The sequence below is a fragment of the Abramis brama genome (genome assembly GCF_963993115.1).
Source record: "Abramis brama genome assembly, chromosome: 9".
Classification (NCBI taxonomy): domain Eukaryota; kingdom Metazoa; phylum Chordata; class Actinopteri; order Cypriniformes; family Leuciscidae; genus Abramis; species Abramis brama.
This window is the reverse complement of record NC_139971.1, coordinates 40,757,512-40,879,172: the sequence shown is the minus strand read 5'-3', so window position 1 is coordinate 40,879,172 and position 121,661 is coordinate 40,757,512. Positions and strand designations below refer to the sequence as shown.

General features: G+C 38.4%; 2 protein-coding genes across 4 annotated transcripts; one reads left to right on the top strand and one right to left on the bottom strand.

Annotated features, from left to right (window-relative positions):
* The first annotated feature begins 13,738 nt into the window (after nucleotides 1–13,738).
* kcnab1a (potassium voltage-gated channel subfamily A regulatory beta subunit 1a) lies at nucleotides 13,739–100,592 on the top strand. 3 transcript variants are annotated; one of them, XM_084125256.1, is made up of 15 exons: nucleotides 37,144–37,226; nucleotides 37,367–37,604; nucleotides 66,077–66,120; nucleotides 80,115–80,152; nucleotides 83,571–83,650; nucleotides 83,733–83,777; nucleotides 86,132–86,176; nucleotides 86,639–86,682; nucleotides 89,264–89,350; nucleotides 95,843–95,928; nucleotides 97,465–97,585; nucleotides 97,670–97,764; nucleotides 97,883–98,003; nucleotides 98,127–98,215; nucleotides 99,599–100,585. In XM_084125256.1, the coding sequence occupies exons 2-15, from the start codon at nucleotides 37,393–37,395 to the stop codon at nucleotides 99,686–99,688; spliced, it is 1,197 nt and encodes a 398-aa protein (XP_083981382.1). In that variant the 5' UTR covers nucleotides 37,144–37,226; nucleotides 37,367–37,392; the 3' UTR covers nucleotides 99,689–100,585. The 3 variants fall into 3 exon arrangements, with proteins under 3 accessions (XP_083981381.1, XP_083981382.1, XP_083981383.1); XM_084125255.1 differs by lacking the exons at nucleotides 37,144–37,226; nucleotides 37,367–37,604 and adding an exon at nucleotides 13,739–14,225; XM_084125257.1 differs by lacking the exons at nucleotides 37,144–37,226; nucleotides 37,367–37,604; nucleotides 66,077–66,120; nucleotides 80,115–80,152 and adding an exon at nucleotides 80,613–80,739 and having other exon boundaries at nucleotides 99,599–100,592.
* A 2,117-nt stretch (nucleotides 100,593–102,709) lies between these two features.
* Nucleotides 102,710–105,454, bottom strand: ssr3 (signal sequence receptor, gamma). Its single transcript, XM_084125260.1, has 5 exons — nucleotides 105,199–105,454; nucleotides 104,669–104,795; nucleotides 104,473–104,571; nucleotides 103,063–103,194; nucleotides 102,710–102,980 (listed from the first exon to the last, which is right to left on the bottom strand). The coding sequence occupies exons 1-5, from the start codon at nucleotides 105,329–105,331 to the stop codon at nucleotides 102,914–102,916; spliced, it is 558 nt and encodes a 185-aa protein (XP_083981386.1). The 5' UTR covers nucleotides 105,332–105,454; the 3' UTR covers nucleotides 102,710–102,913.
* Between the last annotated feature and the right edge of the window lie 16,207 nt (nucleotides 105,455–121,661).

The following is a 121,661-nucleotide window of genomic DNA, read 5'->3' as shown; positions in this document are numbered from 1 at the left end:
ATATATGTGACCCAAAGGAGTCTGAATGCGCATGGGATAATTTCGAGCTACAGGCAAAACAAGTGAAAAAATTGTATTTTGAGGTTTTCACAAAAATTAGTTCATTAAGCCCTCATCTAGCGATCCCAGTGCTCCAAATAGCAATTAAACATCTAAAAGTATCTTTATTTGAACGTTTTCTGAGAGGAGTACCTTTCTTTGTCCATGAAAAACGATCTTACTCGCGACCCAGATATACACACATACATAGAATTACAGGATTTAAAAATGTCTGTCTTGGCAAGTATTTATGCAAACATTAACTGTTATGTCTTATGTGAACTTTTGGTTAACTGTTGGGGGGAAAACATCTGATGTTTAACATTATTTTAGATCCGTGCGGTACAGTAGGTCTGAATATATATATATGTAGGCTGTCTGTTTCATTAATGTTAATCAAACAATTGAGGTATCATGGAAAATAGTAGATATACAGGAAATATTTGGTTTTGACTTGGTGTGTGTGCCAAATTTGGTGTTATTACCAGGGATTTTAAGGTATAGTTGCTACTTGCTAGGTGATTTTGTTTTGGAACCTTCAGAAACATTTTTTCTTGAAAATTGAAAACAGGTGCAGCTCAATATTTTTTTGTCTGATTCCAACAAATCATGCATCATTTTGAATAGAGAATGTGAAAATAACAATAAGTAATTTTTGAAAATGTGCTTATTGTGACTGATTTTTTATTCACAAAAGTGAACATCATAATTTAAAATATAAAAAATCCATGTCATGTCCCCTTTAAGATATTGATGATTAAATTCAAATCACAGCTCATGAATTAAAGGGAAGCCGATTCCTCAGTTTGTCCATGATTCTCCAGAGGCCGTAAAGTCCGACCTCTGTTCCTCTGAATGACAGAATCACGTGTCTCATCTCTCTATTTCAAGGGCCACTTTAAAAAGCCTCATGAGAAGTAACAGATATATTTTCCACAATGATGTGGAAGTGATTGTGGAAGCTGAATGGAGCTGAAGTACATTTATTTTTATTTTATTTCGGATTGGTCTCTAGGGCCATATGCATTTTCAGAGCTGTCTGTTTGTTTTTTGTTTGCATGTGCGAGTGTAATTGTGATCTATGTTATGTTTGCTGTCATAGGAACAGGCTTTGTGATAGAATTTGAGCAATGGCACAGCAACTGTAGTCAGAGACACCGGGTGCAGAGGTCGCGACCTCTGTTGATGGATGTGTGGAGATGTAATGGTCACCAGTGTCTGGATACTGGTCACAAATACTTTAACCTCTGCCCCCCATATGAGTGTTCCTGTGCATGAGTGTCTAAGCTTTACATTTTCAGCATATTGTTTCACACTCACCCGTAGCGTGAGAGGAGTGCGATATGTGAGTGACAGCGTTCGGTATAAAACACTGACCCAGTGTGCTCCGGTTTCCTCTCCACGTCACACCCAAGGTCCACTCGCGGGGTTCTGGTTTCTTCAGCTTCTCCTTCTGCTAGCTCTCACTTTTCATCTCGCAAACCACTTTGCCCAAACCAAAAACCCAAACGCATATACTCTTAACCCCACTCATCAGCCAGACCAGATAGACGTTACCTGTATCAATTATTAAGCCTTAAGAATAGCACTCATCTTTGGAAACGTGACCCGTGAGATCAGGGCCTGTGGAGTGCGGAAAATATCTGAAAGAGCGGCATTGAGTTACTCTAAAAATTCATATTTGATTACCCATTAATTCCTGAGGTGATATTGGAGCTTATTGCTTGTAATGTACGTAAATATCATATTGTACATCATACTGATGTGCTAGGAACTTGCTCGCATCTCATCGCTTCATTTTTTGCACTTTTGCTCAGTGTTTTTCTGCTTGAATGAGTTATCAGCATTGCCACACCTCTGACAGGAGCTTTGATGGACTCGGAGAACATCGATCACTCCTGTTTGGTGCCCATTGGCACGCGTATGCTGGCACTTTGCTGACATTGATTAAGAGCGCCTGTCTTGGGACGTCTTTCAGGTGAGAAACTTTCAGGTTGCTTTCAAACTCCTCAACTCAAGCGTGAAATAAGGTTTCTAAAGTACTTGAGGGGAAATTTTAACAACTTTTTTTTCGTGCTGAGAACCAGAGGAAGGATTTATTTTTATGCTGATTTTGGTGGCAGGGAAAGACGCTTTTCTGAGGAAGCAAGCAAGTAATTTGTTGAATGATGTCCTTATTAATCTTGTCTGGAGCATGCATTTATTAGGCAGATTACACATTAACAACCTAAAAGGCATTTAATTGCTTTTTAAAACATGCTAATGATACATTTTATTTGTTCTATAGGAAGCAGATGTTCAGGTATGTGTGTGTGTGTGTGTGTGAAAGTGAATAGGTTGCGAGGCTGATAATGATATCGTCACAGCACCAAACCTGTAACCTACCAGCAAAACCACTGGTCTCATGACGTGATAGAAATGGTGCAAAGACCCGAAGGCTATTACATCTATGTTTAAATATAGATAGTCAGTGTTTAAAAAGGTTAGCATTTGAAATGTTGTTTGTTTGGTGAGTGTGAGCTTCATCAGAGCACCTGCAGTCACTCTGAGAGGAGATTATGAGATATTGCTGGGATCTGTGAAAGTAGAGCCTGTGAAATGGCTTGATGATGGCAATTTTCTTTCCTGTCTTTGTTGACATATTTCCCGTTGAAGCAGGACACTCTTGTGGGACATATCGAAGGGATTGCTTGCCCTAGTCAGCTTATGCTATATAGGTCATGTTATACAGATGGAACGTTCTTATTGTAGACCATTTTATTGGACAAAAATTTGGGGTGCGTGATATACAGTACACCACCATTCATAAGTTTGAAGTTGGTAATTAAAAAAAAATGCTTTTAAAGGAAATCTCTTATGCTCACCAAGGCTGCATCATTACTCCAGTCTTCAGTGTCACATGCTCCTTCAGAAATCATTCTGATATGATGATTTGCTGATCAAGAAACATTTCTGATTATTATCAATGTGGAAAACAGTACTGCTTCAGAATATTTTTAAATAAATATTTAAATATTTATATAGCGCTTTAACAATATGGACTGTTTCAAAGCAGCTTTACAGTGATAATAGGAAATTTAAGTAACTGAGATTGTTTTGGTTTTTGTGGAAACCATCTTTCCCAAGGTTTGCTTTATGAATGGAAATTTCAAAAGAGCATAATTTGAATATTAAGTAACATTATAACATATTAGCTATAAATAAAGGTGACCATTATAAATGTCTTAACTGGCATTTTTGACCAATTTAATGCATTCTTGCTGAATAAAAGTGTTAATTTAAAAAAAAAAAGAAAAAAAAAGAAGAACAGTCAGACTGACCCTAAATATATCAGTATTAGTTGATAAATTATATAATTTTATTAGTAAAATAACCCAATATATTTAAGCTGACAAATTATAGCCAAAGGACCCACATTATTTCTAGTTTGTTAAACACAAATAAATTAAGATTTTCTTTTTCGTCACGGCACACAGGCATTTTTCTGTGCTATTTATTCATTTTTAAGAGAAAGTTGGCTTTATACTGCATATATAATTTCTTATATAAGCCGTACGTGGCATCTTATAATTTGACCATATTTTAATGGTTTATTTCTTTATTTTAATAGTTATTGTCAGAATCTCCATCTCTAAATAAAATTAGTTTGGACAGACTGTACATTTTCTCCGCTAAATGTTCATTAATCATCTTTTAGTTCACTTGAATATACGGTAGATGACACTAAAATCTAAATCTTACCTTTTTAAGTCACCTTTATTAGCGCTTTATACACTACAGATTGCTTCAGAGCAGCTGGACAGGGAGAAACAGGACAATAATGAATCAGTGATGCAAACAGAGTTCAGTCTGCTGTAAATCAGCTCTAAAACGACGATAGGAAACAGTCATTATTCAGGGGAAATCAGTTCAGAGATCAGTTCAATAACTGTGTAAAGATCAAATTCAACTATAAACCAGCTCTGGAGAAAACAGTGATGTCATCGTCCAGCTCATCCAATAGTGTCAGTACAAATGGACTAATAGTTGTAAAAAATGATCGTGATTTTAACGGTCAAAGACTGTAAATGCTACAGTGAAAACTGTTCATTGGTTAAAGTTTCCGTACTATATGCGGTAAATAACTGTGATTGATCTAATCGTACATTTGATGTAATTTTACTGTAAAATACCGTTACATTTACAGTTTTTGGAAGTGAAAAAGAACAGCTCATTGTATAATTTACAGTGAAAAACCATACATTGACATTCCCACAATTCCCTGCGTGACACTTGATGTATTTTTGTTGAAATAACTGTTTCTTCATAGTTTTTCTTCTTTTTTTCTAATCAGTTATGTACATTAGGGTTTTATGTTACATGTAATGTTGTTAAATTAATGTTTATTGCATTTTAAAAATGTCATGTGTGTTAGCATGATGGTGTTTAGTGTTTGTGTGAATGACACTGTGAAGCTTCTATATATTAGTATTAACTCTTCTTAAGGAAAAGCTGCTTGTGATGAGCTTTGATTGATCATGTGACTCTCGTTACTGCTGTGATTATTGGTTGTCAGTGTATTACAATGGCACGAAACAGATATTAATACTTCAATAGGTGGGTAAATTAACATTATATCAGATACTGAAATAACAGATTTTGACTGTAAATTTAAGTTAAGTTTGTAAAACCGAAAATGTTGCTACCGCATTTTTTACGGTAAATTTCTGGCAACCACAGCTGCCGTTTTTTTTTACCGTAAATTTTAGGGCTGAATGATTAATCGCACTTTCCATGTAATCGCACTTAAATCGAGATGGCTTATCGCGATTTTAAAATCGCAAAGGCTGTGATTATTTTTTATGCAAACATCTTTCCAAAACATGAGAATCATTTATGAACCTCTTGTCCAACAAAAGACAACATTTAATAACATGCATTTACTCCAAACTCACTTCATAACGACAGCTGAGCTCCTCCTGTGAGATGATGTGCCTTCTTACACAGAATAAGGCAGTCGTCTGTTTATTAGTCATGTTTAATCAAAGCGTTTCAGTCTTCTGTTTATTCAACTACAGCGATAGGGATTTCCTGGAATGATGCGCATTATTGTACTTCTGCGGCGGGGCATATTTATCGTGTTTGCATGAGAGCGCCCTCTGGCGTTCAAATGGGGCAGTATTTACTACCAATCAGCCGAGCTTCACTGACAAGCTGCGCATAAAATAATCGCAAATCACGTGCGGTTTTGTTGCGATTAATCGTTCAGCCCTAGTAAATTTAACAGATTTTTTTTTTTACAGTTCCAATTTTGATTTCATATGATCTTCAGTAACATTAGCTAGCATTCACTTACACCCAAGTCTAGCTGGGTGACTTTATCATCTGCCCTGCCCAGCCCTACAGCCGGACCAAGAGCTCAGCCAGATCCGGTTTCATCCTTGGCACACAGGGAGGTTATAAGAGAGGCTGGAGAAAAGATCAAACACACACACACACACACACAGAGAAAGAGAAGGAAAAGAAGAGCGAGAGTGAGTGAGTCAGGAATCTACTCCTCCTTTAATTGAGCCGTTTTACTGAGCCTGAAGCCAGACTCCCCCGGGCTCCACAGACGGGACGGGGCCCTGCCGGCCATGATCGCGGCTCGCAGTGGTTCGGTGGGTCACAGGGGCCCCGAGGATCCCTCCAGGCACCGCAGACAGTCGGCTGCTTCTCTGGCAGGGCACCGTGGGCACCGCAGCTCTCAGGAGAGCCGAGATAATGCCCAGCTCCGGCAGGCGGCGCTGCTGCGGGTCAGGAGAGCGCTGCTCATCAGGGAGATGGAGACCAGCTGGTACCTGAAGCTGTGTGGACGGGCCAGAGAAGATAGTGTTGCGCATGAGACCGGCATGCCGTACCGGTGAGTCCTGAACGCAGAGCGAAGGGCAAATGACGTGTTTAGGGCTTAGAGATCTTTATCTGTCTCTCTCCACATGATTCTTCATACTGTAAGAAAACAAACACAGACGGGTTTTATTATTCAGATTATTCACCCTCATATTATTGCGATACTCCAAGACATATGATAAAAGGTTAACAAAAAATGTACTGTTGATTAAAATGTTAAATTTTGTGGGTGTAAATGAATAGTCTTGGACTTGGTGCTGGAAACCCAAAGCACAGGACAATAGAGACGCCAGAATAACAATATTCATGATTCTGAAGCTGAAAATACTGAATTATTTTAGATGAATATGCTTGCTCTCTGTCACTGACTAGATATATTTAAAATAATGTTGGCCACTTTTTACTAAGACATTTGGCATTATCAGGACCCACAAATATTCCCCTGTTGCATTATTATACATTATATTTAACATTGTATATATACAGTTGCAGTTTAATGTAGTACTGACACTAAAATGTTCATTTTGGGTGAATTATACACAATACATATTGTCATTGTCCACAATACATGTTGTTGCATTTTTGTTTTTGTATTGCGATATATTGTGAAATTACATATTCCTAGTTTTTATTGCTGATGTGTGTGAGTGATGCACAAAGGAATGAAAATCTGAATGCGTGTTTTAATAAGCTGTTGCTGACTGTTATTTGTTAATTAAAAACAAATCGGTCGGGCACTGCAATTATTGTTTGATCTAATTTTTGTGAATAAAATGAAAATATGCATTAGACAAAGATACAATATAAATGCATTTTTCAGGCAAAGATAAAGTTATGAAAATGCTTCACTGACCCTCCCAAATAAGTGTAACAAAGCATAAACACCACCATTAAAATGTTTGGGGTCAGTACGTTTGTTTTAAAGAAATTAATACTTTTATTCAGCATGGATGCATTAAATTGATCAAAGATGACAGTAAAAGCATTTATAATTTCAAATAAATGCTGTATTATAAACTTTCTAATCATCAAAAGATCCTGAAAAAAAAAAAAAAGTGGATCATGGTTTCCACACAAATATAAAGCAGCGCAACTGTTTTCAACATTGATAATAATCATAAATGTTTATTGAGCAGCAAATCATCATATTAGAATGATTTCTGAAGGATCATGTGACACTGAAGACTGGAGTAATCACAGGAAATAAATTACATTTTACTATATATTCACATAGAAGACTAAATTGAAATAATAATTTACAATATTACTGTTTTTACTGTATTTTGATCAAATAAATGTGTCTTTGGTGAACATTTTTAATTTGATGAAAATACTGTAGCCAAAATCTTGAAGAGCAGTGTACAGTAATATGGAAATATAAAGATGAAATGATTGACCAGGCTTTAAACTCAACACTTATTATTATAATAGCAGGTCATCCCTGTTCAGTCTCTCTACTTCACAAGAGGTCATTGACCTGAAAAAGGTTTGAAGACCCCTGATCTTTTCTGCAGTTATTCTCGGCCGTCCCGTGTTTGTGTGAATTATAATTTGATAATCTATGGGAAAGTATGTATAAACATGATCTCTATTCTTAGTGCACATTTTCTTTCTGTCTTACTTTCTGAGTGATAATGAGTTATGTTGAAATCTGAGCGTGCCAACACAGCAATCCTTACAGTTTCAGGCCTTTGACCCTCAAGATCCACGAATATCCCACATTCTCACCTGTGCACATGCTGACATCACACTTTTCCCACAGGAGAAGAGTTCTCTTTAAAGGGATAGTTCACCCAAAAATGAAATTCTACTCTACCCTCATGCCGTTCACCCATTGAGACTTTCGTTCATCTTCAAAACACAAATGAAGATCTTTTAGATGATATCTGAGAGCTTTCTGTTCCTCCATTGACAGCTACGCAACTACCACTTTGACGCTTCAAAAAGCCTAAATTCAGTCTGTTCATCATATAAAGTGATCTAATCTCTTCAGAAAACTTGGACTAAACCGCTCAATTCATATGGATTCGTTTTATGATCCTTTTATGAACTTTTTGAAGCGTCAAAGTGGTAGTTGCGTAGACTGTCAATGGAGAGTACAAATCTGGCCCAGATTTTATTAAAATATCTTCATTTGTGTTCTGAAGATGAACGAAAGTCTTACGGGTTTGGAACGACATGAGGGTGAGTAAATCATTTTTGGGTGAACTATCCCTTTAATATTCTAGTTATTTCTCATAGACCGCAACGAGAGCCAGTTGAGAATTCAATTCTCCATATTATAGTCTGCAGTCATAAGAGATTTCAATATAAATACAAACATTTATTTTAAAACCAAATTATCTGAGCTATATTCATTTATAGCTGTACTCTACATCAACATTAGTCTTATTTGTTTCAATTTTTATTTTTCCTAAGGGATTCAACAAATAGTTCATGATACAGCAGTGGCTGGTTTATTAGATATTCCCCGCCATAAAGGCCAAAACTGGGATTTTTTTGAGTGTTTGAGGGAATTTTGTTTCTAATTCTCTTTTGGGAAGTTTGTTCCACCCCAAATCCTTTCATACATAGTGTTCATCTGTCTTTTACCTCTTCTGGCAGCCTGACCTTGAGCTGATTCGGCTTTTTATGTCTTAAAGAAAATGAAGCATGCAGAAAAGGCTAATGGGTTTGAAGCCGGAGGCCCACAGCTGTATTATGGGAAAACAATGGTCGCTTTTTATTCTATTTCTCTTAAAGCTGAAAACGTATCTGCTGAAATGGGTCTCGAGACAGAGAGAGAGATGCATGGTGTAAAGCCTTATCATGTTTCATGCTAATTCACCACAGCTGCATAATTACAATGACAATAAGCATTTATAAAGAACTAGAAATATTCACTTTGCATTTATTGATAAAAAATTGTAGTGTATATATTATTTTGAAACATGAAGCCAAATACCTAGCTCACTTTTTTGTTGCCATTATTCATTATTGAATTTATTAAATATTTTTTATTTTCCTGGTGTGTTTATGAAATTGCACCAAAATAAGACTTTGACATGGTAAAGTGCATTAGTTAATTACTTTTTTTTTTTTTTGGTCATGTTCATGATTTTATTTGTAATATAAATTGTTTATTTATTCACAGATTATTCGGTGTTCCAGTATTGGGTGAAATGTTGAATTATGTTTTGTGTTATTAAGCCTGTATTCTTCAGGAGACAATTTGTTACTGATCTTAATTTCTTGAGTTTTAATACCTGCAGGTGAAAATCAATTAAAGGCAATTAAGGATATTAAAGTGGTTGCAGTGAGAAAATTAAACTTCGATAGGGGAGATGGATCTGCCAAGTCTAATGACACAGTTATTAGAGCCTTGCTTTAAAATTACTTTTTTTTTTATTAAGTGGATGATGCACTTATCTCAAATAAACATTCTTTTTAAAGTAAATTTTAAGAAACAGTGGGTTTCATTAACTGTACATATGCAAAATGTGTGCGTGCAATCTGCATACAAATGTTTTCATGAACAAATCATGATTCACCAATAACGTTTGTACTAAAACATATTCTAAATTTATGGGACAAAAGGGTTACACTTTATTTGAATGTACACAGTATATTAAAATGTAATGCAATCTTAATTTTGGGAATCTGATTACGTAATCCAGATTACTTGTGATCATATAATCAGCATTTCTGATCAATTATTTTAATCTTTTGTTTGGATTTCAGTGACCCAGAAACACTGTATACGGAGTAGACGGGATGTCTGGATATAGATTACCAATTAACGTTTATAATGACTCACTTTCTTTTAAACTACAGAGGAATTCTGCCAAAGTGATCTGATCATTTTTAGTCTTTTATTAATAGTTTTTATGTTTATGGCATGCATCCATCAGCAGAACAACATACATTTCTTTCTTCTCAAGCTGTTAACATTAAAGCGCTAATATCCTGCAAGTGTTTAGTAATAATTAGTCTCACACAGATCAGATTTAATAACAACAAGAACCGTGAGTTTGCAGGATATATATGACACCACTAGATTATTACCCTCCCAGTGGCGTTCTCATCATTTAATCCTAATAGCAATACAATTGCTGACAATTATCTTTAGTGGCAAATAACTATGTGAGGCCTGTAAGATTCAACTCTCCCGCATTTATGCATCTCAAGCACAGGCGCTCATTATTTGTGCTTTAGAAATGGAGCAGAAATGAATGCTTAAACAGGGACAATGAATGGCCAACTCATAAAAAGAGGGTCCTGAATTGCCTTAGGTGTCTTCTTGGATATATATAGTTTATTGCACAGCTTGATTCTTTGAATTCTGTGGTCAGATATTTGTTTAATGGCGGTTCAACTAACTGTATTTGTAAGTAGCTGTAATTGTAAGTTGATTTTCTACATTGTAGTGCAAGTTTCATGTGTTTCCAGTCTTTTTCTTCTCACGTATAAAGTTCTTATTGTTTATCAATTTTTAAATGTAATGGCTGATGCCTATTCAACGCATATTTTATCACTGGACTGTTTCCACGACAATAGCAAATGATTTTGTCTCATTATGACAGCGGAAACAACTTAGGGTGCTTTCACATCTGTAGTTCCAACCCGATCTCACGGGAAAACGTACAAATTCTACGAGGTGGCTAATTCGTACAAATTCATACGACCTCACTCGTACGAATTCGTACGATTTTTGCAAAATCGTACATATTTTACGAATTGCCCAATTCGTATGAATTCATACGAACGACCTACCCCTGACCCCGCCCCTAAACCTACCCATCACGTGGGTTTAGACAAATCGTACAAATTCGTACAATGAGGTCGTACGAATTCGTACGAATTAGCCATCTTTTTTTTGGCGTTTTGGTTCCTATTCACACCACACTGATCGCTCTGGTCCGAATCAGTTTATGAGTTGATAAAACGAACCAAAATGCAGTCACGTGACAACATCCACATCACTCATTGGCCAGATGTGTCTTGAACGCATTCCCATAACTGCACTTCCATTGGTCAGAATTAACGTGCGGGAAAATTCCAACAGAACTCCCGGAAGTAAACAAAGAGGTGGAAAATCCGGCAGACAACACGCCGCTGTTTACTATGGAGAGACGACTGCGTGGGCTGATTGTATCCCTGGTCATATTTTATTATATGGTTTGTCTACACCACTTTAGACAAACAATAATATTTGAGAATGAAGCGAGGATGCGGCTCGAAAATAACGTTAATAATTTCTATCAGGCGCCGCACCTCCTCACAACTCCAAGTTTGTCCGTGAGCTGCCATGCTTAAAGTGCAAACTGTCAACAAACATTTCTCCTCATCCCATAATGCACAGCGCAGCTGACTACGGCAACTGGTTTAGTCCAAAAATGCGCAGTTCTTTGGCAGTTGGTTCTGTTCGAGGTCGGATCACGTTCTCACCACAAACAAACCGCTCCAGAGTTCGTTTGAAAGCGTTTGAAAGCAAGTGTTTGGTCCGCTTTTGGCGCACCCGAGTGCGATTGCCGCATTCTCACCTTCCCAAACGAACCGCAACAATGGGGAAAACGAACTCTAGTGCGATTCAACCGAAGTAAACGAGGTAGGTGTGAGGGCACCCTTAAAATACTCCCATCTTTTATGGTCATATAAGAGTAATACATCATTCGAAACTGTAAAGGGTTTATTTTTATTTCTGAACACTCACAATAAAACAAAACATTGTTCTTTTATAAAATAAAATAAAACAAACAGGATGCCGATTTCTGCCGTCCCGGTTTCCTTTCCATGAAGTTTGCGGAGCGCGTCACAAAAATGAATGGAAACTCAGCGTATAGGCTACTAGCAAGCTCTTGCGTGCCATCTGAACTCTTGCTTTGGTTTGGTGCGTAGATCAACTCTTCTTCTGCTCTTTTTCCTGTTGTGGCTGTTAGCAAACACTGTTGCATTACCACGTGCGCCCCCTTCTGGATTGGAGTGTGGATCGCCTGTGATTGACTGTATTCGTCGTCTGACTGTATGCACCGAACCGTGACGTCCATATCATGACGGTTCAGAGGCTCATTTATAACCGTTGCGTACGCACAAAACAGGCCCTGAAAGAGGCGTACGCCACTTCCGACACATAAGTTGTGATTTATAAAAACAAACTTGATGGTAAAATTTGCGCACCTGCACACAAACTCTGACCCATGCATACGAACGTTTTGGAGATGGAGCAGTTTGGCGACTCCGATGGTGAGCTGGAGTTAAATGTCTTTTTGGTCACTTTTAGACAGAAAATCTAAAGAAAATTAAACATACAGAAAGATAATACAAATATAATTTCACTCACCAAGCTGTTACATGAAACAAATATCCATCCCTTCTTAAATGTCCGCGCCAGCGAGCGCGTTGGGCCGTTTAGTGAAACTGACGCAAATAACAGTTTAAATAAATAAAATAATGATTTAAACTATGTTTTGCTTCTGATATAAACATTTAGATTAAATATGCCATTCAAATTAATGGAGTTAAACACTTAAACATGAAATTATTACTGAGAAGTTACAACATTTTTATATTCAATCAATAGAAATATTTGTTGTGGATGCGATGCTTTTGAACACTTTTCCTGTGGCGTGCTGTGTTTTAATGTTTTAACCACAGAGATGATTGCTTATCATGATAATACCAGATTGTCTGAGAAAATAGTTTCGTGCAAATAATGCCCAAGGCCTATCTGTTTCCATTAAAAATATAAATCAATTAAAAATACAATTCGGCCAGTGGAAAAGATTGAGAAAAACTTTCACTGAAATGTATTTTACACTATTTGATTTATGTATTCAAAAACAAGGCAAGGATAGGCAACTACTTGATTTTTATTAATGTAGCCTAATGCGTCTTGTACCGTTAAACGTTATCACGTGGATGAATAATCATATGCAAATGATATGCAAATGAGGATCTGCATAGTAAAACTAGGCGTTGTAAGCTCCATATATGGTTATTTCGGGGTGTAGACGCATGTGCGCACAATCTTCCGCTGACTGGGATTTATAAAGTGAATTCTGCGCAGGTTCTGGCGTACGAACGGTTTTATAAGTCTGAATATTTTTTGTGTACGACATTTTTGGCTTTCAGGCGCACGTACATTTTTAGTAAGGTTCCTACGCACAGTTTTATAAATGAGACCCCAGGACAGTACCGTTACACCCCTATTGCACAATAAACATCGGGTTAATCAGGGATTAATCCTGCTCTGGGTTTATGGGGTGATGACAGAGAGTAAGTTATTTGTTCTCATTCATGAACTCTGTGCTCTTGGGAAAGTCCTGCAAGTGTGAAAATTCATCCGGGTTATTTATACGACTCCGTCTGTCTCCTAAAAATAAACAAACAAAAGCATACCTGACACCTACACCTCTGTAGATGACCCATTTTCCACCACCTCTAACCCTGAATGCACACTGCTATCCATCAATGCTTCGCTGTGGACTTTTCTGTCTCTCCTAAATTTGCGATATGTGTATGACTTTATCAGAGTCTGTCAGAGAGGGTGTATGGATTACTGTGTGTGTTTATTGGCTCGTCTCCATGGAATTCTGCCTGGGATGATCAAGCATGCTGATATATCTAGATATGGGAAAGAAAGTCTGTTCCAGAGGATTGTGGGAATGAGATGATGTCAAAGTTGTAGTTCCAGCACTAGCCGAGGGTCAGAGGTCGACTGTAGACTAGGTCTACCGTATCTGTGGAGGCATGAAAAACGTAGGGGATGAACGAGTGAGGGAGGGAGATAGAGAGAGGTGGAGCGACAGAGATGGAAAGGGTGGGAGAGCAGGGGGAGGGAGGGATGGAGGGAGAGTTACAGGCAGGGAAAATGTCCCAGATTCCCATGGTGTTTATTAGAGAGTGAAACCAAGAGTCGATCGACTGCAGTCAGATGTGTAACTGACAAGACGGTGAACAGAGAGAGAAATTCAATCAGAGGATATTCACGGGATTGTGGGGAAGAAGACATCCAGGTTGTTTTGTGGGATAAGTACTGAAGAAACAGGAGAAGTTTGTTTCCTGAAGGCCTGCTTGGACAGTGTATGGACGTGTCTGAGAGAGATGTACTTGTATAAAGCCACTTGTCCTGATATCCCCACTCCAAAGCAGAAGAGTTTGCAGAAGGAGAGGGGTCAGAGTCGCTGTGGGAAGCAGAACGCTGGAGGAAAACTTTATCCTCCGCTCGTGTGCCTCCGTTCCAAGTCTCAGGTGGAGCTAAAACATCTGGAGGAGTTCCTCAACGTACACACACTCTCATTACAGGATTCGGTCCGAGCCAGGACTGGCATGGCCTACAGGTACACACACACACAGTAAAGCGCAAAGAGTCCTTTACATACACACCAAATCCATTCAGTATGTCTTTGGGATTTCATTTGATTTCCTCATTTTGTGTTTCAGTTTACTTGTTTTACTTGAATTTATTTAAAGACCTTTTTGAAAGTTGTTATTAAATGAACTTATCAAGTGCTGAGAGTGGGTGGAAAGCGTCTTTTAAAACTCCTGTGACGTGCTGTTCCTCTTTTCGCCCACTTGTGGTTATATATCGTGTTCATCTTCTGAGTGACGTTGACAGATACCAGAAGATTTTTTTCATTGTTCTCATTTTTGCTCATTACCATTCTGCACATTTTTTGCACAAGCTCCCACAGGGAAATCAGGAACACTGATTGCCCCGAGTCAGAAGCTCTGATTTCTACTGGTATTTTGCTCATTTAGCGGACGCTTTTATCCAAAGATGCTGCAACAGAAGCGATTCATCCTAGGAGACAGTAACTGTAAAGTTCCAGAATTGCTCAGAAAACTACAAACACTGCTATAGATCATTCTAGCGCCTGCTCAAGGAATGTAAACCAAGAATATGTATTACTTTAGTCTTTAAGTATAAGACTATACTTAGCTGTTATTAGTACTGTAACTGTTTTTTAGTGTTTAGTGTTAAATCTATCAAATTAAATTTTTCATAAACTTAAACTTCTATGTCTTTTTTTAAGTTCACTTTTTAAACTTTTTGCCAAGTGTCATTATGACAGTTAGTTTATGTTGGAAATTTCATTTATTTACAGGTAATAAATGGATTATAACTATTGCATAAATATAATTTGGCACCATAAAATTCCCTAAAAATACAAAATATTGAATTAAAAACATTATCAAACTAAAATATAGTACATTCATTTCATTGGGGGGAAAAAATAGGTTATTTTTGCACTCACATGAGCAGCACCAACATATTTTACCCACAAATTCTCATTACTTTAAATGTTAAATTATTGTAGTTGGGTTAGGTGTCTTAGGTTTATTGTGAATTTGTTATGTAAATTGATTGTGTTTTCTATTTAGACTACTTATTTAAATATATTTAAGTATACTTAAATTAGAAAATATTGTTTGATTTTAAGAATTTTATATTATATTTTTTTCAATAAAAAAAGCCGTTCTTTAATGTCATTCACCATCATTTTGAGGCTCTTAATTATTATTATTATTTTTTTGTGTAATGTATCGGTTCAGGCTCCGTTTAGGCACCGGTACCGTTTTAAAAGTATCGATTTGGCACTGGTATCGAAAAAAACCCAAACGATACCCAACCCTATTCCTGGCTGACGTGGATGGTGTTAGAGCTTGCTGGATGGCTTTTATTAGTCTATTCATTTATTAGTGGGTTGATTGGTGGTTTTGGCTGTCCTCTCTGGGGTGAAGAGTTCCCCATGGGTCACAATGCTGGAAAACCAGTGACATCATGAGACAGTTTTGTCACACACATGTTTCGGACAAACCGATAATAGATAAAACATGGTGGTATGTATTGGACTTCAAGTTGGTGCTCTGGGTTGGAAGTGGACAGATGGTCCGAGTCGCTGTCAAGGAAGACTCTGACATAACAGGGTTGCTCTACTTTCTAATAACATATGGTATCTTAACAGGGCTGGAGGGCGTATTGGTTCAGCAACAGTGAATTGGAGTGGACTTTAAACGGTCTATTGCACTCTTTTCAGCCGCTTGAATGTCATTTATCGTAACTCTCTCTCTCTTTCAGCTCTCTATACACACAAATAAGCATGGATATATAAGAGTGTCCACATTCTTTGAATGTACTCTTTGTATTCATGTCGGTTTCATAAAAGAAAGTTTACATTTAAAGTGTTGTGGTGTAAGTAAAAGTTAATTAAAAAAATTCCTTACACCTTAGTGTGCACGTTACTTATTATTTTAATTGTTAAAAAATGAATACCATTTATTATGAATACATACATATCATTACTTTTTTTAGGAGTTGTCACCATGTGACATAAGAGTGTCCATGATAGCGCCATTTCTCTGAATGCACCTTTTGTATTCATGCTGGTTTCATAGAAATGTTACATTTAAAGTGTCATGTGGTGTAACCAGCAAGAAAAAAATTATTAATGTTTTCCTTACACCTTGAATACATGTGAGTGTGCAATTTTTTAAAATGGTTTTACATTTTTATTTTTTCCAAAACATCTATAATTATTAATTCATAAATATAATCTTTTTTTTTTTTAGGAGTGACACCATATGACATTTTACATGATATATAAGTGTCCACGATAAAGGAGTGGAATTTTCCAAAATCTGCGAAAAAAAATTCTCTTTGCCGATTTGCAAATTGGTTTCATAGAAACATTTAGATTTATTTTGGTGTTACCAATATTAAATTTTCCCTTCAATACATGCGAGTATGCACATCTTAATAAAAAAGGTTTTAAATAAAAAGTTAAAAAAATATTAACAAGCTGTCAAACATTTTTTATGTAATGCTTATCTTCAGGATAGTTAAATCACCCTTACATTATTTTACATAAAATTATTTTAGATATTTTTGGTGTGGCATTAATTCAGAAATAAAAAATGTGTTCATCATAGAAGAGGTGTATTCAAGTAATTATACGTATGAATTGAATTCCTTATATTTGCATACATGAATAGACAGGGCCATGTCCCATTTTGTGGCTTGCTTAAACAAGGGTTTCATCCAGGCCACAAGAACATCATGACCTGTCAGTCAGTGACGTGATGTTAACGGCTGACCTCAAACCCAATAAGTCCAATGACCTCATCCCGTTGCACTGTCAAAGTTGCACGTCGATGGCTGGAAACAGTTCCACAGGGAGGTCACAGTGCACTTCCAGGCATCTCAGATCCACAACACTAACCGAAAATGAAGCATTTACAATCTCTCGTGGCTGCCAAGTGGAGTGATTTACGTCCAAAGCCCTGCGGAAAAACTTTTATAGGACATAACCATAACATCTACATGTTGTACATTTATGGGCCGGCGTGGTGTTGCTATACACTTTTATGGACAAGTAATGCTGGTGATTAATATCTGTTTGTCAGTTGAGGGAATGCATTACATAATATTGACTGGAAAGAACTTTGGGGCATAATCTATTTGATCTATTTTCTGTCATCAGTTCATTTAATTACGACTCTGAGTTCTGTTCGGGGCATTGGGTTGTAGTTGTGGTTTCGGCCTGACTTATGGTTCTGACAGGTCAGTCTAGAAGATATTGTTTTACTACACTGTGTCACTAAATAAAGTTAACTTGTCCGGTTCAAGAAAACGGCCCTACCAAATACACCCACTCTCAATTGTTTTGTTTTCCAATGTTCTCAATGCTTTGGCTTATTCTGTCACTTTAAGAATTTGGAGATGAATATTTGATTCTCTTTGTCTTGCTGTGTCTGTCCTCATAATGCCTTTGCCGTGTGCATACACAAGTACAGAAACAAGAGAAACGGCCTCATATCACCTCTCTCCGCCTCCTCCACAGGTTAAATTTCTTCCTGGTCTTGCACGGTCTTAACACAAACTATGTTAAATGGGCCAGTTTCGAAATCACCAAGAAAGTGCCAGTCACTGATAATTTATTCATCCTGGAAAGCTGATAAATGATTGAGGAACGATCACCATGTGTCCTCATTAAATACTTAATTGCCCTTGCAATTAGATAAGGGATAAACCTGTGACACTGCGTCTCAAACGGGCCTGAAGGGAGAGGCAGGGTCATGGTGTGCGTCTCAATCAGATCCCTAGTTCAGTAGTCAGGGCACTGATCAGGGAGTCGGCCTATTTTAACGATCTAAACTCATGGTCTAAAGCGCACGGCGCAAGTTCACTTTTGCTAGTTTAACGACGGGAAAAATGGTTGCATGGTCTAAAAGGGTTGTCCCTATTCTCATAATGAGTAATGGGTGTGTTTTGGGATTTACGTGCGTTAAACCAATCAGAGTCTCATCTCCCATTCCCTTTAAATGCCAGTTGCGCTCGCACCATGGCGGATTCGCTATTTACATGACGGAATTTGATAGTGGAAAGACCGAACGCGTCTCCAGAGCGCAAACGGATCTGCTCGTGCGCGAGGTAAAAGTGCGCAAGCAGAACATCTACGGGACAAGCCGGATTCCACCATATCTTTATGTACACAATAATAATATTTTACATTGTTACAATCTTTTACATTACATCTTTTACATTGTCCCTGTGTGTTTAATAAGCAAAGTGTACGCGTGTTGTGGACCCGCCTATAGGCGCACATTACCAACGCGCTCTTTAAATAACAAAAAAAATACAGCGCCATTGACTTTAGAGTCAGTTGGTCAATGGTGTAGTCTATTTCTGTTGCCTCAAAATAGCAACGCGCCAACAATGCGCCAGAACACACCTCGTTTTCAGACAAGTTTTCAGACCGATTTCAGCTGCAGCTTCAGCATCTATTTATAATGTAGGGGCGGAGCTTCAGATTCTAGAGAGCATTTGATTGGACAGAAAATCTCATGAGAAGCTGCAGTGCAGAGTGATGTCATCAAAATCATTGATTCATATTGGCAGAAGTGAGAGACTGTAAGCTTTGAATGCTTATATCTTTTAAATGTGAATTTTGTCTTTGTTTTGGAGGACACTAGCTAATAGATAACAGTAAGACTAACATATTCATACTAAATGCCCAAAAACTTACATGGGGACTTTAAGGGCTGTTTTAGTGCACTGAAACATTCGCTCCCTAAAAAGTCCCACAATGCACAGTGAAAACAAGGGAGCATCAATGCTAATGTTCCATTATCTTCATGTTGCCAGAAATAGTTGTCAGTGTCCCAATGTATAGTGATCCATGGTCCTTACCAGTGCCCGAATTTGTGTACACGATACACTGATTCACGAGCTAGGGAACCAATTGAGACGCACCCATTGATAGACCGTATGAGTCCAACCACGTTCAAACAAGATAAATCAAAACACACTACTAGTTTTGACTGGTGCTTAATTGCAAATGAAATATTATGTGTTTTATTTAGGGAGTATTTTATGAACTGGCCTTAAAAGGTGAGGTCTCCAATCCATGCGTCTCTAACAGCACCAAACAGAATTGTAAAATTAATCCAAACCGTTTCCCCAAACCCTCCCCCGCACATCTTCCATTGTCACGGCCAAACTCATGCCATTGGTTAGGCCAGAAGTTTACATGTTGGGCCGCTCGAGCAAACAGAGCCACAGGTTGTTTTAGAAACAGCTGTCTCTGCCTCGCTGCCCAGACAATTACTTAACTGGCAGCGTTTAAAGGCTCCATTTAAGGGAATTGATTTCAAAACTGCCTTGTAAGCCAACATAATGTCATCCCTAATGAGTTTTAGAGATATCCGAGTGAATATTTAATGACTGCAGTGCTTATTCCACTCTAAAAATGTAATAAAAAGTCAGAGTCATTGGATTTGAATGTAGCTTAATGACTTTCTCTGTATAATGGATGAGAATGCTTTATAGTATGTCTAAACATTAAAGTGAGATAAGAGAATATATCATATATACATTTAGTTGCTTTTACAAAATGAGTAACATTATACTTTAAATTTTCATGCTAAGAATATACATCTATAAAGTTGTCCTCATAGGTTAAATTAATAATTTTGTCATGTACCAAGTTGGTAGGTTCTGGATACAGTCATTTATAGCAGTTATTATGCACTTTTATAACGCAATTGTGATTTGATTTTGATTCACTATAAAAGAATCAGAATCAAGACTAAATCAAATCGAGAGCTTGTGAATAAAATCTAATGAAGAAATGTGAATTGATACCCAGCCCTGTGAATGCATCACCCATACCAACTATGGAAAACGACTCTACCGTTCAAAAGCTTGAGGTCATTAAGATGCTTTTTTAAAAGAAATTAATACTTTAATTAAGCAACCTATTATGCCCCTTTTTACAAGATATAATATAAGTCTCAGGTGTCCCCAGAACGTGTCTGTGAAGTTTCAGCTCAAAATACCCCACAGAACATTTATTTTACCATATTGCATTATATTTTACCAGTTTATTATCTGTATGTGTTTTAAAGCCATATCAGACTCAGTTTAAACTTCTGATATATGGTTTTCTGAGTGCGCACATCCGAAGGACGCTGAATGTCAGACGGCGCGTCCCGTGATTATTAAACTAAGATCTCTGTCCTGTCTTATTGCGCTTAACTTGTCAAAAACACACAAAGTTCACTTAAGGCGAGACACGGCAGGCAAAAACATCGGGTTTTTTTTACTGGTCAATTTTGAGATTTTTGGATATTTGTCTTCAATAACATGTCTTCTTTCAGACTTGTGGTGAAAAAAAGTCTGAAATACACATTTAGGTCTTTATTTTACTACACTTTGTCTGTTTGCGTCTGTAGATTTCTCATAAATTCAACAAAAGTTGGCGTTATTAATCAACACGCTGCTCCGCGATCTCTGTCTGCTCTCTGTCATCACATGCACCGTTAGAAAGCTCTCTCTCTCTCCTGTACAATCCTGTCGGATCCAAATATGGTCATTTCCTTTTTATCAGCAACCAGTCGTGAAAGTAAAAGGGCTGAATGCGCAATCTCATTGGCTGATGATAAATCTTTAAAGCCTGTTTTCTCAAAATGACTTTTCTCTCATTCTCCAAGTCCGAAATCTCCACTTCAGTAGCACCGATATACACCAAACTTTCCAGTCTTGTACCTAGTTATATTATGAAGACATTTACAGAGGGATTTGTAAATATATTATTCCTAGCCTGATTTATATAACATTTTATTCCAAAAAACATGGCGAAAATCATTTTTTTAAGGCTATTGACAGTATATTCTGATTTACAGGATAACAAAAGTAGATATCCATAAATCCCTCTGTAATTTTTTTCCATATAATATGTGAACGCAATGAAAAAATTATTTTTAACCTGGCTTTATCTAATACTCAGATTTCGTTTTTTAAAATATATGCAAATTAGCGCATATTTTATTAGATATTGTCTAATTTGCATATTTAAACAATAAATTACAGAAAACATTTTTTTCTCATCTTAATGTAAGTAATCAACTGGGAAAGTTTCATGGTGATATCTGCTAGTTAAAGATTTTACACTATTCACCTGTAGTGTCTCGCCTTAAAAACGTGTCTGTGAACGTAAAAACCATGGAATGAAATCACACGTGTATATTAGATCTGTGTATTAAAGTGACAACAGTGTAATATACATTACCTACTGCTATATATGCTGCATACAACATGGTATGGTGACACCAGAGGCTTATATTACAAATTATAAAAAGGGGCATAATAGGTCCCCTTTAAAGTGAAAGCAGTGTAATATACAGTACTTACTGCTGTATATGCTGTTAATATGAATCAAACAACAGAAAATCACTCCCTGCTCTTGACTGAATAACTTTAGCAGCTTTAATAAAAATACATTTCTTTCTTGAATGCTGCTGTTAAATGCTCTGTCGAGGAGATAAACATGACGGTGCACAGCTCACGGAGGGGCGGAGCTAAGATAATAGGACGGAGTCTGTCACCAGTTGTGGGCGGAGCCTGTGTTATGTGACATCACATTGCATAGAAACTGCAAATGGCTTGTTCTGAGAGACTGCTTATGATTTATGGGGATTCAAAAAAAGGTGTGGGTGAATTTTTACCATTATAGGGTGGTTGTGTACACACATTTATGTTCAAACACCATGTAAAAGTGAATTTTGCATAATAGGTCCCCTTTAAAAGTGATAGTTAAGACATTTGTAATGTTTACAAAAGATTTATATTTCAGATAAATGCTTTTCTATCAAAGAATCCTAGAAAAAATTGTGTATCACGATTTCCAAAAAATAGTAAGCAGCACAACTGTTTTAAACATTGATAATAATAATGATAATAATACGTTTCTTGAACACCAAATCATCATATTAGAAGGATTTCTGAAGAATCAAGCGACACTGAAGACTGGAGTAATGGCTTCTTTGAGAATGGTACTGTACGTGTATGAGTGTGTATGAGAAGCGAAGTGAAGGATCTTGTATTAAGAACTATTAATAATGCGATTAGATAGCACTGTCTTTGTCCAGTAACAATGCTGACTAGATGTTGCTTAGTAAGTATTGATGTTGGAGGAATGTCCGTCAGTGATGTGATCATGGCATCGGGTTTTAAACACGATCAATAATGCAGCCGTCAGTTTCAGATCACGTAAACCTGGCGGATCGCTCCCTGTCTCTCTCTTTGACATTCCTCTCTCACACTCTCTCTCCTTCTCAATCACTTTATGGGAATAGTCCTTTATTTATATAACCTCTGACACATAAACACGAGAGCAGATGCACAGACGTTATGTAATCCAACAAGGGACGGACGCTGCTGGAGTTTCCCTGTTAAAGATCTCTGTGTTCGTGGTATTTTCCAATCATCTGCTTTGTTAGCTCATTACTATTTCAGCTTTATTAAAGCTTTCTGTCACTGTTTTGACATTCAAACCTCCTGCATGTTCATTATTAACCAAACCGTCTGACCGTCTCGTGGTAATTGAGATGTTCACACACCCATGACAGGTTCACCTCAGGCGAAGATAGATCCTTCAGAAACCCGGTGTAAGCATTCAACGCTCTTCCACTGTAAAAGAGAAACAGACTTTGCTTTGAACAAACTGAGAGAGACAAAATGCTAGAACCCCAAGACCCTTTTCAACATCCATAAAAGGCAATTAATCTTCATAGAGACTCATCAGAAGGTGAGCAGATGGAGATTGATGGAGGGATTGGCGGTAACAGTATCTTTTCTACTACCTGCGCAGTGATGGATGTGTGTGTGTGTGTGTGTGTGGGTGTGTGTTATGGCAAACACTGCAGTTGAGCTCAGAAATGAGAGCAGTTGTAACTGTTCACCAACAGGGGGCGATATAACTCTCAATGGTCACGCTTTACTTGGTTGCATGTACACTGATGATGTGAGTTTTCACAGTTAAATTGGGAATGCATCTCATCAGACTGTTAGATATCACTTTTTGTTGCACTAAATATATTTATATTTGCCAGTTGGGAGGATCACTGTATAATTTACAATAGCAAAATGGACATTCTAACACATTTGGGATTTGATCCTCATTCATTCATAAAGAATTGTAGAGTTTTCACCATTCACATTTTTGATGTCAGTGAGATATTTCTGACTCTTCTGCTCACCAAGGCTACATTTATTTGATCAAAAAGTACAGTAAAAACAGTAATATTGTCAATATATTACAATTTTAAACAACTAATTTCAAATGTAATGACGAAGCGGAACTTTCCGTAGCTTCAGTGTCACTCGATCCTTCAGAAATCATTCTAACGCTCTGATTTGCTGCTCAGGAAACATTTCTGAAATATGAGATCGGAGAGCCACTTTTTGACCACAACACATGAGAGCATGAGTGTGTGTGTGTATGTGTGTGTGTGTGAGTCGCTCCACCTTTTAATCAAATACATAATCCAATAATGTTCAAATGTAGGCAGACACACTTCCAGTCTTGCTCTCTGTCTCATCAGCCTTGTACTGCACTTATCCTACTGTCAGTGTGTGTGAGAGAGACAGTGACTGAAGCTGTCAATCCTGAGGGACAAGAGGGAGCCAGAGGACCGATGAGAGCATTGCCTTTGAGAACGCCTGCAGTATTTACTGTATTCTGTGAGTCAGGCAGAGAGTGAGGGGAAATATGTATCGCCCACACACACACACACACACACACACACACACACACACACACACACACACACACACACACACACACACACACACACACACACAGGGCTACTTTATCCTGTCCCACTCTGCATTGCTGTGGCAACGTCACATTGAGCCCTTTCATTCACCCTTTGACAACACAATCTGTTTCACCCACTCTCCTCTCGTTTACTTTTCCTCGCTTTCCTCTTGCTCTCTTTTTCGGTCTGTCAAACATGGACATGTCTTTGTTATTCTGTGTCTATACACATGCATACATCTGTAGATGTGTGTGATTGATGTAATAGTGCAGGTTAATTCAAACGCTGATCGAAATCTCTCTCTGTCTCCTTCACTAAACGTGTAAATATACGAACTGGAAATGCTTACAGTGCTGGTCAGAATTATTTCCCTTGGTAAATATGATCAAAGATGGCTGTAAAAAATAGATCTGCATTGTTTATCCTTTTGATATTTTATAAAAAAAAAAAAAAGCAAAAATCTAACCAGTCAGCAAACACTTTTGGTTTAGCAAACACGCGGTTTGGTTCATACAGGGATAAAAAAGCCCAGTGTAAAATGAAATACTCTGCTGTGTCTTTAATACTGTGGGCTTAATTTTCTGCCAGAGGTCCTGGACATCTTGATCAGATACATGGCATCAGGATTCGATTAAATACCAACAGATAAAAAATCAAAACCTGACAGCCTGTGCTAGAAATCTTATAACGTGTTTGGATCTTCTAACAGGACAGTGATCCAGAAACAAACTCAAAATCAACACAAAAACTGAATTAAAGGGATACTTCACCACTGGCAAAATGGGCTTTTAATAAAACTTGGCTGCTTATGCAGTAGATAAGTGGAAATAAATGAAAAAAAGGATTTTGTCTTCCCTGTTGCCCTGTTAGGAAGGAAAACTTCAGCACCCATAATGCACTGGGCATGTTGCCGTCCAAGGCCACTCCCACCAGTCTGCTATAGATCCGCTTACCAGTCAAATACTGCCTTGCTTTAGTAGGAAATACTTCTTAGCAAACTTTTAGTTATAATGGTGTTGACTTGTGTTGTTCCCGGGTGCAAGAGTTCATGTTGAGTTACTTTCGGTTTCCAGTGACGGATCCAGGCGTTTAGGCAGTGGAGAAGAAGAAGCGCCAACATGGATCTGGGAATATGGAGGAATGGCCTCTGATCTCGTCAGGTGTTCTCCAAACTCATCAGGCATTATAGGAGGAGACTCAGAGCTGTTATCTTGGAAAAAGTATTTAATAAAAGGGGGCAAATAATTGTTTCCAATGTGCTTTGGAGAAATGTGATTTTTTTTTCTTCCCCACTTTCAATTCTTTTACTTCAATAAAAGGTTAGATTTTTGCTTTTTAAAAAAAAAATCAAATATCAAAAGGATAAAAGGATAAACAATGTAGATCTATTTTTTACTGCCATCTTTGATCATATTTACCAAGGGAGCAAATAATTCTGACCAGCACTGTAAGTCCACTGGTTACGTGCTTCAGATAGCATTATCTGTGTGTGTGTACACACTTTGCCCTGCTCTCTGTCCTCAGATTACACTTTTATAATGTCAATTCTGATTGGACGAGCCACGTTTGAAGCCGTTACAAACCCGTTGGATGCACACCTGTGATCACTCTCTGTTACTATGTGCCAAGCTGCGGTGTTGCTTGGCAACAGTAAACAGCCTAGAGACTAATTAACTATCATTAACTATCATTATGTTGTGGAATAATTACATTAATATATGAACATGTTGAACAAATGGCTGTTGACTCCATTATACATTTCTAGCATAAGAATTACATTATACATTGTTAGCATATTTATTTTTTGATTTTATATGCATATATTAATAAAATATTTACAATCTTTACAATTAACAGTACATTTGCCATCATCTAATGCTCACTTAAGATTAATATTTAAAATTTGTATGTACAGTATAGTATTTGAATAACGCTGTTAAATGTAATCTTTTTTAAATCTAAATATTGTGATGCCTAAATTCAGTTGTAGCATATTTAAAATGATTGATTTTAGTTTTTAGTGTTTTATACACACGCGCACACACACACACACACGCACACACACACACACACACACACACACACACACACACACACACACACACACACACACACACACACACACACACACACACTATAAATGCCAACACAATCAGTTGAGGCTTTCATTTATATTTCTTAATAAGTACCTGAGTTATGAGCAGGTAGTCTGCATTAAAATGATCCTGTTCTCTCTTTTCAAACACACTCTCTCTATCATTATTACTGCCATGTTTCTGTTCTCTGTTCTTCCTCTCATTAAACTCTATACAGATGAAGGTCACTATAACGCCACTATAGTTGTGTGTGTCCATCATCACATGTTAGCGACTGAGTTCACTAGATCTGCTCTGGCTCTGAGTTCATCTGAAGGTGAACTTCTCATTTGTTAGTAGATTCACAATATAAATCATAAGATTTCATTTTATTTTAAGAGAGGATAGGTCGTTTTTTAAATGTGTTTGAAAGAAGTCTTTTATGCGCAGCTGTAACCGGTTAAGCAGTAATATTGTGAAATATTATTACAATTACTGTTTTCTGTATGAATATATAGTAAAGTATATTTATTCCTGTGATCAAAGCTGAATTTTCGGCATCATTACTCCAGTCACATGATCCTTCAGAAATCACTCTAATATGATGATTTGATGCTCAAGAAACATTTCTGATTGTTGTAAACTGTTGTGCTGCTGCTTAATGTTTTATGGAAATAGGACTTTCATGATTCTTTGATGAATAGACTGTGCAAAATCTTTATTATATTCATAATTTTTAAGCCAGTCAGTACAAAAATCTCACTGGATTATAACAATTAATGGCAAAATTAATGTTTGGAAATGTAAACTGATGTTTCCCACTGACACACTACAGCAAAAGAAATAAATAACTGACTTAAAACCATTTTTTTTGGTGAAAATACTAATGTACCTAAGACTTTTGCACAGTACAGTATATCCTAAAGCGAAAGATACCTGTTGTGAAAACTCCACCTCTTTTGATTTATTTAAAGGGGTGGTATAATGCCCTTTTAACAAGATGTAAAATAAGTCTCTGATGTCCCCTCTGAGTGTGTATGTGAAGTTTTAGCTCAAAATACCCCAGAGATATTTTTATACAGCATGTTAAAGTTGTCAATTTTTGAGGGTGAGCAAAAACGCGCTGTTTTTATGTGTCCCTTTAAATGCAAATGAGCTGCTGCCCCCGGCACAGGGGGCGGAGCTTCAAGAGCTCGTGTGTGTTAGCAGCTCTGACTACCTCACAGAGACATGCACTGAAAATATTATATTATATTTGAAATAAATAACTTTTAGCCTTTTTATGTTCAAACCGGAGTCGGACAAAGATGAAGAAGTGACAACATGTAGAAGCAACAGGACATTTCTGAATGGTTAGTTGATGAATTTATGAAGCTGATGTGTAGTTATCTAATCTCATTGATTAGCATATTCTGTCATGATAATCTATAAATCGTGTTCAGGGGGCGGGGTTTATGTAAATTTAGGGTTAGTGATGTCACTAACCCATGAAGAAGCTCATTGTAGTCTCTACCAGTCGTTTGTTGTAGTCCTTAAAAACGATTTCTGTAAAAGCAAATATCTCCCTTTGCTTTGAACTTTGAGCGTTGTAACTTTGCAGATGTTGTTTATGCTCAAACAGCAACATTACACACTAACTAAAGTTAGAAAAGTCAAATCATAATCAACCTTTAAAGTAATTTTCCCCCTTTGGGCTGTTATATGGTTCTGATGATATTGGTCCAGGTGTTGTTTTAAACCCCTCGCGTCCCTCTATCTCTCCCTCTCTCTCTCTCTCTCTCTCTCTCTCTCTCTCTCTCTCTCTCTCTCTCTCTCTCTCTCTCTCTCTCTCTCTCTCTGTATGTTATAGTACAGTGTATTCCATAATTACACCCGTGAGATCACACACCTCTCGTTACACTGTCCCTCCTCATTACGCTGAAGTGTGTGTGTGAGAACGGCTGTGTTTGTGTGGGATGCTGATGACGGGATCTCTGAAAGCTGATCCAGTATTCAGTGTGAGGAGGTCAGGCTCTCTGAGCATCTGTCCTCTTACACCCGTTTAGTCTGGAGAAATGCAGTGTAATCTCTTCCTCATAATCGCTCACACTTCAAGGCCACTGGACACGATTATGCATTATTCTGCCTTTTCAGCTTGCAAACAAAACATTTCGCAGCTTTCAGGGAGAAATAAAAGGTTCAGCTGCCGTTGCCTCTAATGCCTCACAGCCAGGGAATGCAAACAGAAAATTAAATTAAATGAAGTCTCCAATTAAATGATGCTGTAGTTTGCTTATACAGGACACAGTTTTCAACGTGCATTGACTATTTATGTTTGAATTGCAGAGATTCAGGCATTGGTTTATAGTAATAATATAATATTGTCACATGTTGGCTATCTCTCTTTCATCATTATGCATAAATTATTTAATCACAAAGAAAAATATTTGTGATTAACCCCCCCCCCCCATGATAATTATGTTAATTACCAGTATAGTTTAAGGTGAAGCACATATTTGTTCAAGTAGGCCAATTAACATTATATCACTTAATGAATTACAGTATTATAGAGTAAGTTGTAAAATATACAGGCACCAAATTGTAAAATCCTGAGTTTTTGCTGATTGAATGAAGCTCTAATATTCTGCCGTTATTAAACGTTTGTAAAAATGAACTTTGTCAATTCTGTGTTTTAAGTTTAAATCAAACATTTAATAAAACATAATTTTAGAGAAAGTATCATTTTTATTTTGCTGACTGTGCTTCTGCTACTGTTGTTAAAATAACCTCTTAATCTGCAGCTCTTAATGTGGCCATTATCGAATGCACTCATTCAATCCCAGAATGCACCACAATACACTCAACGGCTAGAGAATACGCATAACGCATTGTGAGAATCGCGTGCCGAATGAATTCCCGGGTCAGACCAGTAGATGGCGCCGCATCCCTCCATCCGTTTTCCACAGCGCTGGTCCAATGTGGGTACAACATAATATCATACGGGTATAAATCCCTTTTAAAATGATTATTAAATTGTTTAATTAAGGTTTATACATACTGGTTTCCACTGGAGCTGCCAGTTTGCCAAGTTTCAAATAATTATTAAAAAGCAAGTATAAACTGTGCAAAAGGGGCACCGAATTCACTCATTCGTTTTCTCAACTGGACTATATTAGTGAACTAATGTAGGGAATAGTGAATGAGGGGCGATTTCAGACACAGTTTGTGCTTCTTCTTCACTTGTTTTTGGATTCAGAGATTCTTTTCTCTTTATGAAGATGTGTAATAGCGCCCCTTATCGTATAACAGTCAAAACATGGATTGCCGGAAAGTTCCGTCAATGGCGGGGAAAGAGTTAATGAATTTAACTTGAGTTAATGAATTTTTATTTATTTATTTTTTACAGGGAATAATTTTTTTATACCATGTATAAATATAAGCTTTCAAAATAAGTCTCTAATTGTGCACAGTATAATTAAAATTTCATTGTGAAATGCATCATTATTTTATTTAAAATGGATAGTCGCATTAGAAATACCATTAAAATGCCAAATGAACAAATATTTGCATGGTGTTGAATACAGATGCAATTTCATTTATGGAATGTAAACTTCATCACGTACATTAATAACCTGGATAAAAGTGTTGTTTTATATCTCCTATTTAATATTTTTTACCAATCTGCATCTCCTTGAATTAAAGATATGCTAGAGTTAGACTTTGATCTGTCACTTTGATTTATGTCATCATAAAAAACACAATGGCGTATAGAGGCAGTCGTATAGAATTATAGGACAAGGTCACCATAGCCATGGTGGTTTTAATGTAACATCACGTCATGTGTAGCTGGAGATGTGTAGTGGACACCAGAATCTGATGTCCTCTGTCAGAGAGCAGAGAGAAGGGTTGTGTTTGCAGAATCAATGACAGTATAGAGAGGGGTGAGAAACAGATAAAGAGAGAGACAAATGGTCTCAGGGGAGAGATGATGAAGTTACGCGAGGTCAGAAAGCAGGTAATTTAAGAAGCTCCCCAGGCGATGTGTGTGTGTGTGTGTGTGTCTGAAGATTTCTTTCTGCTTCTGTCTGTCAAAGTTTGATACATGTCTCAATGCTTGTCTTCTTTTCAGTGGAGTAATGAAAAGTTTACAAACCAGTAATCCAGTTTTGTGTGTGTGTGTGTGTGTGTGTGTGTGTTGCCAAGGAACTGATTCTGTTGCTCAGTGTTGATTGAGTTTGAGAAATAAGTAGGCTTATATAGAATTGGTTAAGATAAATACACTCTCAGTGAAAAAATGGTACAAAAGTTGTCACATCAGTTCCTTTTCAAAAGATACTTCAGTGCTAATATGCACCTTTAAGATATTAATATGCAGCCTTCAGGGGTAAAAAAAAGTTTTTGTTTTTTTTGTATATACAATGAGAAATAAGGATGATAAGATTTTTTTTCCCTGCCCTGACAATATTTTTAAAAATACTATTTTTAGTATTAAAGCTGCCGTCGGCAACATTTTTTTGTATATTTTTTTTATGTTTATGTTTATGTATAAAATTTCCCTTAAAAAAAAAAAAAAAAAATTTTTTTCGTCTCGACCAGACGCTTCCAAAGAGCCCGGTGCCCGCCGGATCCGTCGAGGTTTCGCCGAGAATTTTAACATTTTTAAAATTTGGAAAATTTCCCTTCCAACTACGAGCTTTTTAACTGCAGCAATTTTCTTTTCTTTTCTTTTCTTTTCTTTTCTTTTCTTTTCTTTTCTTTTCTTTTCTTTTCTTTTCTTTTCTTTTCTTTTCTTTATTCTGGGAATATTTTAATGGCCCCACCACAAAACTTATACATTTTAAATTTTGTATAAAAATACTTTATCTTTGTCTTTTATTTTAATTTATTTTAATTTAATTTAATTCATTTTTTTCTGAGAATATTTTACTGGCCCCACCACAAAACTTATAAATGTAAAATTTTGTAATTTTTAATTTAATTTAATTTAATTTAATTTAATTTAATTTAATTTAATTTAATTTAATTTAATTTAATTTAATTTAATTTAATTTAATTTAATTATTTAATTTAATTTAATTTAATTTCTGAGAATATTTTACTGGCCCCACCACAAAACTTATAAATGTTAAATTTTGTATAAATATATTTTATATTTCTTTTTAAATAATTGAATTGAATTGTTTTCAGAAATTCTTATTTCTTCTTTATTGTCAGTAGGTAGTCTTGTGTGTCATATGAGGACGTCGAGGCGTTTTACATTCATGTAAGGCTATAGCTCTGTGTCAGTGCGTAATGAGGTGCCAGAGTTGAGCTCTGTGATGTGCGAAGCTCTGTGAAATGCTCATTTGTAGTGAGCTATTTGCCTTTGCTGTAAGATTGCATAGAAATGGACTCCATTTCACATCATTTCTCATGGCGTGTAATGTTCATGCGTGTCCTAAGGCGCAGTGTTTGTGTGTGTATAAACGGGTGAGGTGTTCATAGAGTGCTGTTGAGTGAGTGTGTATCTGTCCTCCCACGCTGTAAAGAGAGCCGAGAGAGATTCTGCCTGGCCTTCGGGCTTTTTCACCTCATTTTGCATCGCAACAGTTCCCACAAAAGGCAAACAAGACCAAGGCAATCGTGCCGTGATGTTTATGTTTGTTTGCATTTTTATAAAGTTTTTATGGTTAAATGATCTAATGTGGCAAAACTGTAGCAAATACAATCCATTCCTCTAGTGGGCAGTATAGAGCGCATTTATGCACAGCACATTCACACCATTCCCATACATGTTTTATTTAATCATAAACACCGTGACAGTATGTTAACAGGACACTTGCTCTGCACATTATAAGATCATCATGATCAATATTACCTCAATCATTTGCTCTTTATGCAGTCAGGACACACAGTGATCCATGTTGATTTGGGAATGCAGAAAAGTCAATAATGGCTCAGCCTCTGGGGTTTAAACCAGGAGTTTTTAATTATTCAAGCTTCAAAATAATCTAATCAAGCAGTGAGGTTTGGGTGTCTGGAAATAAATAGGCTTTTCAGACGCCAGGGATACTGACTTGTAGTGTTAACTGCAGTCGTTTACTATAGTATAACCTTCCATCTAATGCATCAAAACGGATATATTAACACTTTAAATGCATAAGAAAGAGCGCAGGTTATCCCTGGCCTTGCTGTCATTTCAGACTTATGTGTCGCTCACATTCTGTGAATGTGTGTGTTCAAGGTCTTGGCCCGACTGCATGGCTCATAAAACCTTGAGAGAGAAATTGTTTGGGTTTCCTCATCCATTTTCAAAGATGAGATCCCGGTGACCAGAACCGAAGATGTGAACCAAGTGACACGGCGGGAAAAGTAAATTGTTATTTGTGTGTTTAAAGCATTCACAGCCAGTGTTTGCTCATGCAAATACACTTTTGAGCACTTTTTAGGCCACATTTTGACCACACTTGAACATGTATCGTTGTTGTTGCATTAGATTATTTATTTATTTATTTATTTGAACACACAGGAAAACCACATTAATTATGTGATTAACATACTCACAATTGTTACAGCCAGAAAGGGTATAGATATAATACTGTTCAAAAGTTCGAGGTCTGTACGATTTTTTTAAATGTTTTTGAAAAAAGTCTCTTCTGCTCACAAAAGCGGCATTTATTTGATTAAAAACACAGTAAACATAGTAATTGTAACGTGTCTAGGCTGTAGAAAGCGCATGACGAAGGAAATTAAGAAATGCAAAGTCTTTAATAGTAAACTCGAGAGTAACACACACGTTCACACAAACAATAACCAACGAGGGATTGAACAGAACAGGGAGTATAAATACACAAGCACTAAACAAGACTTAACTAATTGGAAACCAAAGAGACTAACGAGAACAGGAGCAGATTATTGTGACAGTAATATTGTGAATTATTTTTACAAGTTTTCTATTCTAATAAATTGTAATATGTAATTTATTCCTGTGATCAAAGCTGAATTTTCAGCATCATTACTGATCATGTCTTCAGTGTCACATGATCCTTCGGAAATCACAAGAATAATATTTTTGTTGAATCTGATAAAAAAATTAAATAATCAAAAGAATAGCATTTTTTTATAGATTTTTTAAAACAATTTATTGCATCCTTGCTGAATAAAAGTATAAATTTCTTTTGAAATGTAAAATATCTTGAAAAAAATCTGTTGAACGCGAGTCTGTATTTTGAACAGACAATTGTTTAGCATGTAAAAACTGAGGCAACATCCAAACATTTGTGTGATTTTTCTCTTTCTTTAAAATAAATTCCACTTGTCTGATATTTTATCTAATGCAACAACATTTTTTTTTTTGTGTGGTTTCAAAATATACTTCTCGGAGCCACTGTATATTTGCTAAACTATAAACATTACGAGCCCAAAAAAGCCCCATTGCAAATAAATGCCATTTTCCTGTGGGAACATTTCAGTAAACTTGCCTGCTTTAAATTTCGTCTACATATTTCCCATGATTAAATTTTGTGAACATGTGAAAAAAAGTGTATTTTTCCTTGTGTTGCCTCACCGTGGAGGTCAAACTAGTTTATGTTGTGGGGTCAGGGCGAGGATAGAGGGATCTGGTCATGCTGTGCTGTCTCTGATGCATGAACTCGATTGCCTTGCATGATAATTATCATCCTTGTCATACAGGCACTGATGCAAATCAAACGCTATTGTAGAAGGTCTTTCAGTGGCTGGTGGAGAATCACTCCTCCACACCACTCGAAAGGACTGGACCTGGACGACGCTCTGATACTGAGCAGTATTTATGATGTGAAATGGTGTTGCACCCTATCAGGAGGGAACAGCAGGGATGTGTTTAACTAGCCTGGACATCCAGACTTAAATCTGAAAGATTAATGGTCTGGCATCGACTAATGAAACTCGGCCAGCTCGAGGGGCGGCACCAAGCATGCATTTGAAAATCTCACTGCACGCAATTGGATAACACTACGACCAATCACAACAAGCCCCATACGCTTAGCTACCAGCAGAGTTAACTGGGAGATTAGACTCTTGCCGTATCCGGTCGGCAAAACAGTAAAAACACCCTTCTTGCAAAGGAACGATTCGAGCGCCGTCTTCTGTTCCTCTTTTAGATAAAAAGCCAAGTCTAACTCGTTCATTGTAGCGAAAGCCGTTTCAAACAACTGGTGTTCATCCATAGCCATCTTGCAATGTTTATAATGACTTCGACGTCACAGCGCTGTCGTCATCTCGCCTCTGGCCCGCCTATATCAGATAACCCGATGTGATTGGTGCAGCTCGGATACAAGGGCATATTTAATGAGCATCATTACTCGACGCCAGAGTAACTCACTGAGCAAATTCAACTTGTGCTCTCGCGAGAACTCTGGATTTCCAGGGATGTGTTTAACTGTATTGTGAATGCAGTGGTCTCCAGCATGAGTGTTTAATGTGCCTTATCTGCAGTTCAGTCCTGTTGTGCAGAAACACTGGAGCCGGCGCCCACTGTTAAGGCTCCCTAAAAATTATATTATCTGAAAAAATAAAATAATAATTGTGGCACTGTTGAGGTCGTTGGCCCGTGCAGTAATTGTTCTGTGATTCATGGGGGCGGCAAAAATTGGATCTGAGAAATTAGATGCGCTGCGATGGCGTTCATTTGCATGTTATACACATTGATTTTGGGCTGTCCGGCGAAAGATGACCAATCGTGGAGATTTCTGTGCTTTTCCGAAACGGTGATCCTACATCGTACAGTGAGAGAGAGTCTTGTGACCAAAGAAAGCCTGTGATAATATTCTGCCAGTGTCAGAGATTCAGCATGATCACGATCTACATCTACTGATGAGCCAATACAAATGCAACATGAAATGGTGTATTGATCAACGCGACATGGCGCTAAAACTTAAAACTACTTTCTCAAGCTCCATTTGCAAGATTGAAAAGCCAAGTTGGCCTCTTTTCTCTATCCATATTCCCCTCTTTTACTTCCTCCTCTTTTATTATCGCACATAAAAAAAGTGCGATTCATCTGTTTGTTCACCACTAGCCATGCAGATTTTATTCTTCTATACTAACTTGCGTCGTAGCCTACGTTTCAATAGCTGTCATCATCGTTCAGTCTGCATACATGTCGTACCCATGTTTATTACATCCATGTCGCACAGTGTGATTTGTAATGATCTTATAGGATTGCCAAAATCGCAGGCATTAATAATAAAATGAGTTTTTATCAGTTAACAGGCTTGGTCCTGAGGAAGAACAAGAGGGTGAAAAACCGAGAGACAATTTGAAGCCAATCTGACAATTACAGAGCAATAAAACTGCTGCCACTGAGATAAAAAGAGCCTTTTGTGGAAACATTTTAATGGAAAGATATTCCTGTGGTTTCCATAGACACTGTTTCAAGGCATAATCTCCTGGTTTAATGAGTAACTTTGGGCAAATGGTAAGAGTCATAAAATGTTCACTCCTTCATCGATCAACATCAATTCGAGACACACAGTTAAAGTGCAGAGAATTAATGATGAGCATGTGCAACCGACTCTGCGCTCAGTGTGTGTGTGTGTGTGTGTGATCTCGTATTGATCAGTAAATTCACTGTTTCTGGTGATAAGAGGATTGGAGATTGTGTTGGCAGGAGGTACTTTGACTAGTAAGGAATCCAGAGGTGACAAAGGGATTTTTTATCTTAATTTCCTTTCATGCTTTCAGGATGCTCACAAACTCATTTCCCCCAAAGGACTTTAGGTAATGCTAAGAATAATGTACAGGCGCTGGGAGTCATATATCAGAGCGATTCCAGATCAGGAGCTTCATTAGCGCTCAACCAGGGGTTCAATTGATTTGTAATGGATTTAAATGAGGTCAGAATAGAGTCATTGACTCAGAGTAGCTAATATACGTGAATTAATCTCATATGTCTCAAGCCATAAATCTACTGTTTTAAGATTAGGTCAGGGTCATTGAAAGTTTTTGTAATTCCATTGCACTATTGGATTGTTTATTATTATTTCAATAGAAAAATTATAATTTAATATATTTTAATTAATTGTATGTATGAGATTATAACATTTTTGTTCATCTTCGAAACACAACTGAAGATATTTTAAATGAAATCTGAGACTATATTGCTGGTGTTAATAATCAATTAACTCTTTCCCTGCCATTAATGACATATTTAAATGTTTTTTTCCTTGAAAAAAGAAAAATTCATGCCTTAAAATAGCTTTAATGTAACTCGACACCCTTGCCTCATTTAGTATGCGTGGTTCTATGAATATGCAAATGAGCCCCGCCTCCAATCACTCACTCAGCTCAGAGATCCACTGGTTGACGATCACACGTTGATCTGATTGGCTACAAGGTAGTTTGTGACGTCAGAAACACCAGCGATTTCAAAGCGTGTTTTTGAGACTGTCTTTGGTTCACTGCAGTTTTAAGGAGAAAATACTCAGCAATGGTGTCGACTTATGAATATACACACGGTTTGTCTTAAAGCATATTAAAAACACCACATAGACGTATAAACTACATTAAAAGCTTGAGTTTCACCACAGGGGGACTTTAACCTCTCTGATATCCTTCAAATGATCTTTTAACAGCTTTCTATTTAGCATTTGTTGGTTTGGGGTTTAGCACTGAAAGAGTGATGAGCGTGTGTGTGTGTGTGTGTGTGCACAGGTGCGCGAAACATTGTGCTTGGTCCGTGCCACAGAGCAAGAGCGCGATACACTGGAAAAGAAAGAGAGCGAGGGAGATAAAGGGAGAGAGAGAGAGCGCTTTAAACAGACGTGGACGATCGCCTGCTGCTCATTCCCCTCAGAGCGAGCGCAGATGAAGCATCACTGCTGAGCTCACCACAAACACACAGAGAAAGAGAGGAAAGCAGGACAAAAGCTCATTAGCCACAAATCATTATCAGCTGGAGGAAGTGAGTGAGTGTGTGTGTGTATGTGTGTGTGAGGAACAGAGGAAGACCTCAGAAGAGAGATAAGAAGTGTGGATTTATGCTGTCCAGTCTTGACATCCCTCCTTTCCTCCTCCTCCTCCATCAGACGGGCTCCATCTGACCATGCGAGGTTGCTTCGGGAATCTCCTCCGGATAGTCCTGCAGATCTGTGGCTCGTAACTTTGACTGTCGTCTTTTTCACGAGGGAACATCTTGGAGAAGGAGCGACGCAACTTTTGAACTGTGTTAGACGTCTCCTTTTTCCTTGTGCTCAATAATTGATGCTGTTTCTCTGCTGCTGCTGCTCAGACGGGATCCTCCGGACGGGATCAGGAAGGAAAGTGACCCCTGCATGATCCCTCATTGTGTCCTCTCTGTGTTGTAGACTCTTCTCCGTCCTCCTCATCCAGCATGCAGGTCTCAATCGCTTGCACAGACCACAATCTGAAGGGTCGGAATGGGGACCATGGGAAATCGAACGCCACCAGTCCGAACGTGGTCAACGCGGCGCGGGCCAAGTTTCGCACGGTCGCCATCATCGCCCGGAGCTTCGGCTCTTTTACCCCGCGCCACCACATCTCCCTCAAAGAGTCCACCGGAAAACTCACCGGCATGAAGTACCGGTACGTCTTTCTCCCTACTTAACCACTTTCCCTCATTTCCTTTCCTTCCATCCACGGATCCCTTCTGTTTCTCTTGCTGGAGTGCTTTAAAGAAGAGTCTGAAACTTGGCTTTAAGAAGATCAGTAGTAGTTGTGTGAGGGTTTGATGTGATGTTTGGGTTGAACTGGTGATATATTTGTCACCATCCAGAACTTACAGGATGTTACTTCTCCTCATAGATCAGTGTGAGTGTGTTTCAACAGTAGCTATGTTTCCATCCACCTATTTTTATGCTCATTTTGGGATATCACATCAAAAACTGCTGGATGGAAACGGCAAGATCAATTCAAAAAATGTGATGCGCTCATTTGAATCGGACACATTTTCACATCTGAAAGGAAAACATGCGCATAGACTACGATGGAAAGACATTTACAGAACAACTTTTTGTAAATTGGTTGTTCTGAAATGCAAAGTCTGTCGTCAAAGTGGTTCTGTATAATTACCTCCCAGAACGGTCTCGCGTGACTGCGTTCATCAGCAGGGAACCGCCTCCGAAAGCAAGATAACACATTTATTGCGCAACAAATTCATTATATACGAAAAATATTACATACAGTGACGTCTCCTACTTTTCTTAGTGATATTTAGCGCCAGTTTACCAGGAAGTGACGATTTTGTTCTTTTCGACTCACTGGATGGAAACGGTAATTTTTTCACAAATGTTTTATGCGATATTCCAGTTTTGCTTGGTTAAATTCGCAACTTTGGATGGAAACACGGCTGGTGTGAGATCTTGATCTCCTTGCTCTGCTCTGTCTCTGTTAGCTCCTCAGGACAAACAAACCATAATTGTTTACTATTCCATATTTACATAAAGTTCTCAGACTGACGCTTCATTGCGTGTCGTGAATATCCAGAGCTGTTCTGGTTTTTTTCTTTGATGAAAATCTTGATAATTTTTTCGGTAGGTGTTGTTGCTTGATTTGATGCAATATTTTCAGGGATTTCAGGGTATTTTCCATCTGCTCTGCTGCATGTTCTGGATGCTGGTGGGATGTGCTGTGTGTGTGTGTTTGTGTGTTGGTGCCTGTGTTTCTGAGACTAATTGCAGCATAAATGTTTCTAAATGCAAATGCCGTGTGGACCATGTTAGTGTCTTTCACCTGATGTCCTGAATCAGCACACACGGGGTGGTCACTCGAGGCTTTAGGTATAGACTAAACGCTGTAGCTTTGATGTTTGGATTTATGTACTGAATCAAGAGGTCAGTTTGTGCTGTTTAGATATGTTGGCTTTATGTTACTCTCTTCTGCCTTTGGGGTTACAGCAGCTTGTCACTGGGACAGTATCCTTAAAGTGACACATTTTACCTTATTTACCCCTAAAATACTGATAGTAGGACCTGAAGGGAATAAATTACTAATCTCCAAGGTACTAATAAGGGATGCACCGAAAACCCCCCCCCAGCTTTTTACCGTTTTGGAATGAAATGGTTTTTGAGGGCTGAAATCAGTAACCAAAACAGACATTTAATATGGTTTCTAATATCTAAAAATCTTTCAGTCTGTGCTGTACAAAACTTCACTAAAGTCTCAATTTTAAAATTCTGTCGATTTTATTCTGAAATTCAAACATTAAGGGCCCTATCTTGCACCCAGCGCAATTAACTTTGTACACCGACGCATGTATCATTCCTATTTTGCACCTGACGCACAGCGGACTTTTCCCTCCACAGACGCACGTCGGTAAATTAGGGAATGAACTTGCGCTCTCGGGGCGGTTCAGCGAAAAGAGGAGGCGTGTTCCGGCGCAAACGTTCCCTGGTGCTATTTTGCAGTTCCAGAAAATAATTCCGCCACAGACCAGGAGAAACCCTAGTCTAAAGTCAGTGGTGCATTATTCAGATGCTATTTTAAGGGCGCATGCTTGGCCATAATGTAGCGTGTGCACATAAACTTTGCTTCTCTCATCTGCACAGACGCAGCAGTTCCCATTTTTGCAAACCATACATAATTACAAGGAAAAATATTCCACATCAGGGAAATCATTGTGGTGCCCATGAAGATGTGAAAAAATAGGCATAAATCTAGCTTACACATTTACCAAAATTATTATACGGCTGTTTAAACGAAGCTAATTTGGGTGTGTTTCTCCATCCCCATCTGCTTGTAATCGCTCAATCAGTGATTGAACCGCAAGATGTCAATAAAGCAGCTTGTAGGCTATACAATGTCACTTAGCGTTACATTCACCTCAATAATAAACTCATTAGTTAGCTAGAAAAAAATAACTAAATATATGCACTGTATTACATATTCATTATATTTTTACATAACCTGTTATGATGTCTTCATTACTTAATGTATGTTTGAGTGAATCTGTCATGAAAACAAGTTATTCCAGTTTATTGTCTTTTAAATGTTTGTTTCACCGACAAACTGGAGTAGAAGTTTCTATAAAAACTGCCTTATGTGCAATTCAAATGTTTGTACAACTCGGTTTTAGCTATTTGAGTGTTTATTATCAAATAAGTTTGAATAATTCATTGATTATTTATTTTTGGCTTTCGGCGCCAATCACATCCTGAATTTTCGGTTTCTGTTTCGGCCCAGAATTTTCATTTCAGTGCATCCCTAATACTAATATGCACATTTTAAGTGTAGATAAGCTACAAATTTGTGCTTTTATGAGGACTTACCGCTAAAAGCACAATTTTGCAAATTTTTTCTTCCACATTTTCACCAAACTTGAACTTATGCATGTGGAAATGGAAATGTTTCCAAGTGAAATAGGATTTACAATGAGAGAAAAATGTCGGGGATGACTTGGTTTTATCCATTAGGAATTGACTGGAATGGGAGACTTCAGGCAAGCAAGTTATTACATTTTGATGAAAGAATTATGAAGAAAAGCTACAAAAACCATGCAATAATTCATGCACAGTATGATCAAGAACAGAGAACAAAGATTATAGGATCAGTTTTGATTTTAAGCAATCACAGGATATTCTTTTACATTATATTAGAGTATAGATGACGTGATCATTTTACTGGTTCAAACAGCCACAGCTAATCAAACATATAATCATACTGTACTTGTACTCTGATTGTTGTTGTTTATTTTTTTGATGACTAAGTGTCTGAATAGGACAGATGTAATCACACGAGTGTGTGTGTGTGTGCGCGTGTGTGAATCTGACCGTACAGACTGTACTGTCGTCTCGTTTGATCCTTCGCTCTCCTGGGATTTCTGACCTCACACCAGCCCTGTCATTTCTAGTGATGGATATTTAGTCTTCTTGTCTATTTGAGTAAGTACTCAACCGATAAATTAACTAAGTACTCTGGGGGCAGTGGGTCCATTCACACCATTATTTAAGATGGGTATCTTGTGCTTGTTGCACATGGTTTGAAGGGTCTCAATCAAACACACACACCATGTAGCTGTTTAAAAGGAGGAACACGTCCTCACACAAAGTACCAGTTTTTTTCATGTTTGTTGTCACTTCCAAGTACTTGAGTACTCATCTATCCGTAGTATCCGTAGCTATCCGGTGTTATTTTAAATTCATTAATATTTTGAATTTGTTTTTATTTTAAGTTTTGTTATTATTACTATTATTATTTTATATTTCTATTTAGATTTATTTATTTTATAGTTATTTTTTATTTTTATTGTATTTCAGCTTTATTTCAATTAACGAAAATTGTTTTAGTTTCAGTTAACAGTAACAACACTGATGCAAAGATATTAAACTTCTGGTCGATATATCATAAGGTGATAATTATTTTTGTGTTGTGGCTGATAACTGATAAATGGCCGGTATTAAAATTCAATAGTATTTTGTCTGAATAAATTGAAAATAAAACACTGAAAACTAAGATTAGTTATTTTAAATGCTACACGTGTCTGTAAGCTCTACAGCATTATAATGTACAGTATGAAAAATAGATTTGCTAATGGTTACATTCAACAGTGTTAATCAATTATTAGTTAACCTTAACTTTAAGATTCATATAAAATATCCAATTAAATACTACATCAACAAAAATCTCTCCAATATCGTCCGATAACCGATATGTTATACTCATATATTGTGCATTCATAATAATAGTTATTACCAATCGCATGGACAAGAGTCCGACTTATTCACCTCAAAAACCTAAACCGTTTATTGATCATGCGTTGGCCCGTTAACACCAGTTCTTATATTGACTTTGTTTCTCAGATCCAATGTTAGTCTTGATCTCGTGCATCAGAGCATTAGCATATGAACGCTTATCTCTCTCTCTCTTTCGTTCCTCTTCCTCTCTTCTCGGTCTACACTGATAGTGATCTCTGTGTTGTTGACAGCCTGTCAGGACGACATTAAAAGTGCAGGAGAACGTACCGATGCAACATACAGTGTATGAGTGAGGAGCAGATAAAGGAGGATTGGGTTTCTAGAAGTTACAGTATGCTTATAGCTCTGCATGTCTATCATGACTTCATTGTACGGGTCTGACAGGGAGCGACTCTGGGAGAAGCTTTCTATTACACACACACACTCATACGAGCTCACCCATGGAAACACATCGGAGGCCAATAGGCTTCATTATGTCTTTATGTTTAGTGCTGCATGTAGAAACCCTGGAGACCCATTAGATAAGGGCTTTTTTTCTCTCCACAGTATCTCCTTTCAACCGTTCCTCACCAATCTCCTATATGAACAGCTGTTGATGACTAAAAACCGCAATTCCCACTGAACTGGTGCTGAACCAGCTCTAAGCCTGGGTTGTACAGGATCAGATTGATGTCTGAATGGTGGCCAATTTGAAATTGTAAATAAAGAATGAGAAGAAGCAGCCAATCGTAACCAATAATCCTCTGGAAACCACTTACAAGTCACCAAACACAAAGCTTTCATAGGTTTTGAGGCAATAATAGCACCTTTGAAAAGGATCCTGTAATGTAGGATGAATAGAAAACTGGCAAACAGAGATAGTGAGAGACATCCATTCTGTATATGAATTGCCCCTGAGGAAACGTAGTAGTAAATAAAAATAATATATATATATATATATATATATATATATATATATATATATATATATATATATATATATATATATATATATATATATTATTCTGGTGTGAATATTCCAGTTGTCATGGATGACCTTTACAGGGATTTGTATAGAGGAAATGAAGAGCAGGAGATCAGCCTGAAAGGTCACACTGTAAAATATATACCTGTAAAATAACGGTAAAATACTGGCAGCAGAGACGCCAGCAATTTACTGTAATTGTACGGTATGAATACTGTGAAAATATTTTATAGCCATTTACTGAAAAAAAAACAAAAAAACATGCACATATCTGTGATTAATGAATTCAATTTACAGTAGGCTACACTAAAAAATGGTGAGGTAAAAACAACCCATTTTGGCAACACCAGTTGCTTACCGTGCAAATTATTGCTCAGGGTGCATTGTTTCCTACAGTACATAACTGTTTTAATGGAAAACAGTATGTTACTGTCAGAATTTGGTCATTTTTTACAGCATTTTTTAAATGTGCACTAGTGAAGAGATTCACCCAAATGTTTCATCATTAAATGCCTTTAAAGGAACACGCCGACTTTTTGGGACTTTAGCTTATTCACCGTATCCCCCAGAGTTAGATAAGTCCATACTTACCCTTCTCATCTCCGTGCGTGCCGTAACTCTGTCTGACGCACCCACCACTAGCCTAGCTTAGCACAAAGACTGGAGGTAAATGGCTCCAGCTAGCATACTGCTCCCAATAAGTGACAAAATAACTCCAACATTTTCCTACACAGCCATCTTCTAACCGTATACATACTGGGAACTATATTCTCAGAAGGCGAAGCACTGCTACTTCTGCGGAGTGATTTACTCCAACTCTGAGGAACTCTCTGCTCCTCATCACGGGGCTTCTCAGTTGCTGCGAGCAAATCACTCCGCCCAAGTAGCAGTGCTTCGCTTCGTATGTATACGGTTAGAAGATGGCTGTGTCTCATGTGACCTTGTTATTTGTACACGCTGTGACTATACAAATCACAACATGTAAATAGGAAAATGTTGGCGTTATTTTGTCACTTATTGGGAGCAGTATGCTAGCTGGAGCCATTTACCTCCAGTCTTTGTGCTAAGCTAGGCTAGCGGTGGATGCGTCAGACAGAGTTACGGCACGCACGGAGATGAGAAGGGTGTGTAAGGACTGATCTAACTCTACGGTGAATAAGATAAAGTCCCAAAAAGTCGGCGTGTTCCTTTAACAGCGTTAAATAAGAATGACATGTAAAGTGTTTAACACAGAAGCAACTATACTGACTTGCTATTAAACATTTCCAATAATTTGTTTGTTTTATTCAGAGCTCTTCATCTTTAGACAACCTACCAACCTGACTTATTGATGGTTCAGTTTAGAAGTTGTTTGAATCTTGTTATAAATTGTCACATCTATGCATTTGGGGTCAGCAACATTTTTTCCTACTTTTATTCAGCAAGGATGCACTAAATCAATCAAAACTGACAGTAAAGACTTTTATAGTGTTACTAAAGATTTCCGTTTCAAATAAAATGTTGTTTATCAAAGTGTCCTGCGGGTACATCGTCAGTTTTCATTTAGTCAACATCGTTTCATACTTCATCAAATCTCTCACTCTCTCGTCTTTGTGTGTCGGTATTTTGGTGCAAACTGCTCGTCGCCGGGGTCTTATTTTCTGCATGAGAACTCAGAGTCACCTGACCTCCCACTGCAGCACTGAGGCGAAGAGAACAAGAGGAGCCGAGACAAGCACCCAGACTCGCATCAGGAGCAGCTGATGAATAAATAACTGAATGCACGCTCACATAGACACTCAAAAGTACACACACATACTTTAAGGATGCCAGATAATTGGTTGGTGCTTAAAGATAGAGGCTAATCCTGTTGAAACTTGCCTATCGCTGCAAGAACCCAATGAAATTTTGCACCATGACAAAGCAGCTCTCAGACTTTGATTCAGTACATAGACCTGAATGATGCCCGTAAGCTTTGAGTGAACCCTAACCAATGTTTAAAGACAAAACTGAGCACATATATGGCAAGCCGTTTTAGCTTAAATTGTACCCAGCGTTACTCGTCGTAATTGCATTTTTACTAGAAAGAATTGAATTAGAGAGCTCTACAATTCAATTCTTACAAGTGGCAATTACAATTAGAGAGCTCTCTAATTCAATTATTACTAGTAAGAATTACATTTACAGAGCTTTCTAATTCAATTCTTACTAGTAACAATTCCAATTAGAGAGCTCTACAAATGAATTTTTACTAGTTATATGTCTCCATTGACTTCCATTCATTTTTAATTACGGAGCTCTACAATTGAATTGTTACTAGTAAGAATTGAATTAGAGAGCTCTACAATTCAATTCTTACAAGTAGCAATTACAATTACAGAGCTCTCTAATTAAATTCTTACTAGTAAAAAAACCGAATTAAAGATATGTATAATTGTAGAGCTCTCTAATTGAATTCTTACTAGTAAAAATGCAATTACGACGAGTAACGCTGGGTACAATTTAAGCTAAAACGGCTTGCCATACACATACACTTGAGTTACTCTTATGTGTGGTTATAATTTGATTAATAAAAGTCCCAAAACGGACACTAGCAGCTCAGCTGTTTTGTCCTCAAGCACTTGCAGTACAGAGATACACACTTCAGCTGGGGGATCATTTGTTGACTGTCATTTACAAAGTGTTAATGAAGAACATCTTGTTGCTTGTAGCCTCCAGTGGCCCTGCAACTAAAACCTTAAATTAGCCTGGATAGTTTCCATGACAACATTTAGACTTTGAGTTGTCTCGCTTTGTAATTTTTCTGGTTAGATGCACATTGCATCCTTTAGAAATGTGTGTTAAAGTGCAAATTCTTTCATCATTTACTCGCCCTCATGATGTTCATAACCTGTATGACTTTCTTTCTTCTGTGGAAACTGAGGAATATTCAGTTTTGATTACCATTTGACGTCCATTGTATGGACAAAAACATTTATGTAAAAGACATTTCTCAATATTTCTTCCTTCACTTAAATGTTAGCTTTCTGCTAGTGTGTTGTGAATTAATATTACAGTTCCAGCAAGATATTTCTTCTTTACAGTATTGATTTGTTTCTGAAAATGACGGTGTTTTAACTACTACAGGCTTTCAGCCTGCATACTTTTGAACTTTCTCATCCATTAAATAAAGATGTTTCATTTCAAATTGTATCCGCAATTGTCTGACTAAATTAATATTTATCTTTTATGGTTATTGCTGTTATTAATAATTTTCAGCTTTTCTGTATAAGAAATTTCTGTCAATTTCTAATAAGAAAAATGTGCTTCTTTAACAAATATCTAGTTCAGTCATGAAGCTCAAGGGCACAGGCTGATTGGTCCTTTACATGCAATCTGCCAGCAATCACATCATCACCGCATGGCACAAGCTGATTGGCCTCTGCTGATCCTGCAGCCAATGAGATTGCTGGCTCAACATTTAAATAGTCTGGTTGATTGTTTGCTGTAAGCTAGTCCTGCAGTTCCTCTGAACCCCTCCTCCTCCTCCCCAGCTCCTCCTGCCTAGATCTGATACGGGATTCATGTCTATTTATGCAGCAGCAGCAAATCTTACATGCTCACAGCAGTGTGTGTGTGTGTGTGTGTGTGTGTGTGTGTGTGTGTGTGTGTGTGTGTGTGTGTGTGTATCTGTTAGCGGTAGCAAGTCCCACAATCTTTTTGATATCCTTTGGCCTTTTCGAGCCTTATTTAAGGACTTTAGATTGGTTTTTGTAATAAGAGCAGTCAGGGTTAGTGCTTACGTCCTCTGCTTTCTCTGATTCCCCAGCATTTACAGGATGTAGGATGGCCAGCTGCCATTTCCTGGCCAGAAATGAGAAAATGAAATTGATTTAAAGCTATGTATGGTGACAGAATGCAGCCCGGGGTCTGATGGACATGTCTCTCACACCTCCTGGAGATGATGGTGGGCTGTCATGTTCATCTCCTCATAGCACTGCCTGCCTCTCTTCATTATCTGCCCGCTCGCTGTCGTCCTTAAACAAGCGTTTCTGTGCTTCATTCCCTCACCTCAATGTGAAATCCTTCTAGTGTTTGATTAAAATCGATGCATGATGTTTCTTTCTGATGAATGTAAACATGTTTTTGTCAAAGGCATATGTTAGAAGAGAGATGTGTGAAATATTGAAAAATAAGACACTTGATTCTTATTGGTCAGTTACAGCATTCTGCCGACTAATGACTGCTAAAATGTGTGTTTGACCTTTGCTCCCTGTTTTGGTTTATTTTGCGATAATGGCTGTCTGACTGTACGTCATACCTTACATAGTGAACATTAGGTTGTAAAACCTCCAAACTAGGTTGGCAACTGAGAGATTTTAAAGTGACAAACTTCATCTTGAGCAAAGACGGTTCTGCCATAACAACTTTGTTCTCTGTAACTTGCAGTGTGCCGTCTGTTAGCGCCATTATACTTTTGTTAAATCCCATGCTGGCAAGATTTCATTTCACTCCTTAAAATCTTAATAGCTCTCCTGGGAGAATGATGAGCTAGACTTCAATGATTCTTTTTCCTCTATTTTTCTGAGACATGAAAAGAGGTTTTACTTTAAATGAGAAGCTGGTATTAAAATGAAAATGCATTATGGAGTGTTTTTGAGGCACAGGATGGGTTCGGTTTGCTGATGGTGTGTAGCTGCATTTCGTGAAATAATTTTAGAGAAACCTCATGAAGAGCATCTTGACACTCAAAGAAAAATGAATTAAGTCTACCATTTAGGGGGAACAGATAGAAAATTGCTATCTAAGTCAGAATGTGTTTTGCTCATTGCTTTAGCTTCAATTGATGTTTTTCCATAGTAAACCTCCCCCACTTTCATTAGTTCAATATAAGTTTTAAATCCGTTTATATTGTTATTTAACATGTCAGTTAAGCATTTAGCTTGATATGCTAGGTACAATAAGATATTGATTATAAAGACTTGTAAAAACCACTGCATAAATAGAGAGAGAACATTGAGGTAGAGTGACATCTCTTAAAAAGGGACCTATTATGCAAAATTCACTTTTACATGGTGTTTGAACACTGATGTGTGTCCACAGTGTGTGTACATCTAAAATTTAACCTTTTAACCCTTATTAAAGTTACAAACGTTATTCAGTCAAGAGCAGTAAGAGATTTTTTCTTTGTTTTTAAGACATAATGCACGGATCCAATATACCGATACTGTTACACATGCATTGTCTTTCTCGACTATTTCCGTTCACTTAAGGCATAACTGACTATGTCTACTAGGATACTGGGCGAGACAAGTTTTTTTTTTTTTTACATAAATTTGTGTGAATTTGTCCATTCAAGCGCGTTAAGACAGCTTCTGGGTGCACACTTTGCATGTTTGCGCACAGAAAACGTCCCACACAGCGTGCAAATAACGAAATGAGCTCCCTTTCACGTCTTCTTGCACTTGAATATTTGAAATTGACCAGGCTCAAACTTTCATGGCCCATCAACTGTCCCGAGCGTTGTTCACGTTCATGTTCTCACAACACTGTATTGTTAGGATTCATAAAAATGTTACCGGCCAACTGGCAATTGGCGAGTGTTAACTTTAGGCTGATTTCTTTCTAAAGCAAACCTCTATGAATGCATATGGTACTGGGTAAATAAATGAGATGACAAATGAGAGTATTTAATTTTATCAAAGGTTTTTTTAGCCATTGACGCAATAGGCTACATGACAGTTTTAACACTGAAATTGAAAAATTGCATTAACATGAGTAATTACGCATTAAACGGAGCTGAGCCGGTGTGAAAGGTGGACAAAAGCTCTCTGTTTTTAGACTCCTGTCTGTCTGACGGATACCACACATTTCTCTCTCCAGCAATCAGCAGGTCTGAGGTTAAAGGTTAATTACCTCTGAGAACACACACACAAAACCAAAACTCTAGAGCCAGCATGCAGAAAAGGATTATCCTTTGCACATTAGCTCTACGTCACACTTTATTTGTCTCCATTTTCTTTTTTCATTAAAAGCATATGTACATACATACTGTCATTAAATGCATCTGACTCATGCACTGATCATCCATACCTTCCCTCTTTCGCCCACCTATTTTATGAGACGGCTGAGAGGGTTGCGTATGTGTATGGCATGGCAACAGAAATAATTCACCTGCCGTGTACAGTCTGCCATCTATAACTGAATATTACTCATCTGAACAACTAGAGAGGGAGAGTTTGAACATGGTGTATGGTGGAACTTATTGGGCCCTATTTTAACGATCTGAAACGCAAGTATCAAACGCGAAACGCAAGTAACTTTGTGGGCGGATCTCGGCTCAAATCTAAAATGTGTTGGTCTGAAGTAGCTTCATTACTCATAGGTGTGGTTTGGGCGTAACGTGAAATAAACCAATCAGAGCATCATCTCACATTCCCTTTAAGAGCAGGTGCGCTTGTTCCATGGCGGATTGCTATTATAACGGCGGATTTGCCAGGAGTGGTTCACAGCCGAGGAGACCGACGTTCTCGTCAGGGCCATAAAAGACAGAAAAGTGACACTGTATGGGGATGGAGAAACACACCCAAATTAGCTTCGGTTAAACAGGCGTATAATAATTTGGGTAAATGTGTAAGCTAGATTTATGCCTATTTTTTCACATCTTCATGGACACCACAGTGATTTCCATCATGTGGAATATTTTTCCTTGTAATTATGTATGGTTTGCAAAAATGCCAACTGCTGCATCTGTGTAGATGAGAGAAGCAAAGTGTATGCGCGTTGTGCACACGCTACATTATGGCCAAGCATGCGCCATTAAAATAGCATCTGAATAATGCGCTACTGACTTTAGACTAGGTTTCTCCTGGTCTGTGGCGGAATTGTTTTCTGGAACTGCAAAATAGCACCAGGGAACGTTTGCGCCGGAACACGCCTCCTCTTTTCGCTGAACCGCCCCGGGAGCGCAAGTTCATTCCCTAATTTACCGACGTGCGTCTGTGGAGGGAAAAGTCCGCTGTGCGTCGGGTGCAAAATAGGAATGATACATGCGTCGGTGTACAAAGTTAATTGCGCTGGGTGCAAGATAGGGCCCATTAACTTAAATGTAAATTTTTACTGTAAGCGTCTTACTATTGCTGTTGCTAACAGATACACACACACACTGCTGTGAGCATGTAAGATTTGCTGCTGCTGCTTAAATAGACATGAATCCTGTGTCAGATCTAGGCAGGAGGAGCTGGGGAGGAGGAGGGGTTCAGAGGAACTGCAGGACTAGCTTACAGCAAACAATCAACCAGACTATTTAAATGTTGAACAATCAATCTCATTGGCTGCAGGATCAGCAGAGGCCAATCAGCTTGTGCCATGCGGTGATGATGTGATTGCTGGCAGATTGCATGTAAAGGACCAATCAGCCTGTGCCCTTGAGCTTCATGACTGAACTATATACAGTATAGCCCCTCGTCCTTCCTCTTACCCTCTGTAAAAATCTGTGAATGTGATTGTGACTTTAGTGAGCTATCTGAGGTTATTTCACCCTGAATCCTCCCCTTACAAACTTTTAAGTTCGTTACATAATTATCTTTCCCTCTAGTATGTGGCGGCGCTGTCGTGGGTGATATAATTCAGCTGTCACAGACAGCAATTCATTTCGCTATCTCTCATCTGAAATCTCTCCGTTCCAGTGCTATCACAAAATAACATGAAGCCAAACACACCACAGTTACTGATACACAACATCATTTGATTTAGAGACGTGCTGTACAATTAAAAAATTACTATTTGAATACTGTTGATTACAGTGATGATGTTATCCCTGATGTACCTGCTTTACAGTAATGAATATCGCTGAATATGGCTAACCCGTATTTCCCAAAGTCCCAGATCTCCTTAATCAGAGGAAAGTAAGCGGTAACCTCATTTATTATAGACTATTTCAGGCACCCTGTCGGGGACTATTTGGCTTTAATACAATCAAGAAAACATACATATTTATGCTGGACTAAAACATGCTGAATCTGTTAAAAAGGGGAAAGTTTCTTTTGTCTCTCGTCATGTTTCTGTTAATAAACCCCTGGAACGGTGTTGTCGTGCTATGGGGCTGGTGAATAATGAATGCTATTAGTCTCTGAAGTGAGTGTGTGCTGATATCGGGTCTAAGTATCTGCATCACTTCGTTAATTTCAGCACTCAGAAACAGCACACTGGTAAACAATACAGGTCCTGGAGGGGGAATTTCATTTCTTTATTTATTTGTTTATTTATTTTTCTGACAAACGCTACCAAGATAAATGGGTTTTGTCAAGCTGTTGGGCTTCAGGCTCTGGTGTGCTCAACAAAAGCATGTTTGACACAGTCAACACGCACACAAGCTGATCCATTTTACATGCAGACATTTCTTTTGTCCGATTTTCTGTGTACCCTAATCATAGCTTTGCTATATTCCTCATTACAGCTTATTCTAGCAAAAAACATCCATTTGAAATAAAAATAAAACTTCTGTCATAATTTACAAACCTGTATGACTGTAACTCAAAAAAAACAAAAAACAGAACTTTTGTTGAAAACATTCTTCCAAGTATCTTCTTTCCTTTAGAAAAAGTGGACATTCATGACTAAATGCCATCATCATTTAGAGCTTAGAAGTACTTAGAAGAGATTTTATGGTCTATAAATCTATTTGACTTAAAGGTCCTGTTCTTCATGATCCCATGTTTCAAACTTTAGTTAGTGTGTAATGTTGCTGTTAGAGCATAAATAATACCTGTAAAATTATAAAGCTCAAAGTTCAATGCCAAGCAAGATATTTTATTTAACAGAAGTCCCTTTCAAAGCCTACATCGAACGGCCGGTTTGGACTACATCCCTCTACTTCCTTCTTTAATGATGTCACTAGAACAGTTTTTTGACTCCGCCCACAGGAATGCACAAAAAAAGGGGGCGTGGTCTTGTTGCGCTCCCACTGAGAAGAGGAAGAGTTGCGTTTGTAGAGTGTGTTTGTCGCCATGTCGTCGAGACGCTGTTATTTTCATCCATAATTTAATGTGCAGTCACGTAACATTCAACTTTTAATAAATAAATTATTGTAATGCATGGCAACGATTTCTTTTACACAACATGGCAGCTTTTAAGGCTATATTCATGGTGAAAATAAAGTGTATTTATATAAAGTTGTTTGGATGAAAACAATTTCAAAAGAACTATACTTATACTTATTTTAAAAATTCAACAACACCATTGTTAATTCGACAGACGGACAAAACCATATACCACAAGCTTTCAATAACAGTTTGTAACATTTAACATTAAAATTTAACCAATTCAAGGTATCAGCCAAACGTAAAAGTATGACAACTACTAAATAAACAGCTTACCATTGTGAAACATCCTGCAAAAGTCGTGCTTGAACAGGTTCTAATCGATGCTCTTCATCTATGTTCTCCGGGTCTGATTCCGGCTCAAATTGATAAGGTAATATTAAAGACATGTTTACAATAACACTGAGCGCATGCATCTCCACGTTATGGTAAGAGGCATGACCTTTCCGGGCAACGTGCGCTAAGCTGCTTGTCGAATCACAACTAAGGAGCTGCTGGCACAATCAGAACTCGTTACGTATTTCTGAAGGAGGGACTTAATAGAACAAGGAAGTCATCAGCCCGTTTTTAGGACAGTGAAAGCAGCGGTATACAGATAAGTAAATTGTGTGAAAAATACTGTGTTTTTTTACACGCGAAACATGAACACATGTTATATTGCACACTGTAAACACAATCAAAGCTTCAAAAACACAGGAAAAACGGGACCTTTAATGTGAGTAGTAGTAATTACTGTGATTATTATAAGTGATCTTAACATAAGAAATCAATCTCTGCATATAAGAAATGCTGAACGTCTTTTAGGGATCAAGGAGGGATCTTTTCTCTTAACATTAAGCATTATGGAGTGTTTATCTTCTGTTCCCTGTGGACTGTGACGGGCGATCTAGGGTCTGAGGATGAGAGAATCTATTAAAGTGAGATTCAGAGGGTTCATCAGCTTCCCCTCTCACTCCTGCCGCTGATTTACTGAGCGTTTCCCTTCACCCCTTCCAAGCACCGAAATAAAAGGGCAGAAATTCTGCTAGTTCTCATTATTTCTCTCTTCCTCCCCTAGATGAATCACTGCATGTGTGTGTACGTGTTTGTGGATATTGTACTTTGGCAGCTGCACAGGCCTGTCACACTACAATTGGCTTTTCCACAGATCTAACAGGCTATCAAATGGTATTTTTATGGATTTCTTTGCCTGAAGTGAAAAGCTACTCAAATGGGAAAACTGAAGAACATATAAACTATGCTGCAAGATCAATAACTTGAATTCTCATAGAATTTTCTCTGCTACTGTGGACACATGCACATTCTCACACTTGCATCCTAAACGCTATGGCAAATAACTGGAATTTTTCTGGAACCAATAGGACAAATCCCCTTGTAATCAATCATTTTATCTCTTAAAACTCATGTTTGATCACCAAAATGACATATTTCAAAGTTTTTTCCTTGAATTTTTTTTGTCATGCCTTAAAATAGCTTGAATGTAACTCATTTAGTATATGCGGTTCTATGAATATGCAAATTAGCCCCGCCTCCACTCACTCACTCAGCTCAGAGATCCACTGGTTGACGATCACACGTTCTTCTTCCGAAAACATAAATAAATCTCACATACCACAAACTTTTGAACGCTAGTATAGTACATAAGAGTAAAGGCCCTTGCACACTGAGTCCGAAATTCACATCCGAAATTTTCGCACGTTAAAAAATAAATACGACCTCACATTATGTCAATCACACTTGCACACTGCCTCCGAAACTTTCGTCTGCGATAAAAAAATTCGGATCAGGTTCGATTTTCTGCATTTTTCGCATCCGTAGCAATCATTTTGAATGGTGTTTTGACATTTCAGAGCCATCGAATCACGAATATTCACGAATATGAAAAAACGCATGCGAACATTTCGGACTCAGTGTGCAAGGACCTTAATAGTACAGTTTAGTTGTAGCGTGAGGTGTTTGGGGGACGTCACCGTTTTTTCACAAATGCGCATTTTTGTAGTTTACATGGAGACGATAACGGTTCTGTTTTCAAAAGTTATAATTTTCAGGCCCCCAAAACGCTGTTAAAATGAACGACCAAACCACATAAAAAGTATTACGTTTTTCGGCATGTAAACGGCCCTCAGAGAGACGGGGAGCAGGATCCAATTGCATAAACATTTATTTAAACAAACAAAACAAGAGTAAATCCATGCACTAGTGATGGGTGAAACACGCTTAATGAAGCTTCAAAACCTTTGCGAATCATTTGTTTCGGTGCACATATCAAACTGCCAAACTTGTGTGATTCTTGTGTGGTTTTAGGCTACGTTCAGACTGTCAGTCCATATCCGATTTTTACAAATCCGTTTCAAGCTAAATCCATATGTGGTTTGAAATCCTATTCAAATCGTATTTCTGGAACATGATACAGGTGATTGGTTCTCTCATCAAGAGACTTCTTGTGCTATAAAGGGTTTATTGCTCCCTCACACAAAACTTCAACAGTTGCATGACAAACCACTTACACAAGCAATGACATGATAACAATTAGAATCAGCATTGCATTGCTTTACAGCAATCTCAGCGTTTTTCTCTCAGCTTTAAGTAAAGCAGACTCGACAAAAGACAGAGCTGTGTCAGACCGGCCGACAGCATGCAAACGACAGTTTTATTCAGAAATGATCAGATGAGACAGTTCAACAGAGTGCCAGCTAACAAAAATATTATATAATGTTGCTAACGTTGCCATTAGGTTGAGAAAACGTTATTTCTGAATGTGCTCTGAACGTCCATTTTTTTAAATGTTTTTAAAACGATTTTCTTGGTTGTGCAAACGTTAAGAACATTCCATTTGATCATTCTTCAAACAGAACGTTACTTTTGAATCTTCTCGGAACGTTCTGAAACAATTAGTAACATTTAAAAAAATGTTAGATGAATGCCCATTTCAGAAATAAAACATTCCATGAACGATGTATAAATAATGTTTTTCTGCTTGTTTTTTGAGAACATTATTAAAGACCAGATCACTCTGAACAAACGTTCTGTTAAATGTTACTGGAAGAACGTTTGTTTAACTTTGAGAGAACCTTGCCGGAACGTTCTGAGAACATTTCCTGTTAGCTGGGGTGTTTCTCTCATTCTTTTGCATGTTTTTTGATTACAGTTACAGTTTACACCCATCAGAAATAATGGAAAAATCATCCGAATCAGGGGAAAAAAGGATGCGCTACCCGTCTTTGTTTTTGCCTCAAAAGAGCTGACCAATGTTTCTGAATCTGACCTTACACCTTTCTATACTCTCCATAGCCCTGTTTTTGCCTCTTCCTCTCCTTCTCTATGCTTTTATTTTAAAATATCCTAATTTTTCATTTTGCTCTTTTTTGATTTCTTGGGTTTCTTTCAGTCATCTTAAAGCATTTACCAGCAGAATGTGTCATCATATTAGCCTTTTCATAACATAATATTGACATGCCCTTTAACTAAAGAACGGCTTGCTCAGCGGAACAAAAGACTGTCTTCACTCAAAGGAACGGCTATCCAATACTCCCACATCTTTAGATTATACTTATATCCATTTAATCTTCTCACGTCGCCTTTCTTTTCATATTAACTTCCGGTGTTGTTGTGGTCTGAAAGGATTTCAGGCAGAAATGGAGAGAGCGGCTGCTGCTGCAATGTGCAGCTTTTATTTGTTGGGGAAAGATTGACATAATCTGTTTTTCAAAAGCCAGGCTTTGTTTATTTTCCGAGATTCTTGAACAGAACCTTCCCAGATATTTACATATCAGAGTATTCCTTCATAAAAAATAAAAAAAAATGGAAAAAAAACAAAAACAAATTGTGAGTGGCATGTTGTGAGGGCTTTATGATCTATTTGTGTGTTTTACAGAGGGAATGAGTGATTCTCACTACCAGACTAGTGATAAATGGCTTCATGCCACATGCAGATCTCCTTACGATGAAACACTCCTGCTATAGCTTGGACTTCACTTTGAGACATCGCTTTTGAACTGTTCACTTTGCTGGGATGCACTGGACCATAGCAGAAGCCAGACGGAGCTTTGCCTCTACAGGAGGGCATCATCAATCACAGTTTTAAGAGAAACCGAACTCATTATCCTGCAGAGAGCTGTGGTTAGACGTGTAGCCCTCGTTTCCTCAGGCGGGGAATCAGTGCAAACTTTATCTAAAGCAACGGCGCTTCTTGCACCTATTGTTTATTTTATACCTCACTTGGTGCCCTATAGGCAAGATACAACAGGGAGTGTGTCAGTGTTTGTAGATGATTTACCCTTTTGCAATTTATCGTCATAAGGTGCAATTTCATTCAACTTCTAGTAGTAGTACTAACTGACTATATTATAAACTGTATTTATCTAGTTCAGTCATGAAACTCTAGAGGGTGCAAGCTGATTGGCCTCTGCATGCTGATCCTGCAGCCAATGAGATTGCTTGCTCAACATTTAAATAGTCTGGTTGATTGTTTTCTGTGAGCTAGTCCTGCAGTTCCTCTGAACCCCTCCTCCTCCCCAGCTCCTCCTGCCTAGATCTGATACGGGATTCATGTCTATTTATGCAGCAGCAACAAATCTTACATTCTCACAGCAGCATAGCAGATCTAATATTGCTATATTCAATAACATGATGAAACTATTCAGAGAGCTGTCATGATTAACATATAAAAAAATTGAAATGTAAGCATAGGAAACAGCTCTTAGGCAGAATTGAACATGTAGAACTGGATGGGGAATGAGAGTGCAGTCTTTCTTTCTACGTCTCCTGATATCCCGGTCTGTCAGGACACAGATTCTCATCCACATCACGATGGATATCTTCCCTCGCAATGCAGCGCAGAAATCAGCCACATTCCCCTTCAGTAGTGGAAGTCACCTGAGAGCAATTCATCAATTTACAAAAATGTCCAATAGAAATGCGCAGAAAATATGGTTGACAGATTATGCCAACTGGTTTAACCATTTATGCTGTTTGCTAATGCATCATATATTTTGATCAACATGACAAGCAATTGATAATGTAGGAAACCGCAGACAATTGTACATAATCAATTACATGTTTGTACCAAAGCATTGGCAATTTGTTCAAAGGAAATTGCTTTTATGAAGTGCACAAGAGACTAGATGATATAGAGGTTAAACAAGCAGTTTTTGTACCAAATGTCCCAAAGCAAATGAGAAAAACTGTAAATTAATTGAAAGATTCCTGTTCTCTTATCATCATTGATGCCATGAAAATAGACAAGCTGATCATGAAGACACACGTGAGTTGAGTTTAGTTAGTTGCAAGGAGGACGAGAAGGGAAATGAGAAATGCATTTAATCAGAAACATTCCCAGACATGCGGATGAGTCAGACTCATTTCTTAGCAAACTGATCTCTTTCCTGGAGTTCTTGTACTTTCATGAAATGACCAGTGTGAGATGTTTTAAGCAATCACTCACTCAGACACCCACATAAGGTGCCGAAGTCTCGCCGGAAGACAACGCTTAGCGAGTGAAGGTTTTTTCCTCCTCTGCCCACTCGTACCAACGTTGCTTAGTGACCTTCTATCTCTCTCGTTCTCTGTCCTGTTCAGGGTGTAATTGTGAGCAGATATTAGTGTGCCTCTACTGAAATGATGTGGGAATTTGATGTGTGTATCTTTGTATGTGAGTGTGAGTTTGAACTCGGGAACTGTCCTCTGACTCAGTCTCTCACAGAAGGGGAAGGAGTAATCACAGGGTGGATGCATCCTGGCATCATGGGGAGTGAAACCACACAGCTCAACATGTGAAGGTGTAAATGAGACCCAAGAGAAATAACACCCCTCTCACAGATTAATGCATGCCAACTCTTTCTCCTGTGAGGACATTGTACATAGCAAAGGACCAGAGTGCAGCTGTTCTTCTGCTAAATTATACAGTTGCAATCGAAAGTATTCAACCCCCATTGCAAATCAGGTTTATTGGCAAAATCTACAGACTTTCAGCTGTTTGCATTGAACAAATCAAACAAAAGTAATTGAAATAGCTCAACACAAAAATATTTCAAGTGGTTTCCCCAAATTCAACTGGAAATGCAACTTTTAATGACTCCTGGATACAGGTGTTGTCTCAAGCACACCTGATGCAACTAATCAAGGGCTTCATTAGTTGCACCAGGTGTGCTTGAGCTAGAACACATTAAATATCTGAACTGGCTAGGTTTGTGTCACGTTTGAATGCTAGAAATATGGCTAAGTCAAAAGAACGATCCAAAAAGTGTAGAGAAGATATCATCGCCCCTCATTGAATTTCATTGGCTCGTTGAACTTTACTACGACTGGTTTATTTATCACATGAGAACACGACACCCTGAACTGCAAACCAACTTCAAATACTCAATTACCTAAATTGAATTACTGAAACTTCATTTCTGGTTTCAGTTTTTGGCTAAATGAAAACATAAATTTCAGTTTCAGTTTTTAAAATAATCATTTCGGTGCATCACTGAATAAAAGGATTTGCGTTTTAGAGTCTGTCAATACATTACAGTGTCTATTACAAAAATATTACCAAAACCTGACCTACCAATACCTACAGTATGAATACAAATGAGATCACCCTCATGGATTTGTTATTAACCTTTTAGCTCGCATTTTACAAAGCAATTTTCCTCAAGAAAACTTCAAGCTTGTTTATTCTTCAGCTGACCTTTAATATATCAGATTACATCAGTCAGATCCTTGGACTCCAGGAGTCACAGCGACAGTTTCCAGAGCATTCAGCTCAAGCTGTGGAAGTAGATGATTTGCTCCTGATTTATGCAGATTGCTCCCTCTTCTTCTTTTAAGCAGAGCACAAGCATTCCTCAGTGTGGCAGGGAAGCAGAACTGTTCATTTCCCAAACTTTAGTTACTTCATTTCTCTCTGCATCGCATGATCCATTCTGTCCACGTTTTAATGATTGCTGGTGAGTCAAACATGACATAACATAACTCCAGATATCAACATCACATATAATATTCTTTCCTCACGAGATTACTCTCTTTTCTTACTACCAGGTGGATCATCTGCAATGTCTCATGCATCTTATTATACCTTTCTGCATTTTGTTTTCCATTAAACATCTCAGACTCTTATCTGCCAAAGAGTAAGAAGGAAAAGGCCTGCTGTCAGTCAGATTGATTTATGTGAGCTAAACTGGCACAGAGGCGCCGCTTCCTCAGCTTCTGCCCTATTGAGCATCTGGCAGATGATATTTCTTTCATCTGCCGCAGAGTAAATAAATATATATTCAAATATTATAAGGTTAATTTCACAGTGTACAGTGTGTTTTGTTGGCAGTTCATCGAATCCTTGTATAATGACGTTTTGATTTGCCCCCATGACATTCAAATCATTTTTTGTTTACTGAAGCTTCTGAAGAATCGATTTAAAGCTCTGTTTTAAATAACCCCAGTGCCAGACTTCATTAAGTAGACTAACATCCCACGGCTTATTTATAACTTAAAATTTCATTTGTTTTATTTTGACAGGAAGCAAAGTCAATGAAAGAATATTGAAATATGTGAGCTGTGCGTATAAAGGCATAGACGTGTATTGTACATAATTTTTTTTCTGAAATTGATCATGACAGCTGTAATTGTTCAAATAATTATTATCAAATAGCAAAACATGTTGATCGGCATGTTTTATAGATTATTGTTAGAATAATAATTTTTTAAAGTCTCCCGTAGTCAATAATTATGTTCCTTAAACTCATCTTTGATCACCAAAATGACATATTTAACCGTTTTTTCCTTGAAAAAAATGTCGTCATGCATTAAAATAGCTTGAATGTAACTCTACACCATTGCCTCATTTAGTAAACGCGGTCTATGAATATGCAAATTAGCCCCGCCTCCACTCACTCACAGCAGATCAGAGATCCACGTGATTGGTTCATTCATTCATTCATTCATTTGCTGTCTGATCATTTAGCTATTTTCTTGTTTCTATCCTTAACAAAAGTATCATGCTTTATGAAATATGTTTTGAGAAATAATGACAGAACCCATGTATCTGTTATAGCTTATCAGTATAAAGCATTTCCATGGTAAGAACTAAGAGTGCTCTGATTGATCGGGCACTGATCGTTATCGGCCGATAAACGCTATATAGTTTGATCAGTGGTCTCTTAAAAGGTCGCTTAGAGATGCAAAGAGCCGATCAGATGATGCAAAACTCGCAAGATAATTTTTCTATGTTACAGCATCATTGCGGAGACATTGCAATGACTGCAACTCTATTGTTCAACTGCATCATTCAATTCGTCACTTATACAGTAATAATATATCTTGCTGCATTTCACCAGCCGGTCTCACATGTCACCATACCTCTCTACAATGAAATGTGAGATAATGTTTCATGTGCACTGGGACTTCTTCCCCAATTAGACCTGTTCTGGTCAGAGATGCACGTCTGAAGAGACAGTGATTCTCGAAGTATAGCGTGTGGCAACTGTAACCTTCATGAAGTACTGGTTACAATTCCTCTGGCACGTTCAGTTCATGTACAGTATAACTCAACGCCGCATGGATCCAACACACCAGAATTATGGTGTGAAAAAGATGCGAGAGAAAGAATAAAATGGATGGATCGACAATAAAAGATTACGCCGATGATTTGAGCACACTGTATTACAGTCATAATGTTTCCTTGCGTACCATTAGTCTGTTGCATCAGACCTTTGCTTCAACTGCCCACCTTCTGCTGTCTGTATAGTGTTGTTTTTGTTTCTGTTTGCAATGCGATATGCAACTGCAATCGCTCATTTCTTGGACTGGGCAAATGTCTATTGTCCATTTATGTATGAACTGATTGTTTGTTCTTTACTGTTTATTGTGAAGCGTCCTTGAGCTTGGGAAAGGCGCTATATAAATTAAACTTATTATTATTATTTTCAGCAAAACTGCAGACAAATGTGCAGCAGGAACTGAGTTTGATCTTGAAAACGCAATGATAAACATAAACCAACGAGGGCTCAGGTGTGCCACACCACACACACACACACACACACACACAGATGCTGAGGCACATATTAGCAAACAGCACACTTACATGCACTAACCGCTTCCAGATGACACACCTGGGCTCTCAGAATCACCAGAGGTCAGGATCACATTGACCCAAATCACATCCCACTTTACACCATCATATTACACCGCATGACTTCATTATGACAAAGGGTAGAGACAATGGGTGTGAGAAATGTTCTCTGATTGCTCCATGAATACTGCATGAGTCTGATTCATTCTGTTGTTCTCAGATTATGGGTTATGTTCTCAAAAGTAATCATGACAGTTCAGCTTCCAACTAAATTTTACGGTGCTTACATGCGCACACACACACACACATGCGCACACACACACACACACACACACACTCACGCACACACACACACACACACACACACACACACACACATACGCACACACACACACACACACACACATGTGCACACACACACTCCCTCATCAGTAAAGCAGCAGGGAAGACAGGGTTACAGTGACTGAGGTCGTGGTAATGAGTGTATCAGAGTCTTGCATTAATATTCTTTGATTCTTTGGGTTTGGGGCGTTTCTCCCCTTGGGTTTGGGGCGTTTCTCCCCCCCCCCCCCCCCCCCCCCCATTGTCTTTGTGTTTTTACTGTTATACGGTAGTAATACAGAGTAGAGAATCTTCTGATCAAAACACAGGAGAAGAAGAAGCAGAAACAAGCGATAGCATATGTAAGCGGACGCACATGTAAAATAACACGATTATCAAACATTAAACCGCATATAAATCAAAACTGCTGAATGTTACTGAATGAAATGTTGAGCCAGGACGAGCTGCAGGACTGTGAAACTTACATTCAAGTGTTGATAAAAAATACAATTAAAAAAACTTTTTTTTTTTTGTTCAGATATTCCTACAACTAAAAATTTTGTGATATAAAGGCTGGCGTTGGCAACGTTTTTCTAAAACGCTGGCAGAGAAAGAGTTAAAAAGTGTATTAAAGTGATGTCATCAATGACATCAGCGGTTAAAGTTGCAGCGGGAGTTTTGTGCGTGTTCCGCATCCGCAAAACGGTCTAAATGCATAAATATTGGTGTTAACGGGAAGACTAAATAAAAAGTAAATAAACAACTCTCTCAATGTGAAAATTTTATTTTGACATGGCATAAAACTGAGATATTTAAGTGAGATCATTTTTTTTTTTTTACTGCATTCTTATAGTTATTGGTTTTAATAAATAGAACATAATTGTTTTGACCATGTCACTTTCATATGCATGCAGAAAGTAGAATGTGTGTGTGTGTGTGTGTGTGCATGCATACACATGTGGTTGTGCAGTCTGTGAGCCTTTGGATGAATTTGGATTTTGTAAGTGGCAGCACTGCAGAAAAAGCTATCTATCATTTAAACAGCTAGAGGACAAAAGTCTGAGAGTTCCAGTCAGATTGAGAAATCCGTTTAAGATTAGATTAAAGACAAATGAAGCATTGCGTACTGTAGAACCACAGAGGAGCATGACCACAACAACGACATAGCTCAAGTTCAAGTGATGTTGGGGAACAGCCTGTAGTGTGTAATTATGTGTGTCTACATCTACAGTGTGACTGTCAATATACACACAGGCAATATCAAAGCCTCCAGAAGCAGCTCTTAAAGCAACACATACACGACACATTTGAGTGGATAGAGTGAGGATACTTCATGTTTAAACCTACAAAGTGAAATGTAAATGATGAAATAATCTTCATAATCGTGCTCTTTAAAGGGCTCTGGCCCGCGGCTCGCAGACTTGCACTGATCGCTCCACATGTTTCACAATGAATAATGAATGGAGTAAAGCGCTGTATTGTTCTGATGCCAAACAGCATTAGACAATATTGTATAGTGCAGCGATTCAAACTAAAGAACAGCGACTGATCAATTAGGAGAGTTTTTCACAAGACTGATCAAGGAAACACAACTCCTCAGATTACAACAACTTAGATTGTAGTACAACACACACACACACACACACCCCTAAACCTTCCCAGCGCGCACACACACACACACACACACACCTAAACCTGCCCAGCACACACACACACACACACACACACACACACACACACACACACACACACACACACACACACACACACACACACACACACCCCTAAACCTGCCCAACACACACACACACACACACACCCCTAAACCTGCCCAGCACACACACACTGACACACACACACACACACACACACACACACACACACACACACACCCCTAAACCTGCCCAACACACACATACACACACACCCCTAAACCTGCCCAGCACACACACACACACACACACACCTAAACCTGCCCAGCAGACACATACACACACACACCCCTAAACCTGCCCAGCACACACACACACACACACACACCTAAACCTGCCCAGCACACACACACACACACACACACAGTTTTTCACAAGACTGATCAAGGAAACACAACTCCTCAGATTACAACAACTTAGATTGTAGTACAACACACACACACACACACACACACCCCTAAACCTGCCCAGCGCGCACACACACACACACACACACACACACCACTAAACCTGCCCAACACACACACACACACCCCTAAACCTGCCCAGCACACACACACTGACACACACACACACACACACACACACACACACACACCCCTAAACCTGCCCAACACACACATACACACACACCCCTAAACCTGCCCAGCACACACACACACACACACACACACACCTAAACCTGCCCAGCAGACACACATACACACACACACACACACCCCTAAACCAGCCCAACACACACACACACCCCTAAACCTGCCCAGCACACACACACACACACCCCTAAACCTGCCCAACACACACATACACACACACACACACCCTTAAACCTGCCCAACACACACACACACACACACACACCCCTAAACCTGCCCAACACACACATACACACACACACACACACACACCCCTAAACCTGCCCAGCACACACACACACACACCTAAACCTGCCCAGTACACACACAAAAAAAATCCCTACAAGAACAATCATTTTGGATATTGCCATCTTTGTGGGGATATTTTGTCCCCATGATGTAGAGTTTACCTGAACAACACACGCACACACACACACACACACACACACACACACACACACACTACAGGTCAAAAGTTTGGGATAATTACACTTTTTTAATGTTTTTGAAAGACGTCCCTTACACTCCTCAAGGCTGCATTGATTGTCACATGATCCTTCAGAAATCATTCTAATATGATGATTTGCTGCTCAGTTATTATCAATTATTATTGGTGCTCAGTTATTAATAATGTTAATAATTGTTATCGGTGCTAAAATGTTACTTAATATTTTTGTGGACTAAAAACATCTTTTTTGTAATTGTTTTTAACCAATTTTCAATTTCTTTTTTTTTAAATAAAGCTCTAAATGACAATATATTAATTTGAAATTGGGAAGAAATGTTATGAGTAGTTTGTAGAATAAAACTAAAATATTATATATATATATATACAATACTGTAGGTCCATATGGGTTTAAAAAATCTTGTTTGCAATTAAATGAGCCTTTAGTCATGTCATAGTTACATATATCCTATTTCCTCGGTCACACTCTTCAACTTAATGTTGTAATGAAGTGTCAAAGGTTGACGGATGGATCCATGGAATCGAATGTAATGTCAGGCTGTATATTACAGAAGGTGCTGTGCTTTAGCAGTGTGCAGTCTCTCACAGATGAAGCTTTAGTATCTGCAGTGGATCTGTTATTATCCTGCTCCTTCATTCTCTGGCCTTCATGCAGAGAAATAAATTAATACTGATGGCAGCGCCGAGGAAACACACTCTCGCTGCAGAATGCACCCGCATGCATTTTCTCTCTCTTGCTCATCCTCCTTTTCTCTCTCTGTCAGCACTTTTCTGTGTTCCCTGCAAAGTTTGTCACTAATCTCATCCCACTATCAATAAATCTTATTTAAGAACAATTCCCTTTAATGCTGTTCTTGGTGTGTCGTTACAGTCTTTACACTTGCTGTACACTTGAGTCACAAACTCTGCATGTTTTACACTGTTTGTAGGATTTACTGAAGAGCAGTGTTGCTGTGCAATCTAGACTACAACCAGAAACACACTCTATGCTTTATCAACACATTGCAAGTGTGCTTTTGTGTTTCTATGGTATTAATAACCTTGGTTAACTGAGTTTATTTGTTATTGTCTCTGAAATACAAAAACACGGATTTGTGAAAACGGTGATGTCATGCACATGTAAAATCTAGTAGTTGACTTGAAAGAGAAACCTGGGCATAGAAGACATTTGTGTGCCCTTTACAGTAATCTTGAGAATGTGTGTTTGCATTGTGTAATTATGAACCTCATTCTACTTTTGCGTTCATGTGCGTTGTATATTTCAGCCAAAGTTTACATTAGCCGCTTTCCGGCCAAGTAGTTACAGGAACTTAGTTCTAGGAACTGTCCACTTCTAAACAGTTCTATAAACTACTCTCCCCCAAACTCGGTAAACTGGCCAAGTGGCCATAGGAACTGGTAGGAGGGGTAAGGGAGTGACGCAAGCACGGCGACTTTTATTTTGACGGCGCGACGGACCTTTATTTTGACGGCGCTGAGAACGCCAGAGCAAACAATGCTCGCATTCTCTGTGTTTATTAGTTAACGATCTGTCTAACAGTACTGTTTAATATGTTATTAGATAGAACTGTTATAGAAAGTAGACAGTATATGAAAAAAAAGGTTATTAGCCTATGCCATGTGGTTGATGTCCAGTGTTGCTAGCTGGGCAGATAAACATAATCATGTTTGGCTTGGTCCCATCAAAGTTGCGTTGGATTTTCTCTTCAGCATAAAGGTTTAGAGGCCCATCTATCACTGCTTTCCATGTTTGTATAGTTCGTTTCTGGAGTAAATATATAGGCTATAATCTGTGTGTTTACATTCTAGCTGTTTTAAAAATGGCGGGTGCTGGTGCTCCGCGTGCGTTCGGTCAATCAGCATACACTAACGTCACGGGTAGTTCCTATAGTGCTGGTTTAGACCCTACTCTGAAGTAGGACCTAAATTAGTTCCTCCAAATGGAGTTGCTAGAACTAAAATCGTTCCTAGTTCCTGCGGTGCGAACACGCCGACATCCGGGTACTTTAGCCAATAGTTCTAGGAACTGTAAAAAGGTTCCTCCGGTCGGAAAGCGGCTAATGAGAATTCAGTTTAGCTCCATGAAGTCAGAATGACACCAGTGCTCAGTTATAATATATAAATATTTAATTCTCTCTCTCTTTGTTTCTGTCTGTTTAGGAATCTTGGTAAATCTGGATTGAGAGTCTCATGCCTCGGTCTGGGTGAGTTTTCACATTATATCAAAGAAGATATTTCCACATGATGTGTGTGTTTGCTGCAGTATCAGCAGACACAGTTTTTGCATTGTTCGGTTTAACAGTTCATTAATCATGACACCACGCTGACTTCTCTAGCAATTTCTCGCTTTCACAAACACACACACACACACACAATCTGGGTCTTGATGTCTGGGATAGGACTGGGACTTGAACAGTGGGATATGAAAGCAATTACAAAAGCTGAACTTCAGTAACCGGAGTGGTTCAGTCAGCATCGGTTCCTCAGAGACGCCGAAAAGCAGAGTCAGCTTTCAGAGAGAAGCAGGCCAACGTTACAGCGGCTCCATATGCCTCCAATCTCAAATCAAACACTAGAGAGGGAAAGAATATCTGACTCCCTTGCAGAGAAGGAACAGAATGAGTTAAATATAGAAAGAGGCAGGTTAAGTGTGCAGCTGAGAGACTGTGTGGGTTTGTTCGGAGAATACAGGAGGAAAAAGAACAGACTCACCTTCAACCGTAGACTTATATAAACATTACATATTCACAGTGCTTCTTTCAAGGTAAGTTCAAGAGTTGACAAAAATTATGATTTGTTAGTTTGTCACACTTCTGCTTTACCAATTTCATTAATTGTCATAAGCCAAAAGAAATTACAAGAAATCATCTTTGGGTGAATAACTGAAGACGATAGTGGTGGAGGTAGTTGTCCGGGAGAATTTTTGTAAGAGCAAAACTGAGAGCATCCGCCCAGCAAGCCGTCTCATGTAAAGGTCAGCTTGCTGCCAACTGGCGATCTCCCATAATGCCACCAGTGCAGAACACCGGTGGCGCTACACCAATGTTTAGGCAGCGAGCGCGCCCAGAGACAGATCCTGCCAAACCGCATTAGGGAAAGCAGGAGTACGCCGACATCTTCACACAATTCTCCATGACATTGCAGAGCAGGTCAGACGAGATAGTGTGTTATTAAAAACGAACACCGCTAAATATAAGCTCTTTAGTCGTTTCTCTAGAGAAAATGTGATTTATTGCCATTAGATTGAATAGTTCAGTAGTCTTATAACCCCTGGAAAGGCTTTGGGCAGGACTGCGGGTGTATTTCAGCAGTGTAACGCTGTCACTCCTACTAGCCACTTTGGCGGGTTGAATTTTATATATAATATATGCATTCAGTCTTTTAAAAAGGCATCTGAAACAAACTAAGTGCAATGTAGTGTTGTCAAAAATACAGATTTTTTTTTTATGCATATCAATACTGAAATATCGGAAACTCTTCCAATACTCATTTTCCGTATAGATGCACAATACCAGCTGCGCTTTCTCTCTCTCATCTCTCCGACAGCGAGTAGGCGCGTTTCCATTACAGATTTGTGCAAAACTTTTGCGATTTTAACTTTTTTATTATTGCTGCCTAAACATTGGTGTAGCACCACCGCTGCCCCGCGACTTTCATTAATAAAATAGCTTCGATACTTAACACATGCAACCTTCATCCCTCAAAATGGCCATATTCAATAGAAAAAAAGTCGAGTGGAAATAAATGTCAGTCTAACGGTTTAACATTTCTATCATAAAACAGTTGACTAATATGATTTGCAACTTCCATCCCACCTCGCATTCTTTCAACGTTAAACTGAACTGATGGAATACGGGCCCTGCTTCTGTGAACAGTAAACCCCGCCTACTTTGATTTGATTGGGTATCTATTTGGATTGTCGCTGTTAGACCACTGGGTAGACCAGCCTAAAATGTCACTTTAAAGCCTTTTTTATCATCCTAAAAAGCAAGAATTTCCAATATTGGGGGGACAATTTGGCCATTTCTAATTGTTGATTTATTATTGTTATTAACGTATAAGACTTGTCCCCCTCAATGTAGCCTATTGATACTTTGCAGTCACGTGATATCTGGCGGGCAACAAACACGGTTAGTGCATCCAATCGCACAACAACTACTGTATCTGGCATGTCGTGTACACCTCAAAACACCAACTTTTGTATATTAAAACTGGCAACGTCCTGGCAAGATCCTTGATTAGTTTACTGGTTTCCGTTGCTAGTGTTGTAAAGTTTTTCTTTCTTCAAAGCAAGAACCAGGAGACGTTGGGATGACGTTCAAACAGAAGTATTCTTTATTGAGCGCGGCTGCGGATTCGTCCAACAAAATCTAATCTAACATAACTTTACATGGTATCTTATAGGCATTTTAGGAGGAGGGACTTTTGGGGGTGGAGACAAATTCAAACAAAGCATGTAAATGTGTATACAGGTTAAGGAAACCCACCCCAGACCGGCAGTCTCAATCCAATCAGCATAACCTCTCAAATGCATATGTGCTAATCCAATCAGCCAAACGATTCAACGTCTGGACTGTGGTTCTTGCTCCAAGAGCCATTAAAGACAATAGGTTAGCGTCTCCGTGATCTGACTCATTTAACTTACAAAGGAAAAAACAGGTCGGGCAGGAATATCTTGCTGTAAACTCAATAATCACTTTCTCAGTTTATATACTATCTAAATTAAAACCTCAAATGCTAAAATCAGTATTCTTCACCGTGATGTTATGTAAGGAAGCATATCTGAAATAGATTCTTAAATTGTAACCCTTCACTAGAGAATGACGTTCTTGCCCGCCAGCCAGTACAACTGACTTCACGTGCAAAGTATCAATATGGTGGACCATCTGCACTGGTGGCATTATGGGAGATCGCCACAAAACGGATATTGGAAATTCCCTAATGTACTACAATCAAGGCTAATGAGAAGGGTGGAAATGAGAGCTTAGAAGTTATCAAACTCCCATATTTCTTTCAGCCCTTCTCTTTTACTTTTTCCTCTTTTCCCAGGTTATTTGTTACTAGTTGCAATCTGCTCATTGATTGAATCAGAGAGCTGGATGTAGTTGTAAAGTAAACTCAAGGTCTAACTCTAATGTACACACACAAAGAAGAAGCTTTTGATTGTTTCCTACAGTAGTCTTTGGTTGATTTCCCACACCCTGAGGAATAATCCAAGCCGCCTCAAAACGCCACTTTTCAGAGGCTCAGAAACTTTCGTTTCTGTGAAGGCCTCAGAATTTCATCAGTGTAAAAGTTGTGTTATTCTGCAGCTTTTTGTAACCACGTCCCTCAGGCTGAGGTTAAACTGACAGGCTTGAAGTGCGGTTCAACAATCTGTTTTTGTAGTTTAGAGAGGGAAGAGTTTGATCCCTGTGCAGGTTTCTTGAGGTCTGTACTAACAGTGATTTCATGAGGCAGTGCCGGTCCTGCATGATTTGGCAGCATCGGCTTGAAATGTTTTTAGAATTGGGAGAAACTCCAGCAGAGAGTGCCATCTTCACAAGTTCAAGGGGTTTATCTGGTGATTTTGATTTGATTTTCAGTAAAGTCATCACAGTTGTGAGGTCTAGTTTGAATGGAGTGTGGAGTTGATATAAATATGAATACGAATGCATCTAATGCTACTAAAATGTAGTTAGTTAGTTTTAAATAGTAAGTTAGTTTAAAAATATATAAACACTTTATAATAACTTTCATTAATAAATCATTAACTAACATTATATAATGCTTGACATATAATTAGTTAATATACTGTATATTCACATAGCTCGAAATAATGAGATTATGTACTAATTAACTTATTAAACATTACATAATGATTATATAATGTTTAATGATTTACTAATGATTCTTTTAATTAGTGTGAACCATCTGTCGAAATCATTTGTAGATTTTTCAATAAGTGCTTGATCATATGAATTGAAAGTTTAATGACATTTGTAAGCATTTTAATTTGCATTATATTATCTGTTAATCAGCGTGTAAAAAGGTTTGGGGTCAGTACGATAAAAAGTATCTTTCTTTCGAACCTTCTATTCGTTTTATCTTGAGAAGCAAATCAGCATATTAGGCATAATATAATTAGATTAGATTATGCCTAATATTATCAGCATAATATAAAGATTATGTGACTGAAGGCTGGTGTAATAGCATAAGAGACTATACGATAGTTGATATTTAATCCATGAATTATTGTCCTTTTACTTTTAAATGTGTCAGAAATGAAGTTAGAAGTTTCAGAAATGAAGACTGTTTTCACAGTGTTTGCTATAAATGGAGTTTACTTTGCCAGGGTGTAGAAACTGCTCATAGTCCAGCAGTAATGAATAGCATTATCCTTATATACGCAGTTACAGGAATTCCCAGTTAAGTTGATTTTTCAATATAAACATCATATTTGTGGCCAGGGAAAAGCTAGACTTTCCCCATCATTACACACTCTTTCTGTAAATCGAGGCTCCACCAAGAGACCTAATAGGTTGACCGCCACTGTCCTGAGGTTTCTAGAAAAGTAATCCATATAGAGTTTAGCTGTGTATGGATCTGCCTAACTGCAGGGGATTCGAGCGTGATGTAGTGTAACATACACAGGCAAGAAGAATCAAATCAAAATACACAATATGTTTCATTTAGCCAAATGCATGACACTCCAATGACATTATTTTATTCAGACAACAATCCATAAAAGACAATATATTTAACCAGCAATTTAAAGACAAAATATTTTGTTAGCATGCACTAACAATAAAGTACCAAAAGCAACCATGTTTTACCTTGTTATCTTTTTTTTCTTTTACACAGTATAATACTACTACCATGGAGTAAAAAAGGTACTTGAATGTAATTATTCATTAAAGTGTTACATTTAAAATGTATTAATGAGCACTGAGTCTAAAGGTGCGGTCACATTTTCCATTGCTCTGGGAAATTTAGTGGGAGAAATCCTGTCATTTCAACAGGAATCCATGCGATTGAGAGTTTTGTGTGAGGGTGAAAACGTTCCCCACTCATTATTTTGCTTGTGTTCAAGTTGGTCACTCCTTTTTTACGTGGTGATCCACAGAAAGCTTCTTGGTTTGAAAGATACATCTGTGTTACTTCTACACTTTTGACAATGGACATATTTTGACTGCAAAATTACATAGAAATTTCCGCACAGTGAATATAAGGAATGGCATTACACAATGGCATTACACAGTATTTAAAGGGGTGGTATAATGCCCTTTTCACAAGATGTAAAATAAGTCTTTGATGTCTCTTTCTTTCTTTCTTTCTTTCTTTATTATTTGTCTCAAACAATCAACATAGTTATACAACAGACAAAACAATAATTAAAACCACAAAATAAAACAACCATCAAAATAAAAAAAAAGAAAATAAAAAAAGAAAAAGAAAATAATAATAATAATAATAATAATAATAATATCAAAATAAAAGATTTGTTCGAGAAGGAGCAGGCAGAAGCAATTAGCTTATTTAAACCTGCCCCTATTTAACAAAATAATAATATTACAAAGCAAATAAATACGCAGTTAAAGTATACATTTTTCTCAGATCTTACATAACTCACAACAATACCTTAACCACAACACTTTCACATTACAGATTTAGTCCTGTGTTTCAGTCTATGCTTATCTATATTGGTCCAATAATGATTTCTTTCATCTATTTTTGAACCGAATGATATTATGACTCTGTTTGATGTCATTATCCAGTCCATTCCATAAGGTTACCCCACAAACTGATATACACATGTTTTTAATAGCAGTTCGCACAAGAGGTTGTTTGAACATACAATATCCTCTTAGATGATATCCCTCATCTCTTTCATTAAACATTGCACTTATGTTACCTGGTAAGTTATTTTCTTTGACTTTAAACATAAATTGAGCAGTTTTAAATGTAACAATGTCCATAAATTTTAACAAATGTGAATTAAAAAACAGAAGATTAGTGTGCTCGTAATACCCAGTATGATTTATTTTCCTGATTGCTCTTTTTTGTAGTGTGCAAATATTTTGTAAATTACTTTTATAGGTATTTCCCCAAACTTCCACACAGTATAACATATATGGCAAAATAAGTGTGCAGTACATGATATGTAATGCACTTTTGTTCAATATGTATCTGGTTTTACTCAATATACCAATACTCCTGGCCATCTTCATGCACAAATTTTTGATGTGGGGCTTCCAGCACAATTTATGGTCAAGTACAACACCCAAAAATTTACATTCATAAACTCTTTCAATTATTTGGTTATCAGTTATCAGTCTGACATCTGTATTTATATTACGATTCCCAAATACCATAAATTTAGTTTTGTTCAAGTTGAGAGATAACTTATTTGAATCAAACCAAAGTTTTAATTTATTCATTTTGATTGTTACCATTTCCATCATCTGTTGCAGATTGTCCCCGCAACAAAAAACATTTGTATCATCAGCAAAAACAGTAAATTTAAGTACATTTGATACTTTGAAAATATCATTTAGATAAAGAATAAACAGTTTGGGGCCTAAAACTGACCCCTGTGGGACACCACAGGAAATACTGAGGCTTACTGACCGATGATTACCCATTTGTACAAACTGACTCCTATTTTCCATATAATTTTTTATCCAATTATAGCCCACACCTCTGATGCCATACCTTTCCATTTTTTTTAACATAATTTCATGATCAACAGTATCAAAGGCTTTTTTTAAATCAACGAAAATCCCTACTGCATATTTTTTATTTTCAATACAATTTGTTAATCGGTCTACTAACTCAATTAGTGCCATAGACGTTGATCTACCAGATCTGAATCCATACTGGCTGTCCATTAGTAAGTTGTTTTTATCAATGAAATGATCTAGCCTTTTAACAAATAATTTTTCAAGTATTTTTGAGAAAGTAAGGATATCGGTCTATAATTATTAAAAACATGTGAATCACCAGCTTTATACAATGGGATGACTTTTGCCAACTTCATCTTTTCAGGAAATACTCCTGTTTTAAATGATAGATTATATATGTATGTTAATTGATCTACAATTCCATCAATTACTTTTTTTACTAGTGACATATCAATGTCATCACAATCTTTTGACGTTTTATTCATATATTTACTTACGATCTCTATAATTTCTTTGCCTTCTACAGTTCCCAAAACAAATGAGTGTGGATTTCTATCCACTTGATCCATCACAGAGTATTTCATCCCTGTGTGCTTTATATCTTTGGCCAGTTTAGGGCCCACATTTACAAAAAATGTATATAATCTGTCAACCACCACATTCATATTTGTCAGCTGTATGTCATTGTCCTTGAAATATTCTGGATAATTAAATTTATTAAGTCCTTTTGTAATAATAGTGTCTCCAGAGTGTGTATGTGAAGTTTTAGCTCAAAATACCCCACAGATATTTTTATAGCATGTTAAAATTGACAATTTTTGAGGGTGAGCAAAAACACACCGTTTTGTGCCTGTCCCTTTAAATGCAAATGAGCTGCTGCTCCCGGCACAGGGGGCGGAGCTTCAAAAGCTTGCACTCACACAGACATGCACTGAAAATGTTAAAAACATTTAGCCTTTTATATTCAAACCGGAGTCAGAAAGATAGAGAGACTCAAGAAGAAGTGACAACATGTAGAAGCAACAGGACATTTCTGAATGGTTAGTTGATGAATTTATGTAGCTGATGTGTAGTTATCTTCTAGTCATTGATTAGCATATTCTGTCTTGATAATCTATAAATCGTGTTCAGGAGGCGGGGTTTATGTAAATTTTAGGGTTGGTGATGTCACTAACCCGGGAAGAATATTGTGTAGTCCCTACCAGTCGTTTGTTGTAGTCCTTAAAAAGTGATTTCTGTAAAAGCAAATATCTCCCTTTGCTTTGAACTTTGAGCGTTGTAACTTTGCAGATGTTGTTTATGCTCAAACAGCAACATTACACACTAACTAAAGTTAGAAAAGTGAAATCATAATCAACCACCCCTTTAACTCTGAAATGTTTTCACTTTAATTCACGCTCACCTAATTTCTCAAGGGTCAGTTTAAAGCAGAGTCAGAAATTAATTTGGGCTTGGGGTAAAAATGCCAGCATTAAGGGACCGTTTACACGTTCAACTAAAAACAGAAAACTTTAAATGTGTTTTGGCCTTTCATTTAAACGAGAACAGCATTTTTGGGGCCTGAAAACCCAAACTTTGCAAACAAAGTGCAAGTTATTGAAAAACGACTCATGTACGTTTATTACGTGTTCAATGTAGTGTTTCTTTACAAAGTGACAGCGCAAACTACAAGCCTGGCAGCAGAATACAGCGGTATTAGTGTTTTTTGCGGATCACTGTGAACGGAGGTTGTTTTGACATTTTGACCCTTTCAGACTAACGCTGTCGTCTGCAAAAAACTCAAATATAATAATATAATTCAAGCATGAACACAACAATTTAACATAAAAGTCAATACAGATACATTTAATTAGGTAATTATAAAAACTGCCTTTACAAAGGTAAAACATGCATATTGCCTCTGAATGGAAAAGTTCATTTCTGACCCTGTTTTGAAGGACCTTTCAAGAAAGTATTCTTAAAATTGATCAAAGTGATTCTGCACAGAGAGAAAATTCATACAGAGACTATTAACTTTTCAAAGCGGACACATCCGGGGTGATGGAGCAAAATACTAATGCACCTGGAGAGGAAGAGTAAAAGAGAGAGGAAGACCGTACACATGCTGATCTACCGAGCCTGTTACATTATAAATGCTGTGAGTTTAAGCTCAAGGATGTGAAAATGAACTGCAAAGGCAAGGTTTTCTATTCAAATGTTTGTGCACTCTGATAAATACGTGCAAAATATGTTTACATGCATGCATCTGCCTGCCAGTCTCTGCTTGTGAAATGAGTTTGTTTGTGTGTGGAGGACTCTTATTGCTTAAAGCGCTGTCAGTCCTACTCATAAGTGACATGCTGGCTTCACACATCATATGTGGGAGTTCATTTACTCCCTTGTTTTCACAGTTTGGCTCTTGCCATCAGCACAGTGCCTGTATGTCCCTGACCCGCTGGCCTTCTGTCCTTCTTAAAATGACCTTGCCTCTTATCTGCATATGGAGACTCAGCTGAAGTTAAACACAGTGTAGAAACAAAGGCCACGGGCCCTATTTTAACGATCTGAAACGCAAGTAACTTTGTGGGCGGATCTCGGATCTCTAAATGACTCTTGCGCCCGACGCAAATCTAAAATGGGTTGGTCTGAAGTCGCTTCATTACTCATAGGTGTGGTTTGGGCGTAACGTGCCATAAACCAATCAGAGCGTCATCTCACATTCCCTTTAAGAGCAGGCGCGCTTGTTCCATGGCGGATGGCTATTATAACGCCGGATTTGCCAGACGCACACCAGGAGCAGTTCACAGCCGAGGAGACCGATGTTCTCGTCAGGGCCGTAAAAGACAGAGAAGTGACATTGTATGGGGATGGAGAAACCCACCCAAATTAGCTTCGGTTAAACAGGCGTATGATAATTTGGGTAAATGTGTAAGCTAGATTTATGCCTATTTTTTCACATCTTCATGGACACCACAATGATTTCCCTTGTGTGGTAATATTATTCCTTGTAATTATGTATGGTTTGCAAAAATTGGAACTGCTGCGTCTGTGTGTAGATGAGATGCATTTTGTGCACACGCTACATTGATTATGGCCAAGCATGCGCCCTTAAAATAGCATATGAATAATGCGCTACTGACTTTAGACTAGTTTTTTCCTGGTCTGTGGCGGAATTGTTTTCTGAAACTGCAAAATAGCACCAGGGAACGTTTGCGTCGGAAAACACGCCTCCTCTTTTCACTGAACCGCCCCGGGAGCGCAAGTTCATTCCCTAATTTACCGACGTGCGTCTGTGGAGGGAAACGCCGCTGTGCGTTGGGTGCAAAATAGGAATGATACATGCGTCGGTGTACAAAGTCAATTGCGCTGGGTGCAAGATAGGGCCCCACATAAGAAACATATGTAAATGAAATTACTGATAATGAAAGTTATGATTAAGAAAACTGAGATGGAAGTAACTGTAGGGTGGTTTTGTTCTCGATAAGTGGAAGTAATAATTCTTATCCGATGAGAAATCACTTTTACTTTGAGTTTAGACTTCTGTAGAGACCAAACAATTTGTTTTAAATTAAGATTAAAGGTATTAAAGTAGGGATGAACGATATATCAGCCACCATATCGATATCTGCAGATATATATGTTCATTTTTAATGCTATTGTTATCGGCCCAATGAGAAAATTTGGCCGATATATTAAAGCCGATAAATAATGGATTATTTCCTCCAGCTGAGACACTTCAGATTCACACTGATGGTTTTGAACTGCTTGAAATATGATTGGAATCAGTTCAAAAAGTAAAATACAGTAAATGTGCAACATGTGCTGTCATATAGGCTGCATAAAATTATAATGTGAACATTATAATTATGTGCTTGGGACATGGCTTTTAATGGTAAGACGTTTTTGTAATCAGGCTCTCAAAAATCATATAAAAATTTGGATTTAGATTTATCAGCCAATATAGCGATTATTGGCTTTCGATTAAAATTTGCGCAAATTTTCTGTTAGCCTCCAGAATTTAAAATGTAAAAAAATCATAATAAAACAAACAAACAAACACCATAAAGTACCATAAAAGTGATCTATACGATAAGTCCATAAGTCATCTAATAGCTTTGTGTATAAGGAGTCAAGTCAGATAATGAGAGAAGTAGCAATGTCAGTTCATGAAAGATTCATTCTCCATCTTTTCAATGAATCGGTTGATCCAGTTCACAAAAGTGGTCTGAAAGATTTATTCATGAATCAGACTAATCCAGTTCTCAAGTTCAGTGGTTCGCTGGACGGCAATATTATCAGTGAATAACGTCTTAAATTTCAATCTGTTCATCACCCAAAGCTAATGCCGTCAGAATATAGCAAACAAGTCATTTGGACTACAGTCATGATAGTTTCAGGCTGCTTCTTCATACTTTCTGTAATTGTGTTAAAAAGAGGAACAGTTCAAGTTATTTCCTTTTGTGTTCGATGGGTAAAGTAAGTCACATGGGTTTCACTGGAGTCCAAATGCCATACATTACTACTTTGCTTTTTTTACATCCTCCTATTGGGACGTCTAGAAATAGGAAGGTGGTTGCTGATGTCAGCAGCATTTTGTAGAAGAGGACAGCTTTACTTGACCCCACTGCAACATCCCTCATTAAAACTTATGTAACCGCCGCCTCAGAGGCGGAGATCGTTTCCCAATATCCTGGTGCTCCGTGAGCAATATGCCGTAAATTCAGGGTCTTCTCCACTGTACGACCACAGCAGCATTACATCTGAGTCAGCCAGCAGCTGCTATTTATACGCTTTGTTGACTGAGCTTGTAAATTCTGTTCTCCTGGCCTGGATTTTCTCTGAATCTGCAGCTGTTGGAAGTAGGTAAATCTTCCCCGCTGTATTGGTTCCCACTTCTGGAGCCAAAAACAGCAGATCCATAATTCTGTTGGAGTGACACCATAATAGGCTCTATGCGCGTTCGCTTCCGCGTTTTGTCTCAGCCCGCCCAGGTACGAACGTTTTTGCATTCGGTGGAGATAATGTTAAATTACACTCACTGTTCACAAGAACTTCCAGCGGTTAACGTGAATGATGTTAACAATATTGTGAGGCAGTTAGCTGTCACACCTAAGAGTAAAGGCCCTTGCACACTGAGTCAAAAATTCGCATCTGAAATTTTCGCACGTTAAAAAATAAATTCGACCTCACGTTATGTCAATCACGCTTGCACACTGCCTCCGAAACTTTCGTCCGTCATAAAAAAATTTGGATCAGGTTCGATTTTCTGCGTTTTTCGCATCCGTAGCAAGCATTTTGAATGGTCTGCTTTCTGATTTTGAATCACAAATACGAGGCTTTAAATTAAAGGGCTTTAAATTATATATTTCGAGCTTCATCGACAACTTTGAGGGTGAGTATTCTCTCATATCATGCAAAATTTGACTAGCGAATTGGTTTCTAAAATTGTTGTCGAATTGTTAATTTTATGAAAGGTTTGCCGCTAGTCCACTTCGCTATAGAACGCGCTGTGCGGAAGTAAAGACGCTGGCTGAGATTCTACCGGAAATATGTCAGCAGCGTTCGTGCACAGAGCGTATTAGCCTGATCACACTTTAGGAGATATTGTGCCTTTTTCAAATGTCACACTTTTTAATACATTTGGGGTTGAGTAAATATTTGGTGAGGTGATCTAATCTAGCCTGGCTCCGCCCTCCGACGTACTTCCGCTCAATTTTCATTTTCCTTCAGTACGTCGTCTAGGTTTGCGGTATATTAACAGGTTTTCTCCACCAAATTTTTGACCTGTCCAATCAGCGAACAGAGGGAGTGGCTGAGAACGATGATTTTGAGGTCGTACGTCACGACGAAACGTTAAACAATTAAATGCCAAACGTTAGCGATTGGTTATGACAGATCCAATAGTTTTATACTTCAACAGAGTACCCGCCTTCAAGGACCTTAACGCTTGTCAATGGGGAGTGGACAAATGAAATGTATGAGAGTCTCTGTAGGACCAGGCTAGATCTAATCTAGTGTTAAATGTAAAAGTAGATACAGAGTTTTGTAGTCTGTATGTAACGGAGGCCAGCTTGTAAAGAGCTGTGCGTGTAAACCTCACTCCCCTGATCTCGAGGCACACTAGCAACTAACGCTAGAAGCTGTTGTCTTTAGCGTCCTTTTTAGATATCCCACCTCATGTGGTAGATCATTACAGGAACTGAGAAAGTTACTATGCATTAGGGGTGTAACAATACCCACATGTCACAATTCGATACATATCACGATACTAAACTCACAATACGATATTATTGCAATACTCCAAGACATTTGGTAAAAGGTTAACAAAAACATTACTGTTTATTAAAATGATAAATTTGGTATTGTGGGTGTAAATGAATAGGCTTGGACTTGGTGCTGGAAACCCAAAGCACAGGACAGTAGAGACACCAGAATAAAATATTCATGATTCTGAAGCTGAAAATACTGAATTATTTTAGATGAATATGCTTGATCTCTGTCACTGACTAGATATATTTAAAATAATGTAGGCCTTTTTACTGGTAACAAGACATTTGGCATTATCAGGACACACAAATATTCCCCCATTGCATTATTCAACATTATATTCAACATTATACTGTATATAGCAGTTTAATGTAGTACTGACACTAAAACACACAGTCATTTTTATTTTGGGTGAACTATACACAATACATCTTGTCACTATTCACAATACATATTGTTGCATTTTTGTATTGCGATATATCGTGACATGATATATTGTTACACCCCTACTATGCATGTGACCTTTATCCATCCATCCATTGTCCAAACCTCTTTATCTTTATTAGGGTCCTTTACTTTTAGCACCTGAGAAACAGAGAGGAGAAAATCTAAGTATATATACGAGCAAACACTAGCGTATTCACTTGTGCACTCTGAAACCACGTATTTTATTTGTTTTTCACAAGCTCCGTTGTATTGCTACAGTCTTTCATTAATAGGCAAAGCATCACCAATGTGCTTATTACATAAATATTTAGCTTTCCAGTTGTAGTTTACATTTATTTTCAAGATTTTGATTTTAATTTAAGATGGAGATGTAGACATTTTTAGGGCTGTGATTTTAAGCAATTATTTAATTAATCTCAATTTTTGGTGACAAGTCCTAGTAGGTCATTTGTAATAATACATATTTTTAAATTAAACACAACTGTTTTAAAGATTAAAATATTGTTTATTAAATATAATATTGTATTACGTGTGAAATTTCTATTAATGTCAAAATCGCCTTTTGTTTGAGCTCAATACTGTGTGGTTACTTGCAGCATTATTTCGTTCACATTTGGCAACCCATAATTTGTACGGGTTCAGATGAAAATCTTAATGGTTGAAAAAGAATAGGCTGCTTATAATTACATATTCAGTAGAGCCTCGATTCTGACAATACAGAAAACACAGTTTTCTCTGGTCTCCTTTTTGCTCTCAAAAGGATAATAAAACAGTCATTAAATGAGAATTAAGTGCTTTTCATAATTCATCCTCAACATTTTTTTTTTCCTTTTCCTTCACAGGCACTTGGGTGACATTTGGAGGGCAGATTTCAGATGAAGTAAGTGAGAATTGCTCTGTTTTCTTTACTGACTCTCACCTGAAGCTATGAAAGTATTCCAATCAGAGCGCAGTGAAAAGAACAGCGAGAGTGACGAGAACAGCCAGCCGATGGCAAACACACACACATGATGCGAAAGACCCTGACAGTCTGTTCTAGAAGTTGTGTAAAACATACAAGCACACAGACTAAGATGTCATGGAAGGGACAGTCGTGTCAACCTAGAGGACAAGTGAGGATGAGATTTGTTTCTGAGGGCATTAAAGTTTATATAAAACATCTTTCTGCCTCAATGGAAGGGTTAAAATGTCCTCAGTCTCTGCGGTCGAACAGACCCTTCCTTTCTGTGCTGGTTGTCAAGAGATAGAGCATGAAATGTTGGAATCCGTCCAAATCACACACACACACACACAGTTTTGGCCAGCGGAATGACTCAGCGTCCCGTTAGCTGAGTGGATCTGACTGGACTTCCAGCGTGGAGTGGCAGGGCCGTTTGTTTCTCTGCCGTCGTAAGGGATTTGCTTTCTCTGAGGCATTGGGGTGTCAGAGGGCAACGTCTGAATCAGGACTTTATGTTAGCACTTTGTGTGAGTAACAGTCTCAGAGTGTGTGGAAGTAGAAGGAGGAGGATTAAAGGAAGTGTTAAGAGGCTTCTGTTAAGTAAACTAGAGTTGACGTATGAAATGCGAGGCTACAGAGTGTGAAGTGGCTCTTCTCTCAGTTCCTCGTGTACTGGCTTCATTTGATTACTGAAAACTGAAAACATGACGTGCCACTGATAATCCAAAACATTACGTTGTTGTGGCAGGAGATTGAATAGGGGAAATGCGGCTCGAAAGTCTAGAAAGCAATTCTTAGCATTTAGGTAGTACTTCAACTTTTTTAAATTTGCATACATTAATACTAGGGCTGGGAATCGATTAAAAAAATTTAACTAATTAATCGCACAATTTGCTGTGATTAATCGCAATTAATCGCATTTCCCCCTAAAATCATCAATATTTAAACGTAGAATCACTAATTAAATTAAACAACACAGAAAAAAAGGGGAAAAAAGAAAAATGTCCACACAAATTGGACAGAAAATAGCCCTATATTAAAATATTAAACATCAATATATTATTCTTCATTCAGTTCTATGCAACATACTCAGACTTAACAGATTTATTTTTTGACTTATTATCAAAATAAAGTATAGTCATGCAAAGCTATTATTACCAGAGCATGTGATCAGAGCAGGTCATTTTACCATTGTTGCCAGCATGGCTATACCAGCTCAGCAAACAGAAGTCTACTACTGAGAAATTTCACGTTATTTGAGCGGACTTTGCTTTTCCAGTGCGTGATCGGTAAATGTTTGGGCCGTTAACGACAGAGCAGAACGCGCAGAGCTGAACATTGAGCAGAGAGCGCAGCGCGCCGACACACACACACACACACACACACACGTAAAGTTACTAAACAAGCTGCGCGAGAATGAAACCTGATCGCCGAACACGGAGGGGCGGGACAGCATATTTTCGGCCTTTTCAATAGCAGCCGCAACAGGAAGTCATTAAAACGAGGCAAAAAAAAGGTGCTGCGTCAATTGCGTTATTTTTTTTTAATGCGTTAAACATTTCAAATTAATCGCAAAGATTAACGCGTTAACTCCCCCAGCCCTAATTAATACATTTTATTGGTTCTCAGAGACACACACACGCTGCTGTGAGCATGTAAGATTTGCTGCTGCTGCTTAAATAGACATGAATCCTGTGTCAGATCTAGGCAGGAGGAGCTGGGGAGGAGGAGGGGTTCAGAGGACCTGCAGGACTAGCTTACAGCAAACAATCAACCAGACTATTTAAATGTTGAGCAAGCAATCTCATTGGCTGCAGGATCAGCAGAGTCAGCCAATCAGGTTGTGCCATGTAGCAATGATGTCATTGTTTGTAGATTTCATTAAGAGCCCATCAGCCTGCGCCCTCTAGAGTTTCACAACTGACTTAGAAATTACTATATTTCAGATGCATTTTAATTTTTTTCCCTATTATTCATATACCAAAAGCATTATTTTGACAGAACTAGTTCACATAGTTTACGAAGTCATACAGACTTAGACCTAAGAGCTAAGAATATCACAACCCTTAAAAAACAGCAATCCGTTTACATTAGCGCTCTCAAATGTTATATTAATACGTGCACTGATGATTGAGGTGAACATCTCTCCTCTCTTCTGTGCTTAATTTAAAAATGCTTTAATTCCCCTAACCAATGCTCTGCTTTTGTCTCATTTTTATGCGAATTCATTTATGTGATTTAGGCCTGAGGGAGAGCGTGAGAGACTCAAATAAGCTCATAATTATGCACATATATTCACACAAACTCAATCACCTGCAAACACACTCTCACCCTGCCGGTTTTGCTGCAGATACACTGCACAACCAAACACACTGATCGAAACGTTATTGATGAGTGAGTGAATGAGGCCGACATGCTCTGCACTGTGAGACTTCCCGAAAACACCCAGAACTTTCTAAATCATCATCAGGATTTCTTTAATTGCTTCAATCTAAACACAGTCACACCTGAACGACTCAGACTGGCTCACGGCTTAAATGTCAGAGTGACACGAAAGTTTTGAAAAGGCCAATCTCTGTTTAATACTCTTATATGTGGAATGAGCCTGGTCCTGATTTAATGTGCAATAGCGCATTTTCTGTTCATAGGTGAATATGGATCGGAAAACAGTAATTGTACTTTTTTTATAAAGTATGATTATCCTTTTGCAAGGGAAAATAAAAATATTTCCAAAAAACTTATTTTTTTCATGTATAAATACCCATTTAAACTGAGAAAAATAGTATATATTACAGTAAATTTTATATATAATTCTGTCTATATTTAATGAAAGACATTTCTATTCAGTTTTATAAATATATATACAAAGTTTTTTATGTGTTTTATTGCATTAAACTTTCTTTTACATTTTATTTATACTACACTTTTTAAAAATAATAATTAAATTAACAAAATAATTTGAAGTACAATACAAAAATATGTTAAATATAGTATTTTAATAATTATGTAATGTTTTGTTATATATATATCTATATATATATCTATATATATATATATATATATATATTTAGTTTTTTATTTGTCTTAAACTTTCCATGGACCCTCTAGCATCACCATTGCTTCACTGATGTAGGAGATTTGAGATTTCGAGAAATTTGGAGTGAAAATAAATGGCAATAAAAGTATTATACACTTATTGTGACGGCTCAGAAGGGCATGACCCCTCTATCTCTAATTATCTGTGTGTGTGTGTGTGTGTGTGTGTGTGTGTGTGTGTGTCTCTGTCTCTGTGTACGTGTGTGTGTGTGTCTCTGCCTCTTTGTGTATGTGTGTGTGTGTGTGTGTGTGTGTCTTCTAGGTGGCGGAGCAGCTGATGACTATAGCGTACGAGAGTGGGGTGAACCTCTTTGACACCGCAGAAGTGTACGCTGCTGGAAAGTTAGTATGACTCAGCATCAACAAGATTACCCATAATTCACTTTACTCCATGAGTCATTATTAACATCTCTGTCTTTTACAGAGCTGAAGTCATCCTGGGAAACATCATCAAAAAGAAGGGCTGGAGGTACGGCTGATATATGTCAAGCACATCTGTGTCGCTGTAATACACGAGAGAGGAGGGACAAACGAGAGAACAAGTGGAACTGGAGCTTTGTAGTCGTTGGTTACGTCTCATTACTCACACACACTTTGGGGACTTTGATCTCCAGGATTCTGCTCAGTTTCACTTAATCGATGCCAGTAGTTTGAAATTGACTGATTTGTCACTTTAAGTGAGATTCATTATTCGCTGCAAGATTCAAAGCACTTTCCACATTAGCTGTGTAGTGGGGGAAAGTTTTAACAGGTGAAAAGATGAAAACAGTGTGTGTGCACACTAATTACTGCATGGTAGTGTACTGCGAATACACACTAAACACTGCCTGAGAACTGTTTGTTCTGAGTTTGTTCCCTACGATTTGAGGGGGTGTGCAAGTTTTTTGAAAGATTTTTATACTTTCAGAAAGGACATTGATTTGATCAAAAGTGACAATTAAAAACATTTTTACATTATTACAAAACATTTCTATTTCAAATAAATGCTGTTCATTTTACTTTTCAAAAAAAAACAACGTATCCCATTAAAATATATTTAAATAGAAAACAGTTTTTTAAATTGTAATAATATATCACTATATTACTGCTGTGTTTTTTTTTTTCATGAACTGTAGTGTTCATGAAAAGCACTAAGTTAACGGGTGGCATCCAGTTACCATCTCAGAAATAAAAAAAGTTATTTTGGGTTTTTAATACAGTTTTGCATTACAGTGTCTTACTATTTGACAGATTATAATGTAATTCCCAAGATTACCATGGACGCTCTCTCTCTCTCTCTCTCTCTCTCTCTCTCTCTCTCTCTCTCTCTCTCTGATACATATCTCATCAGACTGATCTGTAGTGTTCAGATTCACTCTGTCCCACAACTAATTTAATCTGGCCACTTTTATATAAATTCATCAACACATCTGAACTGATCTTGTCTGTAAATGTTTAATGGATGTAAATTAAAGATGAAGTGACCCCTGGGATCCACAGTTTTAATGAACCGAGCAGAGACCGTATGCTGTTGAGTTGCCCTCTCTTCTGTCTTTCAATACTTTACTTTCCTACTCAATCTTTCATATCTTTCAGTTCATTCAATCTCTTTCTCCTTCTCCTTCTCTCTGCCATATTCTAATCCCTGCCCCATTCCCCACTTTCCTCATAACCCAATTTCCTCCCTTTTCTTTCATTCTCTTTGCTTTTTTCTCACTCCTCCTTTAGAGATGATGGTGTGAAGTTCACATGTCTGTTTGCTACACAGTGACAATTGGGTGTGAAATGCGAAGTCATTGAAGTCACTTATAATACGACACTGGCCTGATATATGTGTTAAATTTCACAGCCTCAACTTTCTTCTTTAAACTGTATCTTAATTATTTTGTAAGGCCACGATTAAGAGGGCAGCTCTCAGTTGTGAATGTAGGAGACAGCGCAAGTTCACACCAGTGAAATCTCATTTACACCATTAACAACGCGGAGTAGAGCGAGTCTCTGAGAGACCGACAGATTACTGCCAAAACAGCAACAGGGACACAGAGACACACACACACACACACACACACACTCTCTCTCTCTCTCTCTCTCTCTCTCTCTCTCTCTCTCTCTCTCTCTCTCTCTCTCTCTCTCTCTCTCTCTCTCTCTCTACAGTTTTAACAGTCTGCTCCTGTTTGATGAAGTCATGTGACCAATGAAAAAGCGAATAGCTGGCCAACATATATAGAAGCCATTCAATTTCAGTCAGACTAAAAACATAATTTGTCTAAACTAAACAGTTTAGTCAGACTGAAATCACACCAGTCTGGTTTTTGCAAACAGATCTAGATGATAATGCAGTTATGGCATGGCTTCATCCAGCATGCTAATCAGACTCCATTGTGCATTTCCTCGTGAATCTTTGCAACGTTTGGATAATAAATGTCTTATATACACTGCCGTTCAAACGTTTGGGCTCTGTAAGATTGTTTAATATTTTTGTTTATTTAACCAATAATACAGTAAAATAACAGATAACAGATAACTACATATTGCAAATTATCTGTTCAATAAAACACCTTATTCACCTGTTGAGTAATAAAAACTCCATCTCTGCGTCACTTTTACAACATTTCAAATCCCTCAGTTCTCGCCATCTCTGAAAAGCCAAGCTAATGTTGGTTCTTGTTTTATTACGAGCTCTGTCGTTCTCTTTTCTCCAGCAGACTCTCCTCTGTTCAGATTTTTTGTTTGTTTACCAATGGTTTTATTGATTTATCATTTTCCCTTGAGTGAAAGTTATTTTGGAACATTTATGTGCATATTTAACTCACTTTTCCCTCTCTCCTTCCTCCTTTTCTCAAGGCGATCCAGTCTGGTTATTACCACAAAGCTCTACTGGGGTGGAAAGTGAGTAAACTGTCATTTCGCTCATTGTGCTCGTACAGTATGTCACTTCCAATCATGAGAACTTTTATTTCATAACTCCCGCTGTTGCACATTCTAAAGGGCAGCACACTTAACGCCGACATCCGTAGATTCCCACATTTCATAAATGCAATTATAGTCGTCAGTTCAGGGCGAGTGCTGACCCAGTGTTTCCTCAATGAGAAAGTGTTCTGGGAGTCAGTGAGCAGAAGTGCAGCTGCGGACCTCGATAAGACTGAAGAAAAGGCCTGTCCCATTTCCCCACAAATCCTCTCTCATGAATAATAATAAGCATTTACAAATGCCAGCGTTTTATTTGAAGTTGAAAAGTGAGCATTTGCAAAAGTCCCAGTTTGGAAGAGGAAAAAGAAGACATGTCTCATATGTTAGACTGAACTAAACTTGGCTTTTGTGATGTACGTCCGTCTCCTTTTTTCGCCACAGAGCCGAGACCGAACGAGGCCTTTCTAGGAAACACATTATTGAAGGTGAAGTACACTTTCTCTTTCTTAAATCCTCTCACTGTGTGATCACAGCTTGTGTGTGTGTGTGTGTGATGTGTTTGGCTCCTCGCGGGGCATTGATTGAGTGGTTTTAGTGTTCGCTCTGGAAGGCAGAACTAACAGAGAGCAGGACTAAAGAGGACAGAGCCAGACACACACGAGAGTGACTTGCCAAACGGCATCAGTCACTGAACACACTTTGGACAGAATCAAGCCGAGAATGATTGCCTAATCGCCCATGCATCTGACTTATTCATGACTGAATTTCATCTGACACAAACAGGCACCTTGAATTTTAGTTGCATTTCAGCATGTTTAATCAGTTTAGTTTGTGGGTGAGCTATTCTTTTAATATTACAGTATTAACCACTGCCCTGAAAAACGAGTTATGTTGTAATTCACACAGTAGATGCTCTCAGCAGGTTCAGAGTTACCATTGGTGTGAAGGTGCAGGAAATAATACACACCCTGGCCTAGATATTCAGGGTTACATGGTGGATGAATGATTGGTTGTGTGTGCTGTTCTGCACGGGTTCTTATTTTTCTTCCATGCCAGCAAGTTTGAGGCCAGACACCTATTTTATAAACACAGAGCTCAGGATACACACTCCTGTAACACACCTGCAGCTCCCTGCATCTGGAGCTTGTCTGTGAAGTCCGTAAATTATATTTACATCATTGCATTTGGTTCAGTCATTGGTCTGGTAAGGCTGCAAATCACACACACACGCACGCACGAGCACACACACACACACACACACACACACACACACACACACGGGTTTTAATGTTTTATGGAGACATTCCATTGACATAATGATTTTTATACTATGCAAACTGTATATTATATCCCCTTACACTAAACTTACCCATTACAGAAAACCTTCTGCATTTTTTGAAAAATAAATAAATAATAATTAATATGATTTATAAGCTGTTTTCCTCATAGGGACCAAAACATGTATTTCGGATATTTCCATCTTTGTGGGGACATTTTGACCATGTAACGAAGGGTTTACCTGAAACACACACACACACACACACACACACACCGGTGGGCTGAGATACATTTTTGGCACATACACATTTTGACACACAATCTGTCTCTCAGGATACACAGATATTGTGAAATATTGTGTAAATACACAGATTTTGTGAATGTGGTCCTGTGAAATGAAGTGACATCCCTTCCCCACGATTGTCAAGTTATGTCATAGTATGACAGTCTGGATTTAGTTATTTAAAAACTGCACTCAAAATGCAATTCATGCAATGCATACAACTTGAATACTCTTCTCTTGTGATGAGCGAGTTTCATTTTTGATATAAAACATGCAGAAAAATTACATTGAGTTTAAAAAAATAAAATAATGTTAATGATAATGATTAAGGTGGAATGGAAATGGAAATGGCAAACTCAGTTGTGCCCTCAGTTGAGGCGGATACATTTTTGATCCAATAAACTACGATGGAAAAACATTTACCGAATAAATCCCTTTGATGCACAACAAACTCAACTATGGATTTGATTGGATAACTGGACTAACCAAGTGACCAATCGCATCACAGCATCTCAATTGTTGGTTTGATCATTCTAAAAAAAAAAAAAAAGCAACTCCCGCACACTATCAGTACTTGCAAATGAGTATCAAAATTTTATTAGCAACGAGTTCCTTGGGTTTTTTTTTAGATTTTTGACCTACCCATTTGGTCTTTTTCCTTACGCACCTATCACCTGTCCTGCAGGTGTGCGATGGTGAATGCTAATTGATTTGATCATTCTGAAATGCCTGAGACAAAGTCTGTCATCAGAATGATTTGGTTTAATTCCGGAGCGTCTTACATAATGCGTTCACAAACACCAGCATCCGAACGCAAGATAACATGACGGCGTTTATTGCGTTTCATAAGTCATTTACGATGTAGGAAAAAAGAGACACAGCGGCTTCCCCAGTTGCAGCAACTTCCATTTTTATTACAGATATTCACACTAATTTCCCAGGAAGTGACGATTTATTTTTGTTCTCATGAACATATGGGATGGAAACGCTGCTTTATTTGCAAATGTTTTATGCAATATTGCAACTTTGCACGCAAGTTAAACTCACAAATTTGGATTGAAACATAGCTCTCGTTGGGCTACTTTCCACTATATCATTGATCAATCGCATCTCTCGCTGTGTCTCAAACTGCTGACAGACACCATCATTTCCTGACTGTTAAGCTTCATCTGACCTCAGGATGCTGACCCTGTCAGAGTGAGCCTCTAGAGATGGGCACAGGAGGGAACCCAGTCCCAATCAATCCAGCCGAATTAAAGACAGAGACACAACGAGTGAACGAGCCCTGGCGCCCTGCACAGAAAGAGCTTGATTACTGCAGACTCACACAGCTGAGGGTTTCTCCTGATGTCGTCAGCAAATTGTGATCTGTCATAGCATGCACCTTTTCAATTAGCACAAACCCGTCTCCCATGCACAGCTAATCACGCTATATTGTTAGGTAAACACTACCAGACTTTTTGAAAAGACTCAAACACACTCACAATAACCGTCTCCTCTTTCAGGTCTCAAGGGCTCTTTGCAGAGAATGCAGCTGGAATATGTAGATGTGGTCTTCGCCAACCGGCCCGATAGCAACACGCCGATGGAGGGTGAGTTTGGCCAAATAGACACTAATGTTCACAAGTTTGGGGTCAGTAAGTAAAGCAAGCAGGGTGGGGCCGAGAGCCTTGGGAACGGAGCGAGGAAGATTTTAAAAATGTCTCATTTGCTTATCTCAATTTTGTCTCATTTTTTTGATAAAAAAATACAGCAAAAACAGTAATATTCTGAAATCTTTTTTTCAATTTGAATATATTTATAAATGTAATGTAATCCTGGAATGGCAAATATGAATTTTCAGCATTCTTCGGTTTCACGACATGCCTTAAGAAACATTTCTGATTGTTATCAATGATGAAAACAGTTGTACATCTTCATATGTTTGTGGAATCTGTGACATATTTTCCCCAAAATTCTTTGATGAATAGAATGTTTAAAAGCATTTAATTGAAATCCAAATCTACTGTATATGTCACTTTTGATCCATTTAATGTATCCTTTCTCATTAAAAGTATTAATTTAAAAAAATCTTGCTTACCCCAAACTTTTGAACGGCAGTGCATGAAAATCATTACATTAATTGACTTGTTCAGGGTACATCTTGAAGACTTTAGTAGACTTTTTGTACCTTATACCCTCACAAAAGCACTTTGGGATACTTTCTAGAAAAGTGCTGTGAAGTTTGCAATGACAATACGGCATCAAAAGCCAGACATGGACAAAAGAATGAGTGTTGGTGTCCTGCAGGCACATCCATCTGAGGCCTAAGTGCTCTGAAATATGTATTCATGATCAGAGGGTTATGATTAAGTGCAGTCCCCGGGGCGCCTTTCTGAATAACCTGACCTCTTCGAGGAACGCAATGCAGCCAGCAAGCTACCAAACTGCTGTTAAAGCTCAGTGCTGCCCAAAGCTTCAAGTGCAGTCAGCCTGAAAATCGAATCTACAGTTTAATAATGTGCTTTTGGTACAAACCACAGAATAGCGAAGTCTCTTGAACAATATAAACCGGTTACAAAATATGAGGCGTATAGAGAGAAACAACTGCACCAAGAGTGACATGGAGAAAATGTGCATTAAAACGAGTACCTGCTGTCGATGCCGTTTTCAAAACTGAGTGTTTTATTCTCAAGAGCAAAATGAAGAGAAGAAAGATAGTTGTTCCAGCCTCTTTGACCTTCAGAAAGAAATGACTAGCTGATTTTCTCTTTCGTTTATCCATCGTATTATCTACAGACAAATGCCAAAAGCCTAAATACATAAGAAGAAGAGAGAAGAACAGATAGTAGTAGAGGAAGATGGAGAACATGAATGATTCAAAGTTGTTTTTCTTCTGAAGGCCAGAAACAGAAGCAAATGTACTGCAAATGCATACTTGATACTTGTGCATTCTTGCTTTACTGTGGCAGTAACAACAGTTTAATAATTGTACTAAAGCGAAAATTGACTGAAGAATTGGAAAAAACGAACCTGCCTACAGCACCCCTAGTGATAAAGCGCAACGCATAGCCTATAACTGGGATGAGAATGCATTGTCCTATGAATTTAATTGAGCCTGTATAGCTAGAAGCATTTGTTTCACATACTTTCAGAAAGTTTCATGCCTTAGAGACAACCATGGAGGGATTCAAGACAATTTATGATCTCTCAGGATGGTGCTAATTAGTATAAAGCATGTTAAAATGCTAGGCAGGCTGTTTTTAGCCCTTTGCTTAAAATGTCTCTACTATCTGGCAGATATCACTGAAATGGTTGCCCTGAGAAATCGCAACGTATGTCAGGGGTCCAAACTCAGTCCTGGAGGGCCACTGTCCTGTAGGGTTTTGACCCAGCTTGCCTCAACACACCTGCCTGGACGTTTCTAGTTTGTAAGACCTTGATTAGCTGGTTCAGGAGTGTTTAATTTGGGGATGGAACTAGGGATGCACGATATATCGGCCACCATAACGGTATCAGCCGATTGTGTTCATTTTTAATGTTATTGTCATCAGCCTAATAAGAAAATTTGGCCAATATATTAAAGCCAGTAGATGGATTATTTCCTTCAGCTGAGACACTTCAGATGCTCACTGTTCGCCATGATGGTTTTGAACTGCTTTAAATATGATTGGAATCACTTCAAAAAAGTCCGTCATATAGGCTACATAAAATTATAATGAGAACATTATAATTGTGTGCTTGACATTTGTTTTTGTGATCAGGCTCTCAAAAATTATATAAAAATTTGTATTTACATTTTTCAGCCAATATATCGATTATCGGCTTTCAAATATTGGTATCGACCAACATTTTCATATCGGTGCATCCCTAGTTGTAACTAAATTGTGCAGGACAGTGTCCCTCCAGGAGCAGGTTTGGACACTATAGGCGCATTTCCATTACAGATTTGCGCAAATTTAATTTTTTTTTCAAATTTCATTTATTCTAAATGTAGAGAAAAAACTATTGCGAAATGACGGCGTTTCCATTAACCGATGTTATGCGACTAAAACTTATTTTTATTCCTCTCGCAATAAGTAAGTAATTCCAAAAATCATGGCAACAGATGTTGGTAGGTTTATGTATCTCAGCCACTGCACTGGCCATTATTATTAATGGAAGGAGACGTATGTGTGTTATCCAATCATTAATGGCAAGGAAAGACCCTTATACTTGAGAGCAGCACATATGAGGAGTTTCTGGGAGTATCTCCCTCATTTCTGCTTCGAGCTCTTGATGTGGCATTTATTTGAGGTTTAGAATCCATTATTCCTGTAATTTTTTTGTCTTTTATGAATTTAATAAAGAACTCTGTCTCGTATTCTGTCCAAACATACCACATCATCTACGTCAGGTGACCTGGAAATGCGCAAAAACTGTTTCCATTGCAGTTTTTTGCGAAATATTTATTTTTCGAATTGCCTGAAAAACCACCTCATGCAAGCGTAACATTTTTTTTGCGATAAATGGAAGTTTTTGTGAAAATGACGTGTTTCTATTGGGCGTATTTTCAATTCGCAATTTCAATTTGTGCAATTTGAAGGGTAATGGAAACGCGGCTTATGTGACCGCCTTAAACTCTGTAAATAGCAGGGAAGCATTAGCTTATGCATAAAGCAGCAAAGTTAACAAAATGGCTTAAATCGTTTAGAGCACAGTTTAGAGCTAGAAATTAAGAGATTTTTTATATCCACCCTCTTTTTGTAAGCTCAATCAATATTCTCTTGGGCGAGGGGGATCAGTATGCCCTTCTGGTAATGTATGTACTGCTCAGAGCTGTTCTGTTGTGTAGCATTTAGGGCTTAGTAATATTTCAAAGCCCTGCGCCAGATGCCAAGGTCACCCTGACTCAGCCAATACTTTCAGACTTCTCTACTTTAACAAGCTTTTCAGCTCTCTCTAACACAGCCTGACAACCTGCTTCTCTTGATTGATGTTAATTTAACTTCCATTTACTGTTTTTACATCATCCTCTAGCACAATAAAGTTTATTTGTTACAAACTCTGTTCATTTATGATAAATGTCATTACCTTTCCAATGCAGTTCGCTCTGTGAGTTGAGTCTGTCTAGGACCCCAAATTGATTCCATTGGCTGAAATTAACACTAGAGCCAACAAAACACAAAAATAATGATTAGAGGCAGATTATCCATTAATAAAGACATTTTCATGCAGTTCCTTGCACAATACTGTGTTATGACCTCAAAACATTTATACCATAGTGCATGATTTGTAAACTAATAAGTTTTGATGTTTGCATCACATAAACAGCTCCATATGTATGACGTTTCTGACATAGTAAACTTGTTTGGTAGCTCACCTGGTACAGCAATGCATTTAGCAAGCTAAAATGACATGGATGCTTCAGCAAATGTGTTTTTATCTCACATTTGCTTTTATTAGATTTAGTGTAGGTAGTATGTTATTTTCAAATATGATTGAAAATTCTCACAATATGTACAACAATCACCGCAATAAAACATTGCCAGATTCACGTTCATCAGAAAACTGAAAGTGCTTTTTCCGCCACTGTAAGCTAGAGGCTGCAGTCTTTAGTGTCCTTGTTAGTGTGTCCACCTCCCATGCCGGAAACGCCAGTTCGAATCCCTTTCGAAGTAGAACCGGAGGAGTTATGTTGGTGCGTGACCCGGATGGGAGTGAGGTTAAGGGGGATGAGCGTAACTGAGGCCAGCTAGTAAAACCTCACTCTGGTAAAACCTCACTCTCCCGGCCTCAAGAGAAGTGACTGACACTAAAGTCTGTGTCCTTGTTTGTAGAAGTGGAACCGGAGGGGTTACATTGGTGCCGTGACCCGGATGGGGTGGTTTAGGGGGGTGAGTGTAACACAGGCCAGCTTGTAAAACCTCACTCCCCCGGCCTCAAGAGTCACACTAGTGACTGACGCTAAAGGCTGTGTCCTTGTTTGTAGAAGTAGAACCGGAGGGGTTACATTGGTGCCGTGACCCTGATGGGACGGTTTAGGGGGGTGAGTGTAACAGAGGCCAGCTAGTAAAACCTCACTCCCCTGGCCTCAAGAGTCACACTAGTGACTGACGCTAAAGGCTGTGTCCTTGTTAGTGAGCCTTTGCGCCTCTCAAGCCGGAAACGCCAGTTCAAATCCCGCTCAAAGTAGAACCGGAGGAGTTATGTTGGTGCCGTGACCCGGATGGGAGTGAGGTTAAGGGGCATGAGCGTAACTGAGGCCAGCTAGTATAACCTCACTCCCCCGGCCTCAAGAGAAGTGACTGACACTAAAGTCTGTGTCCTTGTTTGTAGAAGTAGAACCGGAGGGGTAACATTGGTGCCGTGACCCGGATGGGACGGTTTAGGGGGATGAGCCTAACTGAGGCCAGTTAGTAAAACCTCACTCCCCTGGCCTCAAGAGTCACTAGTGACTGACGCTAAAGGCTGTGTCCTTGTTAGTGAACCTGTGTGCCTCTCATGCTGGAAACGCCAGTTCAAATCCCGTTCAAAGTAGAACCGGAGGAGTTACGTTGGTGCCGTGACCCGGATGAGACGATTTAGTGGGGTGAGTGTAACAGAGGCCAGATAGTAAAACCTCACTCCCATGCCAGAAAAGCCGGTTTGAATCCTGCTCGGACTGGGGGTTACAGAAGAAGATATTACACATGAGTGTAACATCATTTTGCAGCAATGTTGCCATGGGCATGTTTTTCCATTGAGCCTGTTTTGCTTAATCATCTATGCTTTTTATCTTTAAACATGGGCTAGACGTTGACACCTCTCTCTCACTGTCTATCTCATAGACATGGGCAGGCAGATCGCTATGCAGTGCTTTTCTGCTGCATCGATGCGTAAAGTGTCCAGAGTTTGGTGCTCATCACTGTGTGCAGTGCATATTAAAGTTCCTCAGTCGCTCTGCAGTCCCCTGCTTAAAAGCTGAGGGGAATATAAAGTTACACTGCACTTTAGCATTCTTTTATTCCTCACGAGTGCACTTATTGAAGTGAGTGAAACCACACAAAAGTACGTCAATCTGAACTTAATGAACCCAAGCTGATACACAGTGAATGAAAATATATTGCACCATACCAGATTATGTTACTGAATATAGCAGAAAAGAACACTAATCACACACAGCTTTAGAGAATTTCACAATTTAGCTAATTTGCACCAAATCTGACATTTATGACTAATGACCAGTGGAACTATTGTAGTTTATTGTTTTATCTTAATAACAGCCTAATTTGTTTTTACTTGTTCTGGCTTTTCAACATAAACTAAATAAAATTAAAGATTAAATTATCAAAACGCCCTTGTGAAAAAGAGGGATACTTTAGCTTTTTTTTTTTTTTTTAAGAATATACTTAAGTGGGAACTGAATGCTGGTCCAATGTTTTAGTTCCATGTTAATTGCAATTAATTGAAAATGTATTGTAGTTTACAATATATGTTAATTGCATTCAGCTGAACTTTTAAGTGCTTTTTTCATAAATAGAATTTAGTTACATATTTATATGCAAGTTCATTACTTTTATTGTATTTGAATTACTGACAAGCATTTATGATAAACTAAAATATATTTCAACGTCATTTTTACTGAACCTTGTATGTAATATATTTGTAATTTGTAATAATTTTGGTTTAATTTCAGTTCCTTTTGCTAGTTGGTTTCATCAGTGACTGATTAGGTTCACCTGTGGTTCATTTAGTTCCTTCATTAACTGTATTTAAGCCTTTAAGTTTCCTCAGTCCTTTGTCCAGTATCATTTGTGTTTGTGTGATACTTAAACGAGATTCCTATATAGTCCAGCGTGTTTCCAAGTAAAGGCTTTGTTATTAAATTTCCTGTGTCATGTGATCATTGCTTTGAACACGACAAATTCTTTGAAATTGCACTTTTTTTTAAAGTGCAACTAAACATATAAGTGCACTTTCTTTAAGTACACTTATGTGGCCTTTTATTTCATTGATATATTATTTGCAAGTAGTTTAAAAAATATATATATATATACATGTAAGATTTAAAGTACACTAGAAGTGCACTTTCAATACAATAACATTCATAACAGAACATAATTTGTGAATGTTTGTTTCCACAGAGATTGTCAGAGCCATGACCTACGTGATAAACCAGGGCATGTCCATGTACTGGGGAACCTCACGATGGACAGCTATGGAAATAATGGTAAGTAACATTTTTCTTAACCTCAGTTGTCATGAGATACTTCATTCAACATGGCACCCTGCAGGACACACCAGTTCAGCAGAATTAAGTGCATCACTTGCATGTCATGACAGAACTGCTGATCATTTACTTCCTTTAAGCTTGAATTCAGGAGCAAACAGTGTGTTTGCTGGAACAACAACCTCAGCTCCTCTAGTGTATATTGGCCACATCACATATTTTTAGCCCTGTGACTGAAGTCAGTGGTTTGTCAGTACTGTATGTTGCTGTAATTGCAGTGTTGCACAAAGCAAGTTGGCACAAACTGATATGTTGTAATTAAGCACTGACATTATCAATTCATGGGCGATAAATGTAGGCTTGATCAGAGTTTTACAAAGAGGACACACACTGATGACCTGTAATTTGTGTGACTGTGATAATACCATGTTCTAGTGTCACGCCAGATCTATCCCACGTAAACACACCCCCGACTGGAACGTGTGTTCATAGCCTGAAATGATACCAAGGAGCCAATCAGTTATGGGATATGACTATACACGATATTGGAGAAAATAACTAGTTGTCACACTTTTTACTACAATAAATATTTCCCAATGTTAGTTTACTTTTGAAAGTTAGCTTCTACCTTGAAGGCTACAGAAAAATTACTATTATATTATATTATATTATATTATATCTTATGTTATCTTATGTTATGTTATGTTATCTTATGTTATCTTATGTTATACCATGGTCTGGGTGAATACTCGATTCTGATTGGCTGCAGGGTGTCCGTTAAAAAGTGATAATGGACACCTAGGAAAGGCGTCCCGTCAATTTGCCTGATGACAGTTCTAAATGATTGCGCTGGCTCAAACTCACTGATCAACTGCTGCGGTCGGGTCGCTGTGGCCACGTTGCTTGGCAACGCCTGTATACGGGAGATATTAAATAGTGCGCTCGACTTAATAAATAAAAACCCTCACGATTTTTACTCTAAAACACATTAAAGTATTATTAATTGATTAAATATTTCTTTCTTTCGTAAGTAACCATGGTATAAGCGGGTTAATGCCCGACGAGGTGTCCATTATCAGGTTTTAATGGACTTCGGCGGAGGCAAAAGTCCGATGCGCGTCGGACGGTTCACGCCTCGCCGTCGTCCATTAAAACCTGATAATGGACACCTCGTCGGGCATTAACCCTTACTTATATTATATTATATTATATTATATGATATTATATTATCCAACAGCAGTGAAGTTTTATATTACATTTTAGACTGAATGATAGAAACAGGTGTTTGAAACCAACATGATTTGTGAAAACAGGCATTTTTGTAACTAGGTTTGTTACTGACTAGCCTCAGGCATCACTATATAATGAGAATAATTTCCAGCATGAAATATCTGCAATATCTGCTTCTTCTGACGCCCAGTAAAGACATTATGAAAGCACTTGGAGGTGGAAATGGAAATGTATGAATTGTAGCTATTACAGAGATGTATGCATGTATTTGATTTCAAAAGTGTAAATCTGATTGTGTCTTTCTAGGAGGCGTACTCTGTAGCGAGGCAGTTTAACCTGATTCCTCCAGTGTGTGAGCAGGCGGAGTATCATCTCTTCCAGAGGGAGAAGGTCGAGGTGCAGTTGCCTGAGCTCTACCATAAGATAGGCAGGTGTCAATCAATCATCATTTACTCTCTGAATCCTGACCGTCATGCAGCACAACTCATCTTCATTCTGTGTGTGACTGTAGGTGTGGGCGCCATGACATGGTCCCCTTTGGCCTGTGGGATCATCTCTGGAAAGTATGAAAATGGTATCCCAGAATCCTCTAGGGCATCAATGAAGGTACCTAATTTGCTATAAACGTGCTCGCTTGCAATATACACAGTGACAAATCAAGTATTTATTTTGTGCCATGCTTCTTCCTACCCGACTTTACTCGTCTACTCGTTTTGTCTTGAAGTCGTACCAGTGGCTGAAAGACAAGATAGTGAGTGAGGATGGACGAAAGCAGCAGGCGAAGCTGAAAGAACTCGGTCATATTGCAGAGAAGCTTGGCTGTACTTTGCCTCAGCTGGCCGTAGGTAAGATTGCTCCCATCAACACTTCAGACACAACCAGTCGTCTTACTTCACATTACTGTCCACTCTGTCAACAAATCGTAATCTGCTGAGAAGATTGATTTGAAGCCTTTTGTTGTCCTCCAGCCTGGTGTCTGCGGAACGAGGGAGTGAGTTCAGTCCTGTTAGGAACCTCTAATGCAGAGCAGTTAACTGAAAACCTGGGAGCCATACAGGTGAGATATGTGCTCTGTTTACAGCTGGTGTTAAGATGTGTTTTGGTCGATCGGATCACAAGTAGACGAGGGAGACACATTCCCATTTACATCTAGTGTTTTAATCCGTCTCTTCTGTCCACTTTCAGCCACTTCTGTCCTGATTTCTTTGAGGGGAGGGTCTATGTTTGGGCTTTTTCAGATCTTTCGATCTAATGGACAAAATAAGCTCACGCAATTTACATATGAATGTGAATGGATGACGGAAAAACACAAAGAGAGCATCAGCTTTAGTTTCTGCTCTTACAGTTTCAAGACCAGCCGAACACTGTGAGTGTGTGTTAGAAATCAGGAATGGTGAGAGAACATTGTGTTTGGTATGTTTTTCATCTATAATAAACCAAACTTGGGTCTCCAGCCAACAAAGTTTAAAGGGGTGATATAATGCCATTTTCACAAGATGTAAAATAAATCTCTGATGTCCCCAGAGTGTGTGTGTGAAGTTTTAGCTCAAAATACCCCACAGATATTTTTATATAGCATGTTAAAATTGACAATTTTTAGGGTGAGCAAAAACACACCGTTTTGTGTCTGTCCCTTTAAATGCAAATGAGCTGCTGCTCCCGGCACAGGGGGCGGAGCTTCAAGAGCTTGCACTCACACGGACATGCACTGAAAATGTTAAAAACATTTAGCCTTTTATATTCAAACTGGAGTCAGAAAGATGGAGAGACTCAAGAAGAAGTGACAACATGTAGAAGCAACAGGACATTTCTGAATGGTTAGTTGATGAATTTATGAAGCTGATGTGTAGTTATCTTCTAGTCATTGATTAGCATATTCTGTCTTGATAATCTATAAATCGTGTTCCGGAGGCGGGGTTTATGTAAATAGGGCTGGTGATGTCACTAACCCGGGAAGAATATTGTGTAGTCTCTACCAGTCGTTTGTTGTAGTCCTTAAAAAGTGATTTCTGTAAAAGCAAATCTCTCCCTTTGCTTTGAACTTTGAGCGTTGTGACTTTGCAGATGTTGTTTATGCTCAAACAGCAACATTACACACTAACTAAAGTTAGATGAGTGGAATCATAATCAACCACCCCTTTAAATCCCATCTGGCTAGTCTCTTCCCATAATGATTATGCATCAGGTCAGTAGTATGCAGCTGTTCGAACACATGAGCGTTTACACTACGAAAGCAATGTGTTTTCGACTACCTCTGGAAGTGGTTGAAAGTGGACAAGCTCATAATGTTTTAGACCCCGTTTACACCTGTATTTAGCGTCGTCCACCTGTGATCCGAGCGACCAAAACTCATCTTAATACCTGGTGTAAACAGCCCTATGACTTTCTACGCATCTATTAACTTCCAGAAGATTCCTAACTAATTCATTTGCACATTCAGGTACTTCCAAAGATGACATCCCATATAGTTTCAGACATTGATCATATACTTGGGAACAGGCCGTACAGTAAGAAGGACTTCCGGTCCTAGTGGCTCCGGACACACACTCATGGTGAAGGGAGGTGTGTGTGTGTGTGTAGCAGTGTTCGTGCCCTAGTGGTTCCTGCTCCAAATCTGTTTCCATCATCGGTCTGACCTCTCTCTGAAGCCTTAGAGTGCCGTCCTCCATAACCTGTACCTACATCCCGTTTCTGCTGGTGTGCCTTCACACCCGAACACCACAGCGAGAATCCCACGACTGGTGTCCAGGTGTCACCTTGCAGGAGCTTCACACACTTCTGAACTTCATAAACACCCATGACCCATGCTTGGCCTCTGCTCTCAAAACCATCCGCCACTGGGACACCTGGAGGTATTAGCACACAGAGCGGAGGAACAGCGCATGTCGCCCTCTTGTGTTCGAACACAGCAACTGCACACCTGTTTCACAGACTGCAGAGCTCTGACTCGGTGGAACAATGTGCACTCGCAAAGATTCGAGCTGTTTTGCCTGTATTGATATATTATGAGGGATATTTTAATAGAGAATATGTGTGTTTGCTTCATAATGTGAGCCATGGATAAATAACTCAATGCACACCTCGGACCTTGGAAATTACTTGAATGAGGGTAGCATATGTGATTATTGAACATGCAACTGTATTATAAACCGACCTCAATCCGCACTGCATAATATACAGTATTAAAGTTGATCTGACATGCATAGAGTATATTATACCAGCAGACTAATGCATTCATGGTAATGTTTGATTATAAATGAGTGACTTGATTTTTCCTTTAGTATCAGTAATAAGGAAGAGTTTAGGAATTCAAGGGATGCCCTTGTGAGAAAGAAGTGTGCTTAAATGTGCACTTGTAGTGTACTTCAAATCTTAAAAGTAAAAAACTGTACTTCTAATTTCAATTAAAGGCCACTTTCAGTTTCTTAACACTTAATTGGACTTTTTACTTTATGTTTTACTTTAAAGTATATTTTAAATCATTTGGTTTTGATAATCTTTTGTCATGCTTTAAAGAAGTACACTTATTTTGATGTGTTGACTAACATACCAAAGCATATCTAACGTACTTGCTTTTAATTATTATTACATTTAAAGTTACTATATTTTAAATGTACTAAATTACAGCTTTATCATTTACAAATGTGTGACAAGTTTCAACAGATTTTTTTTTTAAAGTATCTCTACATTTACCATAAATGCTTAATAAATTCAGCAGTACACTTTAACTATATTTCAAAGACAATAATATAATAAAATATAATACAAAAGATGTTGTAATTACGTCCTACTTAAGTGGGTCAAAATATACACTAAAGTTCAGCTATATGCATTTATTTATAATATAAAAATATATCCTTTTAAAGTATATTATTTCCATGATAAGTACTCTTTTTAAAAGTATGCCTTTTCTTTTTCACAAGGGTTATTAGTTCACCCAAAAAATGAAAATCCTGTCATCATTTACTCACTCTCATTTTGGTCCAAACCTGAATTACTTTATTCCTGTTGTTGGACCCCATTGACTTTCATTGTATGGAAAGAAAAAAAAAGTGAGATGTTTAAAAATAAATAAATAAATAATATATATATATATATACAGTGCTATGCATAAGTTTAGACACCCATGCTAAAGTTGACTAAAAAGAGGAATAAAAAAATCATCTTTTGGAAATTGAACTTAATGCCTTAATTAAAAAAATTAGGAAGAATCCAACCTTTAAGAACACCAATTTTCTTTGTGAATGAATAATGTATCATAAATAGAGATTGGCATGGTTTTATTTCAGTTAGCCTAATAACTGGTTTGATTTGCATTGAGAGATGATCTTATGGAAAGTACCCCATGCCAATCTCTAGGTATGGTGAAGGCTATGTGATGATGTGGGGCTATTTTAATTCCAAAGGCCAAGGGAACTTTATCAGGATGCATATTATCCTGGATCCATGAAGTAACTGGCCTTTACAAATAAAACTCTGCCTGCCTCTATGGGAATTTAACATAGGGGTGTCCAGACTTATGCACCCTGTATTTTAAGGAAGAACATTTATTTATTTACGATACATTATTCATTCACAAAGAAAATTGGTGTTCTTAAAGGTTGGATTTTTCCTAATTTTTTTAATTAAGGCATTAAGTTCAATTTCCAAAAGATGATTTTTTATTCCTCTTTTTAGTCAACTTTAGCATGGGTGTGTAAATGTATGCATAGCACTGTATATATATGTATATATATATATATGTTTGAATCATCATAAGGGTCCGTGAATAATGACTGGAGCTCTTGATCTGCATGTCAGCATTAAGATATATTGGAGGTGAATTTGATTGACAGTTTGCGGGTGCCTCATGTGTGACTTTATAACTCTTGCTTGCCCTACTTGAAAGCCATACTTTATCATGCCCTAGATGTTTTAAAGACTGACGAGCTGCTTAACCCTGTAGTATTTAACTTCTCAGAGCTTTTAGATTCATTTGAAACCTGATGAAAACAAGATGGCTCTGTACAGAAAACCATCAAAAACAGTGTTGAAAGCAACACAGTGTGTACATAGTGTTACCTTTAGTCTCCCTGCGGAGTGCCTTGATTCTCACCTGCATGAACATTAGGGCTTGCCCATTCTCCCATGGGTCCACGAGTGGAATACTGTGAGCTTTTCTCAATTGTAAATGAAGTCTTTTACAAAAACAAAGAAATCACACCATGTGGTGTCTGTTGTTTTCTAGAGTTTGTAACGCTGAGATGAGTTGTTGGATACACAGGCTGTTCTGAATCTCTGCATCAGGGTCTTTTCTCATATCATGCATCTCTCCCTGTATAGCAGAAGTGACTTCTGTAAATATAAATATGTAAACAGTTGATAGAGGTAGAATATATGCTTGAAAATAAAAACACATAAGGCCAGTAAACCCGTGTGTGTGCTTGCTTATTATAGGTGGAATTTCCATCAGAAATCACAATATAGTGATATACAGTATAGGATATATAGTGGAATATTTTGGTCATATTGCACTCCCGTATTCCTTATAAGAAAATATGATGAGAAAAAATGAGTAAACAGTCTTTTATTGGTACAAAACAAAAACAAAAGTCCATACAGGCCTTAACTGATCATGAATTTCATGAAGCTTTAACATATGAAATGATAAACGCCCTCCTGAATGATAACAAACCTCCTTTAACATGTCACCACACCTCCCTCCCCCCAATCCCATAATCCTCTCATTTTGTGTGTTCCTCAATCTTGTCCTGTTTTATTTGGAGCCAGTGGACAGCAGGGCGATCAGTCCTGAAGAAGCACTGATGGACAGAATGTAGTTCCTGTGACAAACACATCAGGTAAACGTTAGACTTCTGAACCAATCAATCGGCTTTAAAAGAGTAAACACTGAAGTAAACTTACACTGTTGGATTGAAGTTCTTCAGTAGGAAGAAAGAGGCGATGATGACGAGCATGAGGAAGAGTGTGTTGTTGTAAAAGATGGAGAAAGTTGTGGCCTCGTAATCGGCGACCTCATTCTTTTTCCAAAGGATCCTGCGGCAAAGACTCGGTGTTAGGAACAAAGTACGTTCAAACAGAAGACATTTAAGAGCAGATCAACAGGATACATCTAAAGTGGTTCATTTCTGTCTTCAATAATAGCCAGTGTTGTTAAAGCACTTTTCCTCTTCAGTCCCCCTACAGGTTGGAAGTGGAATTGTCCATTACCGCTGTCGTAAATAATTTAGCATACCGCGGCACGCATGCTATTTGTTTATCCAGCACCGGCTTTAGAAATAACGACGTCCACACACAAGGTAGAGTGTGTTGCATGATTGATATGATATGAAAGTATAATGTATTGTGACATCAGAAACGGATATTATTTTATATAGGCTCCACCTATCGGCTATAGTCAAATTTGTAGTTTCTTATGTCTCATTCGAACTACAGATCCGCGACCCGATCTGGCAAACTTGCATAGTGCGGTTAAAGCCGATAGAGGGTCGCAAAGCGAATGCAGAAGTGCCGTTCACCCTGTTACGAGTTGATGAACCACTGAAACCATTTTGGAAACATTATTTTAAGGTACAAAACAATCTTTGGTGTTGCTTTAATGGTTGCTAAATTGAACACTAGAGCTGCACGATTAAGCGTTAAAAAGATCACGATCTTGATTCAAACATCAACGATTCGCCTGTGTCTATTAAACCTTTGACAAACTCACACCGGATCATTTAAATGTGTGTTTGTGATGCCGCTAAGCCAAAGAGAGCGGCTCTCATTCATGAATAGGACTGTTAAAAATGTGTCATTGAATCATTCACTCAAGAGTTTCGTTCAAAAACGCTGATTCATCCAGTACTGAAACAAGTTAGTCATTGAATTATTCATTCAATCCGATTTTTACAAATAATTCCTTCACATTAATTAACAATTCTGTCAGAACCTCTAATAAATTACATATTATTTTGTTTAGTTGTCTGTTCAGAATCATTTTAAACAAAACAAAAAAGTATTTTTGTTTTTTGGTAACTTAAAGCTGAAATAAAATATTGTATCAAAAACTACATAAATACAAATATTACATAAAATATGAAATGTTGCCTTGGAAGCTAACTGAAATAATTTAAGCACTAAAATTACAATAAAACTAAAATAAAGCTATATAGAAATATATATAAAAACATAACAAAAGCACAATAAAATTACTAAATCAGATACAAATTCAAATATATTTTTTATAAAGTATATAGTGCAATACATAATACAAAAATAACACTGATAAAAGCAGACAAGCCGATTCGAATGTGTCATAATTAAGATGAATACCTCTCGTCCTTCTCTTTGCGGGACATTTTGCGGTTGTCGGCCTCAGAGAGCTTGCGAGTCACTTCTTTAGACACGGCGTCTTCACGCTTCTGAGCAACCCTGAAAGTATAGCAGTTGATCCATTCAGTCTAATGAACTAATTAAGCTTACAAAACCCAAAAGAGAGAGAAAAAGGAAAAGAGATGGGCATTCTTACTTGTGCTTGAGGACGAATTTGACATTCTTGTAAGCAAAGGCAACCAGGTAAGTGCTGACCAGAGTCATGACTGCATACAGCACTGCAGACTGGACCAGATCCATGTGCCAGATCCTCCAGAACAGCCCTGGACAACATCACACATGTGCAGGAATCAGGCATAAATCACAATAACACTGGTCATCAATCATCAGTGAACGTTTAACCTCGGAAAAGAACGCAGATAAAGTATAACATGTGAGAATCTAAAGCACACTCATTAGATTAGAATAGTGTCTAGGTGAGCAGTTCAATGTTTAGACTCAACCATTACATTTACATTTAACCATTTAGCAGATGCTTTTATCCAAACAAATGAGGAGAACAATAGAAGCAGTTAAAGTAACAATATGTAAGTGCGATGACCGTTCCCAGTTTAGTCTTTTTTTATAGATAGATAGATAGATAGATAGATAGATAGATAGATAGATAACTAAGCAAGTAAAGTAAGTCTGGGTCTCGTCTTCAGCAGGGACAGATGAGGAACTTACAGATGGGGATTGCGGACACGATTAGCGCATTGCCGTAGAATAGCGCTGTGGATTTGGCCGACAGGTTCCTGCTGAAGTCCTGCAGGAGAAGATCCTCCTCTGACTGCTGTTTGTTGGCGCTTTTAGGAGCCATGTCTCCGGTCTGTCCACTGCTCGGATCCTAGGTTTGGTTGAAAAGAGACAGACACGTATGTGATCCGAATGGATGAAGCGCTTACGCCGCGTCAGCACAAACAGTGACGTAGAACTAGTGCGCGCAGAACTCAAGGAGACTCGCGCTGAGACGCTGCCTGCTAGTGTCCGGGAGGGTCTCGCGCATTTAAAGGGACAGTTCGCTAAAAGAAAATGATATCTTTTTTATATTAATATAATATTAAATGCTTGAAAAAAAGAAAGAAAAAAAAAACCCAGAAAAAGAATAAAACATTAACAACAATTATTGTCATTGTCATAACAAAATACAACAATAGTAGTAGTAGTATCTTTTTATTCAGACTCATGGTCCATCCATACAAAAAAAATAATACAAATACAAAAAAAAAACAACAACACGAAATACACAACACAAAGTTACAAATGACTCGTTTTTAAAAGACACTTATACCAGTGTTCCCAAAACTGAGACATACAGCGTGTGGCACTGTACCTAACATTCACCAGCACCACAACAACTTGATTTACAGAATCATTCAGCCGACAAATGAACCTGAACATCGCTTTTCGCAGGACAGACTGCAGTGTGTCCACTCTGGTGCTCACAAACAACTCACTCGCACAAGTTGATCTGGGCTTTTTTAGTAACATCCTCAGAGCGTCACTGAATGCTACTTGCAATTTCTGAAGACTAGCTTTTTTATAGTTCAGCCACAGATGTGCAGTGTACAAAGTACTCCAGAGTCCTTCAGTCTTTCAGTCCAGATTAAGTTCCTTCAGTCTAAGAAAATGTCGCAAAATCTGTCATTATTTACCAAGTGTGCCGCACAAGTCCTGAAAAGTGAAGCCAAAACGTTTCGATGGCCGATTCGCCCCCAGGTAACTGGATGATAAACCCGCTCTCTCTGTGTAATCGATTGGGACTTGAGACAAACTAAACAATCAAATTATTTACACTTCAAATATTTTTTTTCCAAAGATGGTTTCTGTAATTTTAGGTAGATATCACGCTGATGTAAAGTTAAGTGTTCGTTTTTTAAATAAGTTTGGTTTTGGGAATGTGACGTGACGTCATGATTGACAGCTGTGATTGACAGTTTCTTTGAGCGAAGTAGTCACTGAGGCACCGACGGACTTTTTATCGGAAGGAGATTGGAGCTTTAACTTTAATTTCTACAATTCCATAACTGTTTATTTCGCACCTACATAATGAGTTGTCCTGAAGTAAACTGTAGCCTAGGCTACTAACCGACTCGGGCTAGAGAATGTCTACGAGCCCGAGTCTGCATGTCAGCGGCATATTGGGACAATGGTGGCTTTTCTACAATTGAAGAAAGCAAAGGTGCGTCGTCCATCTTTTTTACAGTCTATTTATTTACTCACCGACTGTCATGTTGTTTCAAAAATGTATATTATTTTTTTTATATATGCACCCCCCCCCACACACACACACACACACACACAAAAAAAACACCATGAGTAGCCCATATTGTAATTACATGATATTATGATTTTTGTTAAATGTTGAAGATGTCTGCACAAAAGGGGAATCATAACTGATTTATTAAATCATAGACGTTTGTTTTATAAAAATATTTGCACCACTAGATGGAGACAAATAGCCTATTAAAATGTATGGAAAAGTCAAAGAAAGTTTGGCTATAACTTGGTTAATGCTATGTACTTCCTTTGCTATCTATCTATCTATCTATCTATCTATCTATCTATCTATCTATCTATCTATCTATCTATCTATCTATATTTTTGTTATTAAAAACAAACAAGTCTATCTATCTATCTATCTATCTATCTATCTATCTTTTTTGTTATTAAAAAACAAACAAGTCTATCTATCTATCTATCTATCTATATTTTTGTTATTAAAAACAAACAAGTCTATCTATCTATCTATCTATCTATCTATCTATCTATCTATCTGTCTATCTGTCTGTCTGTCTATCTTTTTTGTTATTAAAAAACAAACAAGCAAGCCCAGCTCAGGTGAGGAAAAGTAACACAAAAGTAACGTAAAATATTACTTTCCATAAAGGTAATGCAATTAGTTTTTGGGGGAGTAACGTAATATTGTAAAAGTAACTTTCCCCAACACTGCGCCCAACCATCATTAAATGTTTGAGAAGAGCAGATTGCTGACATTATAACTCTCTGAAGTGCAGTTTGGGACAGAACAAAGGACAAAAGAGCTTGTGAAATTACACTTTTCTACCACCACTCCACTTTTGATAACTACTTATTACCTTATTTACCCTTGTTTCTGACAACTTTGAGCTCGGGGTAGAAGGGCGATGATATAAGACATTTACTGTGGTCATACCGGAGAGAAAGAAATGAGAATGAAAGAGAATTGAGAACTATCTGGAAGCCATTGCACAATGGTTGCATATGATAAAGGAAAGCACTAGAGCAAAGTTCAGGTGAACGCGTCCTGGGTTTCCCCGGTCAATAAAGGGCAGTTATGGCATGGGTGTAGTGTAGACCTCAGCGTTTGTTTCTTTATTTAACATCAGAATGTCTGACAGCCCAGTCATGGCAGCTGGTTTGATCACATTTGCACCTCTTTCTGGAAAATGGGTGGATCCGTTCAACGGCAGCCAGAAATGCATGTGACGGTGAATTTGATCTGAAAGCACACAACTTTAGGTTGCATAATTTGATGACAGTGATGATAGCGTTGTGTATTTTGTCTTGCTTGTTGTTCCTCTTGCCCTTTTTAGATCTGGGGCGTGTGTTTAAACCTTGTTGCAGGATTTTTAAAAGCTAGAGCCAAATGTAAAAAAAAAAAAACATGACCGTCAAGTCAAGTCACCTTTATTTATATAGAGCTTTATACAATACAGATTGCTTCAGAGCAGCTGTACAGGAATAAACAGTACAATAATAATGATTCAATGGTGCAAACAGAGTTCAATCTGCTCTAAAAAGACGATAAACAGTCATTATTCAGGGGAAATCAGTTGATTCAGTTCAGTTCAATAACTGTGTAAAGATCATCAATTATGAAATGAGTTCAATTCATCAATAACAAAAGCTCATCTTCAGCTCAGGTCAGTTCTCATCCATTGGTGTCAGTACAGTCAAATCAACAATATTGCTGAATATACGTGTAGTAACACTAAAGGAAGATATTTTGAAGAATGTTTCAGTTTTGAGGGGACTATTGACTTAGTATGGAAAAATAAATACTATCCCACTAAACATTGGACGTTGGATAGACATGCAGATCATGTCTATATTGGGTCCGTCGGTCCATGACCAATTCTGGACATCTATTCGACGTCCAAACTAGGTCCACTATTTTGACGTCCAACCATGGCCCAACTTGGACGTCATATTGACGTTCAACATTGGACCTTTGAACTGGGTAATTTTTTTTGGACGTCATTTGGACGTCTATGACAGGTGCAGGAAATTTACATGATTACTATGTAATAGTTTTATTTATTTACACATTTCAACATTGTTATTATCAACATGATTAATACATATGAATACAGATTATTTATAATTATTTAAGATCATTTTTCAAAAATTCCATTTGATCGTCTCAGCATCAGGTGATAACTGGTGTGTGTGTGTGTGTGTGTGTGTGAACCTAAAGTAGCCGCTGTTTTGTTTGAGCGCACTGAGCGCGATTATTGTTTGGAAAAGACTTATCTAATAAAACACACGATCCACAGCAAGCCAATCCCGTCTCCTTCCTTCTTCCCACAAACGAACTTTTGTGGACGGACGTCCACATTAGACGTGCGGAAGACGTCGAAAAAAGACGTCGCCTGGCGTCACAAAACAACCCCTTCAGTGGACCGAATTTGGACGTCCAAAAATGACATGAAAATTACGTCACTCCGACGACACATTGCGCAGTGGGATGGAAGTCAATAGTTGAAACATTCTTCATTATATCTTCCTTTGTGTTTAGCAGAACAAAGACATTTTTACAGGTCTGGAAGAACTTGAGGGTGAGTACATTTTCATTTTTGGGTGAACAATCCCTTTAACACCTTTAAATTTATTTTCTAGGGCTGGGAGAAAAAATCGATTCACCTAGCTATCGCGATTTTTTTTTTTTTTTTTTTTTTTTTTTTACAATTTAAAATCGTTTTTTTTAAATTCCAGAATCGATATTAACTCAAATTCAATTGCTTTATTTTTGACCTTGCTTGTAGATGAGGTTGACAGAAGTTAGCCAGGATGAAATGTGTCGTATGAGTGACGCGAAAGAGACGTGAGACTGAAAGCCCTCGCGCGCGCAACTCATATAGCCTACAGAGAGAGAGAGATAAGACAATTATAGAGCTGAACGATTCATCTCTAAAAGACTGTGATCTCGATTCAAACACCCACGCGATATTTCAATTCGTCTGTCTATTAAACTTTGACAAAATCATATCGCAACATTCAGATCTGTGTTGGCGCTGACCCAGAGAGAGTCGTCAAGAAACCGTTTCACAAAACAGTCTTTTCAACCTAGTATCATTATTTCTGTGATGCGATAGTTAAAATGATCATAGAAGTACTTGGATAAAGGTTTAAAGTTCAAATATGAACACTGATGTCTACGATAGCGATCAGCCTTTGATCGAAACTTGACTTAAAATACCGCATTTATCGATTACATTGTTTCGCCAGTAAGTGGGGACAAGTGACTGTTAAAATTTTTTTATTTGTTATTGAATCATTTATTCAAGAGAATGTAGTTATGTATGATGCTTCTGAAATTAAAGTCAGAATGATGTGATTTTTTTTTGTAAATATGACTCATCTTATACATCATGTAGCCTACAGTCTGTATAAGTGTATGATTTAACTTTTCCCGATGGTCTAGTAATTGCAATAAATATCGAATCGCAATATTGTACAATTCTTCAAAAAATCGCAATACATATCGTATTGGTACCTGTAATGTTTCCTGTCCTGTGTTTCCCTTGTCTTGTGTGCACTTTTGTTATTTCCTGTTCTGTGTCATGTTTTGTAGTCCTTTGTAGTTTTTCTTGCTTATTAGTTCTCCCAGGTGTTTCTAATTAGCCACACCCCCTTGTTATCTTGTTTAGCTTGTTTGTGTATTTAAACCCCTGTGCTTCAGTTGTTGGTTGTCGGTCGTTGTTTAATGTAGCTGTTACCTGTTCATGTCCTGAGTTCCGTGTTCTGCCTGGATTACCTGTTTGGTTTATTAAATGTATGCTTGCACTTGGATTCTCTCTCTGCTTCATCCTTGCCTCAGCGTGACAGAACGACCGACCAAAGATGAATCCAGCAGCATTAAGCGGGAATCTCCAGCCAAGTAGGCGGCCACGCCTGATTCTGATTCCCAGGATGGCCGCCGCCATGATGCCTGAGTGTCTCCAGCCAAGAAGGCAGCCACGCCTGATTCTTATCCCCAGGATGCCTGCCGTCACTTCTGCCGATCCAGAGACTGTTCACGGCGCTTCTGCTGATCCAGAGACTGTTCACGTCGCTTCTGCTGATCCAGAGACTGTTCACGTCGCTTCTGCTGATCCAGAGACTGTTCACGTCGCTTCTGCTGATCCAGAGACTGTTCACGTCGCTTCTGCTGATCCAGAGCTTCACGCCAGTCCAGCCAAGCCTGCACTTCACGCCAGCCCAGAGTCTCCTTCGCCGCTGGTCCCGCCCAGCTCAGAGTCCTCTTCATCGCTGGTTCCGCCCAGCTCAGAGCTCCCTTCGCCGCTGGTTCCGCCCAGCTCAGAGCCCTCTTCGCCGCTGGATCTGCCCAGTTCAGAGCCCTCGCCGCTGGATCTGCCCAGCACAGAGCCCTCGCCGCTGGATCTGCCCAGCACAGAGCCCTCGCCGCTGGATCTGCCCAGCACAGAGCCCTCGCCGCTGGATCTGCCCAGCACAGAGCCCTCGCCGCTGGATCTGCCCAGCACAGAGCCCTCGCCGCTGGATCTGCCCAGCACAGAGCCCTCGCCGCTGGATCTGCCCAGCACAGAGCCCTCACCGCTGGATCTGCCCAGCACAGAGCCCTCACCGCTGGATCTGCCCAGCACAGAGCCCTCACCGCTGGATCTGCCCAGCACAGAGCCCTCACCGCTGGATCTGCCCAGCACAGAGCCCTCACCGCTGGATCTGCCCAGCACAGAGCTCTCATCGCTGCCCAGCACAGAGCCCTCATCGCTGGTCCAGGACTCTTTACCGGGGAGCCTCCCCAAGAAAATTTTGGGGGGGGGCAATACACCTCCGGACCAGCCCGATCCGCCCTGGCCGCCTGAAGGTTCGTGGCCGCCCGAAGGGTCTTCTCCGCCGTGGCCGCCCGAAGGGTCTTCACCGCCATGGCCACCCAAGGGGTCTTCACCGCCGTGGCCACCCGAAGGGTCTTCTCCGCCGTGGTCGCCCAAAGGGTCTTCACCGCCGTGGCCGCCCGAAGGGTCTTCACCGCCGTGGCTGCCCGAGGGGTCTTCGGACAAGATGGCCGACTCCACGCCTGTGTCTTCGGACAAGATGGCCGACTCCACGCCTGTGTCTTCGGACAAGATGGCCGACTCCACGCCTGTGTCTTCGGACAAGATGGCCGACTCCACGCCTGTGTCTTCGGACAAGATGGCCGACTCCACGCCTGTGTCTTCGGACAAGATGGCCGACTCCACGCCTGTGTCTTCGGACAAGATGGCCGACTCCACGCCTGTGTCTTCGGACAAGATGGCCGACTCCACGCCTGTGTCTTCGGACAAGATGGCCGACTCCACGCCTGTGTCTTCGGACAAGATGGCCGACTCCACGCCTGTGTCTTCGGACAAGATGGCCGACTCCACGCCTGTGTCTTCGGACAAGATGGCCGACTCCACGCCTGTGTCTGTTCCTGTGCCATGGTCGCCTGAAGGGTCGTCTCCTCCCTGGCCGCCTGAAGGGCCGCCTCCACAGCCTGCTCCGCCCTGGCCGCCTGCACAGCCTGCTCCGCCCTGGCCTTCTGCCCTGCCGGAGTCTTCAGGCCCTCTTCCGCTCCACGGGCCTGGCCCCCCGTCCCGCCCCCGGATCCGCCTCAGACCCACCACCCTCCTGGACTTTTGTTTTCTGAGGAGTGTCTGGAATCCACTCCTTCGGTGGGGGGCTATGTAATGTTTCCTGTCCTGTGTTTCCCTTGTCTTGTGTGCACTTTTGTTATTTCCTGTTCTGTGTCATGTTTTGTAGTCCTTTGTAGTTTTTCTTGCTTATTAGTTCTCCCAGGTGTTTCTAATTAGCCACACCCCCTTGTTATCTTGTTTAGCTTGTTTGTGTATTTAAACCCCTGTGCTTCAGTTGTTGGTTGTCGGTCGTTGTTTAATGTAGCTGTTACCTGTTCATGTCCTGAGTTCCGTGTTCTGCCTGGATTACCTGTTTGGTTTATTAAATGTATGCTTGCACTTGGATTCTCTCTCTGCTTCATCCTTGCCTCAGCGTGACAGTACCCAAGTATCGTGATAGTATCGATAGTATAGTGCGCAGGACCCCCTTGAAAATGAGATTAAACATCTCAAGGGGTTATCCTGAAATAAATTCAATTCAATGTATCGAATCGGGAGATAGGTGTATTGTCCCAGTCCTATTCTTGTCTATAGATGAAATATGACAAGTAAGGACTTCAGGATCCCTCCTTGCCAAACATGTGTTTATTATACTCTGAGATACGATATCTGAGAATAGTTCTGTTCTGTTTGCCTATATATGATAAAGCTATTGGTTTCGAAGTGAGGTAATCGGTTTCCTCAATTTAAATCAGTTTGTGTGTGTTTTACGATACATGCAATACATTATTAGACAAGATTGTTTAAAGGGGTCATATAATGTCATTTTTGTACAAGCTAATATGATTCTTTAGGGTCTAAATTAAAAGTTTATAATATACTTTAATTAAAAATTCTCATTAGTATTGTAAGAAAACACTCATTTTACCTGGTCAAAAACAGCTCTGTTTTCAGCACGCCGTTTCAGTGCATGTGTCTTTAAATGATAATGAGCTTTGCTCACCCCGCCCCTCTGTTCTGTGCGTACACCGTTTAAAATAATAATACAAAAACCATAACGCGTTGTTCATTATAAATGTGGGATTATGAATTATATTGAGAACGTCGTACATAGAAAACATGCCATAATGTACCCTGAGTGTAAAAATAGCCACATTCATCGTGAAGCGTGCAAGCTATTTGCAAAGATTAATATAAAGGTCAATAAAACGTTACACTGACTTGTTCTTCTGGAGGTTCAGCAGGAACACGAATAGTTGGTACTGATCCTTTTTTCTGGAGCAGCTTCTTAGCAAAAACAGCTTTATACTGACCCTCGTTTGTAAAGCAGTCTTGAGTCTGGTGAAATGATTCGCGCAAACATGAAAGCATTGACGTTGATCGTGGGGAATATTCCCTTCGAAAACAAACTCAGCCACTGCGTCTTCAGCTGTACGGATTTAGAAACATCATCAATATGACTGCTGTGTTCGTTATTACACCCAAGAACAGAACACCACAATCGTTAGACGCCATTCTGCTCAGCACTCCAGCTATCAACAATGAACGCGCCGGTCGGCGCGTGCTATGATTGACAGCTCGCTCACGAGGGCAGGTCTGTGTTTGAAACGCTGCTGTCAATCAGCCATCGTGGGAGGGGCGTCGATATTGTGACGTCACAATATCAAACAGCTTGATTTGAGACAGGAGGAAACATATAAGAAGATTTAAAAAACACTGATTTTAAAAAACACTGGATGGATTTTTATCATTTTATGATGGTTGTGTACAGGCACTGCCAACACACATTTCAGTACAATCAACTTGTAAAAGTGCATGTACCATTATATGACCCCTTTAATAAGTTGCTAAGGTGTTGTGAGTGATTGCAGTTGAGCTATCAAGGTGGTTCGCCTGTTTTATCATCAAATCGCCTGTAATAAAGCACACCTATTCTCAAGAAATGGCACATAGGCTCTCCGTTGCACAAACAGTGTGAGTTACGAAGTTCAATATTTAGCTAAGTTTACTTAGTGGGGTTTGTCTCAATATGAACAGAAGCAATTATTAGGAATGATGTTAGCCAATGTGTTGCTTAAGAAGTGTGGCCTGTAATGGAAGTCTATACTAAATAAAAGAGTGAAAAAGCTTTTTTGTTTGTAACAGGGGTCATAATGCTGTTCAAAAGCAGAGAGCACATGTTTAGCCTGAGGCCAAAGGCTTGAGGGTCATAGCGACCTGCCAAGGCCGTTCGCAAAAGCAAACAACCAGAAGAGAGGGAAAGAAAAACTCAAGACATTGACATTTTGGCAAGAGAGGAAAGCTCATGGGTCCATCTGCATCTGAAAGGTCACTGCGTTTTGTGTAGCATCAACCCTGCGTGTGAAGAACACGGGAGATGGGAAAACAAACTTGGTGTGAACGCTCAAAAAGCAGAAACAACACAGCAGGAACTCCAACAAAGGCGGAGGTGGAGGGTTGAATAATGATTAAAAAAAACCTCTTTGACTTTAAAATCAACCTTTTCATCTAAGAATAGACTGAAAAAGAGACAGAATGATGAGGAAGTAATGGCGGCTGAGTTAGCTTGACATTCTGGCCTTCAAAGTCCGTGTGCCCAGAATGACTTCACCGTTTGTGCATCTTTGAAGACACAAGAGGAAAGAAGAACACATGGTTTTGCGAGAGCTGTGATTATGTGGTCAATACGCTGAACAAACACATATTGTGCAAAAACAGATGCATTTCTCATACAGATTTCTTGTGACTTCATATGGCAAGAGAGGTAAATATAATGCTACGTATGACATAAATCACAGCCAAGTTTATAGCGAGTTGTTCATTTGAGTCTTCCGGATTAAGGGTTTAGTTAACACCCAAACTACTCCATTATGAACACACATACGTGTGAAAGAGAGAGAAAAGAAACGAGAGGTAGACTCAGAACTGTGTAAATGCAAACAAGTAACTCTGAACATAAAGATGTATTTCTATTTCTTTAATTAGCACAATTACAATTCACAGGAAGATTAACTGAATAGGCCTACTTAATAAAAATATTTAATATGTCATGAGTATCTTTAAATAGCCTATAAATTGGACAAATATCTAAAAATTATTAAATCAAGAAGCATTTACTAGTAAAATGACAAGAAATGACATCTGTTTTTCTGAAAAAAATTAAAATAAATCTAAATTAAGTGAGTTTTTGCTTAAAACAAGCAAAATTATCTGACAATTGTTTTAATTTTGCTCACTCAATTTATAAGAATATCTTATGCTTCTGGATTTAAGAATTTTTAGATATTTGGACTGGAAGCAAGACAAAAATACTTGTAATTTTTTTTTAATATTTTTCCCTCTTTTGGAAAGTCATGGAAACTCCCATCAAATGGAAATACAAAAATTATATTTTTATAACTATGACGACTTCCGCTTCTGAGAACCCTGGGAATGGTTTTATGGTAATTGGTTTTAATAATATTCCCTCAAATAAAAGGAAAGAGTAGGCTACTATTATAAATGTAATTTTAATGTTTGCTAAATTCCATATACATAAATATAAATATAATATAATAAAACCCTACCTTTGTTTTTTGGGTCTTGAAAAAGAAATGCAATTATATATCAAGACTATCTTTCATTCCCACAATAAGAAAGCAATTAAAACTATTTCCGTTTTTGTGAATCCTTTGATATTTTTATATAATGTTTAGCCTCCACCTCCTGGCTGTCTGTTTTTTGTTTTGTTTTGTTTATCCGATTTGTATATATTGCAATTCTGACTGTACATTGACTATGTTTGTTTGAAGTGCAATAAAAAAAAAATAATAATAATAAAAAAAGATTTTTTTCATTGGGTTTTGGATTATTGCAGAAAATAAATAACAAAAGCTTATGATTCTTACATGTTGGATTATAATCATAATAATCTTCACAAATGAACACAACTTGTATGAATTTTGAAGCGTAAATACAATCAGCAGAATGCAAAAGCTAAACATAGGCTATAAACGAACTACACAACGGTCACATGACTTCGACGTCACCATCACTAAACTTTCAACAACTTTCCATTGAATCTTCTCGTTCTGTCGACTTCTCTTTAATGTAGTGCTGTGTTTAATTATAATTTTGTCATTACGGAGAAAAGCTTTGCATGTCCAGATGTGATATATTTATAATAATTCACTCGGACAGCGTTCAAAATTCCCTCTTCCACATTTGAAAGATTTGATTTACTGGTTCGAGCAAGCTAAAGGTGAATCAACACCACGGATTGTAATGAAGCGCCACTCCCTCTCGATTGCTGACTGTTAAGTACACTCCATGAATACAGCTTGGCATGTGCACAATGAATGAGATGAATGAGAGTTCTGTTCATTATCTGCTACATTGAGGGGAAAGACCTTCAGTTTTGAGAGATGTTTTGATGTGCTTTGAACTGTATCAATGTGTTTCATGCATGCATTGACCTCGCTCATGCTCTCAAGGTTCTCCTCCCAAACTTCATTATGAACTTTCACTCGCAGATCCTCCCTGTCCTTCTGAACTCCGCAGTGGTTGATATTTACTTTATTTGAAATTAACTTGGAAACCACCCTGTGATTACACAATTAAATCTGACCAGTAATAAGAGAATAATGTTTGACGAGGATCAGAATCATACATTTTCCAAATATCTAATTAGATCTGATTACAAATTAGCAACTACACATATTTTTATTATGCAATAAAAATGAATTACAATAAGATTCAAAACAAGGTTTTCATACAGTATACAGTCCTAATTAAAAAAAACAAACAAAAAAAACAAAAATGTATATGGGTGTCTTTTTCATCCGGCTTTCCAGAAATGCCTCAAATAAGGTGTCAATTATCATGTGGACGAATTATTTCATATTTAGTTTGCCATTTTCAAATAATTCCTTATTGATTGCATTAATACACCTACATATGTGTATCATTATCTCTACATGGGATTATACAGGCAATGTTGTAGCTACTATCCCGATACATATTTTATATTTTGTCTAAAATCTTATGTCTTGGTTGCATCTGACCACAGAATCACTCCCATATTTAAAGTGGGTCACTAATGGCGTGTTTTGTGCCATCTAGGCCGGTGTTACGCTGGTAAAATGAGAAAAGAGATCAGCTATTATAAGATGATCTCATTAGATGTAAGTATTTTAATGTGGATACAGGTTTAAAAAAAAGTGTAAATGCCAGATGTTATGGGACAGTTTAGTCGGGCAGCAGTTTCCATTAGTTGTTTCTAATTCAGTGTTTGTGTGCATATGTGAGATTAGTGAATAGGAAGTGAGAAGTGCATGCGTGGGACGTGGGTGTGTTTTCATAAATGCATGTATGGCAGAGAGGAAACCTGGGAGCCAGATAATGTGGGATGTGGAAAGAGGAGGGGTGAAGGACCTCTTGGGGAACCCAGTCCTCAAAAGCATGACATGTTAGATGAAAAAGAGACGCACATCAACTCTTCAGTGCACATTAGCCAGAGCGATATAACGCCTGACCCTTTCCTTGATCTTTTCCGAACCAATTTTTAATTTGAGACAAATTTGCATAATGATGATATTCCAGAAGCATGATTAAATTTTTTTTTAACTTGAGTTTGGCTCTGGCACCTTTGAGAAACGTTTGAGGCGAAACACCACGCCCAGGTACATCTGCACGCCAGATGGCTCGTGTCTGTTAGGCAAGGCGTAAGCAGTTGCATATTGTACACTTTCTTTACGTGCCAGTAGCTGGAGCATCTTTATCCTGTTAACGCTTTCTTGGAATTACGTTCCCTTTCATCCTCCAACAAGTTTCCTGCGCATTAATATCGGTTGCTCAAGTCACTAGAGTCATGAAATACTGCACTCTAAAAAATGCTGGGTTGTTTCAACCCACGTTTTGGGTCAAATATGGACAAACCCAACCGTTGGGTTAAAAATGTAATTATAAATTTAAACAACGGTTGGGTTTGTCCATATTTGACCCAAACGTGGGTTGAAACAACCCAGCATTTTTTAGAGTGAAGCAATGCATTTCCGAATCCAACCAAAATAGTATTTTTTTTATAACTACATCAGGATTTATAACCAGCTATTAATGTTTGCCGGTTGTGGTTAGATGGGTTAGAGCAGGATATGAAACATTTAGAAAGCTCACATTATTGATTGTTTTTCCCCCGCTCACATGTGACCCACCAATAGATGGCAGGGTTGTTGTCTCCATTTGGTGTCCTGGAACATGTTGACCTCGCTTGTTGATCATGCTTTGTGTGATGCAGTCCGTCAGGACTTGAGAGGTGTGTGTTGTCAGATGTGCTGTGTTATTAAATTACTCCTCTCCTGACCTGACAGCTGCTCTAATTACTTCTGTATATAAAGCCATGTGATGGAGACTAACCGTTTCATAAGAGGTCACAGGATGCATCAGGCACTGATTATGTTGGATTCATCTTGTGATCATTACATTTTATTCTCTTAAATCATAACATGGCTCAAAGTGTGGCAGTTCTTAATTCCTAGTCCTAAAGAAACAAAAATACATATTCCTGAATCGAACGAAACTTGCGGTCAGTGTGTGCCATTATGAAAAGGAAGCAACCAGAAAACTTTGTTATGGCGACAAATCATTTTTACTCAGATCACAAGCATGCTGTCCATCTGGGGTTTATTCAGTTTCCTTTATACCCTGGATTTAATGAATCCGTTTCCTTTCCAGGAAATACAGGAATATAGTTTCTTTGCTTCGTCCAAAAAATTAGTTTAAAACAAGGCAACGTTGTTCTCCTACTTAACATCTTTTGGTGTATCTGCTGTGTCCATTATTTATTTGTTGTTAGCCGGTTTTCAGGCTTTCAGAGAGAGCTTGTTATAGATCTGAAGAGCTCAGTGTCAAAGGTTATATAAAGAGTCAGAAAGAAATGCCTCAGATATCTAAAACAGGAGACATTCAGTCCCTGAATAGCACTGCATCTGTCAATTTCATTTCAGGGAAGCCCGGACAGGTAAATGCGACCTCATCTCCAGGGACGACAGGACAATGTCTGGACGAGAATGTTATTTCAGGGATTTTCTCAGTTTGATTTTAAGTGAAGTTGGCCTTGAAGGTGCCCTCAAACCACAGGCTGACAAGCAGACCCTGTATATGTGTTTATTGACCGAGCTACTCATAGTGGCGTAAGAGAAACATTCCTTGTGGATGACGGGAAAAGCGATCTATGTACTGATCGCCCCTGTCACAGGAGACTAGTCATGAACAGAAAGTAACATAGGGCTCCCTTATTCACCCGGGGGACAGAAGGGAAACTTAAGCCTCCTACAGCCTCACTGCGTTACAGAGAACGGAAAACGGCACACTCATGTTCATGTCAATGCTTGTAGTCATTGAGTGTCTGTAAACTTATAAAGGCGCATATGGAGAACTGAAAGTCAAGGTGTCGTGGCATTTCCCCAAACAAACACTGGCGCCACCCATATGGTGACTGGTCATTAAACCATCTAATGCATCACGTCTAGACCTAAATGTGTATGTGTTTTCCTCTCTGAAGGTTTCTATGGACATTTTCTAACACCTCTGGTTAGATAGCAGAAGGTTTGTCATGGGTTAATGTGTCATCAGGCGTTCTTAGATTGTTCCTTAATGGTTCATTCCAGTGGCGTCTTTGTCAACTGTTATAAAACTGAGCTGCTGATATTGAAACGTATGAAAGTGATGGTTATTTGAAGAATTCGAAGAAGTATCAAGAGAGCGCTCAGTACGGTTGATTTAGCCACTTTTACACTTCTCTCCGCTGTCTTTTCAGAGACATCTGTGGCATTTGCGAGATGACAACCTGCTGGGCGGGTTTTCGCAGGGTCATTAAAATTCCTGTTCTTTTCCTCTGCTACTTAAAGCTACATGTTGGCTCACGTCCATCTCCCGTCTTTGGTGCTAACGCAAAATGTGCCCTTTTGCACTGATCTCTGAGACTTTTGCTCATTCACTTACTAAAATATAGATAAGAATGTTAGTAGCAGAAACCGTTCTTAGATCAGGGCGTAACAGAAACCTTCAGCCAGATGTAAAAGAGGAGGTAAAAGCCCTGAAGGGAAGGGGAGCTTCATTCAAGGGAGAAACAGATACATGACTTTGGCTCTGAAGATGTTTCAGGCGACCTTTAGCCTCAATTTTCCTGCATCTCTGGTGGCCCCAACAAGAGCCTGGCAGATCAAACCCAGGGCTTTGATCAGCACATTGTGAGTGCACACTGGGTGACCTGGTCATGTGCATATGAGAGAAGAGGGCAGAGAGAGGGAGGGAGAGAGAGCAGAAACTCAAGAACAGGGTATTGTTCCCTCCTTCCTGTCCTCTCCGGGATAAATCACTGCGGAAGCTTTTTTTGTTTTGTTTTGGTCAGCTCTGCCACCGCCACCTGCCTTTCAATCTCCACCTCTTTTCATAAACCCCCCACTGAAATCCCAGGCCTGAAGAAAATCCCTCTGTAGAGAAACCTCAAGCCGTCATTCACACACATGCCTTCAACAAGGACAAGGTCACGAGGTCGCAGTCTCAGACATCCTTCAAGCAGACATAGGCAGGTTGTTTATGAAGTTTAAGAAGGGAAACGCTCAGTAAAAGATACATCCAAATGGCGGAGAAGGCAAGAATAATTCCCCCAAAATTTGGGTTACTTTATTTTAAGGTGTCATTGTTACAGTGTAATTATATATTTAAGTACTGAGTAATATTATGCAGCTACATGTACTTACTATAGGGTTAGGGTAGGATTAGGGTTTGGTTTAGGGTTAGTTGCATGTAAATATGCATAATTTACTGTTATTACTATGGTAAGTACATGTAACATAATATAACAAGGACACTGTAAAATAAAGTGTAACCCAAATGTATATTTCACCCAATATTTCTGTTATTTATTTCTATACTTAATAGCGGCTTCATGCATTTTTACATTACATTTTCCGTTTTTTCCTGTGCGCTAGACAGACGTGTTTTCACTTTATTGATTGCACTTTATTTTACAGTATGTGCACTTACATGTACTTACAGTGTACTTATCTAAGAAAGTACTGGTTAAAATAAGGTAACAACATGGGTTAAGGGTTACACTTTATTTTAAGGTGTCCATGTTAGTGTAGTTACGCATTCAAGTACTGTGTAATAGTAATAGTAATAATAGTAAAAACTACATTACTATCGGGTTAGGGTTATGATTGAGGTTTAGTTTAGGTTTAGTTGCATGTAATTATGCATAATTTATAGTTATTACTACATTTAACGTGTAACAAGGACAAAAATAGTGTGTAAAATAGTGATAATAAGTACATATAGTACAACTATACA

Bases quoted from the DNA above. Each gene is read 5' to 3' on its own strand.
- kcnab1a (XM_084125255.1), top strand. From the start codon at position 13,990: ATGTACTTGTATAAAGCCACTTGTCCTGATATCCCCACTCCAAAGCAG. The intron at 89,351-95,842 runs GTGAGTTTGGCC...TTGTTTCCACAG, and splicing joins TAGCAACACGCCGATGGAGG to AGATTGTCAGAGCCATGACC. The intron at 97,765-97,882 runs GTACCTAATTTG...TTTGTCTTGAAG, and splicing joins CCTCTAGGGCATCAATGAAG to TCGTACCAGTGGCTGAAAGA.
- ssr3 (XM_084125260.1), bottom strand. From the start codon at position 105,331: ATGGCTCCTAAAAGCGCCAACAAACAGCAGTCAGAGGAGGATCTTCTC. The intron at 104,572-104,668 runs GTAAGAATGCCC...CTATACTTTCAG, and splicing joins AAATTCGTCCTCAAGCACAA to GGTTGCTCAGAAGCGTGAAG. The intron at 102,981-103,062 runs GTAAGTTTACTT...TGTTTGTCACAG, and splicing joins AAGAACTTCAATCCAACAGT to GAACTACATTCTGTCCATCA.